At 34.5% G+C, this 136171-nt stretch overlaps 7 protein-coding genes, 1 long non-coding RNA gene and 1 pseudogene across 20 annotated transcripts in view; 6 read left to right on the top strand and 3 right to left on the bottom strand.

Moving 5' to 3' along the window:
- Nucleotides 1-20760: 20760 nt before the first annotated feature.
- On the bottom strand, nucleotides 20761-21323 carry LOC148579179 (uncharacterized; annotated as a pseudogene).
- A 12309-nt stretch (nucleotides 21324-33632) lies between these two features.
- LOC107620141 (cation/H(+) antiporter 4-like) lies at nucleotides 33633-37697 on the top strand. The gene is made up of 3 exons (XM_016322353.3): nucleotides 33633-33887; nucleotides 35288-36286; nucleotides 36624-37697. Exons 1-3 carry the CDS (start codon nucleotides 33633-33635, stop codon nucleotides 37695-37697), a joined length of 2328 nt encoding a protein of 775 aa, XP_016177839.1.
- Nucleotides 37698-41458: 3761 nt separating this feature from the next.
- Nucleotides 41459-42595, top strand: LOC107620139 (uncharacterized). Its single transcript, XM_016322352.1, has 2 exons — nucleotides 41459-41697; nucleotides 41908-42595. Exons 1-2 carry the CDS (start codon nucleotides 41459-41461, stop codon nucleotides 42593-42595), a joined length of 927 nt encoding a protein of 308 aa, XP_016177838.1.
- Nucleotides 42596-43921: 1326 nt separating this feature from the next.
- Nucleotides 43922-46226, top strand: LOC148579178 (uncharacterized). Its single transcript, XM_088489100.1, has 3 exons — nucleotides 43922-43986; nucleotides 44183-44762; nucleotides 45705-46226. The coding sequence occupies exons 1-3, from the start codon at nucleotides 43922-43924 to the stop codon at nucleotides 46224-46226; spliced, it is 1167 nt and encodes a 388-aa protein (XP_088345226.1).
- A 5807-nt stretch (nucleotides 46227-52033) lies between these two features.
- Nucleotides 52034-58600, bottom strand: LOC107623012 (Tetratricopeptide repeat (TPR)-like superfamily protein). Of its 13 annotated transcripts, XM_088506118.1 has the most exons (5): nucleotides 58118-58600; nucleotides 55735-56025; nucleotides 55540-55607; nucleotides 54753-54850; nucleotides 52034-54368 (listed from the first exon to the last, which is right to left on the bottom strand). In XM_088506118.1, the coding sequence occupies exon 5, from the start codon at nucleotides 54356-54358 to the stop codon at nucleotides 52244-52246; it is 2115 nt and encodes a 704-aa protein (XP_088362244.1). In that variant the 5' UTR covers nucleotides 54359-54368; nucleotides 54753-54850; nucleotides 55540-55607; nucleotides 55735-56025; nucleotides 58118-58600; the 3' UTR covers nucleotides 52034-52243. The 13 variants fall into 13 exon arrangements, with proteins under 13 accessions (XP_088362244.1, XP_088362251.1, XP_088362231.1 ...); XM_088506125.1 differs by lacking the exon at nucleotides 54753-54850 and having other exon boundaries at nucleotides 58118-58579; XM_088506105.1 differs by having other exon boundaries at nucleotides 55540-58579.
- A 5349-nt stretch (nucleotides 58601-63949) lies between these two features.
- Nucleotides 63950-65073, top strand: LOC148579177 (uncharacterized). Its single transcript, XM_088489096.1, has 2 exons — nucleotides 63950-64846; nucleotides 64939-65073. The coding sequence occupies exons 1-2, from the start codon at nucleotides 63950-63952 to the stop codon at nucleotides 65071-65073; spliced, it is 1032 nt and encodes a 343-aa protein (XP_088345222.1).
- A 178-nt stretch (nucleotides 65074-65251) lies between these two features.
- On the top strand, nucleotides 65252-66577 carry LOC148579176 (uncharacterized). Its single transcript, XM_088489093.1, has 2 exons — nucleotides 65252-65520; nucleotides 65590-66577. Exons 1-2 carry the CDS (start codon nucleotides 65252-65254, stop codon nucleotides 66575-66577), a joined length of 1257 nt encoding a protein of 418 aa, XP_088345219.1.
- A 20196-nt stretch (nucleotides 66578-86773) lies between these two features.
- LOC110268107 (uncharacterized) lies at nucleotides 86774-87809 on the top strand. The gene is made up of 2 exons (XR_002356170.2): nucleotides 86774-86966; nucleotides 87337-87809. It is a non-coding gene; the product is annotated as an uncharacterized LOC110268107 (long non-coding RNA).
- Nucleotides 87810-132867: 45058 nt separating this feature from the next.
- The window catches only part of LOC107621870 (coniferyl alcohol acyltransferase-like), an 8035-nt gene continuing 4731 nt past the window's right edge, over nucleotides 132868-136171 (bottom strand). The window contains exon 3 of the mRNA XM_016323854.3: nucleotides 132868-133456. Coding sequence (XP_016179340.1) covers nucleotides 132890-133456 — 567 coding nt within the window. The 3' untranslated portion in view covers nucleotides 132868-132889. The remainder of the gene's footprint in view (nucleotides 133457-136171) is intronic.

Raw genomic sequence — 136171 nt, 5'->3', positions numbered from 1 at the left:
TTTTTGGTGTGTGTTTTTCTCTCTAAAATTGTGATATTTGTCTTTCTTAATTCTATATTTTCATTGTTTGATGTATGCATGCACTTAGATGATTGAGGCCTTGTTTCACTGAGCTTACATACCCATATGGCCTTAACTTTTTCATTATCCTTTGTAAACCAATGTTGAGCCTACTTATCCCATTTGTTCTTTATTACTTTAGCACATCATTAACTCTAAGCGTAAAATAATAATGTCCTCAATTTGAATCCTTGGTTAGTTTAGACTAATGAGCGTGTTCATGATTTAAGTGTGGAAAAGTTAGGTTTGGAAACATTTGGCTTGAGAATTGGGTATTGTATATTCTTGTGAAAATGTGCAAAATAATAGTTGAGCACATACTATTGCATTCAATAATTTAATTATATGCATTGAGAAAAATAAAAGAAAAGAAAAGTAAAATAACAAGAAAAATAAAAAGAGAAAAAGAAAAGAAAAAAAAGAGCAAATAATAAAAGGGGACAAAATGCCCCAAAGTAAATGATAGCAATGCATATGTACTGTACTCAAAATCGAATGCATGAATATGTGGTAAACAGAGTAAATGGGTAGTTAGATTTTGTATTGTGATTACATGGATTTTCTTAAGTTAGGTGGGAAATTTAAGTTAATTAAGGATTCAGATTTTAGTCCACTTGGCCAAATACAATCCTACCTTGACCCTGACCCCCATTACAACCCTTAAAAGACCTCTTGATATGTGTATTTGTGCATCAAATTATTTGTTAATTGGTAGAAGAAGGGCAAGCATTAGAAAGCAAGGTTAGTAGAGAATTGAGATAATCGAACCTTAAACACATGAGTGATTAGAGTGTATACACTTCCGGTGAGGGTTCGATGCTCAATTCTTTGTTCCCGGATTTCATGAGCTATTTTCTTCTGCAAGTTTACTTGTCTTTTATTGTATAATTTAAATTAGTGGAATTTGATTTATATTTGTCTTGGAGAACTTGTTTACTTTTAACCAAGTAGATAGAAACATCTTAGCATATAGTTGTATTCACATACATAGGTTGCATCTCACGAGTCTTACTTTCCCTATTCATTCCTTTTGTCTCCTTGAACTTAGCATGAGGACATGCTAATATTTAAGTGTGCGGAGATTGATAAACCACTATTTTATGGTTTATCTTGTACTCAATCGAGTGGTTTTATTAAGTCTTTACACACTTATTCATACAATTTGCATGATTTTACAATTCCTTCCTAATTCTATTCTATGATTGAAAACTTGCTTCCTAAGCCTTTAAATTACGTATTTTTAATGTCTTTTTATACCATTCGATGCCGTGATCTGTGTGTTCAGTGTTTTCAAGCTTTATAGGGCAGAAATGGCTTAGAGGATGGAAAGGAAGTTTACAAAAATGGAAGGAACACAAGAAACCAAAGAGCTGACTAGCGAGTAACGACGCGTGCGCGTGATTTGGAGAATTTCACAGCAACGCGTGCGCGTACCTGACGCGTGCGCGTACCTGACGCGTACGCATGACTGGCGCAGAAGGCGAGCAACGCGTACGCGTGACTGACGTGTACGCGTGACAAGGATTTTTTCCAAGCGACGCGTACGCGTGGATGATGCGTACGCGTGACATGCGCCACATGCGGAAATTGCAGAAAGCGCTGGGGCGATTTCTGGGCTCCTTTTGGCCTAGTTCCAAGCCCGAAAAACACAGAATAGAAGCTGTAGAGAGGGGGAATCATCAATTCAGTCACACACACTTCTCATTATTCATAATTTTAGATTTTAGATGTAGTTTCTAGAGAGAGATGTTCTCTCCTCTCTCTAGGTTTTAGGATTCTTAAGTTTAGCTATTTTCAATTTTAGATTTCTACTCTATTTCAATTTAGTTTCTCTTCTACTCTTATTTGTTCTAGCATTCTAGTTTATTTATTTCCCTTGTTGATTACTTTATGTTGCTATTTTAGTTTATAAACTCTTCATGTTAGATTTGATTTTCTATTTAATGTAATTTGAGGTATTTTATATTTATTGTTTCTTCTATTATTTGTGAGTCATCGATGTTTGTAATTGGTTGTTTGGATTTAATATTCCTTGCTAGTTTTCTATGTTTTTATGTTGTGCCTTCCAAGTATTTGATAGAATGCTTGGGAGGGTTTTAAGTTAGATTTTTATATTCTTGGCTTTGGTTGAGTAATTGGAGACTCTTGAGTTATCGAACTCCTTTGTTGATTGATAATTGAAATTAGCTAGTTGATTTGGATTCCTCTAAAGCTAGTCTTTCCTTAGGAGTTAACTAGGATTTGAGGAATCAAATTAATTCATCCACTTGACTTTCCTTCATAATTAGAGGTTAACTAAGTGGGAGCAATGAACAATTGATGTCACAATTGATAAGGATAGCTAAGATAAGACTTCTAGTTCTCATACCTTGCCAAGAGTTTTTCTAGTTATTAATTTAATTTCTTACCATTTTATTTTCTTGTTCCTTATTTCAAAAATCCAAAAAGATACTTTTCCAAAACCAATAATAAACTACACTTCCCTGCAATTTCTTGAGAGACGACCTGAGGTTTAAATACTTCGGTTTAATTTTATTGGGTTTGTTTTAGTGACAAACAAATTTTTGTATGAAAGAATTTTTGTTGGTTTAGAAACTATACTAGCAACGAAAATTTATTGTGAATTCTGAACCGACGAAAATCCATTCATCACGATGCAAGAAATGCATTATCAATTATAAGAATTGGAACAATTGCTGTTAGAACGGTCAATGTCACGACAACCTCGATCCTAAAGTCGAACAACAAAGGATTGACGTGATAGCTGTGACAGGAAGACCCCAGAGCAGGGTCATAAACAACATCAGGAGGATGATCGTCATTGTACTCCTTCACCTCAAAGGAATTGGAGAGAGTCTCTTCGACGTGAAGATGAACATTGTGATCCGGAAAAGAGGGCAAGCACTGACTCCCATTTAGCCTAGTTTAAAAAGAGGCAAACTCTGCAAAGGACCCAAGTCTTAAAAGACATAGAAATATTCGGAAACATATCATCATAAGACAAACTCTATTTACTCCACATGTCTTTTAAATTTGTTTACCAAAGCACTTTGATAAATTGACAGACTTGAAGTATGAGAAAAAGTCGAATCCTTAGGAACACATAGACACTTTTGAGGTCATGTGTTTATGTCTCATTACTGGCCTATTAGAAGGAGATTTCAGATGGTAAATAGAAAAATCATTAAATTACTTTGGAGTATATGCGAGATAAGTATGTCTTAAAAGTGGTGTCCACCAGACGAAAAGCCTAGCTCCATCACCTAATAAAGTTGGAACCTCGGAACAAACGTCTATACCAAAAACGTTAACACCACGAGTTGGCAAATTGTCAACATATACACTTTGGTGGCTTCGTTGACTGAAATCTACCAACAAGTGTCACAGAGAAAAATACTTTCCAAAGTAAGGCAAATCCGACCTAGAATTTTGGAAGTGGATCCTCTCCAGTGAAAAAAAAATTGGATGATGTCCAGTGTTTATTTTCACCTTTCATTATTCTCTTTCTCCTATTTATTTTTGGTCCCACTTATAGAATTAAAGATGAGAGATCACACTTTATTCTCTTAAGTGTTAAAAAAAATAGAGAGGATCCATTTCCTAGGATTTTTCTAAACAAGTCATAATATTGGGACTATCACACAAGTCCTATTGGAACAACCAATTTAAGATGAGAAACTTTCTGAGTTCCTTCATCATGTTAAGCCACTAAGATGACGAAATGATGTTGTATTAAGGCAAGTGTGGTCTGGATACTTGATCTCTCTCTTTTTCATTGTGTTCGAAGCTCGATATTTTATTTTTGGATTCAAGTTGAGGAAGAACTGTGTTTTGTACAGGTACTTGGTGAATATTGTTAGGGGTGGCAAATGGGCCTAAGCACAGGCGGACCGGCCTGCATAACCCGCCAAAAAAGGTGAGTCGGGCTAGAAATTGAGACAACCAAAGAGCAAAAGTCCGCCTAATCCGCACCGCTTAAACCGCGGATTTTGGCAGGGCGGGACGGGCTTTTTCGCCGGGTTTAGTTTTTTTTTTGTCAAGGAGGTATTTTTGTAATTTTTTGGCCAAACTCAACTTCCCCTAATCCAATTTACAAGAATATGAAGATGAAAATTGAGTGTTTTGGATTATATTTATGTTGCTTTGGAGACAATATTTATAATAATTATGTTTTGAATTATGCTTATTTTGCTTTGGAGACAATATTTATAATTATGTTTTGGATGAAAACTTGGTTTATACTTATGTTTATTAGATATTTATAATTACAACGACTTTAATATTTGTGAATATAAAAAATATAATCTTTTTATGCCTTTAAAAATTATAAATTTATTAATATGGTTGTGAAATTATATATAGACAGAATGGAGTAGAATTCTAGGACCGCCTCACTAGGCGGAGCGAAACAAACTCTCCCGCTTACCATCCCTAAATATAGCATCACAGAAATTAAGATATTTTCAACTCTTTTGATTTATAGTTCCCTTTTACAATATTTGTTACGTATCAAAATTTGCATTTTTTGCTGGAAAATTTTTTTTAGGTTGTTAATAACAATAAATAATCTCATTCATTTAATTCCATAATTTTTATGTTATAATTAAGAAACTGTTTTAAAATAAAAGTTATCTTTTGCAAAACCTTAAAGTTAAATGCTAAGCCCATGATTTCTGATTTGTATTTTAGTATAAATTCATTTCAGTATAAATTCATATTTATGCTAATAAATATGATTTTATTAAACCTATCTACCTATCTATTTAATATACTAAAATTAAATTTTACACCAAATTATTTGAAATGAGGTATCATTATTAAATATTAAAAAAAATACTTTCAATAATAAAATTTATAAATAATTGAATTCTTGCATAACGTGCTCTAAATTTTATTATATATTATTTTATTCATTTATAAAAAAAATTAATAATGAATACAAAATATTTATCATCAAACTAATTATAATTTTTATTTACTTTAATGAGTATTATCATTGATAAAAAAATAACTCTATTGAAAAATTTAGCTTTATTTAACTAGCAAAGGTGCAGTAGTCGTTAATGACTATAGTGATGTTAATTACTCTATGAAACACGGACACTTTGCTGAGTTGCCGTGTCTGCGTGTCGGACACATTTTGGACACGACACTCACCGACACTCATCCGACACACGTGTCTGTTGTGTCCAAACCGTGTCTCAATGAAAAATAAAAAATTCTTCTCTAGACACACTTGGACATACCTAAATACCATCACGTGTCAGCGTGTCCGATCTTATTCTTAATATATATCCTTAAGATAAATTTAGATATAGTATATATTATTATTTATTAAAACAAAAAATATTTTAAATACTTGATATAATTAAAATAAGACGTTAAAAATAATTTAAAAAAATTAATTTATATTTTAATATCAATAAAATATTAAAATATCATTACGGTTTATCTAAAAAATACTTTATATTTTATATGTATGCGTGTCCCTGTGTCATGTAAGATTTTAAAATTCGCGTGTCGGCGTGTCCCGTGTCGTGTCGTGTTCCGTGTCCGTGTTAGTGTCCGTACATCATAGTAATTACTCTTTAAAACACGATAAATATATTTTTTTTTATAAAACACCAAAAAAGAATTTTAAAACACCATATAATGAAGCTGATGCATGGAAGTATTAACCTAGAGAAAACCGTGGATTTAGATTTGAAACTTGTTGAAAATCGTATGGTTTAGATGGATTGTGGGCATCGATGCCCTAAAGCAGTTTTGGGAAGTATCGAAACCTCGAACCCACAATAGAAGTTGTATGTACACCGAATCTACGCCCAACAAACACACATTGTCTTTCTTCTCCTAACAATCACGAGTTATACAATGACTCAATGAGACAATATATTAATCAATACAACAATATAACAAATTCATACTAATAACCTAAAACCTTAAACGCTAATATATACAAGCATCCTTTTCAAACACCAGCTACCCTAATGGTAGAAGTTTGAAGCTCCCATCTTTAATAAGATAAGAGCTCTCATGATTTTGCCTTTTTCTTTTAATTCAAATTACAATCTAACATATACTCTTTTTTTTTTTTTTTCGATAGATTCAATATATCAACAACTTTTTAGTTATTACTCGATTGATATAGTTTTTGTGGTTGATGTACCAAAGCGATCACAAATTGAAAGGTATCGAGAATGAGACTTTTTTTTTTTTTTTTTGAAAGAAGAGCTCAACACAACAAGTGGAGCATAGAAAATATTAATATAGTATCAAACTAAATAAAATAAACAGAAACAAATAAGCAGACGTAAGGGGTCAGCACCTAACCATTCCTTATAGCTCAAAAAAGACATGTTGATAATTTCCTCAACCCATTTTCCTCTGTTATGAAAAATTCTCTAGTTTCGTTCCAACCATATGTTCCAAATAATCGCACAGAAACACACCATCCATCTCTTGCACTCCTGTTTTGTATTTGAGCTCTCAGTCCAACTTTGGAAGTGCTCCTTTACTGCACCTGGACAAGCCCATTGCATTCCAACATATGACAACCAAGCACACCATACCTGCCAAGAAAAACTACAACCAAGAAATATGTGGTGGCCATATTCAATACCATTGTTACATAGAACACATAAAGTATCTTCTTGGTGAATGACTCCAAATCGACTCAGTCTCTCCTTCGTATTGACCCTGCCAATCAGGACAAACCAAACAAACAACTCTACTCTAGGTGGGACAAGGCCTTTCCAAATAGTCATAGCAAAATTGTAGCTAGATATATCCTCCGGGATCATTTCCACCTACAACACCTGCACAAATGAGTTAGTAGAGAAAATTCCTTGTTTATCATACTTCCATACAAGTCTATCCTCACTTCCAAGATCTAGTTTGACCAGCCTCAAAGTTCGGTGAAGCTGGTTCACTAAATCCAACTCCCATTGGAACAATTCTTTCCTCCACTGAAAATTCCATATCCAAGTTAGCCCATCCCAAAACCCACAATCCCCTATCATTGATCCTATTTGGTTCGAAACAGAGAAGAGCCTTGGAAATCGATCTTTCAAAAGACCTCCATGAATCTACACATCTTCCCAAAACCGAGTTCGTCTCCCGTCACCCACCTCCATAGACAACCCAGTAATCATCTTATGTCTGACTTCTTAATTCTTGAACTGTAGCTGACAGATATCCTTCCATGGACCTCCTTGGATAGGTAAGTCTTGGGAGGACATGAGCTGATTTGGATTCAGGTTGTTACACGAACAGACCACCTTCTTCCACAACGGACACTCCTCTTTAGAGAATCTCCACCACCATTTAAACAGAAGAGCTGAATTTTGAATCATAGCATCCCCAACCCCCAACCCACCTAGCTTTTTAGGAGTCTGAATCACTTTCCACTTAACCAAAGCCATGCCACTCTTTCCATCCTCTTTACTCCATAGAAATCTCCTCTGTAAGGATATCAGTTTCTCTACAACAGCCTTTGGCATCTTATACAGGCTCAGATAATAAACCGGTAAGTTATTTAACACAGATTTGATAAGTACCAATTTACCGGCCTTATTGAGAATCTTGGCCTTCTAGAGACTAAGCTTCTCCTCCACTTTGTCCATTACTAGCTTCCACGTCTTAACCAACCTTGGGTTTGCTCCTAGCGAGATGCCCAGATACTTAACTGGTAGATTAGCTTGCTTACAGCCCAACACACTGCACATACGTCGTACCCACTGCTCATCACAGTTAACAAGAATCAAGCTAGATTTATCAAAGTTGATACTTAAACCTAACATCAACTGAAAACATCGAAGCAACCTCCTGTAGTTCTTGATTGTGTCTTCCTCAGGAAGGCAGAATAAAACAGTATCATCTACAAACTGTAGATGCGACAACTCAATATGATCTCTCCCAACCAACAACGGCAATATGCAACCGTTCCTCACAGCCTTTCCAATCATCCGATGTAGGACATCAACAATAAGTACAAAGAGAAATGTGGATAGAGGATCCCCTTGCCTCAGGCCCGTTTTCATCTTGAATGGCTTGGACGGCGAGCCATTTATCAACACTGACATAGAGCACGTACTGACACACTCCATCACCCATCCCCTCCATCTACGACCAAATCCCATCTTCTGTAATACAAGGTCTACAAAGCTCCACTTGACTCTGTCATATGCTTTCTAAAAATCTAGCTTTATTATTGCCGCTTCCTTCTTCCTCTGTTTGATCCACTGAACCGTTTCACATGCGATTAGGGCCCTATTCTGTGGGTTACCTGAAACTGCAGGTCAATCTCGGATGAGATCTTCTGAACTAGTCGGAGATGACGTGTCCGGCTGGTGGATGGTGGCCGGAGCTGTCCAGTCCGACTTGTTGGACTGGCTACGCTGCTGATCCCTTGTCATCGGCTGGTGGTGGTACCTGCAAGGGACTCCGATGCTTAAGTTAGCAAGGGTATTAAGCAGGTTTTTAGTAGAATCAGAGTATGAGTTATACCTGGGTGCTCCAATGTATTTATAGTAGCGTGGGCTTACCTTTCTGATAAGATAAGTTAGTTATCCTATCTTATCTTATCTTATCTTGAGTGAAGTCAGCTTATCTTCAAGGGAACCGCCTTTATCTCTGTAGGCTGGGATTGCCTTTGGATTCTGGGTCGTGTTCCTCTATTTGGGCCCTTCTATTGGGCTTTGCTGTCGATTTGGCCGAGTTCTTCGTAAAGAAGTCGGTCCGTTTGACCTGAACAGGTCGGTCGCTTTGCTACTGAACATCCCGGTTCGGACAGCTCGACCCTGGGTATGAACAGTGCCCCTGCTTGAGCTCGGTCTTCTTTTTGAGGTCGAGTTCTCGACTTCGATCCTTTTTTTAATGAAGCCGAACTCAAGCATTTTGTCGATTTCCTTGCAGCAGCTTTTTGAATGTAGAACGTTTTCCTCTAAAAGCGCGCCCTTTTATATTAGCGCTTTGTCCTGGGGAACGTGTGAGGATTTAATGCCCTAATTAATTAGCTTTAATTGCTCCGTTTTTTCCTTTGGCTCTTTATTTTGATTTTTGAATAATCAGAGACGGTTTCTCTTCTTTGCTTTTTCGTAATTTCTTCATCATTTTCTTCGTTATTCTCGTTCTCTATTTTTCGTCTTCACTTCTTCTTTTCTTTCGTGGCGGCGTTGCCTGGCGATTATCGGGACGACTTACATCTTCTCCTTTGAAGCTTTTTCTTCTTCCAGGTGAGTTCCTTTCGCATTTTCTTTTCTCCTTCGCTGCTTTTGGCTTTTGGTAATTAAGTTGCGATTTTGCTTTGAGGGAAGTTTGGACCTTTCTGCTTTTACTTGTGCCTTTGGTTGTAGTCGCAATGCGTGTTCTGAGTCTTTTTTGCCTTTTCTATTGCTTTGATGTGTTTTAGGGCTTTCTGCATGTTATTTCTTGTTTGTGCTTTTTGATGATGACGCTTTTTGATTCTTGGAAAAAAAAAAGGGGCTGGTGTCTTTGATGATTTTGGTATGCTCGGTGTTGGTACTTGCCTTTTACTTGGTTTTGAAAAAAGTTTGCACCTTTCCTCTTGACCGTTTTTACTAAACTGTAGAGATAGCGCTTTCTTCTGATAAACCGTATGAGAGCGATCCTTTTTGCATTTTCGCTTTTTGTTTTTCTTTCTGAGGGGTACTGGGGTGCGAGTTGTGGATTTTTTCTGGAAACTTTGCCTGATTATTGCCTCCAAAGGATGCCCCATGATTTTGGTTTGAGTCTTGGGGTTTTCCTTTTCTGTGTGATCTTCTTGCATCGTTGTTGAGTTGTTTTTCCCTTGTCCGAGATGTTTTTAGTAATCCCCTCTTCTTTCTTTACTTTGTAGGATTTAGTTGGCCTCATGTCTTCTCGCAATAACATTGTAGAGATGTCTTCCAGAGTTCCCGAGGGGATGTCCGATTGGCTGGACTCCCTTGTTTTGTTGTGTGTTTCCATTGTGGATGCTGAATTTTGCACAGAGCTGAGGAAGCGCCATAGGATTTGTACTAACGGTTCCTGCGAGGGTGATTATGAGCTTGTTGCTCCTGATTCCGATGAGAGAGTCTATTTTCCGACTTCCGTCGAGGGGAAGCGTCCCTCTTTCTATGCTTATGAATACTTTTTCAGCCAATTGAACATTACTTTCCCTTTTACCGCTTTTAAAACTGATTTGTTGTGGTCTTGCAACATTGCCCCATCTCAGCTACATCCAAACTCTTGGGGTTTTATCAAAATATTTCAGATTCTTTGTCAGGAGTTGGATATAACACCTTCCGAGACTCTTTTCCTTTATCTTTTTGTCTCGGCCAAACCTGGGGGTTCCTCTAAAAAGAAAGCTTCCCGGGTTTCTTTTAGGTCGGCCCAGGGGCATAAAGTCTTTGCTATGTATGATGAGTCGTTTAAAGATTTTAAGAACTACTTCTTCCGAGTCCGTGCCATTGAGGGGGTTCGCCCCTTTTTCCTTGATGAAAATGACGAACCTGCTTTTCCTCTGGAGTGGCAAAAGAATGTAAGAGTGCCACGTTACACGTGGGAAATGCTTAGTGAGGTTGAGCGGGCCTTTGTGGTCGTTCTTGAAGATTTGTGGGGGAAGCCGCCTCACCTGGACACAAAGAGATTTTTGAGTGATCCATCGTTGGTTCGGGCTGCTTTGGGTATTATCTGATTTATTTTTATACTTTCTCCCGGGCTTTGTTTCTCCTGTGTTGTAACAATTCTTTTGTGTTTTTCAGAGATGTCGAAGAATAATGATTCTATGAGAGCCTATAAGAAGGCAAAGAAGGCGACCACAGCACTAAACCTCTCGGCCAGAGCGGCTGGAGAGGGATCTTCTCAGCCTCTGGTTAAACCTCCTATACCGAGTTCTCTTGGGCCGAGGAGAGCCATTCCTACCCCTCGGGTTCGTCAGGTTGATCCTCCACAATCTTCCGTTGCGGCTCCTGGTCCCCCTCCTAGTAAGAAGCAAAAGACAGCTGAACCTTTCAATCTTGACGCTCCTGACTTTGATGCAGTTGAGTTTGTAGATCAACAAGTCGGTCCTTATGGCGTTCTTCCTATGGACGACGCGTCGATTCTTTATCATTTTGATTACATCACTCGTAGTGGTATCAAGTTGGCGCATATGGGGGCGGCCCTATATCGGACTGCTTAAAGTCTTCCTCTTCATGCCACTAAAGCTTTTATGGAGGAGGCCAAACAGGAGTTTGATCGGATGAAGGATTTGAAAGGGGAGCTTGAAGTAAGGGTGGCCAGGTTGGAAAAAGATTTAGAAAATGAGAAGGCTATATCTACTTCCTTGGCTGGTTCTCTGAAACTGGCCGAGGACACGGCTATGCGGCACAAGGATAGTTATTTGACATCTTACCGGGAGGTGTTGCGCCTAAGAGAAGAATTGGAGAATGCCCGGGAGAATTACTCCGAACTTCAAGGTCACCTTGTTGGCAGTGTAACTGCTGCCTATGAAAACCTGAAGGCACAAGTTCGGGTTATTGCTCCCGAGGCTAATCTGAGTCTCTTCAGTTTGGAGAACGTTGTCAGGGATGGCAAGGTTGTCCCTGATGACGAGGATGAGGATGATGTCGATCCTCCCCCTGTAGCTTCTACCAAGGTGTCGACTCCTGCTGTCCCTGCCGAGGTTGGTCCTCCTGTTTCTGATCCCGACTGCCAGATTCTGAATCGGGATGACGGTACGGTAGATGCCGTTCCTCTCCAGACTCGGCCTCCGTCTCCTGATGCTACTAAAAAGTCTTCTGATTCTTAGCTTTTTATATTTATTCTGGACATGTGGTTGGCCCGGCCTGTGGGCTTTATTAAACTCTTTACGTTTTGCTGACACTTTCCTTTTGCTCGCCTTAGCAGCTTTTGTTTTTTATAAAAAACAAATGGTAGCATGCTTTAGTTTCTTTGTGGTAGGTTTTAGTTGCCTCCGGGGCTTTTCGACCTTGTGGATTTTATCTTTTGTGCTGGACTTAGTTTTTCTTTTTCCGTGAATGTTAGAGCCCTACAGCTTAACCACTTTTTTGGACTGCTTTTGCATTTTGAATTTTGAATCCTTTGTGGTTGTTGCTAGGTAGGTCTAACTTGATTTTTGGTTCGTTCTTTGCTTGATTTGTGACCTGATTCCTTCAAGTTGGTCTCTGAGTTGTTTTCGCAGTCCATTTCCAAGTTGTTTTTGCAATCTCTTTCCTGGATTTTTGTCAAATCTCTTTCTGGTACTACTTTGGTAACTGTTAGTAGTAGTAAGAGTCCGACTTGATTATATCGGTCTCCTTTAAGTTATTTGTAGTCCTCTTTCTTGGATCTTTGTCAGATCTCTTTCAGGGACTACTTTGATAACTCTTAGTGGTAGTAGGAGTCCGACTTGATTATATCGGTCTCCTTTAAGTTATTTGTAGTCCTCTTTCTTGGATCTTTGTCAGATCTCTTTCAGGGACTACTTTGATAACTTTTCAGTAGTAGGAGTCCGACTTGGTTATATCGGTCTCCTTTAAGTTATTTGTAGTCCTCTTTCTTGGATCTTTGTCAGATCTCTTTCAGGGACTACTTTGATAACTTTTCAGTAGTAGGAGTCCGACTTGGTTATATCAGTCTCCTTTAAGTTATTTGTAGTCCTCTTTCTTGGATCTTTGTCAGATCTCTTTCAGGGATTACTTTGATAACTTTTCAGTAGTAGGAGTCCGACTTGGTTATATCGGTCTCCTTTAAGTTATTTGTAGTCCTCTTTCTTGGATCTTTGTCAGATCTCTTTCAGGGACTACTTTGATAACTTTTAAGTAGTAGGAGTCCGAATTGGTTATATCGGTCTCCTTTAAGTTATTTGTAGTCCTCTTTCTTGGATCTTTGTCAGATCTCTTTCAGGGACTACTTTGATAACTTTTCAGTAGTAGGAGTCCGACTTGGTTATATCGGTCTCTTTTAAGTTATTTGTAGTCCTCTTTCTTGGATCTTTGTCAGATCTCTTTCAGGGACTACTTTGATAACTTTTCAGTAGTAGGAGTCCGACTTGGTTATATCGGTCTCCTTTAAGTTATTTGTAGTCCTCTTTCTTGGATCTTTGTCAGATCTCTTTCAGGGACTACTTTGATAACTCTTAGTTTTTGGGCTGACTTTGTCGTATCGAGCCCTTTTAAGTTAAAGTAATCCTCTTTGATAGGGTTGGCCAGACCTCTTTCCAGGGTTTACTTATAACTTGGATTGACTTGGTCCGACTTGGCAATGTCGGCCAGTCTTTAAAGTTATTATTTTAGCGATCCGTAAGACCTCGTCAGGTTCTTTTTAAGATTGATTTCGATAACTTCTTGCATTATTCTGTGTTCATCTTTGCCGATTTGTAGAAAGTGGTTGTCATCTCTAGATCGTCTTTTGGGTGAATCGCGTTTTCACCTTTATCGGACGATTTGTCTTTATCGTGATCGTACAGTGAAATTGTTTTTCACTTTATGTCGATCTGTCGCTTTATAATCGGACGATGAATACTTCAGATTAATGCGTCTTGAAATCTTTGTAGAATATTTCAAAAATATTTTATTTAAAAGAAAAGGTAGAAATATATACATATGGGATCGTCTGAGTCTCAACTTGGTGCCTCATTAAAAAACCTTTTCAGGAAAAAGAGTGCATCCAATGATGAGATCTTTTATATACTTTTTTCTAACTGTAGTACCTTCTGAGGTTGCAGGCGTGCCATGACCTGGGAAGCTCCCATCCGTCGAGTTCGGACAGTCTGTAGTAGCCCTTTCCAAGCACTTCTATAACTCGGTAGGGTCCTTTCCAGTTTGCTGCCAGCTTTCCCTCTCCTGGTCGAGTTGTTCCGATATCATTTCGGATTAGGATGAGATCATTTTCTATAAAACTTCTCGGCACCACCTTTTGATTATATCTGGAAGCCATTCGACGTTTTAGAGCTTCTTCCCTGATTCGAGCTCTTTCTTGGGTTTCGGGTAACAAGTCGAGCTCTTCTCTCTGAAGTTGGAAGTTTGCTCCTTCATTGTAGTGAACTACTCTTGGAGATCCTTCCTCGATTTATACTGGAATCATTGCTTCTGTTCCGTATGCTAATCGGAAGGGGGATTCCTTCGTGGTTGAATGTGGAGTTGTTCGATATGCCCATAGGACCTGTGGCAGCTCTTCTGCCCAGGCTCCCTTTGTATTTTGTAATCTCCGTTTTAGTCCGGCCAATATGACTTTGTTAGCCGCTTCAGCCTGTCTATTGGCTTGTGGATGCTCGACGGAGGTGTACTGGTGCTTTATATTCAGGTCGGCTACTAATTTTCTGAAGCCTGCATCTGTGAATTGAGTGCCATTGTCTGTAGTTATTGAATATGGAATCCCGAATCTTGTGACGATGTTTCTATATAAGAATTTCCGACTTCTTTGAGCGGTGGCATTGGCTAGGGGTTCTGCTTCGATCCACTTTGTAAAGTAATCTACGCCCACTATGAGAAATTTAACTTGTCCTGACCCCTGTGGGAAGGGGCCGAGAAGGTCGAGTCCCCATTTTGCGAATGGCCAAGGTGAAGTCACGTTGATGAGCTCTTCTGGTGGGGCGATGTGAAAGTTGGCATGTTTTTGACATGGTGGACATGTCTTTACAAATTCTGTGGCTTCTCTTTGTAAAGTTGGCCAGTAGAATCCTGCCCGGAGTACTTTTTTTGTAAGAGCTCGCGCTCCGAGATGATTACCACAAATGCCGCTATGTATTTCTTCTAGCACTTCCTTTGTGTTGGAGGTCGGTACGCATTTTAGTAAAGGTATTGAGATTCCTCTTTTGTATAGGATGTTGTTTATGATGGTGTAGTACTGTGCCTCCCTTTTTAACTTCTTTGCCTCCTTTTCTTCTGCGGGGAGTGTTCCTTCTTTGAGGTAGTTGATTATGGGGGTCATCCATCCTTGGTCCTGACTTGTTACGGCCAGGACTTGTTCCTCTTCCGATATTGATGGGTTTTGCAACATTTCCTGGATGAGGCTTCTATTATTGCCCCCTGGTTTGGTGCTGGCTAGTTTTGAGAGTGCATCAGCTCGGGCATTTCGTTCGCGGGGTATGTGGCAGATTATATATTCCCCAACTTGTCCGAGCAGTTCCTTGGTTTTATCCAAATATTTTTTCATGGTGGGATCTTTGGCTTGGTAGCTCCCTGTTATTTGTGATGTGACTACTTGTGAATCGCTGTAAATGTTGAGTTTTTGAGCTCTGACCTCTTTAGCCAGCTTCAAACCAGCTAACAGTGCTTCATATTCTGCCTGGTTATTGGAGGCCGGGAACCCGAACTTGAGGGAGAGCTCAACTTGGGTTCCTTGGTTGCTTTCTATGATCACGCCTGCGCCGCTTCCAGTTTTATTTGAGGAGCCATCCACGTAGAGATTCCATTCTGTGGGAGTTTTCGGGGTATGTGTGAATTCTGCGATGAAGTCGGCCAGATATTGTGATTTGATGGCCGTCCGAGCTTCGTATTGGAGGTCGAACTCTGATAACTCGACTGCCCATTGTAGGATTCTGCCTGCTAAATCTGTTTTCTGTAGTATTCCTTTTATGGATTGGTTAGTTCTGACCTTAATGGTATGAGCCTGAAAGTATGGGCGGAGTCGTCGAGATGTTAGGATGAGGGTATAGGCAAATTTTTCTATTTTCTGGTAATTCAGCTCAGATCCCTGTAGTGCTTTGCTAATGAAGTAGACAGGTTGTTGCCCATTTTCGTCTTCTCTGACTAGTGCTGAGGCTATCGCTCGGCTTCCTACCGCGAGATATAATATAAGTGGTTCTCCTTCTTGTGGTTGAGATAGGATAGGTGGCCGTCCTAAGAACTCCTTGAAGTCCCGGAATGCTTGCTCACATTCTGTCGTCCATTCGAACTGTTTTCCCTTTCTTAACGTAGCATAGAAGGGGAGAGATCTTATCGCAGCTCCTGCTAAGAATCGGGATAGGGCGGCCAATCTCCCGTTGAGTTGCTGTACCTCTTTGACACAGGTTGGGCTCTTCATGTTGAGTATAGCTTGACATTTGTCTGGATTTGCCTCGATTCCCCTTTGTGTGAGCATGAATCCCAAGAATTTGCCTGCTTCAACTGCGAAGGTACATTTTGCGGGGTTGAGTCGCATGTCATGTTTCCTTATAGTGTCGAATACTTGGGACAGGTCGGATAGTAATGTATTTTCGCTTTGTGTTTTTATCAACATGTCATCCACGTAAACTTCCATGATTTTCCTGATGTGAGCAGAGAAGGCTTTATTCATTAACCTTTGATAAGTAGCTCCCGCGTTTTTGAGACCGAAAGGCATCACGATGTAGCAGTAGTTCGCTTTTGGTGTCAAGAATGATGTTTTTTCTTGATCTGGTGGATACATGGGGATTTGGTTATATCCTGAATAGGCGTCCATAAATGATAGGTATCTATATCCGGAGGAAGCATCTACCAGGGCGTCAATACTTGGGAGTGGATATGGATCTTTTGGGCAGGCTTTGTTAAGATCGGTGTAATCGGTACACATGCGCCACTTCCCATTTGATTTTTTTTTCACCAGAACAACATTGGCTAGCCATAGTGGGTACTTGACTTCTCTTGTGAATCCTGCCTCCAGTAGCGTTTGCACTTGTTCTTCCACAGCTCGGGATCGCTCTGGTCCGAGCTTTCTTCGCTTCTCCTGCACCGGCTGAGATCTTGGATAGACCGCCAACTTGTGGCACATTAACTTAGGGTCTATGCCTGGCATGTCTGCGGCTTTCCATGCGAAGAGGTCGGCATTATCTCGCAGGAATTGTATCAGTGAGTTTTTTGAATCTCCTCTTAGGACCGTGCCGATATTAGTCGTTTTATCCGGGGTATCTCCAATCTGAACCTTCTCTATCTCGCCTTCTGGGTGCGGATGAAGTTCCTCCCGACGCTGAGCTCCGCCAAGCTCAATTGTATGAAACTCTTCTCCTCTTCCTTTGAGGTTTAAGCTCTCGTTATAGCAACGACGTGCCATCCTTTGATATGCTTTTACCGTGGCTATCCCCTCTGTAGTTGGGAATTTCGTGCATAGATGTGGGGTTGAGACTATGGCGCCGAGTTGATTGAGTGTTGTCCGACCTATGAGAGCATTGTAGGCTGAACTTACGTCGACTACTATGTAGTCTATTTTGAGGGTCCTAGATTGGTTCCCTTTTCCAAAGGTAGTGTGTAGCGATACGTATCCCAATGGTTGTATCGGGGTGTCTCCTAGTCCAAACAGATTGTTCGGGTATGCTCTAAGTTCCCTTTCGTCTAAACCGAGTTTGTCGAAAGCTGTTTTGAATAAGATGTCGGCAGAACTCCCTTGGTCCACTAGTGTGCGGTGTAGATTGGCATTTGCTAATATAATTGTGATGACCATGGGATCGTCGTGTCCCGGAATGACGCCGGATGCGTCCTCTTTAGTAAATGTTATCGCCGGGATGTCGGGTGCTTCCTCCTTTCCCTCAACGTGGTATACTTCTTTGAGATATCTCTTTCGGGATGATTTGGAGATTCCACCTCCTGCGAATCCGCCATGTATCATGTGGACGTGTCTTTCTGGTGTCCGAGGTGACCGTTCAGTTCGTCCATTATCTTTGTCTCGGTAGGAGGCCCCATATTTGGAGGTTTCTCCCAACCGAGCGTTCTCTTCCATGTTGATGTATTTTTCTGCTCGCTCTTGTACTTCGTCTAAGGAGGTAGGATACTTTTTTGATATGGATTGGCTGAAAGGCCCTTCTCGTAAGTCATTGATGAGCCCCATGATGGCAGCCTCTGTTGGTAAACTTTGTATGTCCATGCATGTTTTGTTGAATCTTTCCATGTAGTTGCGGAGGCTCTCCCGATCTCCTTGCTTGATCCCCAGTAAACTGGGTGCGTGCTTGGCCTTGTCCTTCTGGATGGAGAATCTGGCCAGGAACTTTTTTGCCAGGTCGTCGAAGTTTGTGATGGACTTTGGAGGTAGGTTGTCGAACCATCTGATCGCCGTTTTTGTGAGAGTTGTTGGAAAAGCTTTGTAGCGAACGGCGTCTGAGGCATCGGTAAGGTACATCCTGCTCCTAAAATTGCTAAGATGGTGGTTGGGATCTGTGGTGCCATCGTACAAAACCATATCCGGAAGCTTGAAGTCTTTTGGAATTTTGGTCTTCATAATTTCCCTGGTGAATGGGTCTTGTTCTTTGCGTGAAGTTTCCTCAGGAGTGGTCCAAGGAGCTTTCATTTTGAGGTCGGCCTCTAATTGCTGTAGTTTCTCTTCTAGTTCTCGACGTCGCCGTACCGCTCTTTGCAGATCTTTTCCGATCTCCCGTTGTTGTTGGGTTTCTTTCTCAAGTTGTTTTAAACGTTCTTGGAGTGCTTCCATGACTCCCGAATTTGATGAGTTTTTGTCCCCGTTGGATCCTGGGGTATCCTTTAGCATAGTGTCCGCATTTTTGTGCGGTGTTCTATTTTCCAGATCTAAATCGTGGTCGTTGTCATGGCCGTCCGCCATGGTTTTGGGATGACTTCCAGGTTCCCCGGCAACGGCGCCAATGTTCCGTGGGTTACCTGAAACTGCAGGTCGATCTCGGATGAGATCTTCTGAACTGGTCGGAGATGACGTATCCGGCTGGTGGATGGTGGCCGGAGCTGTCCAGTCCGACTTGTTGGACTGGCTACACTGCTGATCCCTTGTCACCGGCGGGTGGTGGTACATGCAAGGGACTCCGATGCTTAAGTTAGCAAGGGTATTAAGCAGGTTTTTAGTAGAATCAGAGTATGAGTTATACCTAGGTGCTCCAGTGTATTTATAGTAGCGTGGGCTGACCTTTCTGATAAGATAAGTTAGTTATCCTATCTTATCTTATCTTATCTTGAGTGAAGTCAGCTTATCTTCAAGGGAACCGCCTTTATCTCTGTAGGCTGGGATTGCCTTTGGATTCTGGGTCGTGTTCCTCTATTTGGGCCCTTCTATTGGGCTTTGCTGTCGATTTGGCCGAGTTCTTCGTAAAGAAGTCGGTCCGTTTGACCTGAACAGGTCCGTCGCTTTGCTACTGAACATCCCGGTTCGGACAGCTCGACCCTGGGTATGAACAAGCCCCGTCATGAATCTTTCGACCCTTAACAAAAGCACTCTGTGTCTCGCCTACTAGTCCTGACATAACATTTCTCATTTTCCTAACCAGCATCTTCAATATTACCTTATATACACACCCCACCATACTAATCGGACGCAGATCTTTGATTTCCTTAGCACCAGTAAACTTGGGGGCCAACGCCACCCATGTGACATTAGCATCAGGCGGCAACCTTGAAGATTGGAAAAAGCCCAATACCGCTACCGTGAAATTCGAGCCTATATTAGTCCAACACTTCTTTATGAAGTTCATGTTGTAACCGTCACATCCTGGAGCCTTGGACGATTCACAATCCCACACTGTGTCTTTAACCTCCTTGGGTGATGGTAGCAACTCTAAAGCAAGAGAATCTTCCTCGCTGATCCTTTCCACCAGACCATCTCTAAAGCCCACCTCAAGAGACCTTTCTTGATGATATAAGTCTTTATAAAACTCCCTGATGGCAATTTTAATCCTAGCTTGATTCCTTACCAATCTTCCATTAATAACTAAAGTATCAATCCTATTATTTCTCCGTCTCGCAGAAGCTAAGTTGTGGAAGTATCTCGTATTTTTATCCATGTCCCTCGCATGCCTCGACCTTGACATCTGCTTCCAATGTAATTCTTTCCTCACATACCATTTCCTGCAACAAGTAACTAGCGCCTTTCTTCTTGCTTCCACTGTCCCATCATAACTCCCATTACTGACAATGTCATCAATCTTCTGAATCTCTTCCTCAAACTTCAAAATTTTCTTGTCCATATCACAAAAGTTGTCTCTATTCCATTTTTCCAAAGGAACCGTCAACGCCTTCAGTTTATCAGTGAATTGTACCTCTCCCAGCTCTTTCCATTCCTCCTTAACCATCCTTAAGAATCCTTCATGAGTAAACCACGAATCCAGACTTCGGAACGGCTTCGGTCCGTTTCTTAGCCTTTTCTCTTCCACTATGATAGGGCAGTGATCCGACAAACCCCGTGAACCGCTTCCCAAACGAGTCTCCGGAAATGCCTCCAGCCATTCCAAACTAACCAAAGCTCTGTCAATACAGCTGCATGACTGTCCTCTGAACCATGTAAACTTACAGTCAGAAATTGGCAGGTCTAGCAAACCCATGTCGTGTATCCAATTCTTATATTCTTGTGCCGACAAAGGTAAGCTTTCTAAGCCTCGCCTTTCTTCCACTTATCCAATCTCGTTAAAGTCCCCCAGAAAACAACATGCATCTGGACATAAACCAGCTATGTAACTCAGCTCCTCCCACACAACACGTTTTTCATCTCTAGTGTGAGCACCATAAACCAAGAAAAAAGCACAATTAATAGAGTTCTCTGCCAGTATCCCTTCAACACATAGCCATCGCTCACCTTTATAGCAATTTCCCATTTTAAAGAAACCATCATCCCACATTAATAACAACCCACCAGATGCACCATCAGACTCCACATACTCCCACCCCGCACAACCGTTCCCCCAAATTTTCAAAACATCAAACCTTGTCACTAACTGTCTTTTAGTCTCTACCAAAACTAACATATCCAACCTATGTTTCCTCTTAAGTTCTTTCACCATTCTCAACTTCCCATCACCCCTTAACCCCCTAATATTCCATGATCTAATAATCATTTTAAATTATTATTATTATTGCACACCTTTTTGGTATTTTTGGGTCTGCTCCATCTTGCTTTAGCCTTCTGTTTTGCCAATATTCTTTTTTGAGAAATCTCTTTGTTCTGTTCTTGAAGGATAGTCATAATGTCATCTTCTTCATTAAGCAGCATTGCTCCGGATTCTTTCGCTAGCTCCCATGTCTTTCGGTTTTCCAGCAGTTGTTCATCCAAAGTTACATACTCATTACTGTTGTCCTCATCATCGTTGGCGTGTCCTTGTTCCCCTTTATGGTTGTCTCTGTCAAAGTATTCCTCCTCCACATTTTGAACCGACAGATTTCTGTCTCTAACCGAGTTAATTCCCACACTTGCCTTCGCTAAATTTGCATTACCACCACCAATTGTTTGATGATAGGCGTCATTACTGTGTCCGTCCTCTTCATCGGCCCCTTGAATCTCCTCCAAAAGTGTCACTGTCCCCTCCACCCTGTCAGCCCAGTTTTCCATCCCAGATCTTTTGCCACGATCGATTTAGCTCCTGTTACAGATTTCCTCTCCCCAGCGATGCCGGCCATACTCGGCGTACAACCAGCAAGCAACGGGGTGCCATCAACCTCGGTCAGCCTCCGCCTCAAGCTTATTCCACCGACGGACGCAGCGCAACCTTCTTCTTCATCGCGCATGGAACCGTCGCACTGCTCCAAGTCGTCCTCCTCCAACCTGCACACGTGACTGCGTGCTTCATCACCTGCAGCATCCAAGACGCGGCCAGCTCTACCTTCTCCCTTTTCGCGATGGCGTCCATGGAGCTCGACCACGCTAGCTCTCCCTAACGGCGCAGATGGATCGCCAGGCGCAGATCCCATCCCTTGGAGCAACCTGACCCGACCCACAGCAGCATGGTCCAGCCCATGATTGCATGAACCGGTGCCCATCATGCTATCTGTTGGTGACTTTGGGCCTCATTGGCCCAACACACTATTTTTGTGTTGAATGGCATTGTGGTCTACTCTACACCAGTCCACCCTGTCTACAACGTGCACGGTTCGGCTACAATCGTGCTCCACAACTTTCCTTGCAGGTCCATGATTCTTCCATAGCAGCATTGGAGACGTGCCAGATCCGGTCCTTATCACCGGATCCCTATCCACCCGACCCGGCCGGCCTTGGACCAGCCCAGAACAAGTCATCACACCTCCCTCCTGTCCATGCGCTACAAGACTTGGGCCCCCTTAGCCCAAACAACAATTGATATGAACCGCACTATTTTTGGCCCAATTGTCTTCCCTCACCTCTTTATTAGTTTTTATCCCTCTCACCAGCCGATTAAGCTTACACTTATAATTCCATGGTATGGTTAGCTCGGAATCTGCCTCATAACTCTCTTCATATCCCCCAAAATCTGCTATTCCTTCAATACCCACATTAATTGGCTGATGCATTACCAAATTTGTTTGATTGAGCCTTAAATTATCATAACTCCATTCGTTCAAAATAGCTTCAGAATTTACCATTCTATCCTCATCTTCAACCTCCTTTCTTCGCCCCTCTGTCACCACTACCGCTGCCTGATCTCCATCATCTAAAAATTTTGTTAATATTGGCGATGTTACAGCTACATCATCAGAGACCGTAGATCTTCCGTTATCTCGGTGATCGCCACTTTCAACTTCCTGCACCACATTTTCCGAGCAACATTGCAAGCTATAAACTTCCTTCCCCACCTCCCTTACCAATACGTCAAATCCACTGGTACCTAAAGTGATATGGATCCATTCGTTGATCATATCCATAACACAAGTATCAATCAGAATACGTCCAACACTAAATGAGGTACACGATTCTGTGACCTTATCACACGCAACCACCTCCCCCCATTGTCCTCCTATCATCTTAAATGTATCCACTGACCAAATATGTAGCGAAATCCCATAACATTCTAGCCATACTCTTCGAGACTCACTTCTCTCGAATTCGTCCCACCTCCATACATTATGAAATATCTGAAGTAGGCTATTCATTTTGAACGTGTAGGTCTCTTCAACATTCAATAGACTGTCAAAAATTAATAGCACTTTATAAGCTCCCATTTTGCGCACTTGCGTAACTTGCGGTAGGTTTTTCGCCACCATTTACTTTAAGGCCTTGAAGTCAATAGCCGTCGTCGTACCGCCTATTAGGCTTTTCTGTAGCCAGTCCAGGTTTTCTTTCGCCACAATTCCTTCCATCTTCTTCGTCCACTCGTTCCCATGTGGGTCCTGGACCTTTTTATCCATCGTCACATCTTTAGAGCCTCTAGCTGGGGGTAACTGCGCAATCTCACGATCACGTTCCGACTGGCGAGGATTCTCATTTTGCATGTCACTCCGTTCCTGTACATTTCTCGTGGCCTTAACATCCGACACTCTTCTGTATTTTGCTTCTCCAACAAACACAACCTTACCTCTCAACCTCATACGATTCATCTTTGTTATGGCCTTCAAAGCCCCTCCCTTTGTAGTGTATCGTATGAATGCAAAGATGTATATACTACCACTTTTTTGCTTTCGTGATAAGTATATGTCATTTATGCGTCTAGTCCAACAGAATAACTGAAAAAGTTCCCTCTTCAAGACGTCCTCCAGGAGATTATCTACAAAGATCGAGAACGACTCATTCTCTAGTCGACGATACTCTTCTCGGTTCCAAGCTCTAGGGTCCTTGATCTGATTTCTAATACTCCCCCTCTCAGTGTTTTCCACCCACACACTCTTTCTCTCTCTCTCTCTCATCTCTCTCTAAAAGTTAAAAATATCCTTATCGAGAATGAGACTGTCCAAGGAGAAGTCGAAGAAAAATTTTGAATTCAAGAAGTTGGGTGCAAATAGTTTTTTTAGCAAAATTTGGTGAGTAAATGACGTGTCATGGAGTGATTGAGCTGAATAGTCTATAAATTGACGGACTATATATAAAGGAATCAAGGTTGGAAATTCTATCTAGAAGTACACTCTCACAAACTCTTACATCTCAATAATTCTTTTAGACATTTGTTTTAAGTTAGTTTTGGTAGGATTTCTTCTATTTCCTTCAACTTTACCAATTTTGTATTCACGTTCATGTAATTTAGTTTCTTTGCAAAGCTGATTTTGTTTTTCTTAACTTTAAATTCTTTATTTTTATCTTTGATACTTTCGAATTTCTGTAAAGATTCTTTATTTTAACTTTTGTAATATTTTAAAATTCTGTGAAGTATTTTTTATGTTAAATTTACTTTTTTCAAGTAAAGATATCTCATTTCTTGCAAAAGATTCTTTTTTTTATCATTCACAACGTAACAACTTTGATGCACATAAGACTGGTATCTTCAGAGAGAAATAGGTTTTGCTTTTAAATATTAAATTTCGAACCATTGGATTATTTACAATCATCAAAGTTATTTTGGCATTTAAATTTATTAATAATCCACGTAACAAAGATAAAAATGGATAAATAGGGAAACATATTATATAATTTAATTTTTCCATTATTTTAAAATACAAGTTCTGATCTGTAAGGTTTCAATTTTCAATAAACTGAATTTTTTGCATATTTTGCAAATTATTCTGCAAAACTCAGAACCACGACTCATCATGATTTAGTGAGGCGGGTCCAGATGAAAAACAAAAATAAATGGTAAAATGGGTAATAAATGAGTCAAATTTGATTTTACAAGGATAATAAATTTTTCTAGTCAAATTTGACTAATTAGTAGAGACATGTTCACACTTATTTTCAGTATGTTTTTTTTTTCATTAGAGACTTTTTGAGCCGAAATTTGCTTTTTAGCGATAATTTTGTGCGCACAAAAAAATCAGCTTCTTGAAGACCGTAGAATCAGTAATAAATATTTCAGCCACTCATTCTTGATTTATTCTTTTAAGAATAAGTCTTAGTCGTTCATTATTTTACTACACGATAAAATTTAATTCGAGATGAACCTCAACAGAGTATTCCACAAATACCTCCTAGAGACTCGAAATTCTCTTTCTTTTCTCCCAAGCAACACGGTCCACTCTCCTTCTAGAGTGATTGAGTTTTCTCTCTCTTTTTATCCTACCCATTGTATTTTTAACTCCGAATAATTAAATGTGGTTAATTGCAAAAAAAATATCACATAATGAGTCATGACTTGGCTCTTTGATTTCACGTCATTCCACCCTTGATTCTTTAACCTTGACAACGAAATTTTCAGCATCTTTTATCACCATAATTGCATGTTTATTTTAGCCTTTTATTTAAGTAAGCTTACAGTAAAAAATTTGACAAGTTGAGCGAGAATTGAGAGAAAAAGAGTCGAGTTTTAGAGAGAGAAAAAGAGAGCCTTTTAGTCATATTCATATATTTTTCAATAATTATTCATTGTTCTTCCATAGTTTTTGGTGGGTTCTTCAAGGATTCAAGTCTTTCAAGTCCATTTTCTTATTCTTTTTTTATTCTCTTGTTTTTCTATACAAAGTCCAGCAAAGGTAACCATCATTCTTCACCCTTTCTTTTTCAATTTTGAATCTGAAACTAAGAAGGTATGTAAGTATGTTGCTCTCTTCCATGTTTAAAAATCACTCTTGAAAGTGTTAAGGAGACATGTCTAAAGCACTCAAAATTTAAGCTCAAAGTGGATGAAAATTTATCATTTTTCTGACACCCAATTTGGCCAAGAAGACTTAAAATCCAATATTAATTGTCCTCTTACTTTTGTTTAGGTGATTCTTGGTGTTTAAAGACTGATTTGCACAAGAGATAAGGGTTATGTTAGTTAGAATATCTTCATGCTTGATTTGGTGTTCATATGAGTCATTTTATGATGATTTTGTGCATAAAAAATTATTCTAAAAATTGTATGATGCGCAGCTATTTTTGGCTTGATATATGTGAAATATGAATCTTTGATGCCTATGTTTTTGTATTAAAGGGCCAAAAAGTTACAACACTTGGAGTTTAAATTTCAAGCATTAAAAGTCACTAAAAAATAGAGAAAAACATGAAAATATATGTCCCTGAAAATTCATCCATGAATTTGTCTAAAAAGCGTCGAATAAAAACGTTGACTAGAAATTAAGTTTTAGTCTTACGAAATTAATTAGTATGATACAACACAAGTGATAATTTGACCATTAAAGAGTAGTAGAGGGCTAAAAATATAATTAAAATAATTTAGACGTAAAATTTTTATCTTAGTAGTCTTATGGGTAAAATTATAATTATATAAAAGAGTTGGATCAAAATTATAATTAAAATAAAAATTACGGGCCTAAATAAAAGTTTAACAAGAGTTAGCGTTAAAAGTGGAAGTGTGGTAATTAAATAAGTAAGAAAAGTAATCTAAAGGCGAAGTAGACCTTTTGTGTTGTTAAGAGTAAAATTGATATTAATTAAAAATGTTAGGGATAAATTAGTAAAAGTAGAATCATAAGGTCAACTGGGTAATTTTAGCACTAAATAAGACTAATAAGTATTTACTTAAAACACTTAGGAGCATAATAGTAATTATGGGATAAAGTAAGACATAAAAATGGGGGCAAATGACCAAAATAAATCAATTGGGATTCATTTTTACCGAATTACAACTTTTGGAGATTGCATACGCAAATGCATCTTTTATATTACTATAGAAATCGCGACAGAGGTCCCACAGATTAGGCATGCACCGCTACAAATATGTTAATGAAGAAACCGCTACATCTTTCCAGCGATTTCTTCAATGTTAGGCAATTACAACGCGACAACGGTGTAGCGGTTTATGCTTGAGTATAAATACGCTGCACCCAAATTCTTAGGGTGTATTTGGCAAACACGTTGGAGATGATAAAAATGTGTTTATGTTCTTTGAACGATGATTTTTAATGTTTGGTAATTTTTTTCCTCTAAACGCAGATGTGATTTTGCTCCTAAAAGCACATTCACTTGAACCAAGAAATTGTAGCTTCTGCATTCACTTAACGTGATTTACATTTGTTGTTGTTGGTCATTATTGGTTTTAGTAGTTTTTTCCATAAGAATTTCAGATCTGTTTCAAGTCTCTTTAAATATTTTAAGTTTTTATTAGTTTTAGTATTTTCTTTCGTATTTTGATTTTTTATTTTTTATTAAATTTTTATTATAATTTTGTTATAATATGAATTATTAATCTTGTTTAAAAGGACAAAGTTAATAAAAAACTGATCATACATAACAATAAAGTCATAAGTAATAAAATTTTACCGTCTAAAATAATACTAAATAAAAGAATACTTAGAGTACTAAAACAATTATAAAATGTTTTTTGCTTGACATTGGAAAAAATTAGAACCTAAAACAATAATAAAAATAACATTATTGAAAATACTTAAAAAAATTATTAAAATATATCATTTTATATGTTATTTTTAATTTAATAAATAAATATTAATTTTTATTATAAAAAGAGTATTTTTACAAAATTGTTAATTTTATGTTATTTTTAATTTAATAAATAAATATTCATTTTTATTATAATAGTAAAAAATTATAACATACTAAAATAGAGTACTATAAAAAATACTATCTAAAAAAAATTAAATATACTTAAAAAAATAATATTATAATTTAATATTATATTTTTTTAGTAATTAACTAATTATCTATTTAAAAGTGATTTTAACTAATATTATCCAGACAATATTTATTTTATCAAAATCAATTTCAGTACAGAATTGCCAAACATAAATTATGTTGGTATAGACTCAATTTTACCCAAATCAATTCTACAAAATCACATTCATTCAATCTCCAGTTTGACAAACGTAAATCCAACCACACACTTAGTAATTCCAAATGTCCAAATTCTTTCTAAGCCTTGAGAAACTTTCCCTCTCAATCCACAATTTCCTCTCTCTCTAAAACGTTTAACTACTCAAGCATAAACCACTACACTCCTATAGCGGTTTATGCCTTTTTTTTATATTCGTGAAGAAATCGCTGGAGGGGTGTCACGGTTTCTTCTTTATTGTGTTTGAACGTAAACCACTATACCCCTCTAGCAGTTTACGTGTATACTAAATCCGTTGATCTCCTGTCGCGGTTTCCATAATAATGTAAAAGTTGCATTTGCGTGTGTAATCTTTAAATGTTGTATTCTAGTAAAATTGCATGGCAAATGATTTATTTTGGTAACTTGCTCTAAAAATGGTTAATTAACTTACAAAAGGATAGAAATGTCTTTTTAAAAAATATGAGGGTATAATAGTAAATTAATAACCGTAGGGGTAAAAACGTCACCATAAAACCTAAGGAGAAAAGCTAAAGAGAAAGTTAGCGTAGAAATGATGAAATGAAAAATTTATAAAGTATTAAGAACAAAGTGATAATTTTGTGACAAAAGACTTAAGAGATTCAGAGAAATAGACCGAGCATAAGATTTAAAAGACTAAGAAAAGAGAAGTACCTTAAAAAGAGAATTTATTAGCGTTTGGATGATATGTGGAACCTGCAACTGGAGGCGTGGTGTTTTGGGACACTCCGTGTACTTGTACATACTACCTTTCAGACCGCCCATTCTCTCATTCCTTGCTCAACCTTGACATAGTGTATGACATGCTACTATCCGAGCTCCACCCTGATTGAGGCACTACAAGAAAACAAGTTTTTTGCTACGCTTTTAAAGTGTGGCGAAAAGTAAAAAAAAGCGTAGCGATAGCTCTTTGCCACGCTTTTTGAACTATCGACTGCAAAGGTGCCAGTTGCTCTATCGTCACGCTCTTGGTGACCTATCGCCACGCATTATTTTTGCCACGGCTTTTAAAAGGTGCCAATAGCGAGACATATGGCTAGCTTTTAAAACGTGCCACTATTGTAAGATGCATTTATGCTTTTAAAGCGTGGCCGTTGATGCCTACTATATATTATGGCCACTCTTTTAAAGCGTGCCAATAGCAAGAGATACGGCTACGCTTTTAAAGCGTGCCAATATCGTGAGATGCAGCTATGCTTTTAAAGCATGGTTGTTGATGCCTACTGTACATTATGCGCACTCTTTTAAAGCGTGCCAATAGATGGAGATACGGCTACATTTTTAAAACTTACCTCACGCAGCTATGCTTTTAAAGCATGGCTATTGATGCCTACTGTACGTTATGGGCACTCTTTTAAAGCGTGCCAATAGATGGAGATACGGCTACATTTTTAAAACTTACCAATAGCGAGACATACGGCTACACTTTTAAAACGTGGCTGTTGATGACTACTATAAAATATGGCCACTCTTTTAAAGTGTGGCTATAAGTTAGTTCAGTAACCTATTGTTCTTTATTAATAAATAAACCCTACAAAATTCATAGATAATTTTAAAATAAAAACAATGACCAGTAATTTTAAATCAACTAAACCTTGCTTCATAAACTTGTCACCAAAAAAAGTGTGTTTGATCACATGACATGTCTAACAAAATACCAAAAATAAAAGTCATAACAACTACCCATGAATTATTAATACATGGATTAAAATTCCAACATGGGTTTACATTATCTACTTCCTTTACACTTCATTACAAAATATGAAACTTCATTATTACTGATCATCCATTGTGAGCGAAATTATTTTCACCACTGCCCTATATAATTTTAAATATTATTGTGTGAGTGCATCTTATATCAAACCAAAAAATGAGAAGGCATATATTACATATTAACAATGCTGGTAGCTGACACCAAGTGCATAGTAGGCACATGCAGCACAAAGTTTTATGAATCAAAACAATAAGATATATAACAATTCATTCATCCACAAACTCAAAAGGACAAAACCGCCATCCCAAGTCCCAACATCATAAAACAAAGGCAGCAAAAGCAAAATGCATATAACAAACTAGACAGCACAACAATAAAGGATCTGCAGAGCTTATAGAAACACACAACTCTACTGTATACTAAAATATTTATATAACATGAGATTGTGTGTACATATTCTAGTGACTGGACGAATAAATCAAATGAACAAGCTTAATGGATGATAAATTTTTACATCTAAATTGCATGTTTTTCCATTATTAGTACAAAGAAAGACCGCATCCTAAAATAATGTCAAATGTAGCTGTCTGATAGAGTTTAGACAGTTCAAAGAATCCTGGGTTATAAAATATAATAAATAGCATTCTTTATGGAGTTATTCACTTTATTATGAGTAATTGTGAGAAACTCTATTTTGCCTTAACTTAAATCAACTTTGAATTAATAAATTCAGATTCCGTTTCAACACCCACCTAAATCCCAACTCCCACCTTACTCCAATTCAACACTATCAGCCCCACCTATAATCTTTTATCTCACTATCAAATATCCAAAATCAACAACAACAATAACAATAAGTCAACAACTTTGAATTAATATATCAAATATCCAAAACAAAGAACAATCAACAATACACAACTTGAAACTTCAACAACCAACACTAGCATATTCAGCTAGCAACAGTAGTAACAAGACAGTGACCACTTCTTTTTTTTCTTTTTATCAGTATCTCTTTATGACAATAATATAAAAAAGATAGTTACTTACATCATCTTTGGGTGGAATGTGAGTTGATTCGGAGGAGCGAGGAGTATTTCTTGGTCTGCTACTTGAGGCATTCAAATGAGAATTTTGGGTAGCTTGCACTAAGGCTGCTACCTCTTCGTCACTCATTCCAGGGTTGATTTAATGCACCAATACCGTTCATAAATCACATGCATCGTCCATCTTCTTCTCTAATTATGAAACCTTCTCGTTGTATTCAACTTTGACTTGTCAAATCTCTTCATCCTTTTTAAGAGAGCTTTTTGTAATCAAAACCCTATAATAAAGAACTTGACCTGGTTGGTCCTTTCCTAGCACTCCTAAAAATGCATCCTCATCATTTTTCCCTGCTTCTATGCGGGTTTGAAGCTCAGCCTATCAAAAGTGACAACCAATAAAATACAAAGTCGCATTAACTCAATATAAATAGAAATCACTTTAGGAAACATGGCCCACTTTTAAAGCATGCCAAAAGAGTTGTAGGAAACGGCCACACTTTTAAAACGCCACTTTAACAAAACTCCGTCGCTACACTTTAAAAGCGTGCCTATTTCTCTCTATGGCTACGCTTTTTAAGTGTGGCAAAAAAAGTGTAGCCAAATCTCGAATCAGTTGCTACCCTCATAAAAGCGTGGCCATAGACCCCTGCCACGCTTTTTAAGCATGGCAAGAAAAAAATGGCCAAATCTCTAATCAATCGCCACCCTTATAAAAGCATGGCCATTGACCATTTTTTACCACGCTTTTAAAGCGTGGCAAGAAAAAAGTGTGGCCATAGACCTTTTTTCTTGTATTGAGGCCAACACCCGCCCCTCCATATCTTATGAATATGGCGGAGCCCATACTAGATTCCCCAATGATATATGAGCTGATCTATGAGCCAGAATACTCATCATGGTTAGATCTTGCTTCGGAGATGGTGATCCCAGATGTACCTATATCCGTCACTCCACTACCGTCCTCTGCAGTCGAGCCATTCAACAACCTTTGAGGAGAGGTCGACGGACTAGCAGTTCTCGAAGGCTTTGGATCATCATCATCCTCGACGAAGGAGGACTCTCTGATGTGGATCGACCTAATGATGGTAGACCTATACTCTAGTTCATCCGAGTCAGGAGAAGCAGAAGTCGTTGAGGAGGCAAGCAGCAACATTACTGGCGTGTAAAATTAAAGTGACTCATTCTACTTCAGCACAACGTTCCATGTTCTTTTAGCTATCAGTGATCTGTGACCAGTTTGTCCTCACTTTGTATAAACTTTTTAGATAGCTAGCATCTTTTTATAAAGTTAGACGGATCCCAAAGTAGGGTGGCTCTTGTAGAACTAGGGCTTGTTAATATAAGTAATAGAGCCTGTAAATATTTGTATGTAATATAAATAAGCAATTGTTGCACTCTATGATGTATTTAACTAAGCCTACGAGCAAGTACATAATGTTACTATACTTTTGTATATTTATATGTTACATGTTTTGATTGCCTAACTTATATCTGGTTAATACACGATCTAAATAAGTAATACATATTATATGCTTAATATATCTAGTCTAGAGAGTCCCTAAAGTAAGCCGAATAATAGCGTTAGATACTAGCATTAGTCATGACGTGTTAGGAGTTGAATCATTACAAGTTCCAAAGCAAAAAATACACGTAATAAAAAGTTTAAGCAATTTTAAATAAAGGACCAATAAAACACACATAAAAAGTGAATTTTATGGTACTTATAATGAATATGGTAATTATACTAATATTCTAAAACAATATAATTAAAATTAAGGTCACACTTTTTTATTATTTGACAACACTTTATTTTTTTTTAATTTGAGAACATATATTTTTTCTTGTAGCTACCGTAATCACCATAAAATACACCATAATTTAATTATTTTTTAAAAATAATTATCCAAAATAAAAATAACACATATTATAACATAAAAGTGAATCTTAGTATTATAATGTTTAAAATTAGAAGATGAATAAATAAAATTACATTTAAATAATAACTGAACTTATTAAACTAATTGATAATTATTTAATTATTTAATTATTTAATTCAATTTTTAATATATAAGTTCTAATTTATAATTATTTCTTACAACAAATCTTATAAATATCATAATGACTTTTAATTTTATCATAAAGTAATGTTAATTTTTAATTTTAGCTTGTTCATTAAGTAAATTTTTATGAAATCAGGATATTAAATTTTATTGAAAATTTTTCTGTTTAAGCAACCTTATTACACCGCTAACATTTTCCTTTGTATCCTCACTTCACCCATGTCTGGCTTTTCATACATAGATATATGACTCGAAATTTTATTATATTAGTAATTTTTTATGGCACATTATTCATTTCACTTACCCCATCTATGTTACCCTGTTCGTGAGTTGCTTGAGATGTTGAAGATAGCCTTTTTTTTTTTTTTTTTTTTTTTGTGATACAGGATTCCTCCTATCTTCGGACTATAATGTGTGATTGATAGAGGGATGATATGCAAAGATATTTTGACAGCCAAGTCAGTAGTTATCTTTAAAGAAAGAGTTAGTGAAAAAATGTATTGTGTGTATTTGGAGGAGTAGAATGTTCCTCTTTATATATTATAAAGAAAAATTTTAAGTGTATCAAAAACATTCAAGTTGCACTTATTTTAACCGTTGATTATATATTAATTAAAATCAACAGTTAAAATAATTGAAATACCAGTATTTTTGGTACACTTAAAACTCTTCGTTATACTATATAAAGATGGTGACTTATTGTATCTCTTAAGTGGTTAGAATATCAGTGATTTTAAATTCAAAAATTCATTATTGAGCTGTCAGAAACTTTTGGGCCTTGGGCCAATATGAAGCTAGGGGTTTCTTGTTGGATATGTAACATTCTAAAAAAAAAGTACCCCATTTAACCTACTCTATTTCACCCAATAATATTTGTTTAAATACGTGTACAATAATACCAAAAAAAAAAAAAACGGATACAATAAGTTAATAACTAATAATTTGTTTAAATTTTATTAGTTATAACTTATTTTAACTAAAATAGCTAATAATTTGTTTAAATCTAAGCATACTTTGTCAGTAACAACCTCTTTAAATTAGTGCATGATTGTTTCCAAAGTTGGCATGTGTAAAATTTAGTACATTATTAGTTTTAGTTCCTTATGAATTCCACCAAAGCATTATGTGACAAACCATTAACAAATCATGATAAGATAAACAAATTCAATCCTTAAAAAAAGGGGGGAAAACACAATGTTCAAGTACGTGTAGTGTCTTCTTTGCAGAAAAGTTTATTTCTCTGTAGGAAATTTTATTCCAATTAATATCTATCGTGGGAATTTAAATTTGCATTGCATGCTAGAATGGCAGAGTTTGCAAAGGAGAATTTGTTCGACAATGTTAAGCAACTAGATAATAACACCTACCGAGTTTGCTTCAAAGCTCCACCCAGGATTGTTTCAGATGGCATTTGGGGTGGCCAAAAAAATGGCAGGAAACCGATGAAATCCTTTCTGCCATTGTTTGAGTTGCAAGTGCTTATAATTTTTGTCGTGACACAAATCTGCCACTTTTTTTTCAAGCGATTGCGACTCCCTTTTCTTGTTTCCCAAATCATGGTATGTACCTCCATCTACGGCATAAACAACTGAACTTACATTTTTATTTATTTATTTATTTTTATACGCGCTTAAAAAGTGAGACTATATACATCTAGCTAGCTAACATATATTTGGGTTATTCTGATATGCCTATGTTTTGATGGTTGCATGACTATAATATTTTAAAAAGTATTGTTAAAATTAAAGAAATCTTTAAAATAATTATTTTTAAAATTAAAAAAAATATATAACATTAATTTTAACAATATTTTTTAACCATTGTAGTTACCATAAACATATTAGAATTCACCTATATATTTATCTCAAATTAACACATGCTCCATGCATCTATATACCTCAACCAATACAAGTATTGATATAAGAAACATAACATCAAATTAAAAATATTATTTATATATTAAAATTAGTTACTAAAATTATTTATTATGTATTTGTATATAAATATATATATTATTTAAGTAAAAATGTTATTTATACACCAAAATCAGTCACTAATATATTTATGTATAAATACATGTATAATTTAATTTATTTTAATGTGTATTTATATTTTAACATGTATTTTATACTGATGACTAATTTTAGTGGCTAATTTTGATGTACACGTAACATGGTCCTTATTTAAGTGATAATTTTCAATATGTATTTTTATATTTTAACTAATTTTAGTGACTGATTTTAGTGTACACTTGGAATAGTTGACGTCAAATTATATAAATAGTAATACTTGAGAGACAATAAAAAATTGGGAGCTACTCAAATGAAGATGCAAAAAACATCTTTTTATGAAGATGCTTTGTATAAAAGTGTGATTTATTGATTTGGCCACACTTCAAATAAAAACAACACTTTTATAACATATCAAAATCTAACCCTACACTCCATCATCTAAGGGTCAAAAAGAAAAATCATCACATGAAGACAATTATAATATCTTCATGAGAGTACCCACCTAAAAAATTAGCCCTAGCAGCTTAAATTTATCTTATTTAACTAAATAATGAAGAGAAAGTTTGAGGCCATCACTTTTATTAAAATTTGGCTAGCACTTAGCCAACAAAAGAAAAATGAGTAATCTAACATTATTAGATGTAATCTCACACCATTAAAAACACTAATAATAACTAATTAATTGTTACAAATCACAAACCTTCTAACACTCTTCAATAATAAATACTAAATAAGATAAATTTAAACTGTTTGAACTAATTTTTTTTATTACCAAACATTTCCGAACCGAAATATAATGTATCCCAATTTTCTACAATTCATTATAAATCATAATTGGCGATTTAGCCATGCATATCTGATACATTAAAATTGTAAAACACAAGTCATAATGGTTACTATTCGTTAAGTCTGTTGTATGTACATAATAATATACATTCCATATGCAGGCTGGCATTATTATAGGAATTTCAATTCAAGAAGAGCCAACACGTGATTTGATGGCGAAGTTGTTTCCATTTGGAAGTCACGACGTTATTTCTACAATATCATCAATTGGTTTTGTTCTTTTCATCTTCATAAACGGAGTTGAAATGGATTTCTCCATGATAACAAGGACAGGGAAAAAGGCATGGACACTGGCGACAATTGGATTAGTACTACCAACAATGATTGGTTACCCACTTCTACAATACATCCTCACTAAAAAACCAGATCTTAATTCAATGAGAACAGATCTCATGGTTTCATCCGCATTGCACAATCTGGTTTCATTTGCAGTCATTTACAAAACCCTCAACGGGCTCCAAATGCAAAACTCGGAACTCGGAAGATTGGCATTGTCCACAGCATTGTCAAGTGACATACTAAGCACCACGATGGCATGCGTCATCAAGGCTGGAATGGCAAATGGGACAAAGGCTAAGATGTTAAACTCGCTCTACTTGATCGCCTTTGTTACCCTTATTCCGTTGGTTTTTCGACCAATAATGTTTTGGGTCATAAAAAACACGCCAGAAGGAAGGCCAGTGAGCAATGGTGTTGTTTACCTCATCATCTTAATGGTCTTTGGTTTGGGATGGATTTCGATCAATATAAATCAAGATTTTCTACTTGGAGCTTTCATATTAGGCTTAGCTGTGCCCGAAGGGCCTCCTTTAGGATCAACATTGGTCAAGAAGCTTCGATTTTTTGGCAACTGGTTCTTTCTGCCAATCTTTGTGGCCACATGCACTATGAAGGCTGATTTTTCATTTAATCACCGACCAAATGTGGTTATAGCTACATCTCTTGTGGCACTACTAACCCACGTTGTGAAAACACTCGCAATCTTTTTACCTGCCTTGTGGTGCAAACTTCCCGTGAGCGATGCTTTGTCTCTCGCCCTTATTTTGAATAGCAAAGGAGAAATGGAAGTTGGATTGTCCAGCTCCCAGTTTGATAATAAGGTAATCATTTCTTTTCTTTTTCCTTATTAAACTTTTCTTTCAAAAAATGTGTACTAATAGTTTACCGATTTAATTTTTAGGCAAACAATATTAATTACTAATAGAAATTTAGAAAAATGTCAAATTAATTAATCTAAGCAAAATGTGAAGTGGAAAAAAGCTTGATGAATATATTTTACTATTATTAATTTATTGAGGAGTGTTAAAAAGGCCACCAAATTTTGTAATTTGTAACTATCAATTAATTATTATTAATATTTTTAACGAGAAATTAGTCAAATTTTAATAAAAGTGCTGCTTCCTAAACTTTTTCTTAAATATATGTTTATGCATACAGATGATTGGTGGGCACACATATGGAACAATGATGATAAGCATAATGGTGACAGCAAGCATTGTTCAATGGTCTGTAAAGTCCCTGTATGATCCTTCAAGAAAATATGCTGGCTACCAAAAAAGAAACCTGATGGACATGAAACCCGATTCTGAATTGAGAGTACTCACCTGCATTCACAAAAAGAGCCACATAGTACCCATAACCAACGTCATTGACCTCTTTTTTCCATCACTAGAAAACCCAATGACGGTTGACGTCTTGCATCTAATAGAGCTCGTTGGTCGCTCCTTACCCGTCTTTGTCTCCCACCGTCACCAAAGGGTTAAATCAAGCCACAAGGCATACTCAGATGACGTCATCATCGCTTTCGACGTATATGAGCATGATAATGCAGGTGCCGTCATAGTCAACACTTATACTTCAATATCCCTACCAACCCTCATGCATGAAGACGTTTGCAACCTCGCGTTGGACAAAGTGGCATCCATGGTGATCCTTCCGTTTCATCAAAGATGGTCCATTGATGGCGCAATCGAATGCGATGACAAGAACATGAGGGCCTTAAATAACAAGGTCCTAGACATTGCTCCATGCACAGTTGGAATCCTAGTCAGCAGAGGTCAACACTCCATAAAAGAGTCACATACTCGATTGGCGGTTATTTATTTGGGTGGAACAGATGATGGAGAAGCCTTGTGCATAGCAAGACGAGCAATCAAGAACCCGAGGGTGCGCTTAGTTGTGTACAGACTTGTCCACACACACTATACGCCGCACTGTAACGACGACTTGGAAGATTTTATGGTCACGTGCAATGCCGTTGGAAATGTGTGCTGTACGGATGTTACAGTAGAGGAAGGATCCAAGACAGCATGTTTCTTGCGTGACATAGTGAATGAGCACGACTTGTTCATAGTTGGTAGAAGGCACGAGCTTGAGTTGCCTCAATTAGAGGGACTTACAAGTTGGAGCGAATTTCTAGAGTTAGGTGTCATCGGTGATTTTCTTGCCTCACCAGATTTCGGTAGTCGTGCATCTATTTTAGTCGTGCAACAACAAGTCTCCAAGACCTAAAAATAGGTCCAACATTATTCTACTACTTATACATCATCCATAACTAGATGCTTGTCATCTCAGGACCTTATTTGGACTCTATAGAATTACTACATGTTACATTACTTAAATCAGTTGGTAATACTAGCAAGACAATAACTTAGAATTATTTTATTTAACTTAGTATTTATAATTTTATGTACTAATATTTGTAAGAGTTTAATTTTAATGCATTGATTTACATAATCGTATAATCACATTCGTTCTTTTGGATGGCAATTCACGTAATCAATGTGAAAGGTAATTATATTTATTGATGTGGCATTATGTAATTGGATGCACGTGTAAAATTACTTTATGCTGACATGCATTAAAATTAAATTATATTTATAATTATACACTTACTATATATTATATTACTTACCTAACCGATAATTAATGAATGTAAAATAAAATAAGCGATAATAAAAAATGCAAATAAGATAATACTAGATTAATTATTTAAACGATTTTTTATTATTTTTTGAACATTATTTTTTTTATAGACACATTTGTCATCCAGAGATACTATTGATTGGCTTTAGCAATGCTTCAAATATCATCTTCTAAAATACTTTTAAACCACAGTTTTTTATATGGTTGCTTTTGAAACTAAATTTTTCATCATTTTGAAGTAACAGGAAAGACCGTATTTCATACTCCATATTATTAAACACTAAAACACCAATTTTTTTCTGTTACCAAATTTTTATATTAAGTGACGAAAAGCAATTTCATTCCATCCTCTAAATGATTCTAGCTCTTCTCATATCTTACGAAATTCCTGGTAATCAAAATTAAAGAACTCAAGTCCCAGACGATAGCATTTCAACTTTTAAAAAACCTATTTTTAATTTATTTGGGATTTATTTTATTAAGGTAGGTAGGGATAATTATATTCCATTTTTTTTAGTGAAAATTAATTAAGTTCAATTTATTACAAATTGAGTTTAACTAATATTATCTTTAATTTGTTATTTGAATTTAGTTGATGAGAAAATATAAATTAAACACAAACCAAATATCCAAAATTTTCCAAAATACCTATTATCCTAGCCTCTTTCACTAAGTAAAGAATGAAAAAAACAAAGAAAAGAAAGAGATAGAGATCAGTTAAGGTTCAAGAAACGGAAAAAAAGAAGAGAGAGAAGAGTTGGTTCCAAGTAGAAATGTGGGAGAAGAAGAAAGAAGGGAAGAAGCAAAGGGAGATCAGAGAAGGACATGGAGAAAGGAAGAAGAGGAAGAGGGCGACAGTGCCCAGAGCAGCTATTGCTGTTGCTGCCACTCCTAAGCTACACTTCCAACACCTACCGTTCTGCATAGTACAAAAAATTTAGTTTTAGTCGCAAACATTTAGTAGCAAAATATTAATGTTACTATTCTTTATTTAGGGTCTATTAGGAAAGTTTCAAAAATAATTTGTTTGAGATTTTGACTTATGAAAAATAATAGCATTAATGTTTTGTGTAATTTTTAAAACTAAATTGCATCTTTTTAAGAAATTACTTAAAAGAATTTATAGAAAAGTTAAAAAAAATGACTTCTCTCATAATGAAAAACTTTTTATTACATTTCTTTTAAAATAAATACTTTTAGAATTAAAAACTCAAACACAAAATAACTTATTTATAAGCTATTTTTAATATAGTTATTTATTGTTTAAGCTATTTTTTTAAAAAAAGTTTAATTAAACTGTTTACTCAAACTGGACCTTAGTCTATTTTTTTGTGAAAAAATATATTTTTATTTTTATTATATATTATGATGATAATTATAATTGTTACAACTAAAATTTACTGTTTCACAATATATATGAAAATTATGACTGAGTATTGACACAAAATTGTTACTATATATCTTAATGAGTTTAATTTTCATGTGTTTGCGAATATTTTTCTAATTGAATTTGATGTTTAAAACTATTATTTTTAGGATTATAAATCACTAACTTTATCGCGTCTTTTATTTTACTTGATGTTGTGATATATTTTCTTTGAGTATTTTAGAATTAAGTTATATGCATTATTGGCCTAAAGAAATGGAAAAGGCATGGACAAAGAGAAAAAAAAAAAAAAGAGAATAAGAGCGTACATAGGTCGAATCAGACCGAATTTAATAATTAGACCCAAATTTAATCTAATAATTTACTGGGTATATTTTGACTTAATCCTGACTGGCTAACTTGACCTAAAATAAACAGGATTAAATTAGGTCGATTTGATATAATATTAGTATATAAAAATTTATAAATTTTATATAATAAATTAATAAAAAATTACTTTTAAAAATTAAATTTAACATATGTTATATCATATTTATAATAAAATAAATTATCTTAAAATAAAAATAATACTATTTAGTATAAAAAATTTAATTAAAATATAAAAGTATAATATTCCTTGCAAATTATATTTTAAGATATATTTTAATTATAGAATACAATTTTGAGCTGTGTTAAGTAACCTAAAGTATGACCAGAATCTTACCTAAAAATAATATCGAGTAAAAATGATAAATTCAAATTTGACAAAATATGAATCGAATTCGGACAAAGTTTTAAGTCAGAGTCTTAAACACCCCTAGAGCAGAATATACAAAGGAATTCAAAGCCGACCTGAAGTGCAGAAGTACATATACACAACATCATGCATACGCGCCTATCACGTATGTGCACCAACTCAGGCATAATCACGATATCTACATATACACCACTTCTCGCGTATAAAATAGTGAATTCATTTTTCTCACTTACTCACGTGCACATGAACTTTGGGCCCTAGCCAGCTGCACCAAATATACTACGTAACACCCTTAATAACCGAATACTATGGTAGGACTCTTAGTTTCGTTTTAATACTAAAAAAAAAAAAAAAAAACAGAATACTATGTGATTCATTACCCAAACTTTGGCCCACAACAACAACAATCTCGGAACCTAGTATAGCTGGAAGAGAAAACCCCTCTAAAATAACCGCTCCACTCAAGTTACCACTATCCCAATAAACTCAGGTAACAACCAGCATGGACTCCGTCAAACCAATAACAAACTTGATACGAATAACGGAGTACACAACAAACAATCAGATATATATACCAGCACGTAACTAGTCAAGAGGTACGCAATTCATTCTAGTCTTATTCTGAACTCTCTCACATTCATACTTACTTGAGCGTTGGAGTCCCTTTTCAGGTACCCAACGCCGCCTCCCCAGAAGAAGACGACGTTCCACCCTTTTTACTCCAAGGAAAGCTGGTTCAAGTACCGCCAGAACGAGCTATACCTCGGAGTCAACTTTCACACAGGAACATTTGGCGCCCACCGTGGGGCCGATATTTTTCTAACCCCACAACTTCCTATTTTGGATACTGTCATACTCTTTTTTGCAGGTTGCGACGCATGGCGGACGAGCACAGCCACGCTCCCTCAGGCCGAAATCCTGGCAATCAACGAGGTCCTGAAGGCCGAAAACCAAAGAATGGCCGAGCTCCTGCGATAAATGGAGCACGACCGAAGCAAAGAAGAACACAAAAGTGCCGAAAACAAGGACAATAATGATTAGCACACCTCTGAAACTAAACACACCATCCCTAAAACCACTAAAACGGCCACCAAAAAGAGAACCAACCCCTTCGCTAAAGAAGTCATAAGTTTCGAAATGCCCCAAAATTTCACCTTACCGTCAACCCTAAAACCCTACAACAGAATAGGAGATCCGAATGTCCACGTCACCAAGTTCCAGGCCATGATGTTCATGAATAAGGATTCCGACCCAATCTTATGCCGTACTTTCCCAACTTTCCTAGATGGAGCCTCCCTGATTTGGTTTTCCAACCTCCCTGAAGGCTCCATTTCTAACTTCGACGAACTAGCAGACCAGTTCGTCAACCACTTCGCCGCATCCAAAATATACGTCCATAACTCCGATTACCTAAGCACCATCAAACAAGGACCAAACGAAAGCCTCAAAGACTATATGACCAGGTTTGCCGAAGCAACCAACGAGATACCTAACCTAAACCCTGAAGTCCACCTCCATGCCTTAAAGAGCGGCCTCCGACCAGGAAAATTCCAAGAATCCATAGTCATTGCAAAACCAAAAACCCTAGCCGAGTTCCGCGAAAAAGCAACAACCCAGATCGAGGTGGAAGAATTTTGAGCACTACGAAGAGCAGATAAACCTACCCCAATCAGGGAGGAGGAAAGGCGGAACAGACAATCAAACAGCAGGACGGATCAAAGAACGTTCAGACTAACACCCAACTTCGACAACGACACCCCCCTCAATGCCAAAAGGGAGGACATCATAAATGACATATTGCACTCAAAACTTATCAAGCCTCCAAACAGGGCCGGTACATATCAAGACCAGCGTCACGTGGATAGGTCAAAATACTGCGCCTTCCACCAAAAGTACGGCTACACTACAGACGACTGCGTAATAGCCAGAGATGTCTTCGAAAAGCTCGCCCGCCAAGGGCTGCTGGACAAATACATTGACAGCCGAGGAAGGAAGCGAAGCACAGACGAGCTCGGCCAACAATCCAAAATATCCGACAATTCCCGAGATAAGGGGAAAAAGGTAGATAACGATATCAATCTGCCTTGCAGAATAATAAACTGTATTTCTGGCGGTTTTACAGGCGGCGGTTGCACAAACTCGGCAAGAAAGAGATCATACCGAGCTATGATGACGATGACAAAATCAACTCCATCCCAACCTGTCAACAGAGACAAACCAGAAATCTCATTCACCCCCGAAGACTATGAGGCAAATGATCAAAACCTAGACGACCCCGTCGTCATTACCGCGCAGGTCGGTGAACCATTAGTAAAGAAAATCCTCATGGACCCCGGAAGCAACGCAGACGTGCTGTTCTAGTCAACATTCCAAAAGATGAAGCTAAGCGACAAGAATCTCCAACCCTCGTTCGGAGAACTGGTAGGTTTCTCAGGTGAGCGCGTCTCAATCCGAGGTTATATCTGGTTACAAACTACTTTCGGAGAATATCCCAACAGTAAAACAATAGATATACAATACCTCGTCGTAGACTGTAAAAGCCCGTATAACATCATTTTGGGCAGACCTTCTTTAAATGCATTCAATGCTATTGTCTCTACTGTGCATTTGTGTGTCAAGTTCCTTTCACAGGATAACAAAGTTGTCACCATTCATGGAGACCAAAGGGAAGCCAGGCAGTGCTATAATGCCAGCTTGAAGAACGAATAACCAAAACAGCCAGACCAATAATACGTCCAAGCGGTATATAACTCGGAGCAACTACCACCCCTGGCCTAGTTGGACCCGAGGACTAACCATCAACAGCGACCAATGCCAACAGATGATCTTACTAAAGTTCAACTGACAAGCGACACAGACAAATACATATACCTCGGCAACGCGCTAAGAGACGCCGAACGAGGACAGGTGGCCGAGCTATTAAGACGAAATGTCGACCTGTTCACTTGGACACCAGCAAATATGCCAGGAATAGATCCCAATGTCATCTGCCACAAGTTGGCCATCAATCCATCAGCCCGACCTATAGCCCAGAAAAAGAGGAACCTCGGCGCCGACAAAAGAACGGCTTCCCTCGTGGAAACTACAAAACTACTAAAGGCCGGATTCATCAAAGAGCTCAGATACTCCACCTGGCTAGCCAATGTGGTAATGGTAAGAAAAAGTAATGGTAATTGGAGGATGTGTATGGACTATACAGACCTTAACAAGGCCTGCCCAAAGGATGCATACCCCCTCCCATGCATTGATAAACTTGTTGATAATTCTTTTGGTTTCCAATGCCTAAGTTTTATGGATGTCTATTCTAGTTACAATCAAATCTTAATGCATGAGGCTGATCAAGACAAAACTGCTTTTATCACTGACAATGGTAATTTCTATTATAAGGTTATGCCATTCGGACTCAAAAATGCAGGTGCAACCTACCAACGGCTCATGAACAAAATTTTCGCAAAACAAATCGGACGGAATATAGAAGTCTATGTCAACGATATGGTGGCAAAATCAATACACACGGAAAACCACGTCGAAGACCTAACAGAGATATTCCAATAACTTCAGAAATACAATATGAGGCTAAACCCAGAAAAATGCGCTTTTGGGGTACATAGTGAAAAATTCCTCGGTTTCATGCTCACTTGCCGAGGCATTGAAGCAAACCCCGATAAGTGCCAGGCGATCTTAAACATGCGAAGTCCAAGGATGGTCAAAGAGGTCCAACAACTGACTGGTCGACTAGCAGCATTAGCCAGGTTCCTGCCTCGTATAGCCCACCGAGCACACCACTTTTTCAAAAACTTAAGGAAACAAGAGGAGTTCCAATGGACCGACGAGTGTGAAACGACTTTTACAGAACTAAACCATACTTTCAGCTCCCCCAATCCTCCAAACCCCAGAAGTAGGTAAACCACTTTATCTATACTTATCTATTACTAACCATGCTATCAGTTCTGTATTGGTAACAGAAACAAAGAAGCAACAACACCCAGTATACTTCGTTAGTAAATCACTCCAGAATGCCAAAACTCGCTACCCAAAGTTGGAAAAACTAGCCCTAGCTCTAGTTACAACAGCCAGGTGCCTGCGACACTACTTCCAAAGCCACACCATCATGGTTAGAACGAAGCAACCCTTAAGACAAATACTGTCGAAACCTGAACTAGCTAGGAGACTAATCAAATGGTCAATCGAATTGTCAGAATACGACATCCAATACCAATCCAGAGGAGCCATCAAGTCACAAGCACTAGCCGACTTCATTGCAGAACTTACTACGGAAGAACAAGCTCCCGAAGATATCATGTGGACACTATACATTGACGCAGCCTCAAATAGCAAAGGCTCTGGAGCAGGAATACTCCTCGAAGGAGATCACGGAACACAATTCAAACAATCATTACAATTCACTTTTCACGCAAGCAACAATCAAGTAAAGTATGAAGCTTTAATAGCAGGACTGCGGCTGGCTCACACCTTGGGTATCACACAAATAAACGTCAAATGTGATTCTCTCCTGGTGGTACAACAGGTAACATGCAACTTCCAGGTAAAAGACCCACTATTAGAAAAGTACAACAAAACAGTCAACAACCTCATTAGTACCTTTCAAAAATTTAATATTTCCCATATACCTCCCAAAGAAAATGACAAAGCAGACATCCTTTCAAAATTAGCAACAACAAGAAGCCAAACAACAACACCTATATTATCTCAACTAACACTAGATGAGCCTAGCATTATGCTAACAACTATTTCGAGTATCTTGCAGGAAGACGACTGGAGATCACCCTTCATAACTTTCTTGAAAACATGTATTATCCCAAACAGCATCCAAAACCATCGAAAATTCAAAAGAAGAGCAAGTTTCTACACCATGCTCGGAACAGAACTATACAAAAGAGGATTTACAAGACCCCTTCTACGATGTCTAAACTCGGCAGAAGCCAAATTGGCAGTAGATGAAGTGCATGAAGGAGTCTGTGGAACATACATCGGCGGCCGAGGCCTAGCCGCCAAAATACTACGAGCAGGCTACTACTGGCCGACGCTAAAACAAGATTGCATGGGTAAAGTCAAACACTGTGACCAGTGTCAACACCACGCACCAATCACCCACAACCCGGCCGAGCAGTTACATAAATCCGAGATATGTTGGCCGTTTAACAAATAGGGGCTCGATATCCTCGGCCGATTTCTACCCGCTCCAGGTCAGGTTAAATTCTTAATTGTCGCCATAGAGGCTACACCATTGGTAAAAATCACTTCCGAAAAAATGAGTTCTTTCGTATGGAAAAATATACTATGCCGCTTTGGTATTCCTCAATTCATTATAACCGACAACGGTAGACAGTTTATAGATCAAAAATTCACAAACTTCTTATAAAATTTCAAGATAATCCAACAATTTTTCTCTGTTGAACATCGACAAACTAACGGTTTAGCTGAGCCTGCCAATAAGATAATTTTGCAGGGCCTCAGAAAGAAGCTCGACGACTCAAAAGGAGAATGGGCCGAGCTTATTCCTGAAGCACTGTGGAGCTATAACACAACAGAACAATCATCAACAAGGAAAACCCCCTTCAAGCTCGTCTATGGAAGCGATGCCATGATACCTATCGAAGTATCTCTACCAAACATCAGAACAACAAACACAAATGAAACCGACAAGGTTGAAGCCAGGAAAGCCAAGCTGGACCTCATAGAGGAGGAACGAAACAAATCAGCATTAGACCAACTAGCATCCAAGCGAGCTATAGCTCGGAAATACAATCGAAAACTCAAACCGAGGAATTTCACAGAAGGAGACCTCGTACTCAGAAAGGTCGAAGACGTACGAAAACCACAGGGGCATGGTAAACTAAGTGCCAATTGGGAAGGTTCGTACCGAATCCAACAAGTTATCGGCAAAGGAGCCTACAAGATACAAAAGCTCAATGGAACCACCCTACCAAACACTTGGAATGTATCATCTTTGAAAATGTACTTTAGCTAATGTATATGTCGGACACGGTGATGCACTCTTTTTCCTACTGCCAGATTTTATCCCTAAAGAGGGTTTTGTTGGAGAGGTTTTAATGAGGCACACCACCCCGCATTTTCACAACTTATTCTACTACAATAAAACACAACTAGCTATCCCTAGTATTCAAATTACATCAACAGCTTCAAAACAAACAATACTAATTATGCAATACATTCAAACATATCTAACGAAATGCGACTAACATCAATCCCTTGCAAAACCAATTCTAACATCATCAAACTTGGTTGATCAAACACGTACATCTTAGAGCGAACAAAGTCCAAATGACTACAAGTCGAAGTAACGCTAATAACATATACCTCGCGCATAAATTTTTCCGCGCACAAAGTCAACACACAAACGAGGTGCATATCTCACACGAATAACAAAACTCTCAAAACTATACTTCAACTCCTAATCATTCAATTCTCACAAGCAAACAAAAACACACATGAAAACATCTTCCAAACAGCGCAAACTTGTAATAGCAACATCAAATCCTCAATACCACAATATTTGGCTAAATGCCAGAAGTTCACCACAAACAGTCAAAAGAAAATAAGTCAAACAAGTTTTAAGAACTATCTATTACAAATTTAAACATCAGGGTTCTCCCTCTCACCCTCGACACCATCCTCATCCTCAATCAATTCATCCCCAACCACAACCTTACAAGGGTCCATCTTCGAAAGATCAGCAGCAGGAGCAAGAAGCTTGGCCTGCTCGACAGCCCTGTCAAATCCAGCTGAGAACATCTCCAAGCCATGATCCTCTTTCTCAGTTTCAGCCTGCTTTTTCTCCACTCCAAGAGCCACCAGTCTCGCCTCCAGACCCACGTTCTTCTCCTTCAATTCTGTCTCAGCCTTCTCACACGTCGTCAATTTCTCTTGCAGTGTATTAATCAAGTCAAGAGCATCACAAAGCTTGCTCAACTTCTCCACATTTTCTTGCATCAGCTAAGCCATGGAAGCCTTATCAAAGGAGTCCTGAGCATGTTTCAGCTCCTGGGACCGACCTATACACATCAGACGTATTCCCACCACCTGAAATCCACACAGACAGTATCACTCAAACGAAGCAAGCAACCAAAAACGGAACTATAATAAAAACAATACTTAACAATACCTGCAGAAACTGAGCAACGCCAACATCACCAACATCATGAACAATCTTCACATCAGAGGGATTCTGGGCATGCTCATCAGCAACAGCAGAATAGGAGAAGTGCTCTCCCCATACAGACGTCAAATCCTCACTTCCCCTATAACCATCCAAAGCCCTCTGATTATCAGCAAATCGTTTCACCTGTTCCAAATCGACGCTTTTCTCACCGAGTATATCCTCGGCCCCATCCATTTCTCTCTCTTTCTTTTCCACCTTCTTCCTTTTATACCTAATTTTCTTCACCGGGGAACCCTGGTTCACCTCGGCCCCCACCTCAGCAGCAGCCTGACTACTCGAGCCTTGCCTCTCAACATTCTTTGACCGAAAGAATGCGCGCAAGCTAGTAGAAGTCACCTTTGGAGCTTTTTCCACTGCAAAAGTACAAGGTACTAAGAGCACACGACAAAACAAAATATCAAAGCAAACAAGAGAAGACCAACAACTATTTACCTATATACTCAAACAAAGCATCTTTATCAGATTCAAGATCAAGCATATCCACAACAGAAAGCAGAGAAGAAGACGATACATGATTCACTAAAAACTCAACAACCATTTCGTTTTTATACTCCATCACATCCATCCCCAGAATTTGCCTAGGCCTCGAAACCCAAAACAAAGTGAATTTTTCTAACAAACAATGATCAACATACCAGGGAAAATCATTCTCAACCACACCAACTTTCAAAAACATGGATTTAAAACCTTTGAACGAAGAACGATAAAGGCTGAAAATAGCCCGTCCAGGAGCACTAGCAAGGTTTAGCTAACACCCCCTCTTCACACCTTTGCATTAAAACAGAGCAAAAAATACTTCTAGAGACGGTTCCATTTCTAAAACACCCATCAAAATCTCAAAAGCCCTAATAAACGCCCACGAGTTTGGATGCCATTGTGATGGGGCACATTTCAATTGCATCAAAACTCCCCACTCGAATTCGGAAAACGGAAACCTAACCCCTAACTCCACAAACACAGCATTGTACATGTAAAAGTACTCGAAACCCTCACCCCGATGAAAAATCCGATCATCCGCATTGCATGGCATGAACTTAAGGTTTATCTCACTACCCTCCCTAACCCAAGACGACGACGAACCCAACTGGGATACGCTAAGCTCATCATCAAAACTAGAAACCCAACCCTTCACCGAGTCGGCAACCCACCCGTATGGATTCAAAGGATCCCAAACAAAAACCTCTTCCACAACCTTATTAGCATCCTCGACTAGTTCCTTCTTCCTCTTACCCTTAACCCTCTTATCAACCACTACACCCTTCCCTTTATCCATCAGCAAATTTACAGCAGAACTAGGAGAAGAGAAACGAAAACAAAAAGCAACAGTCACTAACCTTTTTTTCTCATTTTGAAAACAACGCAGGGAAGACGTAGACCAAAAACGGTAAGCCAAGAGTCCAGAAAATTAACCAGCCCACTAAGCCACATCTTCAGATAAACAATCAAAACCCCCAACCAAATTCCAACCGTTGATCACGATTACCAACTTCAACATCAACGACTCTGATCTCCAACCATTCCCATTCCCAACACACAATTATAACGCACGTTTCCCGGAATTCTCTCTCCTATACAATTAATTTACCGCCTAAAATTTCAACCTTGACAAATTTTTCAAAAAACCCCCACAAGCAAACAAGTCGACCTTGGGGCTACCACTATACTCGGTCCCGAGCTATAAATAAGCTCGACCTGTTATAGCTCGGCCTTGAAAAATAAGTCAAGCTTGGGGGCTATGATCCGTTACCCAAACCTTGGCCCACAACAACAACAATCTCGAAACCTAGTATAGCTGGAAGAGAAAACCCCTCTAAAATAACCGCTCCACTCAAGCTACCACTATCCTAATAAACTCGGGTAACAACCAGCATGGACTCCGTCAAACCAATAACAAACTTGATACGAATAACGGAGTACACAACAAACAATCAGATATATATACCAGCACGTAACTAGTCAAGAGGTACGCAATTCATTCTAGTCTTATTCTGAACTCTCTCACATTCATACTTACTTGAGCGTTGGAGTCCCTTTTCAGGTACCCAACACTGCCTTCCTAGAAGAAGACGACGTTCCACCCTTTTTACTCCAAAGAAAGTTAGTTCAAGTACCACCAGAACAAGCTATACCTCGGAGTCAACTTTCACACAAGAACACTATGTTTAAATCATAATATCACTGTTGGTATAAATTTTTCTTTTCCTCATTTAAAAATGATTATATGGTTGAAATTAAATTATGTACAATCATATTAAAAATAAATCATACAGGTATACCTATACATAAATACAGTCATGTCAATATTAATATATTTTATTTACAAGAGTTCTTTATAAAAGTAATATAAATATATATAGGCGAATTCTACTTAATCCTTTCTAAAATAATATGTAAAATTATTTCCTATAATGTGTTACATTTTAATTAGATATTTACTTTTAATTTGAGTTACTATTTTAACCATAATTAAATTATATTATAATTAAATTTTTAAAGAGATAAATATATAATTTATTAAAAGATTAGAAACTAATTCTTTTAATTTTTCAAATCACATTAATGGTAGCCCTAATCCTAAATTTTTCTTTCTCGTTGGCTCCCCTGCTCTGCGTCGTTGCGTCTCTTTGCTCTGGTGTGTCTCTCGTCGTTCTTGCTTGCTCCGGTGCGTCTCTAACACTGCGCGGTCACGTCTGTGGCTCCCCTGCTCTACGTCGTTGAGTCTCTTTGCTCTGGTGCATCTCTCGTCGTCGCATCCTCGTCCGTCGCTGCTATCACCCCTGGCCAAAATTTGCTTCGCCTTGCTTGGATAGGTTGGTTTTCTCTCTTCTCTACATTCTTGAAACTCCCTATCAGTTTTTTTTTTTTTTTTTTTGTTACTCAATTGGCTTATAATTTGATTACAATCAACGAGGCGGTGCTGCTTGAGAGGCGCGACGAGAATGAAAGAATAGAGGGATCGAAAGGCCGAAAGCCATTACAGAGGGTTAGGATACATCTTCTAAAAATGATTTGAAAAAAAAACCATTTTTAATACTTTAAAAAATTGTATAATTACCCATTTTAAAAACTAATTTAATTATAAAATAGTCTAACCATAATTAACCTAATAACCAATTAAAAAATAACACATCACATAGAATAAGTTACTTATTACTTTACAAAGGAAATGATAGAATTCACCACATACATATATATATATAGTGAGAGAAGACTACTAATAAGACTATAAAGAATCTCCTACTTTCTCAAGCTCAAAAGTCTCTCTTCTTATCCATTCTCTGAAAAACTTGAGACCCTAACACTAACAGAGTGAGAACCAAAGGTCCTCAATAAAAAATGAGAATGCTGCAAAAGTAATAAAAAATAAATACAAATAGTAAACGCGCATCTCAAAATTTTTTATTTTTATAAAAACTTACGTTCTTTATTTCTTTATTTCTAATTATTTACCTTACTTTATACAAACACATATCCTAAATATTTTGTTGTATTCACTAAAGAAACACCTAAAGGTTATCTTAAGAATATTTTATGTAAATTAAAATTAACATTTTAATATTTAAAATAATAAACAAGATGAATATTTCTTGATTCTAGCTACAATAAAGTTAAAAATTTTATTTTTGAACAGAATTGAATTGGATGCCACTTAGACGAAGTTTGAATAATAATAATAAGAGTAAATCTCCACATACAAATGATTTTTCATACAAGTCATTTATAAACACGCCGTTTCACATTTTTTTTTTGTGCATCTTTTTCTTCTTCTTTCTCCGTGCTTTCTCTTCCTCTTCCTCTTCCTCTTCCTCTTTCTCTTCTTCTTTCTCCGTGTCTCTTTTTCTTCTCTTCCTCCCTCTTTTTTTATTGAAATTTCTTCTCTTCTTTTTGTTTTCTCTTTCTCCTTCATCAAAATCACCAGAAAAAACGAAGAAACATTATTCAAGGTACGTTTCTTGCCTTCTCTTTCTCCTTCTTCTTCTTCTGAAATCGTTTTTGAAGAAGAAGAAGCAGCAGAAGATGAGGAGAAAAAAGAGAAAGAGTTCTGAATTATGCATAAAGTGTACTTCAACGAATTTTGGGTGTATTTTTGTAATCCTTTGGGTGTATTGATTTCAAGAAGAAATATACTGTTTCTCCCTATATTGGGTCTATATTGGGTGTATTTCTTAAATCCTTTGGGTGTATTTCTGTAATCCTTTGGATGTATTTCTGTAATCGTTTGGGTGTATTTTTGTAATCGTTCAGGTGTATTTCTGAAGTTCCATCATCTTTAAAACAATTTCAAAACTTGATTTCAGAAACCATGAAAATCCAAAAAAACAGAAGGAGATCGAAGACAAAGAGAGAACGTTTTTCCATACAAATCATACAAGTCATTTATATTCACGCCGTTTTCACGCTTCTTCTTCTTCTTCTTCTTCTTCGTAAAAAAGGAAACAAAGATGAAACACGCGAAGATGGTTTAGTAACGCGCGTGTTAGGCTCAACTTGTAAGACTTGTAAACAAAAATGACTTGTATGTGTAACACTCCTCTAATAATAATATTGTTATTGTTATTATAAACATTTAGCTGTTGAGGTGGTTTTCCTCAAGCCAGTTAACAGTAAAGTCCATCTCACTATTTATTAAGTGATGGTACAAAATACAAATTACTAAGTTGGCAGCCCTGCGTTAAATATAAAATCAAGCACAGTAAAGCTACCTTACATTTTGCTCACAGAAAAATTTTACTTGCAACTAAGTTTAAGGATCATTGTAATTTGTGATGTCTATCTGCTAAGCCTACGCTCTTTTCCTTTGAAGGCTAGTAATATATCTGAGTTTCAGTATCAAAATGGATAAATGATATAGACTCGTCTTCCATGTGACTAGTAAGATACCAAAGACATTTTTTAATTGATTCCAAATGCCATCGGGAATTGTCTTCCGAAAAGAAGGGTTGAATCTTTTGGTTAATCTCCGTCCAACTGCATCCTGGATTCTTCTTCAGTCCAAGCTTTTTCATTTTTGATCTCACCATCCGCATTTCATCCCACTTTTGAACAGATGCATACATATTTGACAGGATAATATAGGTTGATGGATCATCAGGATTCTTGTCAATTAGCATTCTTGCAATTTTAACCCCCAAATCAAGATTTCTGTGCAAACGACATGCAGAAAATAATGTGCTTAACAACCCAACATCATCCGTGATTGAAGGATTTCTTTGCAGAATCTCATAGGCTTCATTTAATCTTCCAGCACGTCCAAGAAGATCAATTAAGCATGAATAATGCTCAACTCTTGGCATAATGCCATAAACATTGATCATTTCGTTGAAATAATAGCATCCTTCATCCACCAACCCTGCATGGCTACAAGCAGATAATATGGCAAGAAAAGTAACTCTGTCAGGTTTCACATTCCACTGAAGCATGTCAGCAAAGAGTTTTAAAGCTTCATGGGCCCGGCCATGGGACCCATAAGCTGTAATCATCGAAGTCCAAGACACCAAATCTCTCTCCGGTAAAATTCTAAAAATACCAAATGCTTCATCAACAGCACCACACTTTGCATACATATCAAGAAGAGCCCCCATAACTACTTCATTGTCTTCTAAGTTGCTCTCAATAATCAATTTGTGAACCTCTTTACCCTTTTCTAGAGCTGCTAGTTGTGAACAAGCAGCTAAAACACTAGTAAAAGTAATAGCATCTGCTTCTACATGAGCTTGTCTCATGTCACTAAACACGTCATAGGCTTCAAAAAATTTCCCTGCCGTCATATATCCAGAAATCATGACGTTCCAAGAAACGGCATTTGTCTTCGGTATTAACTTAAAGATGGCTTCAGCTGACCCAACCTTTCCACATTTGAAGTATAAATCCATTAGGGAGGTATTAATAAAAATATCAGGTTGTATGTTGTTTCGTATTATATATCCATGCACGAATTTCCCCTCTAGTAATCGAGCTGATCGTGAACAAACCATTACTATGCTACTTAAAGTAGTCAAAGTTGGCTTGATTCCCTCATTGTACATCCTCCTAAAATGTTGAATACATGAAATGATGTCACCTTTCAAACCATATCCTGCAATCAAGGAATTCCAAGCAACCACGGTCCTTTTGGGCATTTGCTCAAAAACCTCTATGGCATTTTCTAGGTCACCGCATTTTCCATACATGTCAACAAGAGCAGAACTAATGAAACTATCTAGCTGAAACCCACTATTAATTAACTCCTTGTGAATTTCCCTTCCCCTCTTCAAATCCAAAAGTCTAGCACATGAGGAAATAGCTGTTGTGATTGTAACTGAATCAGGCTCAAAACCAAATCCTCTCATTATGCTAAAATAACGTAGGGCCACTTCGAATTTTCCATTTTGGTAATAACAAGAAATCACTGTATTCCAGCTTGCCACATCCTTTTCAGGCATTTCCTCAAAAATCTTTATAGCATACTCAAGTGCATTGCATTTAGCATACATACCGACAAGAGAGCTTCCAACTACAATGTCTGTCATTAAACCAGCTTTTACCAAACAGGTATGAATCATTTTCCCTAAGATGACTCTTCTCAACCCGCCACAAGCCTTGAGAACACTCGGGTAAGTATAACTATCAGGTTTAAGGTAAGGGTAATGCAAGAACTTCTCAAAAAGCTCTAGAGCTTCCACATACATGTAATTCTTAGAGTAACCAGCCATTAGGCCATTCCACAAAGAAATCTCACTTGGATTTTCAATGGTATCAAAAGCATGCTTTGCAAAATCATATAAATGACAAGAAACATACAGGCTAATCAGGTTCCTGCAAAAGGAAACATCACTTTGCAACCCCAAAGTCACAACCTTCTGATGGATGAGTTTCCCTTGCTTAAGTGACTTGGAAGTCACACTGGCTTTCAAAAGGGATAGAAGTTTTCTTGCATCCATTCAGCAATGGCTACAGAGATACAACAAAGAAACTATAATTAATCTTACCACATTAAGGGAGAAACAAAAATCAGAAATATAATCTACAAAACAAGAGGGTGTAAAAAATAAACACACCTAGGGAAGAGGTTGTTGGGATGCCCGTATTATTCAATATAATAAGAAAATTAGCTTTATTTAATTGTATACTATAAGTTTTAATATTTTTTACAGTAAAAAAAAATTGACAAGCAATAAAAGAAATATAAATGTTAAGAATCATTACACTTGAGAATCAGAGTTGTTGATATCAATAAATATAATTAACTATATAAGGAAGGATGTGGAGCCAAGTGCAAAACATACATTGTAAGCAAATTACTAAGTTACAATACAGTGGTGGTAGCATATATACCACTCAATGCAGAATTCTCAGTGGCAACCTGGAAATACGATATGATTTGAAGGATGTTGCTTCATCTCCATAAACAAAAGCAAACTGTGAAGCTAACCCTACCACTTAGACAAAAAACACCTATAATTATATGCATAAATAAATAAATAAAGACAAATACATATATAAATTCAGTTTGTGACAATCTATGAGGTAAAATTACGGATCCATTTTCATTTTTTCCAAAAGATAAAAAATAAAAGAACTTTCAAAGGACTTAGACAGCGTGCCTCACACTTTCATTATTTCTACCATGTCGATATGCAGATATGATGCAGAATATATGTTAGTAATTGTTGATTGTTTTGTTCAAATTGGTAAATAGATTAAAATAAAATGAGCAATAATGTTTTTATTGGCAAGTGAGACATAAATGAAATTGAAGCACATAAGAGTATTACTACTCCGACAGTCAAAACAAGAAACATATACAGGAATGATGTCTTTGGAGATACGCAAACTTGCCTCTACTCATTCATTCATCTACAAAATCACTGAAGAAGAACATATCTGGAGGCAGAAAATTAACAGCAGCAACAAGAATAACTAACACAATAAATTTGACATAAAGATGATAAATGAGCAACATGAACAGGAAATTAAATTTCTTGAACAGATGAACTCACCGAAAGAAAGTAGCAGCAACAGACGAGACTAATAATCAAATATCAATAACTAATAACATAGCTAGAACAAATAAGAAGGTTAAGCTAGAAAATTGAATAAGACGAGATTGAATGGCGTATACCTCGCATCATGTTAGGACCACGCACCCAATCTGAGCTTCCACTCCCGCAGCCAGCATTCCTTTTGACCCTAATTATCATATTCAAATAATCAGGATAACAAATTATAAATTTCGAACAAATGAATAGCATTAAAATCAAATTAAAATGTGCAAAAACCCTAAATGCTTAGCAGAGATATAGGAGCGATGAAGCACATGGAAGTGAGAGAAGGCGAAGCTGAGGAGATGCAAGAACCAGAGAAGAGGCAATTAAGCAAGAGGCACGATGCGATGAAGCAGAGGCCAGTGGCACGACAGAGAGACGGTGAAGCAGAGCTGCAGTGTTGACGCCAGCAACGGCAGACGTATGCAGCGGCGGTGGAAGAAGATGCAACAAAGTGGGCGACGAAGCAACGCGAACGGAAACAACGGAGCAGAAGACTACCAGCGACGAGCAGGGGACAATGAGACAAGAGAGCGTTGCCGTCGAGGGGGAGCAGATTGCGACTGGTCAGGAACAAGGGGAGGAGGAGGGGAGGAAAGATTAGATAAATTAAAATTTTTAGATTTGTCCTTAATTTTTGTCTTAATTTTACACGTGTATTTAATCATGTCACATTTAATCATGTCACATGAGTACACATGAGTAAAAATAATTACTTTTTATAAATATTCATAAAAAAATAAAGAGAAAAGGACAAATAGGTCCCTGACCTTTTGCCCCGCGAACATTTTCGTTCCTGACCATTGAAAAATACTTTTAAGTCCCTGACCTTCACAAAACTTGCACGGATTAGTCCCTCCGTCCAAATGCCTCCGTTAGGGACTGATCTGTCCAAATGCTTCTGTCAGGGACTGATCCGTCCAAATTTTCTGAAGGTCAGGGACTTAAAAGTATTTTTCAATAGTCAGGAACAAAAATGTCCGCGGAGCAAAAGATCAGGGACTTATTTATCCTTTTCTCAAAAATAAATATAGTTGCATAATAATTGTGGCTAATGAATTATAACCAAGGTTCTGAAAACCGGACCGGATATCAAACCGTTTTAGTCACTGGTTCATTGGTTTACTGGTCCAACCGGTCTAACCGTAATTCAACTGAAAAAACCGTTCCATAATAAAATAATAAATAAATTATATATAAACATCCTAAATATCTTTCAAATTTAAAACCCTACCTAAAATATCACCAACTAAATGTAATTAATTATCAAAATATGCAATAACTTGCTGCAAATTTGTTGACAATTAACATAATTATACTTCCATTAAAAATAGCTGGATTGAATTACAATGCACAAGTTGAAGATAGAGAATATTGTCTTAATGTATCTAAGTCAAAAAGTAAAACAAAAAATGATAGTATTGCACAATAAACACACAACAGAGCCCGAAACAAACACGCAACACAACAGAGGCTGAAACAAAAACACAACAAAACCTGAAACAAAAAGAATCCAACACGGAGGAGGGGTAGCAAGTCGGCAGAGATCAAGAACAGGGACAGTGCAACCAAACAATGAAAACAGAATTTTGTTTATATAACAAAACAATCAAAACATGAATCATACAATCACTAATTGCAAATTTTTTCTTCATAAGAACAGAACAATGAAAACATGAAGCATATAATAAATCAAAAGATCACCAATTGCAAATCTTTTAATAAGAACAGAAGTTAGAACAGTGAAAAATGAAGAAAGATTGGTAGTTTTCAACCCAATTTTAACAAAGCTCATCACAATGATTAACAACAAAAAAAAAAGCAATGAAGGAACAGTGAATCAATAAAATAGGCAGTGCAAATTCAAGAAACTTTAATAAAATTTAACTACAGAAACAGACAGTAAAGCAGTAATAGAGTTATCAATTTAAAATTTATCATCAAATACATTTAGTGAGCAAAACCAATCAACCAAGTACTGACTGGGCATTCGAAAAAAAAAATCAAAAGAACAGTTAAATCACAGCAAAAACACAAGAATAAGAACATTTAAAACAAAGCAACCCAAAAAAAAATCTAAAAATCACCATTGCTGAAAACAATGATTTGATCCGTGTATGCTCAAAGAATTAAAAGCTAAGCTTACAGGAAAGTGAAGAATACCAAAACCAAAGAACCTTCAATCACAGCTTAAATCAAGAACAGAAAATCACAATAAAAACAGAAAAAAATTAAAAGTAACAGAAGAACAACAGAACAACAACACAAGAACAATTAGCAAATTAACAAATTCAAAATAACAGTTAAAATTTCCTAATTACTTAGATCCAATTATTCTAATTTCACATGCAATCAACTTACTAAGTTTCTAAAAGCTAGAAATTATAAAACCAACCAGAAATATGGTTAAAGCATTTCATCAAACATGTTCAGTGCCGTAAAATTAAAACAAAATAAGAAAATTCAAAGCTTAATATCAATGTGATAGATAAGAGAACATAACTATTGTAACTTCAATTCAGTCTATGAAATAATCCAAACCACTGCCAAATCTAATAGTTACTTATTGTAATAGAAATCAGAAGTTGCAGAGTTTGAAGCAGAGTATTGGTGTTGTGTGAGTGTATTGTCTGGTGGCGGGTTTAGGGAACTCACGGCGGCGACAAAAGAGAGCAGTTCGACGGCTAGGTGGAGCGCGCGGGTTGGTCGCAGTGTTTGAAGCAGATCAACGTGGCTTCCAGACGAACACGAATGCGAACTCGAACGGTGAACGGGGAGTGAACGCGAACAGTGAACGCCGAGCGAACGTGAACGGCGAAGAACGCTAACGAAGACGACAGCTGAACGAAGACGCGAACGTGAACGGCAAACAAACGGCGACGGAAGCGCGGCTGAGCAGACAAAGACGACGGACGCCGAGCTCGAGGAAGCAGCCGCGATCGGTGACAGCGAACAGGGGTTGAAGACTTGGATCACGAGGGAAGCTAGATAGACGGACGGATGGCGAACTTTGAGTGCGACGGACGCGGCAGTATGCCACTCCTTGCGGCGGTGGTGTAGGCTTACAGTGCTAGGGTTTTTTGGCTGGGGTTGTGTGATTTGATTTCTTTCTGAATGGACGAAAGAAAGGGGGAAAGGGAGAAAGAAACGGAGGAGCTTCCGTTTTTGTGTAAACCGGGCGGGTTCCGGTTCGGTCCAACCGGACGGTTCTTGTCCGGTTCAACGGTTTTTTACCGGTTTTCTGAACAACGGTTTTACATGGCTAACCCGACTGCTAATGTTGTCGGTTTGCGGTTGAACCGGCTGACTGGCAGGTCCAATTTTCAGAACATTGGTTATAACTCAAATAGCATAGTCTCCTCATACTCATATAAAAGGTCGCAGATTCAAATCTTCTTATCTTTAGTTAAAAAAAAAAAAACTGCATAATAATTATGTAAAACATTTTATACTTGTATAAGAATGAATATCAATCTAATCAAATATGATAAAATATAAAAATAAAGAAATTGAAGAAACCGATTTTTTCTTTTGAACAGTAGTATTTATAAATCATATCATCTGATTTATATTGTTTAACATTTTTAAAAAAATCACAAATTGGACCATTCAATATATATTTTTTAAAAATAAACATTTTTTAAAACCGAAATCGAATCTTTTAATTTTTATTTTCAAAAATTAAAAAAATACAAACCGTACTCTCTGGTTTATAATTTGTTTTTACTCCTCAAATAAATTGACCCTCCAATTTGATCAATATCAATTTTTAAAAAAAAAAGTGTCATATAAAAAAAATCTAAATTTTTAATAACAATATATTACACACATATTTAATTAATATAAAAAATTAGCCATAATTTTTTTAAAAAATATTTTCATAAAAAAATTAAATTGTATGAAATTTAAAATAAAAATAAACAAATTTAATTTTTTTATTTTATTAAAAATTAATTTATCTAATATTTAAAAAAATAAAATGTCAAAAATTAAAAATTAGACACAAACTTACAAAAATATAATTTAGTCTAAAAATGTAAATTAAAGAGTTGACAATTTGATGAGCAAAATTTTATTGTAAGATAGAAAAATAACAAGAGAATAAACTAAAAACAAATGAAATATGTAAATTACAATGCTTCCTTCTCAAAAATATTCTTCTTGTTTCTTCAATGATTTACGTAATCATCCGATTTTAGTAAAACAATTTTTGGGATTTTTTTTTTTTTTTTTTTTTGTGATTGGCATCACAAAAATTATGTATCATGGTTCTCATTACTTTAGCAGGCTGAATTGATGTGAAATTTTACAAAATCACAATTCGATAAGTGCACCGAGTCGTATTAAGTAATATTACGGAAGTGGATTATCGTTTCACGAAAATTAATGGACTAAGGTAAATTGATTATTCTAGTCAGACAATCAAAAACTAAAATTTCAGAGGCAATTGTCATAAAAATAGTGAATCAAATAAAAACAAGTTATAAATGGTTGAGAATTTAAAATTATTAAAAGAGTTAATGTTTTAAAGATACTAAAACTTTAGGAATAATGCTTTTCACTTTCTATTTTGATCCTGCAAAATGCATCTATGGCAAATCATAAATAACCAAATCTCAATCTCTTGATAATTCAGTTTCTCTTTTCTTAATAAACTATCAATTTCTTGATCAATTGATTATAATAAGAGATGAGGTACGTTTATTAGTTTAAAAACCACAAAATTCTTTAAGAGCTAAACCTAATTGATTCGATGTTACTTATCAATTCTAATTTTAAAACTTAAAGAACTATGAAAAGAAATTTTCAAGCTTAATTCCAATAATCAACTTTTTTAAGATGATAAGAGAATTTAAGTCAAATTAGATTTATTTTTCAATACATTTAAATTTTTGTGATGAAAAACGAAAAATCTTTTTTATGAAAACATTAATGCATTAATCAAAAGTAAAAAAGCTATAACATTAATCTATTAGAATCAACAGAACTTCTAATATTAGTCGAGGAGATTAGTGACTTATAATATACTTGAAAATAAAAAAAAAAATAATGAATTGAAAACAGCTGAGAGAAGGATTCGCGTATGTGTTCTTTTCCTTTAAATACTAATCCTATAAACTAATTCAGAATTCAATTAATTTAAAAAAAATTAAATCAAATCTATTCTAATTAATTAAGTCTTCTCATAGAATTTTTCCTTTAAGATAAGTCTTTCATGATCTTCTTAACAATTGGCAATTAATGCTTAATTTTATGGGCTTATACTAAGCTATGATTATCCAATTAAGTGTTTGAAGCATTGAAAGATTAGTGAAAGACTAGTAAATGATCCAAAGCCCTGGAAGATAGCCCAATGTTATGCGTTATACACATAGCTCATGCGTTATACGCGTGGATCTCCAATTGGAAAGACTTGGCCTCTATACGCATGGGTTTTGGCTGGCCATTGGAGTTGTAATTTATTGGTGCGTTATACACAGTATTCCATGCGTATAACGCATGGAAATACGCATGGTTTTCCCTCAACATCTAGGGGCTTCAATTTGTGCTTGCTTGATCCATGTTTGGCCCCTTTTCTCGTTGCTTATGCTTGTTTTTTTTGTTTGCTTCTCTTCTTTTTTATTCTTGTTTGGTTGCTTTGTAATTCTATATATTTTTTTTTTTTGTCTAAAAACTGATAAAAATTTTCATATATTTTTTATTCTTACTTCACTTATAGCTATTTTTGTCTTTTTTTAGACGTTTTATATTTTTTTAACTTATCTGCATTGCGGCACAAAAACCACTCTTTAAAGCACTCTATTTTTATCTTTATCTTTTCTTGTACACTCGCATTCTACCACCAGGACTCCTTGTCTATTGGTCATATCCCTTTAGGTTCGCCAAAACTTTCTTTTGCTGTTTTTCTAATAACTTCCGCCATCTCCCTCCACATCTCTTTCGCGCTTCCATCCCCTTTTCATTCTGCCTCTTCTCTTATCCGTCTTAGAAAAATTCTTTGTTCCTCACCTTTCATCCACCACCACCTCGTCCTTGGGTTATTCGTATGATGTATTTTTCTCAACTTTTGTTTAACACGAAAATTCATGACGAACATCATATGTTGTATTGTTAAACTCTCTCTCGAAATAATTTTACAATTAATGCAAAATTTCCGGTCGACTCTCCTTAACAAGAAGAAGTCGATTTGAGAGCTTGTCATGCCACTCCTATAGGTTATAAGATGTTCTACTCTTTTTTTAAAATATGTATTTGCGATCAGAAGGTCAAAGGTTGAGAAAAAGTCCAAAATAGTTTTACTCTCGATATTGACCACCCTAAAACCATGGCCTCCATGAATACTTTCATACTCAATCACTTCTCTTTCAACATGGTCATTTAATCTCCTCGTAAGAAAATCTTATCTTTCGAATGTATGTCTTAGACCAAACTCTCTAGATCCTCCCAAAGCCTTATCTTGTGTTGCTCGTCCGAACCCACTTACGATACATAAACATTAATCATATGAAAAGTACCTCATTCCACCATAAATTTGATAGAGATGATCCAATCACGCATCTTCTTGACATCCACTACGTCCTTTTTTCAATACTTATCCACGATAATACCTACCCAATTCCTATTCTTCACCTTTTCTGTATACCAAAGTTTGAATCTGGAGGTATCCAACTCTCTAACCTTCGCGCCGACCCATTTTGCTTCTTATAGACGCATGATGTTAATCTTCCTTCTTGTCACAGTATCTACCACCTTCATGAATTTTTCTGTTAAATAGTGTCTATATTTTATGTTCCAAATATTAATTTTCATATAATTTCAAAAAAATATTTTTTTTAATATTCCAAAAAAAAAAAATATATATATATATATATAAGCACTAAAATGCGACAAATCAGCAATTTAAATATTAGAACGCTACTTATTATAAAATAATATAATGAGTTAATATATATTAATTATAGTCATTAATTGTAGCTATTAAATTAATATATTTTATATTTATAATTATTTTTTTATATATATAAATATATATTATTAGATTACTACATTCTAACTCCAATGATTATTTCCTTACACGTTATAATATATTTAATTCACATATATTTCTGCATTATTATAATTAAATAGCTACGATTATTTCCTTATATATGATTATATTTAGTGTTATTATTTTCTTATATATATATATATATTAGCTATTAAATTAATATCAATATAGATGCTATTATTTTATTTCTTAAATATAGTAACTCTTGCATTATTATATTTAAGTCGTGATTATCTTTATAAATATTAGAATATTTTTATTTCCTTGTATACATTACTATATGGTTATATTTAAGCTGTGATGGTTATTATTTCCTCATATATATAATATTTTTTAATTATTATACATTAATTTTTATTAATATTAAAATTATTTTTTTATTAATATTAAAAAATACATATTTCACAAAAAGTTATGACTAAATCAGGGATCTTTGTAAATTATCACTAAACACATGGTTTTATATGCTAATTGATTCTGTCTAATAAAAAAAATAAACTAATTAATATCGGTTTAAAAGTGTATAATTAAACAAATAAGTTTGATTATGCGTAATTAGTATATAATCTAATTAATATATAATTTTTTAATTAATAATGCATTTATACAAATTGTAGTATAATAGGAATACCAATAATTATGTAGAATATATATATTTTTAATTAAAAATAGAGAGACTCGAACCTATAATCTCTTAGATAAGTATAAAAAGATTATTCCATTTAAACTATATAATTCGTTGGCAATTATATAGAATATTATTATTACTAAAGTATTATCAATTATAGTTGTGTGTATTCATATAATAATAATAATGACATAATAGTAATAATGATAGAATTGATCTACTTTAAAATAAAAAAATTAATCAATGCTATTAAATTAATTATACCTGTGATTATTTCTTTTTATATATAAATATATTCTTGGATTACTAAATTTTAGCCTCGATAATTATTTTCTTATACGTTAATAATTTTTTTAGTGTAACTATTAATATTTTAAAATTGAGTTTGCGTATTGATAATTTAAGGCTTCGTTTGATTGATGTATATGATGAGACATAGATACAAAGATATAGATATTAAAGATAGGGTAAAAAATCTAAACAAGCCAAAGGGATTTTAATTTGACACAAATAAGCCAAAACAAATTCTGTTTCAGCAATCAACCAAATGACATTTCTATGTAGTTCGAACCAAATAGGTTCGAACTCACCTACCCTCCACATAATTCGAACCAAATAGGTTCGAATTACAGCTATACGTCAAGCCTAAATAAATCGAACCAAATTGGTTCGAACCATAACTTAATAATTCGAACCTAATAGGTTCGAATTACAATGAGCATATTTCGAACCATAGCGGTTCGAATCAGTGAGGATGAGAGCTCTATATATATGGTCTGAACGTGAGTTACTATCATTAGAGGTGGTTTACATGGCTAGTGAGGAGAGTTTCGCAGTGTTGGTTCACCACAGAGGAACCATTAAGAAGAAAACTCGTTCTGGTGTGAAGTTCACTGATAAGGATCCTCTCTGCATTATCGTAACGCCTACGACAAGGTATGAGGACCTTGTTAGCTCTGTACTGCAGAAACTCGGGCTGGAAGGTGTGAAACGGGTTAAGAAGTTTTTTTATCGATTTCCAATCACGGTGCTCCAGAACACCGTAACGTACGATTGTTTCACGATCGGGAGTGATGAGAACTTGCAGGTCATGTTTCATTGTCGCCGGCAGTTTCCAGAGGTTAGGACACCAGAACTGTTGGCAAAGTTGGTTGACGCGGTGTCCAGCTCAGGGGGTTCGAACCGGAATACCACCACTTTAGCCATGGTAGCCGGTTCTAGCTCCAGGCCTGCCGTTGCATCTTCCTCCGTCCCTGCGTACGAGCCACCCGTCCAACCTGTCGCCTCCCCTTCGTTCGCTGTTGACCTCATCGGCAGTGTAGGCGACGAGGTCAGTGAAGGTGGGTATCTGCCGACATCTTTACAGTGTGCTGCACCGGCTGGGGTTGGAGATGGATTCTTGGATGATCCAGAGGACGATGACATCGAGCCGGATATGATTGCTGATGATAGTGGGGATGATGTTGGAGCAAGTGAGCCTGCTGGGGTGGTCGGTGGTTCTAGCTCCGGCACGCAGCAGTACCCTCCGCATTTTTCCTCTTTGGACTTGGATGCCATGAGGCAGGAGGGGGTTGCTGGGCAGCCGGCTGGATTTGGCGCTAGAGATGCTGAAGGGTATGCAGGTCTGACAGAGTTTCAGGTTGGTCAGCAATTTCCGGATAAAGAACAGGCCCTGTTAAGTGTCAAGACTTATAGCATACGGCGAGGGGTACAGTACAAGGTGGTGGAGTCCGACTATCGCCGGTATGTGGGCAAGTGTTCTGAGTTCGGCAATGGGTGCACATGGTTGATTCGGCTCAGTCTCCGACAGCGCAAGGGGATTTGAGAGGTCAAACGGTACAACGGACCGCATACTTGTCTCGCCACCTCGATCTCCAGCGACCACAGGAGTTTGGATTACCATGTGATATCGGCATTCGTTATGCCAATGGTTAGGGCTGATGCATCCGTCAGCATCAACGTGCTCCTAAATGCCACCGCCGCACACTTTGGGTTTAGGCCGACTTACAGGAGGGTCTGGTTGGCGAAGCAGAAGGCTGTTTCCCTCATCTATGGTGACTGGGATGAGTCGTACAACGAGCTCCCAAGGTGGGTGTTAGGAGTCCGGTTGACGATGCCGGGTACTGTTGCTGTGCTGAGGACGAGCCCTGTTCGTGTCGGTGGACAGGTGGACGAGTCTCGAGCTTATTTTCACAGACTATTCTGGACCTTTCCCTCATGCATCGAGGCATTCCGTCATTGCAAGCCCCTAGTTAGTATTGACGGAACCCATCTGTATGGCAAGTATGTGGAAACGTTGCTTGTCGCAATTGCACAGGACGGGAACTCCAACATACTCCCCGTCGCGTTCGCATTAGTCGAGGGTGAGAATGCTGAGTCGTGGTCTTTCTTTCTCTCCCACCTGCGTGAGCATGTGACACCGTAGCCGGGTCTGCTGGTTATCTCGGACAGGCATAACGGCATCAAGGCCGCCCTTGAGGCTCCTGACGGAGGCTGGTTACCTCCATCTGCATACCGGGCATTCTGCATTCGACATGTTGCGGCAAATTTTGCCCTCACCTTCAAGTGCAAAGACACAAGGAGGCTACTCGTGAATGCGGCGTACGCTAAGACCGAGGTTGAGTTCCAGTACTGGTTTGATATTCTTAGGTCAAAAGACCCGGCGATGTGTGACTGGGCTAACCGGATTGAGTATTCCTTGTGGACCCAGCATTGTGATGAGGGGCATAGATTCGGACACATGACGACGATTATATCTGAGTGTGTGAACTCGATCCTCAAGGGCGTCAGAAACCTTCCTGTGTGCTCCCTAGTGAAGGCAACATACGGAAGGTTGGCCGAGTTATTTGTTCGCAAAGGGAGGGAGGCTGAGGCGCAGATGGGAACCGGACAACAATTTAGTCAGCACTTGGTGAAGTGTATAGAGGCCAACTTGAAGACGGCTAGGTGCTTCACGGTTACCGTGTACGACAGGGATAACTCCAAGTTCACCGTCGCAGAGACAACTCCGACTGGTTCTTTCTCACTGGGTACCTACAGAGTCTCGCTTGCATCTCGCACATGTGACTGCGGATACTTCCAGGCACTTCATTTCTCGTGTCCCCACGCACTGGCATGCTGTGCCTACTCACGGCTTACATGGGAGCCTTATGTCCACCAGGTGTATCGTCTTAGTTCGGTCTTCAGTGTCTATCAGATGGATTTTACACCTCCCATTCCGGAGGGTTTCTGGCCACCATATGACGGGCCGACTGTCATCCCTGACCCCAATAAGAGGCGTGCGAGAGAGGGTCGTCCCAGGTCCACTCGGATACAGACCAATATGGACGAGGCTAATCCGAACCGGCCAAAGAGATGTGGGCTTTGTCGGCAGCCCGGCCACACACGTCGGAGTTGCCCACAGCTCGGAGGCGCAGAGCACACACGGGGACATGATTAGCTGTATTTGCGGCTTTGGTTCTTTTGTTATTTCAATTTAGCTTTTAGATTCCGCAATTATCGGTTTTCTTACTTGTGGTTGGTGACGCATAAAATTTGTTAACGTCACTGCGATGTACCTCGAATGGATTTTTACTTAATGAATATGTTCTGCCACCGCAGTTTTAAACGAAATGTTTCTCTAAGGCACACCGGCAAAAAAAATGTAGGACTCTTATTAAGAGATGATGCGGAAACTATGTTCGTAACTTAAGTTCCTTCCTGTGACGAATTCATAGTAATTCGAACCATCCTATTTCGAATTACTTGGTAAAGTTATGCTCATTGTAATTCGAACCTATTAGGTTCGAATTATTAAGTTATGGTTCGAACCAATTTGGTTCAATTTATTTAGGCTTGGTGTATAGCTGTAATTCGAACTTATTTGGTTCAAATTATGTGGTTCGAACTATATAGAAATGCCACTTGGTGGATTGCTGAAACAGAATTTGCTTTGGCTTATTTGTGTCAAATTGATCTCCCTTTGGCTTGTTTAGATTTTTTACCCTTAAAGATATGAACATAAAATATTTATGTCTATGTATTGTGTTTGGTAAAAATAAAGAACAAGACACACATATTTAAAATAGACTAAATTACCTTTTATTCCACCACAAAATTTTACCGCCATATCACTGTATACCCATTACCCCAAACATTGCATATCATTATCATTAAATTTTTATTTCTTCTAATATTTTTTATTTCTTTTAATATCATCTTAAATTATCATTCAAATATTAAATATATAATTTTTTTTGAAAATAAAATAAAAAAACTAAAGCTCAAAATTTATCAAAGATTTATCAAAATTTAAATAAATAAAAATAATTAATTGTACAAATTTTTTTTTGAAGAAAATAGAAGGATAAATTTGGTTGTAGAATCTAGAAGAGGAAGAGAAAAAAGAAAGGTTTGTGAAGATAAGAGGATAAATTTTAAAAATTCAATAAGGTAAAAGAGTAAAAAAATCAGTGTCTCACAAGTTGTGTCTCAGTATCTCACTAAATTGGAGGTACACAAATTTAGTGTCTTCGTATCTATTCGTGTCTTCCCGTGTCCTTTAAAAATCTGTGTCTCACCAAACTAAACAGCAGACATGTGTCACAATGTCTATGTCTATGCACGTGATAATGTTAAAATTATAATTTTAAATTATTTTATTAAAATTAATTTGAATTATAATAATTTGATTAATAAAAAAATAACATATTATGCGTTTAAAATTTTTTTCTAATCTGGTGTTAAATGTATCAATTCTAATGTAATTATTAATTATTTTTATTAATTTATTTTTTTTTAATAAGCTAGACATATATACTCACCAACAAATATTTATATGTTATTTTACTATCAAGTAAAAATATGTAAAAATTAGCTCAAAATAAATAACAATAAATTAGTAGAGAATTCGAATGCACAAATTTTTTTAATAAACAGTAAATAATTTAAAATCACTAAAAAATAATTCAACACTTCCCTTTGATACCTGCAAAATATGTACCTGAAACAACATTATGATAATTTTAATATTCTCAAAATGTAAATGTGGAATAAGAATGTATTACCAATTAGCACTTAGAATTTGTTTAATATTTTTAATTGATAGTAATAAATTTTAATAAATTTGACTAAGAAATTTAGAAATTATCCTTTTATTATAAGCTCTCAAAAACTTCTCTATATACCACATTTATTGTACAGTTATCTTCCAAGTGTCTGTGATCTTGCAACAGTACTCGCAAACCATCTTTACTCTTGATAATGTAACATAGAATTGACCACCTATTTGGTTTAAGGTTGTTGTGGGCTTGGTTGTAACAGGTAACAATTATTAAATTGATAGTTGTATTGGACTTAAAAGCTCTTCCATAAATAATTATTAAGGAACCCAAAGTGAAAAAGCACCCAAATAGTTTAGTTAAGTGCATAACACAGCACAGCAGAACATATAGAATTATTTTGTGTAATATCTATTTAGTTTATTTTTTATTTTTATCGTAGGTTATATTTATTTTTAAAATATTTATTTAATATATCATGTGTTAATACTAAGAGTATTTTCTAAAAAAGATATATTTGTAAAATTAGATATAATATAATTACAAATATAACATAAATAAATTAAATAAATCAATGTCTTTGTTAAAATTTTTAAATTGAAGAATAATTATGTATTCAGCTGCTTGGTGATGATCACGTAGATGATTGAGTAAATGAGTTACAAATTAATCTCATAGTGTGCACTTTATTTTTTTTTTTTCATTTCTAAATAAAAGCAAAAATTAAGAGATATGAGTAGTAATATGTAATGAAAAAAATAAAAGATTTTTCATAAAAAAGATAATTGTTACAGAAAAAATCTCATTATAAAATATTAAAATTTTACATATTGCAAATCATGAAAATTAACCACAATATACTGGACACTTCTCCTTGTTTTTGATCATAATATAAATTCTTCTTTTTCGATCAAGAGTCCAGTAACATCTTTTTAAAAAAATTGAATTAAATGTACTAAATTAAGGGCAAATGAATGAATAATATAAGAAATTACAGCTTTTTACGTGTATAAATTAAAGAAAATTTACTAATTTAATTTATATTAAACGATAAAAATAACAGTAAATTAATATAAGAATATACCTTTAGAAAAAGTCACAATACAATTTCAAACATTTTAATAAATAAACTGTTAAAACTTTGCTATCGATAAAATGATGCTATTATACAATTTTTTGGCAAAAATTAAAATTAGAAAAAAAAAACAGTTTTGTATGAGTTAATATCTACCTACTACATACCAAATAAATAGAATTATTCATTTATTTGTTTCAATATAACAACATGAGCAAGAAAATTGAAATGATTACCAAGAATTTTACGATCATCAACCGTATTTACTATACGTAACTCCTTCTTAAAAGTTATTCTGCATACGTGCGCAGTCGGAAGATACTACTTGATTCTTCAATCGCAAAATTTGAGAAGATATAAACCTTTTTCTCGATCAGTTCATTCTCAAACATATTTGATAAAAAACTTCTTGATTAAATAATGAATTTTATCACACTGCAAAACAAATTAAATATAAAAGCTATTATCACTTATAAAGCTATTAAATCGCACTGTTTTTGACTCATATAAGAGTTTACTTATCAAATATTAAAATACGAACAAAAAATATTTATAAACCTAGCATCACTTGAAAGAATTATGAAAATAATCAACTAACCTTATCATCCATTAGAACCATTTCTTTGTAAGCCATCTTAATTTTATCAAATTTAGATAGAACTTTTTATAATCTTATAATTCTTACCTTTATTTTCCATACTTTCTCATCACATAATCTACCATAAGTGATATTATTGATAGAATTATAGCTAATAGCCGTTAGATATGAAAAACAAAAAATAGAATAAAAACTATATCTGAATTATGAATTTTCTAAATGATAAACATGAAAAAAATTTACTATTATATATATATATATATATATATATATATATATATATATATATATAGACACGCTAATTATATACTCCAATATTTTTTTATAGAGATAATTGTCACAATTATATCAAAATTATACCATCATGTTTTATATTAGGTTTAATTACTCTATTGATCCTATAGTTTTGCGAAATTTTTAATTAGGTCCCTATACTTTTTTTTCTTTTAATTGAGTCCCTGCACTAATTTTTTTTTTTCAATTAGGTCCCTCTTAGCAATAATTGACTTAATTTTATAGGGACCCAACTAAAAAAGAAAAAAATTGGTGTAGAAACCCAAATAAAAGGAAAAAAAAGTGTAAGGACCTAATTAAAAAAAAATTGTGCAAGGACTCAATTAAAAGGAAAAAAAGTACACAAACCTAATTAAAAATTTTGCGAAACTATAGAGACCAATAGAGTAATTAAACCTTTATATTATTCTTTGTGATTAATTATATACATTAATTATATGATTATTATTCATTATTTGGTTCTCCCATTTTGCCAACTTCTCCCATTTAGCTCTTTTGAAGGAATATATTACTATTAATTGTGAATATTTGCTACAATTAAAATAAATTTAATTATTACTCTAAATAAATAAAATAAATAACAATTAAAATTAATTTTTAGTCTTTTATATTCAATATTTACTGTAAATATAAAGCGTACAATAACTAATGAATAAAAATATAAGTAGAAAATAAAGCATCTCAATTAAAATTAAACTTATTAAATAATTGAAAATAAATAATATTTGATAATTATTTTAGTATTTAATTAAAATTTATTCCTTTGTAATGAGATTGATCAATGACTTTTTAATTATTTTTATCGTATATTCCCTAATAAATTTTAATGAATAATATCTAAAATAAGTAAATCAAATAACAATGACTGAAAAGATATTTTTAACAAATTAAATGTGAGAAATAGAAATTAAAAAATTGATAAAAAATAATAATTATAGGTAAAAATAGTGTTTTTATTTTGGAGGAAAAAAAACATACGAGGAATTGTTTAATAACCCGTATTATATACGTGATAATAAATTGTTCAATAACTCGTATCATGCACGTGATAAGGTTAAAATTATAATTTTAAATTATTTTATTAAAATTAATTTAAATTGTAATAATTTAATTAATAAAAAAATAACATGTTATATGTTCGTTTTTTCTTAATCTGGTGTTAAGTGTATCAATTCTAATATAGTTATTAATCGTTTTTGATAATCTACTTTTTTTCTCTAAATTTATGATTGAAATAACAATTAAAAATATTAATAATTAAACAAATCACTATATTATATATTTATTTACGTTTTATTACTAAAATAAAAAACGTACTATTTTTTTATTAAATAATTTTTTTATTTATACTATTCGTATATATTGATTGTTTAGTCAATAATTTTTTTATTTGTAGGATATATTTATTTATTTTGTTTAAATAATTTTAAATCTTTTTTTATTTAAGTATATATAAATTAACTCACATATATTAATTATTTTTTGATTTTTTGATTATGAATATTTTTCTTTGAGCCTACAATCATTCAATAATTTTATTATTCCATTAATATCATCACACGTGTAATAATCTTCATAAACCATAGTAATTTTTTTATTTATGTATATGTATATATTAATTTTTTAGTTAATAGTTTTCTTATTCTCAGAATATATTTATTCTGTTAAATAATTCTAAATATTTTTTTACTTAGTTTATACATATATATTAATTATATGCAAAAATATTTAAGTCCCATATATTAATTATTTTCTGATTATTTCTTTTTGAACCTACAATCATTTAATAATTTTTTTATTTTTTATTATTAATATTATCATATGTGTAATTTTTATAAATTACAGTAGTTTCTTTATTTATGTATACGTATATATTAATTTTGTTAAATAATTCAAAATATTTCTTTATTTATGCATACCTAGATATTCATTATAAATAAAAATATTTAATTTATATATATTAATTATTTTTTGTTATGATTATTTCCTATATATATGATTATTTTTTATTTTACAATTGTGTAATAATTTTTTATTTTTTATATCCATGTATATTCTCCAATCTCCATTCATACGCATGATTAATATTTTTTTTAAATAGTGATGTTTTAATTTTTCTTTACTTTTATGTATCTTCATATGTTAGTAAGAAAAGCAAAATCACGTATTGTGCCTCTTTTTCTTTTACCACGTCTTAATCTTAATTAATCAATCTTGTATTCACACAATATAATTAAACTTTTAATCACTCTAACCTATTGATGAATTACACTTCTCTTAATAATTGCATTACTGATCTAAAATACAAAAAAAAAAAAAAAAGATTATACATTTATCCAAGAAAGAAAATAAAGTTAAAAATTGAAAAAAAAAAGAAATTTTATATTAAAAAATTTAAAAATAACATATCCAAGAAGAATAGTCGTACTATATAAATTGAGATAACAATTTAAATTTCTCTAAAACTAATTTAATCAAATACCAATATTAGAAATAAATTACTTAAATAATATTTAATCTATTATAGTCCTTAGACACGTATAAATTAGAATCATTCCCGTAACGACAACCAACTGAAACAACATCATAGGTTCGAACATTTAAAATTCGTGCAAATTCAGACAATCCCCTTATTAAATAAGCTTCATCATCCGCTATCCATGCAATGTGAAAGGTATAAAATTATCACACCGAAAAACTAAACTAAACTTTATTCCCCTCAATGGCATTGCATTGATACAAAAGAAGGCCGATAATTTTTGAAAAAAATTCACAATATGTTATCAAATTATTTTAAATACAAAAAGCTTAAAATAAAAAAATTTGAATATATTACCAATCGTTGAAATTGCATCTTCGAGTTTGACATGAATTTACCAAAATTAAACTTAAATTGAGAAAATTCAATCTCATTATGTGCTCTACTTCCAAGATTTTCGAGTAGACGTAAAAAGCATGGAGGGTATAGAACTTGAACTTGGCTTACAAAACTTTGTGGAAACAATTCTTGAATAAAAAATTGAGCTCTTCTCAAGAAACTAACTTTGCCCACATTTTATTAAGTTGGTCATAATATGTGAGTAGATCCAACCATCATTCTGTAAAACAGAGTTTACTGCCTCTTCGTTGGACGCTTACATCCATGTAATTAGAATCCAAATCAGTGAATACAACTTAAGATTGTATTTGATGGATGTGGTGCATTGTAAATGATTGCGACAAAAGACAATCACATTGGAACATTAGATGAAAAGAATAAATTGGCGTAAGAACAATCATTAAATTATCAAAAGAAAAATATAATATAACGAGTATATAAAAAATGCTATAAAAATTATTAATAGTACCTTAAAAGGATCAACTTCGATGAAAAACGAAAAATACATTCTTATTCTATGAATTAGTCAATAAAGAATAATAAATTAAAAAATGAGTTAGACTCTCATATTTAGACTCACGAACCACGAAAAATACTACATATAACCTTTACTAGAATAGAAATAATTATATAAATTAGTTATTATTAAGTTAATTTTTTATTATTTACATTATACATCATATATTTGTCGTGATTGAATAAGCCATTATCATATCATATATATTTTTATCATGATTAGAATCATAGATTTTTGTTTTAATTTTTTAAGGTAGATATCAATATCAACTTCTCGGAAATTACGATTAATTTAAAATTATATTACAATCATTAAAAATTAAAATTATTGACAATTAACATAATTATGTATTAAATACTAATTTGATGTATAATGATCGACAATTAATATAATTATGTAGAAAATAAAATATAGCAACTAAAATTAAATTTGTTAACTAATTAAAGCTAGATAGACAATATTTGATAATTATTTTAGTATTTAATTATTGATATCTATTATTATTATTATTATTATTATTATTATTATTATTATTATTATTATTATTATTATTATTATTATTATTATTATTATTATTATTATTATTATTATTATTATTATTATTAATGAGTTACCATTAATGTAACAATTTGTCACTAATAAAATTATTGCATAATAAATGAGAATTAGAATGGTATCAATATAACTAAAATGATTAAAAATATTTTCGATTGATAATTAGTTTAATAATACATTAAATATTAATTTTATATAATTATAATAAATATATATTTTTAAATTAGTATAATTATGCATTATTCATTAAATGCTAATTGTAATATCATTATAATATTGTAATATAATTATAATAATGATATTTTTCTAAAATAAATTTAGAAGAGAGAATAGTGCTTTCACTTTGGAAGAAAAATAAATTCATGAGAAATTGACACCTCACTTTCATTAGTTGATAATGTATTAAATATTGATTTTATATAATTATAATAAAGATATTTTTCTAAATTACTATAACCATGCATTATTCATTAAATGCTAATTATAATATATTGTAATATAATTATAATAAAGATATTTTTCTAAAATAAATTTAGAAGAAAGAATAGTGCTTTCATTTTGGAGGGAAAATGAATTTATGAGGAATTGACACGTTACTTTCATTAGTTGAAAAAAATCCGGTTTTAGTATATTAAGTAGATGGATAGATAGATAGATAGATAGATAGATTCACAACAATTTCACATAATTTTAATTAAAATAATTGTCATATCTTAAATTATTCTATAGAAATATTTATTACAATGTCAATAAAATTTTTTAAGACAACTAATAATATTTTTAAAATTTTAGTTTTGTGTATTAATAATTTAAAATATATACTATTTTTTGTTATTAGCAGTATTTTTTAACTTAATTATTAGAATTTTTTAGTTATATTGGGTCTAATAAAAATAAATTTATAAACCGAACAAAAATTTTATACTAAAAATTTAGAAATAATATATCCAAATTTAATGGATATAACAAATAAACTGAGATAACCATTTAAATTTCTGTAAAACTAATCTAACAAAATTCTAATATTAGAATTAAACTATTTAAATAATATTTAAGTTGTTTAAATTTAGACCTTAGACATATATAGATTAGAGTAATTTTCGTAACGACAACCAACTGAAATAATGTCATCAGTTTTAATATTTAAAATTCGTATAAATCCAGACCATGCATTCTCTTGTTAAAAAATTTAAAAGAAAAAAAATTAAACATGATATCAATCTTTCAAATTGAATCTCAAGACAGACACAATTCTTTAAAAATTGAACTTAAATTAAGAAAACTCATCTCATTATATGTCTATTTTAAAAATTTTCTGACAAACGTAGAAAACATAAAAGGATAGAATTTGATTATGGCATATAAAGATCCAATTGCTCAATAAAAAATCGAATTCCTCCTAAAAAAAATTAACTTTATTCATATTCCATTAAATTGGGTATAATATATAAATAGATCCAACCATCTTTCAGTAAAATAGAATTCATTGCACTTTCGTTGAGCTTACATCTATGTAATTAGAACCGAGATCAGTAAATATAACTTGATATTTGATGAATGTGGAGCATTATAAACGATTGCTGCAAAGGACAATCGTGTGTAAGTTTAGATGAAAGAACAATTATCAAATTATTAAAAGAATAAGTAGAGAATGACTATATCAATAAAGATCATAAAAAAAGTACAACTTGTTTCTTAAAATAATCAATTTCGATGAAAAATAAAGAATACATTTTTATTCTATAAAATAGTAAAAAAATAACAAATTAAAAAATTAAACAAAATATTTTAACGGTAAAACCTAAACTTATAAACAATGAAAGTAACACTATATATAATATTTAATCGAAAAAATTAATTATAAAAATTGATACCAATATATTTGTTATTAATACACATGTATATAAAAAATTTATTAACGCAAATATTATATAAAAAAAATATTTAGTAACCAAAATAATTTAGTCCAAAAAAACCAAAGGTTTCTTTTCTTACATTATTAATTAATTTGAATAAATTATATTGAGAATTAAACAACTTCAATCGAGTATAATTTATAGCAATAAATATAAATTCCTACACGCTTATTCTAAAAATGCAATTCTCCAATCAATGTTAGTTATAAATGATTCAATATAATTTATAGTCTCACTGTTATACAATTAATGTTAATTAAAATTATTTAATGTAATTAGTTATTGTAAAATTCTGATTTAACAAAAATTAAATAAATAATTAATTAAATATGGATAGTAATGAGTGAAAATTTTAGCATCATAATTTGATAATTTAAATATGGTATTTTGACTCAGTGAATTTTTTTGAGTCGAAAAACATAATATTCTGCATAAAAATGTACACTAGAAATTTGACCGGCAGTACCGGATGAGATTTGTCTGGTGGTACTGCAGTTGAGGAAATTGATTATAAGTTAATAAGGTTAAGAAATTAGAATTTATAATTTGGAAAGATAGAAATATTTAAAATACAATTTAAAACTCTAAATTTAAAGATTTTGGCCCAAAATTGGACCAATAGGCTAAACTAAGTGAACCGGGCCCAAGTGGGCCCAAGCACATAATATAAACACCTCACTTCAGCACCAAACAAGTTGTTGCTCCCCCATTTTCCTTGAGTTCCACAAAGAAGAGAGAAGAGAAGTAAGAAAACCCTTGTCACTATTCACTTTGATCTTCTTTCGCCCATAATTTTTGATCCGAAGCTTCGATTAACAAGCCGTTTACGGCCACGCGTAGCTCTTCTCATCCTCTTCAATTCTATCTAAGCTTTGTCATAAGGAACTCTCAGTTTTTGCCCAGTTTTTCATTCCTTATAGATTCACATTTTTTGTTTTGGGATTGTTGAATTATTGTGATTTTGGTTGTTTATGGATGCTCTAGCATGGATTCCTAGTGGGTTGCATCCATATTTTGTGTGAGTTAAGGTAAGGAAGCTGAACTTCTTTCATTATCTCAAATTTCATGTATGAACCCTAGAATAAATGTTGAGATATATTGTTGTGACTAGATTATATGAAATAGAGAATGGTTGGGGCTAAATTTGGTGTGATGTGGAGGTTGATTGGCAAAATTTGGGTGACGGACCTTGGAGATTGAGTTAGGAAAGGCTTCAAGGGTTGGAACCACCGACATTCAAGGTACGGATTTGAGTTTCGAGTAGGTATTATGTAAAGTTATGTGAATGCCTAGGTTAGTTGACCCTAGGATAGGTGTGGATTGAATTTGGCTGTTGTTGTGGATAGTAAATGGTTGTATGTATGAGTGTGCTCGATTGAGAATTATTGTGATATTATAAAGTGAATGGTAATCTTTGGTTATGTTGATGATTGGTGAAACTTGGGCCGGAGGCCGTGAATGGGGCGAGAAGTCCCCAAGGGGTAAGTGCGTAATATATGACTAATGTACGTGAATTATTATGTTTGACGATGAGTTTGTTGATTGTGATATGATAATGATGCTGTGGTAATGCTGTATGTTGATGAATAATGATGCGAATGAAGTAAATGTATATGATTGAGGTTGAATAAATAATTGTTGAGATTGATGAGATTATAAGATTATATGTTGAGGAAATTGAGAATTTTGATAAGAGGTTAAATGGTTTGTATATAAGATAAGGTAATTGAAATTGGGTTTGCGGAATGAATTGAGGAATGAAATTGATTTAGGTGTGATGTCGGTGATATGTGTTTGATTGATAAGGTACATGAAGGGTAAGATTAGAAATTCGGTGTGTTGGTTTTGGTTTGGATTGAAGTTTTGGAAACACTAGAGAGCTTGTCACATTTTGTGAAAACTTATTTTTAATGAACTTTGACAGATCATAACTTGAGCCTCGACTTTTGAAATTAATTAGAATTTGTTTTAAATTAAAGATGATTTCAAGGGCTTTAAAATGATATAAAATTTGAGAAAAATAGATTTTTGTAGAGGAAGTTATGAATGTTTAAAGTTTGGGGTTTAAAACTAATTTCTGCAACTGTAAAATTTTCTAAGTCTGGGAGTGCATGCGTACGCATACCCCCCCCCCATATGCATACATGCCATTCTGTTTGGCACCTATGCGTATGCGTACATGTGTATGCGTACGCGAAATGGGCCAAATTGTATGTATGCGTACGCATACATGATGCATGCATACGCATACACCCTATTTTGCTGAAAAATGGTTTTTCTTCATTTTTCAAGGGTTCTCTAACTTTCTAAACTTCTCTAGTTACCATTTAAGGGTACTATCTATTAATTAGACTCCAAGGACTAATAGAGATATTTAGTAAATTAAATTGGTGAAGTTCCATATGAGTTTAGAAGATGGAGACGTAGGCCTAGTATGTAAATTGGGCAGGAATGGTTATGTGATTTGATGGAGAGTCAGATTGATGAATGAACTCGAGGGATTGAGAAATGAGGTTGATTGTAACGAGTTTGGGACTCGGAGATGAATGGGTTTAGATTGTAAGAATAGTGATCACTGAGGATATGATGAGGGTTCTGGCCTGGTAAGGATGGTGGTATAATCCCGCTTGCACAGTGCATAAATCGTTGGGCAGGGATGGTGGTTTTATCCTGCCTGCAGTGAGGATGGGGATTTTATCCCGCTCACGTATTGATGAATTGTTTAGTAAGGATGGTGGTGTGATCCCTCTTGCATATTGTTTTGTGTTGGGCAAGGACGGTGGTTTAGTCCCGCTTGCAGATTGAATTGTGAAATGCAACCCGAGCAAGGATGGTAGTGCAATCCCGCTTGTTCGCGGTGCCTAGTAAGGATGGTGGTTTAATCCCACTTACTGTGGAGGCAAGGAGGGTGGTTTAATCCTGCTTGCGTGTTCCGAGCAAAGATGGTGGTTTAATTCCGTTTGTTTATGGAACCTATGGATAAGGATGGTGGTTTAATCCTGCTTATCCGAGTCGGGTCTGGCAACATAACCGACACGTGAGCTCATGGCCAGTAGGACAGGCATGCATCATTTGCATCTATGTGATATTGATTGGGTGTGTTTATTGTATATGTGGTTTGCCTATGTGATTATCATTGTTTAACTGCTATCTGTTATAATTGCTGAATCTAGTTGTGCTTGAACTTCATTACTTGTGTTTGCTGTTACTGTTCTATTATGAGACCTTGTATATATGGAGGCTGAGATGATATGGGGAGAACTGAGACTGAAAGAAACATGATAAGTGAAAGGTGAGAGAACTAATAAGAGATAGTTTAAGAACTTGAGGTTTATTGGAGAGAGAAATGTCAAATGAAAATCAAAGGTGCATGATTGCAGTTAGTTAGTCTAGTATACCTTACTGTTTTCTGATTTAGTATATTTCTAGGCTTGGATTTCTGTTTGTTGAAGTATTGGGATTGCCTAGAGGATTCCTGTAGTCTTTACATCGTCTCTGCTTTGGAACTGTTACCCCCTGCTGAGAACCCCGTAAGGGATGATGTTCTCACCCGCTTCGGGAATTTTCATCTTACAGGTATTGGACGTGATGCACCTTGTTGAGCGTACAAAATTTGCTTTCAGGAAACGAAGATTGTCTTTTGAAAATTTTACTTTTGCTTAGATATTTTAAATATTATCCACTGCTGTATTTTATAACTTGTATATCCCTCTTAGAGGTTGATTTTGGAGAAATAGGATTTATGTTTATATTTTACTCTTGGGTTGTATTATATTAACTAGTCGGCCTTATCTTCGCAGGTCAAGGCTAGTGTTGTTATGTATAATTTTTGAATCATATATATACTTCGGTCATTTCTGCTTATGTATATTACCGGTTTCTGAGTGTGATGCGATTTTGTATATGTCCTTTCTTTACGGGCTCCTAGTATATCATATTCCTTCCTTTATATATGTATGTATTTTATTTTTTAGAAGTCGTAATACCTTACCACCGTTGATTTATGACCTAGACATAAAACTCTGTGTGGTAGGGTATTACATTTATAAATTATTAAATATCTTTTAATTTATTACACACTTTCTTTTACTATTTTTATTTTTAAATATCCAACTTGACGTGCATTCAGTTTATTTTGTAAAATCTCAAACTATATTTTTTTTCTACCTTTCTTTGGTGATCACTGATCAATCAACAATCTTTATTATTATTGTTGTTATTGTTGTAACTCAATATGTGAAATTCAACAACCATAACATCTAAAAATAATTAACTTAAGAATTTTTTAAATAAATAAAATAAATATTAAATTTACTAAAATACGTAATTTTAAAATTTTTTATCGTTTTTCATTTTTTATCTTATCTCGTTTACACTATAAACTAGATAAAGTACACACACGTCTTCACGTATCACGATTATAAACGCGTTGTGACACGTGTCTTATCTCGTTTACACTATAAACAAAATAAGGTTAAAAATGACTTGTTGAAATGTCAGAATCAGCCTATCTTCGGGACATCACTGTGAAAACCTGTGGTATATCTAGGACATAAGAAGTGGTGTGCAGCCGGCGATGTCCGTCGTATTACGACGTGCTGCATGGCACAAGGAATGGTACGTCCATGCAAGCACAGCGGATCCCCACGAAAGACCGCTGCACCTCCCAAAGTCTGCCAACAACGGCAACCACCTGATGTGCACTTGATTGTTGGACTTGTCGGTCATCAGGTATCCATCGATCAGCAACATGATATAGCACCTGGTGTACTGTTGTCGGTGGCTAGATCATCGGTGGGTGGCATCTGCCGGACTCGGTCCCTGAGCCAAGTCATCTTGATGTTGAACGCCTCCTTCCTCTGCGCACCCTGCTGCACTGGAAGGGGCGGTCTGGCTCCTAAGAGCTCCTCCACGTACTCCCATTTTGGCCGTTGGTACCAGGTCTGGAAGTCACGCAGGCACCCACTCACTGGCTCTTCGTCTGTGCGTAACCCAAGGTGGTACGTAATATCATGCAGGGTGATGGTGCACTCACCCCATGGCAGGTGGAAAGTGTGGGTCTTCGGATGCCACCGCTCCACAAATGCAGTGATCAGGGAGTTGTCAAAGACAAAGTCCCTGAGCTGCACCATGTCGCCAAACCCGGGTTCCCTCAAGTAAGGGACGATGGCATCCGGGGGTGCAAGTGTGTGACTAATCCACCTAGGTAATAAAAGCTGAGGCCTCTGTTTAAAGGTAAAAAAGTTACAAATGAGAGAATTCAAACTAACTTCTCTAGCATGTTCAGATCTATTCTAAAAAATATCATATGCAACTCAGATAAGCATCAAATAAATATCAGATAAAATAGCATTTATAATTCCTATTTGCGAACTAACATACTTCACAAATTTTCGCTATGATTAAACTTAACTTCCGCTAACTAAGTTGTTAACAACCCAAGTTCAGTATAAATTAAGTTAACTACTTATAAATGTTTTAATCCATATTTATCAACTAAAATACTCTGTGTTACCTAAATATGATACCATCTATCCCGTCTATTCACTAATTAAAAGACAATCAATTATTAATTTGAGACACAAAAGATAGCACCAACCTCGAAGTCGACAGCTCCTACAGCGTTCAGCCGATTTATGTCAGGGTTACATACCATATTATTCTAGGAACTCAGAAATATCAAACAACTAGCCTAAGGATGTAGAGAAAGGAGAGAAATGTCGATCAGGAGTGGTCCCAGGCCACTGTCAATGAGTTGCTTTTATAGGCCTCATTCAACCTTATCTCATTTATAGTGTAAATGAGATAAGTATGGTCATATTTTATTTACAATGTAAACGAGATAAGACACATGTCATAACGCGTTTATAAACGTGATACGTGGAGACGTGTGTGTGCCTTATCTCGTTTACAGTGTAAACGAGATATATCCATATTTATCTCCTTTATACTGTAAACGAGATAAGATTAAAAATAAAAAAAACAGTAAAAATTTTTAAAATTACGTTTTTAAGTAAATTTAATATTTATTTTATTTATTTAAAAAAATCTCTAATCTAACATCCAAAATTCCAATTTTAAAATTTATTCCATGAGCAATATTTTATGGCATTTGAATCATAGTTGTAAAAATCGGACCGGATCAGCTGGTTCGACCGAAAAACTGATAAACCGGACTCTACACCGATCCGGTCCGAAATTAGGACCGTTTAAGACAGAGAACCGAAACAAACCGGTTGAACCCGTAATGAACTGGCTAAAACCGGCCAAATCCACAAAAAACTGGATCGAACCGAACCGGTTGGTCCCAACTGAAGGCGAAGCTACGATGCATCTGGGTTCTGCAAGTCTACCATGCTCTCCATAAGCTCCAGCGTGCCAAGTGTCAAAGCTGTGTGGTTTTTGGAAAATTTTCCAAAATGGCTCACAAAGGGTTTGAACTGCTCACTCCAAGGTTGTAAGAAGGACATTCTCACCACCAAGCTACATTACTTTTTCCAAATAAATTTCCAAATTATAATACATATAGTAATTTTCTATTTACTTATATTCAATAAATTTTAATTTTAAAGTCATTAATTTTTAAATCAATTATATTTTATTTAACTATAAATTTTATTAAAATATATATATATATATATTAAAAAGATAAAAAAATTATTAATCATAATTTATTTTTTCTTTTCATGATTATATGATATCTATTAATATTATTTTTTCAACAAATACTTGTAGTATATAATAATAGGTAAAGACTCACATACCGTTATCTTCATATGAAGTTGATAGTTGAAAATCGTTAGATGATATTTAGTTAAACTTGTCAAATTATCTAACTGTTTTTAAATATCAACTTCACATGAAAATTAACTGTATATAAGTTTTTACTTATAATAATATAATAATACAATAAATATAAATTAAGTAATGAAGTATTAAAATTTGAAAATGATAATTATTTTTATAAAAATAAAATAAAAATACTTATAATAAAGAAAAAATAATTAAATTTTACATAATTATTTAATTATACCGGGTTAACCGGTTCGACCAGTGACCCACCGATTGAACCAGTAATCTAGTAACCCAATAACCTCACCAGTTCGATTCCGATAACTATGATTTGAATTGATCGTTTTTGGTTAGATAGTGCCCATTATTGTTTGACATTTTTATATTTTTCATTTTTATTGTTTACTTTATCTAGAATCTCTTTGAACTATCAATCATTTTATTATTTTCTTTCATATTTTATTTTCTATTTTTTTTTATAGCAATCAATATATAAAAGTATGTTGTATAATGGAATTTGGAAAATATTTTTAACTTAACATTCATAACCTTACATATATAACATCTGTAATTTCACACTCATAATATCTATAATTTTATATGTATATCTATAATTTTAGACAATTTAATATATATAGTTAAATGAATTTTTATAATTAATATTATCCAATTTCAAATTATATATTGTATTGTATATTTTAAATTATCTCACATGTGTACTAATAGTTCATGATTTTAAATTAATTTAAACTTTTATTTAATATTTGTATGTATATTTGTTTATTGATTCTAATACGATCAGTTAATAATTTTATATAAATATTTATTTTATAATTTTTTTATTTTTTATTTTTTATTTTTATTTTATAATAATCTGTATATAAAAATATGAGTTATACAGTAAAAATTATTAAAATATTTCAAATTTAACATCTATAATTTTAAATATATAACATTCATAATTTTAAACATATAACATCTATAATCAATAAATTGAGACAGATTTTTTTATCATATCACAAACTAATCATTTTTGGATGTTTCTTATTTTCAATAAAAAGAAAATAATCGAATTTGAGATGTTTGGACTTTTTTTATAAAATGTGCTATCATGACTTCAAAACTTTATAGAGAGGATTCGAGATTTTTTTTGGTTGGAAAGAAAGATTGTATAATTGTAGATTTAATAAAATATTCATTTACAATTTGTTTGGATGAGATGAAATTGAAAAGAAAGAAAATGGGGAAAAAATATATGAAAAAATTAATTTTCCTTCGTTTAGATCAACGGTAAATTTGAAGGAAAAATAAAAAAGTATATATGGGGCTGACGTTAAAGTTTTCTCTTTAAAGTTGGGAAGAAAACTGAAATTGAAGGAAAATTATGTGTAAAATTCTAAATTTACCCTTTCAATTACAGAAATTAGAATCCTTAATTCAATCTTCCTGAAAAAATTAGAACATGTATCTTGTCTTCTCTCGTTTGGCCTTCTTCTTTAACAATGCTACCATAGCTTTCCATTTAAAAAATAATGATACATTTTTTTATGACATTTCAAAGATAATAGAAAAGGATAAATTCAAAAAAAATCTTTATTGTTAACAAAGATAATACGTTAAAATTCTGAAATATAATTGGGATCTTTTTTTATTAGAAAAATAATTTAAATACATTAGTATATTATAATTTATATATAAAATAGATAAGGGTATTAATGTAATTTTAATTAGTTATGATTTCTCTCTTCTTATTTTTCCTTCCATCTAAACAAAAGAAAAATTTTTTCTTATTTTCTTTCCATTCATTTTCTCTTCATCCAAATAACATAAAAAAAAAAATCAATTTTTTCTTTCATTTTCTTTCCTTTTATTTTCTTTCCTCCTATTTTCTTTTCTTTCCTTTTTTATCTTGCATCCAAACAAAGTGTTACTCTATCATATAAATAATCGTACATGTATTTAATTTAAAGCTCACACACTTGAATATATAAGATAATAAATATAAATAATAAAAATAAAAACGGTGTCTTTCATTATATTATTATTATTGTACACATATAAATTAACTTCCATTCAACAAAAAAAATAACTTCTAAAATGCAACAAATATAATATCTAAAAGTTATAAGTCTAATATCTAAAATTTTAATTCTAGAATTTAAGGTTCTAAAAATCGGATCGGATCGGACCGGCCAGTTTGATTGGATTAATTGTGTTAGTTAGCCAGTCTTATTAATGCCTATAACCAGCTTGTAAATAATCGGTGAAAAAATAGCCAAATCAGTGATTAATCGGTGAACCAGATAAACCAGCCAGTTTTTTTGAAGTCCAATTCTTTCATTTAACACCAAACGACGTCGTTTTGGTTTAATTAAAAAAAAAAAAAAAAACAAAACGCACATTCCCAAATACCCCAATCCCCTCTCCCTTCTCTCTCACCCTCAGTCTCACCAAAATACCAAAAATTCCTAATTCAAAGGTGGCAGCTTTGGAGAGCAACAGAAGAATGAGCAGAGCGTTTGTCAGAGCACAGCAGCGGTGGAGGAAGGAGGCGATAGAGCTGTGTCTGAGGTTGATGTGCATGGTTTTCCGAGCTTCTCTTCTTCTCTCTTCTCTCTTCTCTCTCACTCTCAGTCTCACCAAAACGGCAAAATGCCCTGATCTATCTCACTCTTAGTCTCAGACGCTGCCACTCTTCTCTGTCCTCCCCATCATCGACCGCCTCTTTCTCGTTGTCAAAAACGCCTCTGTCTCCGAGACAACCCTCTCTGTCTGTGTCAAGCACCACTCTGTGCGAAGTGCAAACGTACCCGTGCCACCGTGGGCTCTTCCCCGTGAGTTCTTCAATCTTCGCGGTCCCTCAACATTTTCGTGGTCTTCTTTATTTTCACTGATTTCTTCGCTTTTTCACTTTAGTTTTTTATTTGTTTTCTCTGTTGTATGTGGAATGAGTACTGATTATTTGTTAATTTTATTTATTCTGATTTCTGAATTTCTTCACTTGTTTGTTGCTGATTTTTTTTATTCTCAGTTGATGATGCTATGATACATTGCTTCACTACATTGTTTATGTTGAAATTTTTTCTAGTTTTGAGTTGTTTATGACTTTATGATTTGATTTTAATTTTGAATTGTTTATGAGTTTATGCTGATTTTTTTGATTTAGTGATTCTGCTTCTTGTTTTTTCTAATTCTGAGTTGTTGATGTGCTGTGGTGGAGTATGGAATTTTTGAAAATTCTGAGCTGAATATGCTGATTTTTTTTAAATTTTGATTTGTTATTTTTGTCTATTTTAATTTTTGTTAGTTATAAAATTTGATGTTTGAAGTAATTTGTTAATTTTAACTATAGATAATTTATTATATAAAATTGTAAAATTTTAAATTTTATTAACCTAAAAATTATTAAATTTAAATATTTAAAATTATATATTAAATTTTTAATAATTTTATTATATATTTAGTTAAACCGATTAAATTTCGATTGAATTTCGATTAAACCCCAATTGAACCTTTAAATCATTAAACCAGTTACTCTATCGGTTCATTGACCAATCTGATTCTCGCAACCTTAGAAATTATATTGCAATATATTATGATTGTTCGTAACATTTAATATTCATTTACTGTAACATCTAAAAATTACTCATAACATATGAGACATACTACTTTTTCTAAAATCTATTCTATTATATTAAAATCATGGTTCTGAAAATCGGACCGGATCGACCGGTTCGACCGGATTAACTGGGAATCGGTCAGTTAGCCGGTCCGATTGACGTTTAAAACCAATCTGTAAAAAACCGGTGAAAAAATCGGCCGAACCGGTAATTAACCGGTGAACCGGATGAACCGGACGGGTTTTTTGAAGGTCCGGTTCTCCTTATTCAGCACAAAACGGCGTCGTTTTGGTTAGGGGAAAAAAAAAAAGAAAAAGTGAAAAACGCGCAGAAGACCCCAATCCCCTCTACCTTCTATCTCACTCTTGAGTCTCACCAAAATGGAAAAATCCCTAGCCCTATCAGAGCAAACAGCCGCCGCTACTCTGTCCTCGCCGTGAAGCCCGTCTCTATCCTCGCCGTCGCCGTGAAGACCCCAATCCCCTCTCACTTTCTGTGCGTAGTGCGAATGTACCCGTGCCGCCGTGGACTCTTTGCCGTCGCCGTGAGTTCTTCAATCTTCGCCGTCCCTCAACATCTTCTTTGTGCTCTTCTTTATTTTCACTGATTTCCTCCCTTTTCACTTTAGTTTTTGATTTGTTTCCTCTGTTGTGGCTGGAACGAGTTATTGCTTTTTTATTTTTTTGTTAATTTTATTTATTCTGATTTCTGAGTTGCTTCACTTGCTTGTTGCTGATTTTTTTTTATTCTCAGTTGATGGTGCTATGGTGCATTGCTTCACTACATTATTTATGTTGAATTTTTTCTGGTTTTGAGTTGTTTATGACTTTATGCTATGATTCTGATTCTGAGTTGTGTACGAGTTTATGCTGATTTTTCTGATTTGGTGATTCTGCTTGTTGATCTTCTTGCAGTCATCTCTCTCCATCGGGACCCCAGAACCCCGGTGACCCCATTCTCAACCAATGGGTTCAAGATGGCTGATCCGTCACTCAGGAAAAAATCCAAGATCTCATCGCATGCCTCTGTCGGAGACGTTGCTATACGCACGCCCTTGAGGTTTTACACTTCAAGTTCCAACGTTTACTTTTCTTTTAGGATATAATGAAGCCTATTTAATGGCACCCTTTCATCTAAAACACTGAATGCAGCTAGTTTCTAATTGGGATTTGTGTTCATCTTTTAGTGACCGACAATATAAGTTGTAATCGGATCATTTTTTTTGTTTCATTTATTTAGGCAAAGTTTGTGCAAGTTGAAAATGATGTTCTGTTCTATGTTACTTTGATGCTAGTTTATTTAGTTAGTTTATGGTATACGACAAGATACTATGGTGGTGTTTGTTTTATTAATCTATTCACATCTAATGGGATAAGGATAAGTTCAATTTGGTGTATTGTTATGGTAATCACCCTCTTGTGCCTCGAATATTTAGCTTTAAGACTTTTAAGAGTCTCATTTTGGTTCTTTGTGTTTGCTGTGGTATGTTAACAGGTGCCTCCTCACATAGCATTTTTGTATTTCTTGTTGTATGAAATGAGAAAGGAGTGGAATCTGTAATGCCACATACCTGTGTAAATAAATTGATGCAAAAAATTTTCATTTTTTTATCCAATTGCTTGTTTGAGAATTCATTTTAATTTATAAATTTTGATATTTGAATTTGATTATGAACTTTTAATGATAAATTATGTATAATTTATTATGTGAAATTGTGAAATTGTGAAATTTTATTAGTTTAAAAGTCATTAAATTTAAATATTTAAAATTATATATTGAACTTTTAATAATTTTATTGTATATTTAATTAAACCGGTTTAACCCCGGTTGGACCAGTAAATCATTAAACCAGTCAGTACACCGGTTCATTGACCGGTCCGGTTCTCGCAACCTTGATTAAAATTGGGTTTTTATACTTAATGATAAAACTAACGTGACATACTTCTAAGAGTGGCAGTTCGCCATCTCTTCGCACTTTGTCACTTTTCAACAGTTTTCTGGTAATTCGCCATCTTTTCAGCAATTTTTCGGCAGTTGGCCACTCTTGCAGCAATTCCGTCTACGGTTTTTTCCAGCAGTTCTGTCTACGTTCCTTTCTGGCAGTTTTGTCTCCGTTTTCTTGCGACAGTTCTGTCTGCGCTTCCTTCCGACATTTCTGTCTGCGCTTCCTTCTAACAATTTTGTTTGCGTTTTCTTCAAACAGTTTTGTCTGCACCTGTTCTATCCGTTTATACATTTTTTTATTTAGTTGTTTCAAATAAGTTTGAAATTCAAGTTGTCTCTTGAGTTAGAGGAGGGATGTTAGAGTATAATTAGGATCAATTAGCATTATTTAACATATCTGAATATTTATTATAGAATATTACAACTTTGTTATTTCGATTCTCTTAGCTCCTTTAAATTCTCTTTTATATTGTATCATTCTACACAACTTGAATACACACAACTTTTTTCTATTGCTCTCTCTCTCTCACCCCTTCTAATAATAATAAATACAATTTAATCTAATTTGAAGTTCATTGTTTTATAGTCTTATATATATATATTGTCTAATTATTATAAAAAATTTACTATTTTTTTATAGATTAGATTAGACATATTTATATTTAATTTATTTGTTTACTTAATTAGAATTAATTATATTAAAAGATTATATTAAGATTATGGTAGAATAAGTATATAGTTATTAATTAATTATATTAAAAGATTAAGATTATGATAGATTATCATTATTTTATACTTTTTGTTTTGATATTAATTCAAATATTTAGTTTTTTTATTATTTTTATTATTCTATTCTATGTGTTTATTCTCATAAATCTTGCTAAATTAAACAAGGTAAGCTGTATATCTTCTTTTTATTTCTCTTTTATATACACATAAAATTTATTAAATTATTTTTCTTTCGTCTAATAATTTTGTTTCTCTTCTATTTATATTTCTTTCCTTCAATATTTTATTGGTTCTTATTTTTCTAAATTTTACTTTAATTTATATATTTGTTCTTATTATACCTAATTTTTTTATTTATATGTAATATACATTCTTATATATGTTATAGAAATATGATTTGATTCCATTAACTTGCCAAATTTTTTTTGAAAAATCTAAATTTAAAGAACAAAAATATATTTATAGATATTTTACTTTTTTAACTAAAAAATGTAATATTTTTTGCCATTTTTGTTGAAATTCTAAGTTAAATATGAATATTGATTTTTTGAAATAGAATAAATATATTTTAAATTTTTTGCATCTAAAAATAATATTCTATTAATGTTAGAATTATTTAGATAGATAAATAATAGTGAATATAGAATTATTTAGGATGGATAGAACTAAGTACATCTTTTTATTGAAAATACGAAATTAAAAATATTATATTCAATTCTCAATAGTCAACCTCTCATTGAACCATTAAATATTTTTATATTTTGAATTTTAATGAATATATTTTCTTTTCAATGAAATAAAATATTTTTTTCGCCTTAAAAGAATATCACAATAAATCTGGAACACAAAATTCATTATCAATGTAATTATTCAATATTCTTGTAGAATAATTTTTTTACCGACCTTGTCCCACACGCACCCAACTCTATTTTTTTTATCTCTATCAATGGACTACCTGATAAAAAGACTAAGTGGTTCTCATTTGAGCCGTGCATTTTGTCTTTTTTTTTTTTAAATTTTTCCAGAGCAATGCACTAGAGTTAAAAAACTCTCTTCACAATCTATTTGTGAAAAATGACACTTAACTACTACCTCAATGCCTTGAATGGTATATATAGTCAAGCGCATACAATACATTACACGTAAACCGCTACTGCCATAGCGGTTTACGTCATAGTTGTCAGAATCGAACCGGTGATCGAACCGATGAGGTTACTGGATCATTGAGTCACTGGTTCAACCGGTGGATCACTGGTCGAACCGGTTAACTCGGTATAATTAAATAATTATATAAAATTTAATTTTTTTATTATTAGTATTTTTATTTTTGTTTTTATAAAAATAATTATCATTTTTAAATTTAATGCTTTATTAATTAGTTTATATTTATTTTATTATTATATTATTATAGGTGAAAAGTCACCTAAAATTATTTTTTTGTGAAATTGATATTTAAGAATCGTTAGATGATTTGACTAGTTTAACTAAATATAATCTAGCAATTTTTAACTATCAACTTCATATGAAGACAAAAAATAAAATAATATATTAAAAAAATAATATTAATAAATATCATATAATCATAAAAAGAAAAAATAAATTATGATTAATTAAATTTTTTGTTTATCTTTTTAATTTGTATATATTTAATAAAATTTATAGTTAAATAAAATATAATTGATTTAAAATGAGAGACTTTGAAATTAAAATAAATTGAATATAAGTGAAAAGAAAGAATGCTATATGTATTATAATTTGTATACTTATTGATGAGAATCACTCTAGCTTGGTGGTAAAAGCATGCTTGCTTTATGCTGGAGGAAGGGGTTCGAAAGCGGAGTTGCAGATTGCTGGACCATTGTATATTCACCTTCAACGTTGACCGAGTAGTTCGGACCGGTCCGGTTTTTACCGGTTCACATCGGGTTTGACCGGTTCGTACCGATTCTTTACTTTAAACGGTCACAAGCTTGAACCAAACCGGTATTGGGTTCGATTTATTGGTTTCTGGTCGAACCGGTCAATCCGGTCTGATTCTGACAACTATGGTTTACGTTCACGCTGCATTATACATAAACCGCTACTAGCAACGGTTTATGTGTTCCTCTAAACTGTTATAGTAGCAGTTTCTATAAAATTATGAAAAAATATATTTGCGTCTTAATATCTAAAAATGTGTAATTAGATAAATTCTTTCTCCACTTAATTTATTAAAAAAAATTACCCTCAAATAATTTTTTTTCGATTTTAGGATTATAAAATTGCATAATCACATTTTAAACAAGGAGTGAAAGGTTTTGGTTGGTTTAATTAAAGGCATTATTTTGAGAGTGATTTTGAATTTAATCTTTGATAAAAGAGGTGAAAAATCTTAGAATATAATTTTGGAAAGTTTTATATTCCTTTTTTAATATACTATTTGTGTTTCATTAATGATTATTAATGTCTTAATATATTATTAATGTATTAATTATGTGCCTGGATAAGTGTTTTAATATATTTTCAAATCATAATTATAAGTTAAATCTATTAATTGCTTGGCTTTTAATTGTGGATAATTTATTGGCTGTATAGCACTATTGATAACGAAAATATTAATTACGTATAATTGACAATTATATTAAAATGATTGATAATTAGAATGATTAATAATTAATATAATTATTCATTAAATGCTATTTTTTATATAATTATAAGAAATATATTTTTCTAAAATATTTTGAAAAGAGAGAGGTATACATATTGACACCAAAACGCACTATACGTCAATATTCTTAGTGCCAGCATATTTTCTATTGTAAAATAATACAATGATAATGATAATACATAATATATAATAAGTAATAAATTAAAAAAAATGGATTTTTTTTAAATAAATTAAAAAAATATTATTTTCAAAAAAAAATATTTCAACTTTAAATAGCAGGATATATATATATATATATATATATATATATATATATATATATATATATATTTGAGTACACATAAAAAGTACACAAGAATACACAGAAATAAGTCGTATTTTTTAGGAATAATGATGTTTTTAAATTTATTATAGAAAAATTTTTTTGTTAAATATGACTTATTCTTGTGTATTTCTGGAGACGATGATAATAGTTGCCATTATCGTCGACAATATTAAAGAAGTCATACTTATTGTCTGTGTACTTTTATATACTCTTATGTACTATTGAAGACTATGATAAGAGTGTAGGAATTTGAGTTTCAGCCAATTATTTATAGAGCAGTTGGAGTGAAGTTCACTGGATAGTGCCACAAACTCTATCAACTTATAGAATTTTTCCGGGGTGCGACGAACTCATCCTAAAAAATTGCATTCAAAAAATTGAAGTCCGTTTAATTTTAGTTGAAAAATAATAATTTTTTTAAATTTATAACAGAAAAAAAAATCCTAAAAAAATCTCTTAAAGTTGTATTTATAAATTATTTTGATCTTTGAAATTAAAATTTGAATTTCTTATCTGACGCTGAAAAATTGAAAAACAAGTCATATTAATTCCAAAAAAGGATAACGAAAATATCTTTGGAAAAAAAAAACAAAATAAGAAATGTTATGAAACATTTTTCTTTTGTAAGTTGCTTTGCATTTTAACCAACACTAACTATTTTTGTAAGAAAAATATTAAAATGTTATCAAAATTTTTTTTTTGTCATTATTTAGTCATTAATATTTAAAAATGAGATAAAATATATTATTAGATTACTAGGTTAAAAAAATTGAGTTAATAACTAAATAATAGTTAAAAATAATAAATTCTAAATTCTAAAAATCTTTTGACATTTTTTATTTTCTTAATGTATTTTCGCTGAAAAAGCGTTGACGCTTGTATTCTCAGCGACAAAAGACAATACGAATTTATTTAGGCCATAAATGTGATTTGGAGTATGCTCATGATTAAGACTATAAAAGCAATTACATATGTATTGGTGACACTTATTACGATTTGTTAGTACATATATAGTGTGTCAGACTGAGAGAGATGGCAATTAGAACAAAGCCTTTTGTAGTGGTAATTTTAGTAGCTATTCTGGTGACAACACTCTTTGCAACAATGGTGGTGAATGCAGATGTGACTTCAACTTCTTCTCTTCGTGTTACAAAATTATCACGTGCCGTTCGCATGCTTAGAGTTACTCCAAGTGGGCCTAATCGATTGCACAATGAAATGGAACAATCCTCTATCCATGGTGCTACGGAGTCGACCTGATCAAGATGATCCACATGCAATCACTGCATAACGGCCTAACTTTCATTTCTACACAAAACTCGTGAATGAATAAATAAGTCAAAAGTTAGATTCAAAGTGTGATCCAAATTCTTAATGTTATGACTGTAATATTTTTATGTTCCGAATTTCAAGTCTGTTCTATATGCCTGGAAATCTTTTACTTACATCTTCTACTGCATATTCTCGCCAACTCACCGAAATATTTTTTCGCCCGAAAAAGTCTGAAACTAACTAGGATACCAACTAACTCCAACTAACTATAATATGGATCGCATTAAAAAGGTTAAATAACACAAAAAAAAAAAAAAAAACAACCGCACACTCTCTCCTTTTTTTTTTTCTTATTGTGTCTTTAATTATGTCTTTAATTAGTTGCATGAACCAAGAGAGTGGTAGAGTGACTAGCTGAAAGAATACCTTGAATTAGCTCAACATATATAGCTATTTTCAAATTAATTTCCGCCTACACCTTATCAGAGTCTTTATCTCGAGCAAAATTATCATTGTCGATGAGCTAACAAAACCATGAGTCTTGGAACCACAAATTAATAAGGGTGCGTCTGATTTGTGTGTTTAGTTTCTGTTTTCATTTTTAGTGTTTATTTTTTAAATTTTGTGAAAATAAACGTAAAAATAGGAAAAACATTATAATTTTATTTTTCTTTTTATCTTTTATTTTTAATTTTTTAGATTTTTTAGATTTTACTAAAATAGAATCCGCTTGTTTCTTGAGCTTATTTATTTTTAGAATATTTGTATTATATAAAGCCAAGTGTTATTGTTTTATTGATTAAGTTAGCAAGGTAATAACATGTTAATAAGTTTTACATATCTCCTTTTACTTTCCTTTTTTCTTATTGTGTGTGACGGAATTTTATATTTCAACAAACTCAGATACTATAGAAATAAAAAATACAGCTCAAATTTATAATATTTAAAAATAAATTTTAATTATTTTTAGTTTATTTTTTTATTAATTAAATATTTTCGTATAAATTAGTAGGAGAATTGGTCACAAAAATATTCTTATCATCAAAAGAAACAACTCTTTCCATTCATCAATACCCAAAACTACCAGGTGCTCAAGGAGCATGGATGTGTTTGGTTTTGTGTTGAGAAAGAGAGAAATGTGTTTGAATTTCTCGTTAGTTTGAAATTTATTTTTTATGTACGATTATGTACGAATTGTGTTTTTTATTATTTATATGTTTATTATTTTTTAATAATATTTTTTTAATACCCACTTATATATATTATTATTTTTTGTTTACATGTGTTCTTTTATTGTTATTGTTATTTTTTTTGTTTGGTATGATTCTATTAATTATATTAGAGTATTATGAAAGAATTAAAAAAAATTAAAATTTATTTAAATATTTAAAATGGCGACTACTTTGATAAAGATATCATAAATGTCTTTTTTTTAAAACGTTACGTGTGTTATATTATTATTGGACGAATTATTAAACCGGTCAATAAATTATTTTTAGTAAATCAGAATAAAATCGGTTTATTATAATTATCAAATCCAATTCGATTCGATCAATTTACATAATCTGAACTAAATCATGTTTAAAAATAACACCTTAAATAAAAATAACTTTTATAAAAGTAACACTTTTATAATATATAAAAATCAAGTCCTACAACTTATCATTCAATAATTAAAATAAAATATCTTCATATAATGACAATCAACAAATTTTTATTGAAATAACCACCTATTTATAATAACTAATTTTGTCATAACTCTTTGGGTCATGATATTTGTACTAATATATTACATTTTTTAAAATTTATTATCAAAACGTTACCTTTTTAAATTAATTACTCAGATGCCTCCTTTTATTAAGGTGATAACTGATTTATTATTTTATTTTTAATTATAATTATTTATAGTAATATAAAAAGAATAATATTTAAATAACTAATTTTAAAAGAATCACCGTTTTAGGAATAAGTTAAAAAAATGACACATTAATAAAAAAAAAAAAAAATCGGCTTGGCTTTAATCAGCTATATACCATTTAGTCCTCCCAATCAGAAAGACACACCAGCACTACTCTTTTCTGTGTCTACTTTAATTTCTACTATATTAGTTGCCTAGTTGGTGGTGCAATCGCATCCTTTGAATTACAAAGGAGATATTGCACTTTTCATTTAATTGCTCTAAGCTAAATTAAAGGGCTATCTCCACCGCCAACATTAATTATCACTGGTTGGCTTTGTTTCAAGCCTTCAATTGCAAGGGTACAAATTAAACACTCCAGCCGCTTTCTTTGTAGCCGTCATAATTGATTAATAGATGAGTTATTGTAATTGTCATCATATATTGAAAATTTCGGCCCAAAATTGTTGAAAGCATTCAATCCATTTCTTTGGAAACTTTTGGAGCTCCATAAATTCAGCAGCACGCAGTAATAAGATGCTATAGATCTGGTTGAGTAAAATTTTATAAAAATGCGTTTGTGTTTTTTAAAAATAGATATTTTTTATTTGTACTTGATAAAAAAGAGAGTAAAATCGTATATATTTGTGTAATTAAAGACATATACGATGAGGTTACAACTAATATGAAGACTTAAGATGGTGTGATAAAAAAAAATTTTATTAGTATAAAATTACACTAGGAATCATCTTTAGTCTTAGAAGTACTCATAGAGCATATCCAAGAGCCTATGCCATAATGCATGCTTTTTGCCGATGATATCGTCCTTATGAGAGAGTTATGGGAAGATCTAAATAAGAAGTTAGATTTATGGAGAGAATCTCTAAAAGTGTATGGTATGCGCATAAGCCGTAGCAAGACGGAATATATGGAATATAAGTTCGGCTGCCGAAGGAAAAACCCTAATACATAGGAGAAGATTGGAAAAAACATCCTACGAAAAGTTAAAAGTTTTAAGTATCTTGGATGCATCATACAGGATAATGTAGAGATTGAACATTATGTAAATCAAAGGATCCAAGCAGGTTGGTCAAAATGGTGGACTGCGTCTAGTTTTATATGTCACAATTCACAAAAAAAGGGCCGTTAAAAGTTAAAGGTAAATTGTATCGCACTACTATATATCAGATCGACAATGTTTTATGGTACAGAATGTTGGACGGGTAAATGAGAGCACAAACATAAGTTAAGTGTGACAGAGATAAAGGTGTTGAGATAGATGAGTGTTCATACGCGATTGGATAGAATAAAGAACGAAGATATAAGGGAGAGAGTTGAAGTAACATCTATTGTGGAAAAGATAGTAGATGGATGAGATGGTTTGAACATATGAGAAGAAGACCGACAGAGCACACAGTCAAGAGGGTGGATGAGATGGAAGATGGATAAGGAGTGAAATGTAGAGAAAGACTTAAGAAGATCATCCATAAGGTGGTCAAATGAGATTTACATGTAAACAGTCTCTCTGTAGACATGATACATGATAGAGGCAGAGCTCAATAGCATCGTTTGATCCATGTAGCCGACCCCACCTAATGGGACAAGGCTTTGTTGTTATTGTCGTATTTGATAAATTGAAAAAAACTATATATTTGTACTTAAAAGATAGAGGTGTTTTTGAAAGCACTTAAAATAGAATTTTTTTAAAGTTGGCTTGTACTTATCAAAATAAAAAAATCTAATATAACTTTATACAAATAACCTCTAAATTTAACTTTTATATTTATTGTAATATTTTATTTTAAAAATTATTTTATTAAATATAATTATAATACTTATATTTATCGAAAGTCATTTTTAATTTAATATTTTTAAATGCAAGTGGTGCTGCAGCTTTCGTAAACTATTTTCATAAAATAAAAATGTTAACAAACGAAACTTTAATGTTCAGGTCCAAGTTGTGTACACAATAACTAAAATTATTGTGCAGTTGTCACAATTAAAAAAGAGAATTTTAAAATATTGTGCACAATATTAAATTACTATATAAATATTAAATTTTTAGAATAGTACTTTGTACACATTATCATTGAAAAAGAAGAAAAAATATACAAATTATAAAAAAAAAATTGCTGTACAACATTTGAAAATATACATTTAATAATGAAAGGTGAGTTCAAGCTGCATCTAACGGAAGTGACTCAAGAACTAATGGAGTGTGATGAGATTGTTTCTCTGCACATTTTCTTGTTGAGAGAAATTGCAGAAATTGGATTAGTGATTGAATTAACTCTATCAATCACATGTTTGTGTATTTATATGTAAACTTGCTCAGAAGACTAACTGACTAACTATAAATAGAGTTAATGCTAACTAATTCTAACAAACTTAAAGCAGTGCTAACTAATCTAATCAGGCTTGAAGCTTCAGTTATCAAGTCACACCTTCCCTCAAGTCAGGCGCATGTATGTTGAGGAGCCTGAACTTGCGATGACATGAATCGAACAACTTGGGAATCAATGCTTTAGTGAGGATATCTGCAGCTTGCTCTACAGATTTAACAGGCAGTAGTTTGATCACTTGTTCCTTAGCTTTGTCGTGAACGATGTGACAATCCGCTTCTATATACTTTGTTCTCTCGTGAAACACTGAATTAGCAGCTATGTGTAATGCTATCTGGCTGTCGCAGTAGATGACTATTGGCTTCATTGGTGGGAATTTGAGCTCATTCATGATGAAACGTATCCACTGGGCTTTACATGTTGATGCCGCGAGAGCTCTGTACTCAGCTTCTGCTGATGATGTGGTCATCACATTTTGCTTCTTGCTCTTCCATGTTATCAAACTTGTTCCTAGGAAGAAGCAATAGCTCGTTACTGGCCTTCTCGAATCGGGACATGCAGCCCAATCGCTATCCGAATAGCCAATTACTTCAAGATTGGACTTGGTGGAAAAAATAGGACTCGTGCTGGAGAGAATTTCAAGTATCTTAGTACTCTTAGGCAAGCTTCGAAGTGTTGTCAGTGAGACATTCCAGAAATTGGCTTAACTTGCCGATTACATAGCTGATTTCGGATCTTGTATTTGCTAAGTAGAGTAGGCGCCCGATTAATCTTCGATATTCAGTATTGGTTTCTAACCTTGTTCCTGTGGATTTTTGATAGTTGACTAGAGTAATTCATTGGAGTTGTAGCACTCTTGGCAGCTAGCATACCATAACCTTCAAGTAGTTCAAGGCAATATTTGAGTTGGTACATTGCAAATTCCTCCATACTTCTGGCAAACTCGATGCCTAAGAAGTACTTAAGTTCACCAATGTCCTTGATCTAGAATAGTTTGTGCATATGATCCTTGACAGCCTGAATCTCAACCATACAGTTTTCTATCTAGACGAGGTCATCCACATAAACAGGTATGGTGGTGAAGGAAGTATTAGAGCCCTTGGTGAAGAGACAATCATCATGCTTCGATTGATGGTACCCAAAACTGGTGAGAGTGGTGGCAAGTTTGGTGTACCACTGTTTACTTGCTTATTTTAATCCAAAAAGCGACTGCGTAAGCTTGGAAACCAAAGCAGAATCATCAACTTTAAGGCCTGGTAGTACTTTCATATACATATCTTCAGGGAGATCGCATGGAGGAAGGCCGTGTTGACATCAAGTTGATGAATGATCCAATCACTAGTGGCTGCGACAGCAAGAAGAATTTTGAGTGTGTTCATTTTAACCACAGGGCTGAACATATCGAAGTAGTCATAGCCAGGAACTTGGGTGAATCCCTTTGCAACAAGAGGCACCTTGTACCTTTCAACACTTCCATCTACTTTGAGTTTAGTTTTGAATACCCATTTGCAGCCAATCGCACGTTTCTCTTTCGACAGAGTAGTAAGAAACCAAGTGTTGTTCTTCTCTAGAGCTTCAAGTTCTGCACTAATGGCATGCTGCCAACAAGGATGCACAATTGCTTCTTGATAGGTTTTTTGTTCTTTAACAGTGGAAAGTGCTACAGTGTGAAGGTGGCAGTGTGGTACAGAATTTATAACCCACAAACTAACCGGCAAGTGCACCGGGTCGTACCAAGTAATACCTCAGGTGAGTGAGGGTCAATTCCACGAAGATTGATGGATTAAGCAACAATGCTTGAGTGATTTACTTAGTCCGACAAACAGAAAATGGTGTTTGAGAGCTCAATAACATTAAATGGTAAATTCAGAGAATTAGAAAGCAACAGTAAATTAGTGTGAAGAATATATGAGAAAATAGTTAAGGTTTCAGAGATATCTATCTTCCGGATTGACTTTTCTTATTAACTATTTTAATCATGCAAGATTCAATTCATGCAAAACTATATGTGACTAAACCCTAATTTCTTAGACCTTTTTAGTTTCCTCTAACCTTCATCAACCGCCAATTCCTTGGTCACTTAATTCTAATTAGAGGGTGAAGTTCAATTCTAATTATATGCCACAAAAACCCTAGTTACCCAAATATAAGAGGATTATATGTCACGTATCCCGTTAAGTCCAGATAATTAGAAGTTTAGGAAAAATTATTTTCAAGCTGTTGTTCAAGTAAAGAGCTTTTCCAAGTTATACAAGAACTCAATTAGAACAAGGGTCATACTTCCGTTCCATTGACAAACCCCAATTTGACGGTTTGTTCTGCATTGAATTTAGAACATTTTGATAACCTTTTGTCACATTTAGCCTAAGAATTAGCATGGTTTTGTTATCTCTTCCATAATTGTGCTTAAGTGTAAAAACATGCTTTTTAAGCCTTATTTTGATGAATTCTAGTTTCTGTTTGATTCCATAAGATGCCTTGATGTGTTTGTTAGTAACCTCAGGTTGAAATAGGCTAGGCATGGATCAAAGGAGGCAAGGAAGGAAGCATACAAGTGGAGAGAAGCATAAAAAGTCAAAGAAGCAAAGTCAGCCATGCACGCGCACGCGCACAAGGCGCTCGCGCGCACATAGCAGAATCGACCAGGGACGCGCACGCGTACCATGCGCGCATGCGTCGATGCTCGCACATGACCTCATTAATGCAACACGTGCCTGGCGATTTGAGAGGGTTTCTGAACCCATTTTTGGCGCCAAATTGCTAAGGGAAAGGAATAAAAGGATGAAGGATTAAGGGGAAGGCATCATTATCATTTAGGATTTGGATGACTTAGAACTAATCATTTTTTTAGTGAGTTTTAGTTTTTGAGAGTTAGTTTTTAGAGAGAGAAGCTCTCTCTTCTCTCTAGGATTAGGATTAGGTTTAGGTTAATCTCTTTTCTTAGATCTAGGTTTAACTCATGCTTTGATTCACTTTTCATTCACCAATTCCTAATCTTCTCCTCTTCCTCTTTCTAGTTGTGTGCTTTAATAATTGTAATTCTTCATTTTGTTTTGGATATATTGTTGTTCCTTTGTTTTCTTTCAATAATGCAATTTGAGGTAATTCATGATAATTGTGATTTCCTTGATTGTTGTTGTTAATTCTTTACATTCAATTGTAGTTAGAATTCATTCTTGTTGTGATTGACCATACTTTTCTTTTGTGCCTTCCAAGTGTTTGATGAAATGCTTGGTTGGATTTTAGTGTAGATTTTGATCCTCTTGGCCTAGGTAGAGTAATTAGTGACACTTGAGTTATCTAATTCCTTTGTTGATTGATAATTGGAGAGATTGCTAATTGGTTCGGAGTGCACTAAAGCTAGTCTTTCCTTGGAAGTTGGCTAGGACTTGTGGCTCAAGTCAATTCATCCACTTGACTTTCCTTTAATTAGTAAGGGTTAACTAAGTGATAGCAATGAACAATTCTCATCACAATTGAGAAGGATAACTAGGATAGGACTTCTAGTTCTCACACCTTGCCAAGAGCCTTTTATAGTTGTTAGTTTATTTTCATTGCCATTTACTTTTCATGCCTCTCATCCAAAACCCCAAAATAAATCATAACCAATAACAAGACACTTCATTGTAATTCCTAGGGAGAACGACCCGAGGTCCAATACTTCGGTTTATAAATTTTAGGGGTTTGTACTAGTGACAAACAAATTTTTTCATGAAAGGATTAGTGATTGGTTTAGAAACTATACTTGCAACGAGATTTCATTTGTGAAATTCTAAACCGTCAAAAATCCGATCGTCAAAATGGCGCCGTTGCCGGGGACTTGCAATGGTGTTATGTTATTGGTTATTGTACATATGTGAATAGTGTAAATAGTTTGTCTTTTGCTTGTTTACTAGATTTTGTTAGTTTTATTTTGTTTTTCCATAATGAATTCTCACTTTGGCTATGAGTTTGGCTCTAATTGTGTTGTAGGGAATGTGAACTTCAATGCTAACATGTACCAAGGATGGAACACTCCAAGATGGGAGGAGCCTCAAGGAATTGATCACTCCTATTGGCATCAACCTCCGGACACTTATAGGTATAATTCTCATCCTAATGCATGTCAATTCAATGGTTGTGGTGACTCCTTTTATGACAATCAACCACCACCATATGCCTATGAATCTTATCCTCAACATGATGCTCAACCATACTCACAAGCCCCTTTCTACCAAGTACCTTTATGTGACCCTTATCCATCATATAACCAATCACCCATACCACATCCTTGCGATCATTATGAGCAAGAACCTTTAGAACCACCTCAACCCTCACCATCTCCACAACCTTACCAAAAAGAACCACCTTCCTATTATGAACTCTCTCTCCAAAACAACGAACCTTCCTATTCACCCCAAGCCCCAATAGACGATCCTCTCACTTTGTTACTCCAAGGACAAGAAGCCATGAAGCGGGATACACTTGAGTTTGTGACCAATTTGACCAAGGTGGTGCACACCTTAGCCCACCAATGCTTGAATACTCAAGGTACCTCCGTGACCACATGTGAGAAGTCAAAAGAAGAGCAAAGCATGAAGGAGAAATTGGAATATTCGGTGGAAAAGGAGGAGTCAAATTTTGTGTTGGAACAATTGGAGGAGCCTATGATCATTGAAGAAAAGGAAGAGGTGGTTGAAGATTCAAGAGATGTTGAAAGTCCAAGGGAATGTAGCATCATGGAGAACTCTTCCAAGAAGCTTGATATTGATGTTGAGGAGGGTGCGCAATCTCCAAGGCATACCGTCGTCGGAGACTTGGAAGAAGTTTATCAAGAAATGGATTCAATCATAGATGAATTGCTCTCTACAATGGAATCCTCACCCGTTGGACATGGAGTTGAAATTATAGAAGAGTGTGCACAACCTCCCAAGGAAGATGAGAAGGGCATGGTGTATATTGAAATTGAAGGATATGAAGAGGTTGATCGAGAGATAACCTCATTCATCAATGAATTTCTATCCAAAATTGAATCGCCTCTCATTAAAAAAGATGAAGTTCTTGAAGATAACACCAAGCCAAGTAAAAAGGGAAAGGTTGAAATTGAAGAAATTTGTCAAGAGGTGGAAATACACAAAGAAGAGCACAAGGAAGTAGACCTTGCATTGTCTAAGTGTGGGGAGGTCTCCATTCCCGAGTCATCATCCAACACAACATTCAAGTGGGTAAAATTCTTATCCATAAGCTTCACTTTCTCGCTTGAATATGGTTTGATTGAAACGGATGGACAACTTAGAGCTCTTTGTGGAATTAAAAGCAAGAATGAGTTGTGTAGTGGTTGCAAGTTAGGAATTAGGCTCATTAAGGTCAAAGCTTTAAGGTATAGGAATTATGATGGGATAAGAATTCCTTTGTATGGGTCTAGAAGGAAGAATTGGTGGACTAACGAGAATTCTACGTGTCAACCACCCGGAAAGAAAAAGTATGAAGATCAAATCGAAGATGGGTGTGAAGATAAGATATGGGATCCCGGTTCGCCATGTAAAGACCAACTATGGGGACTCATATCTTGGGTAGAACTTTGCCCAAGTTTGATGAATATGGTTGGAAATTCTGTCAACCAATTGAGGAGCAAAGATCCTTGGAGATTCAAGGATGAGTACAAACATAAGCCACCATGACAATAAGCATCTCAGAATGTCCAACTTAAGGACTTAAACTAAAAGTGCTAGGTGGGAGACACCCCACCATGGTAAACTCTTTCCATTCCCTTTTAAATTTGCCTAATAAGTGATTTGAGTTACCATTGTAGGTAGATGTTTCATACAAATTTGTTTGTACAATTTAATTGTTAGCTTAGTCACATGCATGTTGTGTTTAGTAGTAGATGAATAATATCAAAAATTGCATTTTTTGTGAATTCTATGATGGTTGAGTGAATAAGAGTTGTGAACACTAAGGGGAGCACCCAGCAAAAAAAAAAAAAAAAAAAAAAAGAGAAGAAGAGGGGGAGCGCAGACGCGCACTACGTGCGGGCGCGCCGACTGTTAGATCCTGGAAGTTCGCGCGGACGCGCACCTGCCGCGTCCGCGCCGATTTGCTGCTGCAAATGATTGGGCCAAACCCCAGAGAGTTAAGCCATTTCTGGGCTAGCTCTAGGCCCCAGGCCCAACCCCCTCTGCGCGCGCGCACGCATCGCGCTAGCGCGCCATTTCACAAATTCGTCAATGTACGCGGACGCGCACTTGCCGCGCGCGCGTCCCTGCGTGGTGCCACCAAACTAGGCCATGGACCAGAGAGTTGGGCGTGCCTCAAGCCCATTCTAAGCCTAAGGCCCAATCTCACGCACGCGTGCGCGCCTGGTACGCGCACGCGCCCCTGACTCATATGCCACCCCACGTTAGCGCGCACTGTACGCCCACGCGTGGATCTCCATCCCCCTTAATTCCCGCGGACGCGTATATGCCGCATGCGCGCAAACCTCGTGGCGTGACTCCCAGGCCATTCTCCAGAGAGTTAGGCCTGAGTTGGGCCAACTCTAAGCCCCTGGCCCAACTCCATGCACGCGTGCGCGCACGGTACGCGCACGCGTCCTTTCCTCTTTCTGCTCATCCTCGCTTAAGCGCGTTGTACGCGCACGCGTAGGGTCCTCATTCTCTCAATGGGCGCGGACGCGCAAGGTGCGCGCGCGCGCCAATTCAAAAATAGGGATAACCCTAGCTCGCGAAGCACACTGCGCAGTCGCGCACCCCAACCTCCAACCTCATCTTCTCTTCTCTTCTTCTCATCGCAGCAGCAACACCGGCCGCCGCCGCGCCATCTTCACCGCCGGCGACTCGCTTTCCCTCATCATCACCTTCTCTTCCCCCTCTCACCACCACCCATTCTCTCTCTCACTCCTCTCTTCCTCCTTCCGGCCGAACTCCCACCGCACCACCGTCTCCGCCTCCGCGCCACCATCACTGCCTTCCTCTCTCTCTCTCTTCCCTTCTCTCTTACTCCTCTGCCCGACTCACCCTCTCACCATCGCCGTCCCTCCGCCCTTCAGTTTCTCGAACCACCGCGCCACCGTTCACGGCGGTGCCAATCTGTCTCTGCTGCCTTATCGTCGTTCCCCCCCTTTTTTTTTTTTTCATTTTTAGTTTTGCCGGCTCCCAGGTTCCTGCTCCATTTCTGCTATCTCTGTTTCTATTTTCCCTTTTTTTTTTATTTTGTTCAAATATGTTAGTTCCTAGAATTGCATGTTAATTAGCTAAATTCCAATTTTGCATGTTAAGTTAGATAGAAATAATTGCGGTTAGGTAGCTAGGGCTGGATAGAGGATTCTAGGCCTGATAAGTGCTCCGTATGTGCTTACTCGCTGTCTGTTTCTCTGAATGTTGTATGCTGATTTTGGATTGTTTTTATGCATTCCTTGTTAACTGAATGTCATACAACCACTGCTTTGCCTAATTGATGTTGTTCTCCATGCCAATTATGCTATTTTGCTATCCGGGAACGTCCAATTTTAAGCCGGAATGCTACCCGATTTTCAAGGAAATTAGTTTCATTTTGATCTTTGTTTCAGTTTTGGGCAAATTTCCGTTTCCTTTTTGACTTCCCGGCTTTGCAAAATCATCGTGAACATGAACCGCAATTTCTCGTTCAATTGCGCCTATATATCATCATATCACTAATCCACTTTTCTAACTCACTAATTTCTTTCACCATTTTACTTACACTCACTTTTAATCCTCTTTAACAATTCTTTCATGAATATGATGATATTAGTGCCTTTTGCATATGAGGTGTTATCTTTAATGAGGATTACGGTTTTGGTTCATTCACCTATGCTTACTTGTTCACTTTTACTTATTCAGTGCAACATCATGATTGCTCTTTGATAATGGTATCCTGAACATGTCTTCTTTGTTACATGCTAAATGTTTTATATATTCTATCACAATTTTTTCAGGATGTCGGATAAAGGCAAAGCCATAGCCACCGCCTCTAAAAAGAGAAAACACTCTACCCCCTCCATTCCTTCCATCTACAAGAACTATGCTAGGAATCCATTGCAGGATGAGGATAAAGAGAATCAGCAGTTGCCTTCTACCAATCCTGGGAAATTCCCCAATCTCTACTGTGAGCTTCGGTTCTCAAGATATCGAACCACGAAGCTAAATATTGAGAAGAAGTTGCTCCTACCTAATGATGTGAGACGGCGCATTAATGGTCGGATCCTTGAGTTAGGTATTGACTTTGTTGACCGAGATTTGGGTGACATTAATATATCTTGGGTGAAGGAATTCTACTGCAACTTCTTCCGTCCGACCTTGGATTCAGTTCAGCTGAGGGGTAGAGAGATTATGCTCACCGAGGCCGCCATTGGGGAGGCATTACATTGCCGATACATTCCGCATGACCAGTGTGCCCATCATCAGGCTGAGATAGCCATCCATACCATGACTTTTGATTATGAGGCGCTTCGGCGCGTGATTGGGATACCGGAGGCTTCATGGGTTATGGATGCGGGCAACACCAAGCCAAAGGGGATGTTATTCACTCATTTGACTAGAGAGGCCAGGACTTGGCAGATGATCTTCGCCCACTACGTCCTGCCTACCACCCACTTTTCTGAGGTCCCCATGGAGATGCTTCTACTGATCGGGTGTGTTATGGAAGGGAAGGATGTCTCCTTCCCTAGACTTATCCGACAGTGCATGTGGCGGGCGCATATTCGTGGCCTACTTCCGTTTCCTACATTGGTCACGAGTATGGCAGCCCTGGCTGATGTCCCGTGGTCAGATGATGATGTGCGACCACCACCAGCTGATGCAGATGACAGGGAGATTACTATCCCCTGGGGTGTTTGGGTGCACGAGAAGCCACCTGCTAGCCGCCGCTCTCGGGCTAGGGCTGTCATAGGGACACCTTCACCACCAGCCCCTGCAGCTGGCCCATCCTCTTCTACAGCCGCAGCTCCTCCACCATCTACAGACCCTCCAGCAGCACCTGAGCCTACCTATCTCCTGGTCCAGCGTCTCTTCCGGTTCTTAGAGCGAGAGCGACACCATGTCAGACGCCGTTTGGATCGGATGGACCAGGCACTTATCTCTCTAGGCGCTGAGCTACCTCCGCTTCCCGATTCTCCGGCCTCCGATGAGCAGGATCATCAGGAGGAGGACGCGGAGGCACCAGCTCAGCAGGATGCCCCTGACACTACAGAGCCAGCGCACATGGAGGCACCACCTCAGACACAGGAGACTCAGCCGGTCCCACAGCCACCGTCAGCACCAGAGCCTATCGTTGTACCTCCCACTGATCCTCCGGTTTAGCATCGAGGACGATGCTTGGTTTTAAGTGTGGGGAGGGCACCGGTAGCATTATTTGGGAACCGGTGAACTTTTTCGGCCTAGTTATCTCATTTTGCACATCCTTGTATATATTCTGATGCATTTGCATTTCTAGTTTGCTTTGGATACTTTTATTGCTTATTTTGGATTTTAGACATTTTGATGCTTCTAGATATTATTGGATGCTTTTGGATATTTTTTTTTTAGATCTTTTGAATGATAGATTCCTTACTTTTAGTGGATTCTTCTTTATACATTTTGTTTATCTTTGTTTTTAGTTTGCGGTTGTGATTAGAAATCATGTTTTAAGTAAAACTTAGGCACCCTTTTTGCATATTATATTGATTCTAAGTGAAAAAAGGAAAGGGTGAACTAAGAAAATCTTTGGACTTTTCAATCACAACAATGCTTAGTCAAACATTGAGATTTTTCAAGAAGTTTAAATATAGGGCATTAACCCAATTGATTGAAAGAGAATTTTTGAACTTGCTTGAATTTCATACCTTGTGAAGCATGTATTGAATTGAGAACACAAGCTTGTGAGACTTGAGCCTATTGATGTGGTTACATTTTATAACCACCTATTTTCCATTCTTGTATGAAATTGTTCTCTTTCCATGATTGTGACCCTTAATTTGCTTGATTCTATATATCCGTTTAATTCTTGTGTTTGTGCATTTATATGATTGAGGCCATTATTTCATTTGCCACTTACCCAAATAGCCAACCTTTTACTCTCCATTGTTAGCCAATTTTGAGCCTATGTTTAACCAACTCATCCTTATTTTAGCTCATTACAAGCCCAAGGCGGAAAACCAATGAAAAGTCCTTGTTTGGATCCTTGATTGGCTTAGGCTAGTGAGAGTGTTGTATTATTCAAAGTTGGTGAGGCTTGGGAACATTGGATGGGATAAAAAGGGGCAACACACTTTTATGATTAGGAATTGGGCACATGTTCATGTATTGATTAAATGTAGAGACCTTATGCATTGATGTTCTCGTATTTAGTTTGAAAGAAGAAAAAGAAAAAAAAAATCATATATATAAAGAAAAAAAATGATGATGAAAAGAAAAGAAAAAAATGTGTATAGAAAAAAAAAAGAGAGAAAAGCAATAAAGGGGACAAAATGCCCCAAAGTGAAGCTCACTGAGAATCAATGCATAAGTATTGAGAAATGAAAAGAAAATGCATGAGTATGTAAGAAAAAGTGAAAAATGGGTAGTTAGAATAGCTCGCATTTGTATAGGTCATTAGATAGGTTGGGTGGGAAAGTCTATGCTAATCAAAGATTCAAATCCTAGCCCACTTGACCATAAATGATCCTACCTTGACCCTAACCCCATTACAACCTAAATGAAAGACCTCATGATGAATGTATGCATGCATTGAATCAATGATTGTTAGAAGAAAATCAAATTTTGGAAAACATGATTAGAAGAGAATTGAGTGAATTAACCCTTAAACACTTGAGTGAATAGAGCGGATACACATCCGGTGAGGGTTCAAAAGTTCAATCACATGTGTTCGCCCACATTATCTATGTTCTTGAAATTTTGAACTCTTTTTAACAATTCAATACAATTGTGGTTTGGACTTGGTCCTTATTACTTAGCTCTTGTACTTACACATGCTCTCTTGGGAATTGATTTGTTTGAACTAAGCATTTCCAATTGCTTTAGATAGTTGCATTCAGATAGGACTCATATAGTTTAGTTGCATTCAATAAATGTCATACCCCTTAGTTCCTTCTTATTTTAGCATGAGGACATGCTAAGGCTCAAGTGTGGGGAGGTTGACAAACCCCAATTTGACGGTTTGTTCTGCATTGAATTTAGAACATTTTGATAACCTTTTGTCACATTTAGCCTAAGAATTAGCATGGTTTTGTTATCTCTTCCATAATTGTGCTTAAGTGTAAAAACATGCTTTTTAAGCCTTATTTTGATGAATTCTAGTTTTTGTTTGATTCCATAAGATGCCTTGATGTGTTTGCTAGTAACCTCAGGTTGAAATAGGCTAGGCATGGATCAAAGGAGGCAAGGAAGGAAGCATACAAGTGGAGAGAAGCATAAAAAGTCAAAGAAGCAAAGTCAGCCATGCACGCGCACGCGCACAAGGCGCTCGCGCGCACATAGCAGAATCGACCAGGGACGCGCACGCGTACCATGCGCGCACGCGCCGATGCTGGCACATGACCTCATTAATGCAACACGTGCCTGGCGATTTGAGAGGGTTTCTGAACCCATTTTTGGCGCCAAATTGCTAAGGAAAAGGAATAAAAGGATGAAGGATTAAGGGGAAGGCATCATTATCATTTAGGATTTGGATGACTTAGAACTAATCATTTTTTTAGTGAGTTTTAGTTTTTGAGAGTTAGTTTTTAGAGAGAGAAGCTCTCTCTTCTCTCTAGGATTAGGATTAGGTTTAGGTTAATCTCTTTTCTTAGATCTAGGTTTAACTCATGCTTTGATTCACTTTTCATTCACCAATTCCTAATCTTCTCCTCTTCCTCTTTCTAGTTGTGTGCTTTAATAATTGTAATTCTTCATTTTGTTTTGGATATATTGTTGTTCCTTTGTTTTCTTTCAATAATGCAATTTGAGGTAATTCATGATAATTGTGATTTCCTTGATTGTTGTTGTTAATTCTTTACATTCAATTGTAGTTAGAATTCATTCTTGTTGTGATTGACCATACTTTTCTTTTGTGCCTTCCAAGTGTTTGATGAAATGCTTGGTTGGATTTTAGTGTAGATTTTGATCCTCTTGGCCTAGGTAGAGTAATTAGTGACACTTGAGTTATCTAATTCCTTTGTTGATTGATAATTGGAGAGATTGCTAATTGGTTCGGAGTGCACTAAAGCTAGTCTTTCCTTGGAAGTTGGCTAGGACTTGTGGCTCAAGTCAATTCATCCACTTGACTTTCCTTTAATTAGTAAGGGTTAACTAAGTGATAGCAATGAACAATTCTCATCACAATTGAGAAGGATAACTAGGATAGGACTTCTAGTTCTCACACCTTGCCAAGAGCCTTTTATAGTTGTTAGTTTATTTTCATTGCCATTTACTTTTCATGCCTCTCATCCAAAACCCCAAAATAACTCATAACCAATAACAAGATACTTCATTGTAATTCCTAGGGAGAACGACCCGAGGTCCAATACTTCGGTTTATAAATTTTAGGGGTTTGTACTAGTGACAAACAAATTTTTGCATGAAAGGATTAGTGATTGGTTTAGAAACTATACTTGCAACGAGATTTCATTTGTGAAATTCTAAACCATCAAAAATCCGATCGTCATCCACCCAAATTCATAAGATAAAGAACGAAAACAATTCTTGAAATAGAAATCAGTACATAAATTAAAATAGAAAAATAATAGTATCAATCCATACAATAGACAAAGCTCCTAACCTTAATAGTGGAGGTTTAGTTGCTCATGGTTCGAAGAGAAAACAAGGATTCTCTAAAACTGTAAATTGCGGAATGAGATAGGTGAGAAGAGATAAAGAGAAGCCCGAAGGGCTGATTCTTTTCCCTTTTATATCTAATCCTAATTAATGTAAATTATATTTTCTAAAACAAAATAATATCTTTTCCTATTTTAAAATAAAATAAAAGTTTAATAAAAAATTTACAAAGCAATCCGTGCAGCCTTCATAGAGCGAATGGGGACCACTAGTTGCACTAAGGGTGGCGCCAAACTTGGAGGATCCAAGTTTGGCTTCATTGATGCCGTATGTAATCCTTGGAGTTTCTTTGGTTGGCGCCAAACTTGAGGTATCTCAAGTTTGGCTTTAAGTCACCCGTGATGCACTCTTCAATTCTCCTTGCTGGCGCCAAACATGAGATATCTCAAGTTTAGCTTCAAGTGAACCGCATGCAATCCTTCAAAGTTTTCTTTGCTAGCGCCAAACTTGAAGTATCTCAAGTTTGGCTTCAGCAAGCCAGTACGCTTTCCTTAGAGAATGAGTGTGTGGTGCCAAACTTGAGGTATCTCAAGTTTGGCTTCACTGAGGTTGAAAGCAATGGGGCTTGTGTAGTGCTCCTGGCGCCAAACTTGGAGAATCCCAAGTTTGGCGCTGTTGAGGCCGAGTGTGCTGGAGAAGAAGTATGTACTATTATACATCATTGGAAAGCTCTGGATGTTAGCTTTCTAATGCCACTAGAATCACGTCAATTGGACCTCTATAACTCAAGTTTTTTTTGGAGTGCAAGGAGGTCAGAGTTGACAGCATCATTCACTTTCTTCTTTTTTTCTACAGAAACTCCATCAAATCTATCTGAATACTACCTGAAATAAACAGGATTGTACACAACTTAAAGTAGCATTCATAGTGGCTAGAGGATGATTAATTCTTGATTAAACTAAAAAAATTGAATGCAAATTCATTAGGAAAAGATAGGAAAGATGCTCACGCATCACAACACCAAACTTGAATTGTTGCTTGTCCTCAAGCAACCAAAACTAATACATGATTAAGATGTGAATTTGCATGAGAAGTGAAAGTTCAATTATGCTCATGTCTCTTCTTGAAATGCGGTTTATCTAATGCAACACTGAATAGTTTTGGCATCTCACTCTCCTTTGAATCAGAGGTATGTCATTGTCATTCAGAGTTAGAATCTGGATAATATTATGAATTCTCTAATCCTTTATACTTCAGCTTAATCCTTGAATACAACAAGTTTCCTTTAATTCTCTTTTCTTTGGTGCTTTGCACTTTGAGCCTAGCCGTGACTTTAAATGTTTCGTCTCAAGCTTCACTTGAAACAAAAAGACCACAAGCACTTAACTGGGGAACTCTCTTAAAGTTCTGATTTTTCTTTCAGTTACTCCCAAACAGTGGTGCTCAAAGCCTTTGGCATACTCTGTTAACTGCATTTGATCTCGACTCTTAGTGTTCTGTCTCAAGGGTTACTTGACACATCTACACCACAAGCATATGTCTAGGGAAAAAACTCTTTGAGCTTTTAATCATGTCTGACCTCCCTAGTCATTGATGCTCAGAGCCTTGGACCTTGCTTTTATATTTTTTTCTTTTCTTTTGCTGTTTCTTTTGCTTCAAGGATTAAGCTTTCACTAACTTCAGAGAATTCATAATATTTCTCTAAATTCATGTTCCTTATACATCAACATCCCTTGACTCAAACTCAAATATGCACGGTTCATATCATGCATTCAGAATCACAAAGAATACCACCACATTTAAGTAATTAAGACTACTCTTTGTTATAAACTCTATTTCTCATGCAATACATCTTTTTCTTCTTTTTCTTTTGAATCCAAGCTCAATGAGCAATACATTAGACATTTTTTTAAACTAAAAGCAAATGATAGAATGAAACTAAATCTAAGAACTGAAAGTACTAAAAATCATGCAGGCAATCAAAGCAAGAGAAAACAGAAGACAACAAAATAAGAACGGAAGGGGAAATAGAATGAGAGGAACTCAACCACCTCAGTTATGCTGGTGGCCATCTCATTCCTCCGGCTGTGCTCCTCCATGAAGAACATTCATCTCCCCATGGTGCCATTGATGATAAGCTAAACAGAGAGCACACTCTACAACACCAAACTTAAAAGTTTGCTTGTCTCCAAGCAAAGAAAAACTCCAAGGTGTCAAAAATTCCTTTTAATTGCTCCTGTTCCTATTCTAATCACTCTGCATGACCAAAACACATGTAAAACATGAAAAATTCTAAAAAAAATTGAGATAAAGTAATTTAAAACTAGAACTAAAATAACTATAATGCTAAAATCAAAAGAACTATAAAATTAAAACCAAAGTAACTGCAGAACCAAGGATACTAGTAGTTGGGTTGCCTCCCAACAAATGCTTCTTTACCGTCACCAGCTTGACGGTTAGCTCCTCTAGGGAGGAAGATCATAGGGGTTCAACTCTTCACCCCTCATTGTGAACTTCTTTCCTGTGCTCCCATTGATCAACTCTATATGCTCAAGAGACAGGATCCTATTCACTGTATGAGGCAGGATTGGACATGCAGTGAATACCACCTTCATTCCTATTGAGAAGTCTTCAGTGAAAATTTTTTTGTTTCTCCATCTCCTGGATACTTTCTTCTTTTTGGGAACCTCCTCCTTGGTGGATGATGCATTCCCGACACCAAACTTAGGTTTGATGTCAGAAAGAATTTTATTGATTGTCACCAAAGGAGGTTTGAGCTGCAGATTCTGTTGTGCATCATCAGGGAGTTCTTAAAGGTTTGGATTAATAAGCTCAGTCTGCATGCACCTCTCCTCTTTACTTACTGAATGCATATCTTTAAAGACATGAAAGACCAGTTGCTCATTATGCACTCTAAGCACTAATTCACCCACTTCTACATCAATCAGAGCTCTCCCAGTGGCTAGAAAAGGTCTTCCTAGAATTATAGAGGAATTCTCATTCTCCCCCGTGTCAAGAATTACAAAATCTGATGGGAGGAAGAACTTACCCACTTTGACCAAGATATTCTCCACTAATCCATATGTAGGTTTTATAGATTTATCAGTCATCTGTAATGCTATCCTTGTGGGTTGTGCTCTTGGATTTGCAACTTCTTCATCACAGACAAGGACATTAAATTGATGCTTGCTCCCAGATCACAGAACGCTTTCTCAAAGGTTGTGCGCCCAATGGTGCATGGAATTTGAAAGCTCCCTGGATCTGGCATCTTCCTTGGAAATTTATTCTGAATTATGGCACTACACTCCGTAGTTAGGACCATTGTTTCATCTCCCTTTAAAGGCTTCTTCTTTGAGAACAACTCCTTCATAAATTTAACATAGAGAGGCATTTGCTCCAAAACCTCAGCAAAAGGAATATTGATTTGTAACTTTCTAAAAACTTCCAAGAACTTTGAAAACTGCTTGTCCTTGCTCTTTTTGTAGTCTCTGAGGATATGGCATCTTAGGCTTGTACTCAGGAGCTTTAGGCAATGTAGGATGAGTGTCAAGAGAGACTGGGAAGGGGTTATCTGCACGCCTAGGAGGGGCGTGTACTACTGTGCCTTCAGTCTGCTCTGGAGCTTCTTTTTCAATCGGCTCCTCAGTAACTTGTGCTTCCGTACTTGTCACTTGTCCACTTATCAAGGTGATAGCCTTGTATTCCTCTCTTGGATTCACCACTGTATCACCAGAAAATGTACTTGGAGTCCTCTCAGGTATTTGCTTGCTCAATTGGCCTACCTGCACCTCCAAGTTTCTGAGGGAAGCTCTAGTTTCCTGCATAAAATGATTCAGTACTGCTTCCATATCAGTGTTCTTCTGGGGCTGAGAATTTGCATGCCGAGGTGGTTGTTGATGATGAGACTGAAACTGGCGGTTATTATGATTATTCTGTTGAAAACCGCCTTGAGAATTATTGTTAAAATTCTGTGATCCCTGAGGTTGCTCTCTCTACCCAAAATTTGGGTGATTTCTCCACCCCTGATTATAGGCCTTAGAGTTTGGATCATTATTAGGTTTCTAGGAGCATTCCCCATGTAATTGACTTGTTCAGAAGAAGATTAAATATAATCATAATTCTCACCTTGCATAGAGCTACCAGTCATGTCACAAGGGGCCTCTTGAGGTGCATTCTGAGTGTTGACAGCTGAAACCTGCATCCTACTCAATTGTTGAGAAATTAAATTTATCTGCTGAGACAGAATTTTGTTCTGAGCAAGAAGAGCATCAAAAGCTTCTACTTCCATGACGCCTTTCTTCTGAGGAGTCCCAGAGTTCACAGAATTCCTGTTAGATGAGTATAAATATTGGTTGTTAGCAACCAACTCAATAAGCTCAGTAGTCTCATCTGGTATCTTCTTCATGTGCAATGAACTACCTGTAGAATTATCCAAACACATCTTGGACATTTCAAATAAGCCCTCATAAAAGATATCCAGCTGAGTCCATTTAGAAAATATGTTCGGAGGGCATTGCCTGGTCAGTAGCTTGAATCTCTCACAGGCTTCATAAAGTGTCTCACCATCCTTCTATCTGAAGGTCTGAACCTCCACCCTTAGCTTAGTCAGCTTTTGTGGTGGAAAAAATTTAGTCAGAAATCCAGTGACCACCTTATCCCAAGTATGCAAACTCTCCTTGGGTTGAGAATCTAACCACAACTTTGCTCTATCCCTCACAGCAAATGGGAAGAGCATGAGTTTGTAAACCTCAGAATTCACTCCATTCATCTTCATAGTATCACAAATCTGTAGGAAATTAGAAATAAATTGATTTGGGTCTTCTTGAGGAAGTCCATGATATTGGCAATTTTGTTGCACAAGAGTGACCAGCTGTGGCTTCAGTTCAAGGTTGTTTGCAGCTATGGGAGGCACCACAATACTTTTTCCATAGAGATCTGCATTCGAAGCAGTGTATGAGCCAAACACTCTTCTAGGTTGCTCATTCTCATTCAGATTTGCCATATTGGCATTCACAGCACGATTCTGATCCATGGTGGACTCTGCAGCTTCTCTTTCAAGAGTTTCACTCAGATTTTCACTAGCCTTGTAAAGTCTAGCTTGTTGCAAGCGTCGCCTCAAAGTCCTTTCAAATTCTGGATCAAAATCTGTAAGGGGTTCCTTGTCCCTGTTCATGCTCATAAACAGACAGAAAATAAGAAAAAAAGTGGGAATCTCTACGTCAGAGTGCAGAGAATTCCCAGTGAAGTAACCTGTGTAAAAGAAATAAAATAAAGCAACTAAATAAATTAAGCAATAAAATTCAAAAATTATGGCAAAATTAGGACAAAAAATTTCGAAATTTTTTTTAGAAAAATAAACAAGAAAAATTAAAATAAAAATAACTAGGGGACACCAAACTTAATTTCAGAAATTACGGAAAAATAGTAGCTAAAATTTTGAAAATTAAAGTGGAAAATTAAATAAAATTAAACACCTAATCTAAGCAATCAAACAACTAATAGTTGTTAATCACAGTCAATCCCCGGCAATGGCGCCAAAAACTTGGTGCGGAATTTATAACCCACAAACTAACCGGCAAGTGCACCGGGTCGTACCAAGTAATACCTCAGGTGAGTGAGGGTCGATCCCATGAGAATTTATGGATTAAGCAACAATGGTTGAGTGATTTACTTAGTCAGACAAACAGAAAATGGTGTTTGGGAGCTCAATAACATTAAACGGTAAATTTAGAGAATTAGAAAGCAATAGTAAATTAGTGTGAAGAATATATGAGAAAACAGTTAAGGTTTCAGAGATATCTATCTTCCGGATTGACTTTTCTTATTAACTATTTTAATCATGCAAGATTCAATTCATGGCAAACTATACGTGACTAAACCCTAATTACCCAAATATAAGAGGATTATGTGTCACGTATCCCGTTAAGTCTAGATAATTAGAAGTTTAGGAGAAATTATTTTCAAGCTGTTGTTCAAGTAAAGAGCTTTTTCAAGTTATACAAGAACTCAATTAGAACAAGGGTCATACTTCCGTTCCACCCAAATTCATAAAATAAAGAACGAAAATAATTCTTGAAATAGAAATCAGTACATGAATTAAAATAGAAAAATAATAGTATCAATCCATACAATAGACAGAGCTCCTAACCTTAACAGTGGAGGTTTAGTTGCTCATGGTTCAGAGAGAAAACAAGGATTCTGTAAAACTGTAAATTGCGGAATGAGGTAGGTGAGAAGAGATAGAGAGAAGTCCGAAGGGCTAATTCTTTTTCCTTTTATATCTAATCCTAATTAATGTAATTTATATTTTCTAAAACTAAATAATATCTTTTCCTATTTTAAAAATAAAATAAAAGTTTAATAAAAAATTTACAAAGCAATCCGTGCATCCTTCATAGAGCGAATACGGACCACTAGTTGCACTAAGGGTGGCGCCAAACTTGGAGGATCCAAGTTTGGCTTCATTGATGCCGTATGCAATCCTTGGAGTTTCTTTGTTTGGCGCCAAACTTGAGGTATCTCAAGTTTGGCTTCAAATCACCCGTGATGCACTCTTCAATTCTTCTTGCTGGTGCCAAACTTGAGATATCTCAAGTTTGGATTCAAGTGAACCACATGCAATCCGTCAAAGTTTTCTTTGCTGGCGCCAAACTTGAGGTATCTCAAGTTTGGCTTCACTGAGGCCGAAAGCAATGGGCTTGTGTAGTACTCCTGGCACCAAACTTGGAGAATCCCAAGTTTGGCGCCGTTGTGACCGAGTGTGCTGGAAAAGAAGTGTGCACTATTATACATCGTTGGAAAGCTCTAAACGTTAGCTTTCTAATGCCACTAGAATCACATCAATTGGACTTCTGTAGCTTAAGTTATTCATGTTGGAGTGTAGGGAGGTCAGAGTTGACAACATCATTCACTTTCTTTTCTTTTTCTACAGAAACTCCATCAAATCTATCTGAATGCTACCTGAAATAAACAGGATTATACACAACTCAAAGTAGCATTCATAGTGGCTAAAGGATGATTAATTCTTGATTAAACTCAAAAATTTGAATACAAATTTACTAGAAAAAGATAGAAAATATGCTCACCCATCACGCATCTCGTAGGATAAGACATCACTCAGGGGATATTTGCATCGGGTTGCAAGAGCTGAAGATGATTGGCAAGTTGATCCTATGTTTAATAAGGAGCAGTGGAAGTCTCTTAGGTAAGATGGGGTCTCTGTTCTCTTGAGGATCGCCTAATAGGCCTAGCAGGCAGTGTAGTGTTTTGATGTTATGCAATAGTGTGTGATGTGGTTTGAAATGCATGCTGTGATGGTGAATGATTATATGGTGATGTGTGTGAGGGAGAACTCAAAACTATTTGAGGAGATGTGTTTGGATTAGGAGATGCACACGATGTATTATTGGATGAGAAGTGAATGATATTTTGTGAATGAGAGTGAATGGTTGAATCAAAAGGATCTATGAATTGATGAATATGATTTTCTGGTTCTGGTATAGAATCAAAGATGCCATGAGAAATCGAATGAAAAGGAAAAAGGTGCTCATAGAACTCAGCATCTCTAAAAAGAAACATTTCTCTAGTCTTTAGGTCATAGAGAAGGTAGCCTTTAACTCCTTTGCTGATGCAAAAAAAATGCATTTTTTGGTTCTTAAATTAACCTTTTTTCGATGAGCTGAAGTGGTGGTAGCATAAGCAAGACAGCCAAATACTCGAAAGCAGTTGATATCTGGTAGTTTGTTATATAGAATTTGGTATGGGGACTTATTTTTCAAAATTGTGGTGGGAATCCTATTGATTATGTGAATGGCTTGAGCACTTGCATAGTTCCAAAAATATTTTGGAATATTTGCTTGAAACATGAGTGCTCGAGTCACTCCTAATATATGTTGATGTTTTCTCTCAACAATGCCTTTTTCTTGAGGAGATTTAACACAACTAGTTTGGTGGATAATGCCCATGGCTTCATAGTATGCTTGCATTTGGAACTCTATTCCATTGTCAGTTCGGATCTTTTTAATTGTTTTGTTGAATTGAGAGAGTTTGGATTAGTGTTACAAAGCTCTTGATTAAGTCTTTGACTTCAGACTTTAATTTCATAAAAAAAAAAGCCATGTATATCTACTTCTATCATCTACAATGTAAGGAAGTATTTGTGACTAGCAGTAGATAAGTGATTAATGGGTCTCCATATATTTAAATGAATCAAATCAAAATTATTTTCTGTCTTTGAAAAATTGTGTCCAAATGCCAACATATCCTCTTCTTCTTTCTCTGCCAGCTCCTCTGCCATGCCTCCTTCCTCTATTTTCTTGAGCAGTGTTGCTTGAAGCGCTCATCAGGGTTCTGGCATCGAGTATAGGTTCAGGCTGATGTATTTGCCTTTCTTGCTGAAGTAGCAGGGAGAAAGCTTGATCAATCTTTGACATTGGATTTATCAACATGACTTGAGACTTTACATGAGAATAAACTTCATTCAATCCTTTCAAGAATCACATGACATATGTATTTTCTGACAATCTCCAAACCACACACACAATTAGTTGTTGCACACGTTACACAAGGGGGGTATAGGTCGTAGGTTTTCAAGTTCTTCTCAAATTGCCTTCAATTTGGTGAAGTATGTTGTGACAGAGAGTTCACCTTGCTTGATTGCGCTTAGCTCATCATCAAGTTCGACCATCTTGAATACATCTCATTGACTATACCTATGTTTTAGGTCTCACCACAAATCTGCTGTAACATCGTGCCAGATCACACTTTGAGCAATTTCTGGACTTAATGCCAAGATTATCTAAGAAACAATGTAATTGTTGCATTTATCCCATGCTTCATACAACGGATCATTCACATCTGGTTTTTCAATTGAACCATCAACAAATTTTATCTTATTTTTCGACCTCAACGCTCTCCACATTGCTCTTTTCCTACTGTGGTAGTTTGAAGATGCCAAGATCGTAGTGATCAGAGGGGATCCTGGATGCAGGTAGTACGGGCTTAGCGGATCTGTGAGAGGACTTATATTGTTCCTTGCATGCTGAGATTGCATGATGTTAAATTAATTCATCATATTCGCAAAGGTGTGCATGTCCATGTTTGGAAGCTCGTTTTTCTGATCTGGCGCCATATGTATCAATGAATCTTTTAACGTTCAAGATTCATAACTTCTCTAAACTCGTTGATCGGAAAACAATTGTTAGCATCGAAAAAACAGAAATTTTGCTAAGCTTATTGTAATATCATCAATCTCTATCATGTGAGTGAAGAGAAGAGGAAAAATTGGACAGAAGCGAAGAGAAATCGGAGGTTGAAGAATTTGGGAAAGAATTGGATCAGTAATTGAATATCAAGGATTTTGATGCAAGAAATTAAAATTAAAGTTGCGAATGAGGATCTGATGCGTCAATCATAATCGAGAATCGAATATCTAGGGTTTGAGGCAAGAAATTGGAATTGAAGTTTCGAATGAAAATTCAATTTGATGCGTCAATCACCTCTCCCATGCTGTTTGTTTGAATCTACTCAACCTTCAGAATTTAGCCTCCACGCTTACTGCACCATGATAAAAGATGAGTTCGAGCTGCATTTAAAGGGAATGACTCAATAACTAATAGAATATAGGGAGAATGTTTCTCTACATATTTTCTTGTTGAGAGAAATTAAAAAAATTAAATTATTGATTAAATTAATTCTATTAGTCACATATTTATGTATTTATACATAAACTTGTTAAGAAAACTAACTGACTAACTATAAATAGAGTTAATACTAACTAATTCTAACAAATTTAAAACAGTGCTAACTAATCTAATTAGACTTAAAGCTTGAGTTATCAAGTCTTATTTAAAAAAAATTGCAAGTAAACTATGTCGAAGCTTTCACCGATAAATAAAGAAGGATTTCTCTTTAGTGACAAAAGCAATTAATAATTAAACTGCTAAGAAATAAATATTAAATATTTTTTGAGAAAAACTAGAAAGTGCGAATAATTCTCAAATATACAGGGTATAGGTTTATAAATCTTAGATATTTTCTAGGTGTCATCTCTATTGTTCATTAGTAATAAATTATCATGCAATTGTGGTTTGAATAGGAAGAAGCAGATGTCATGCATTAAAAAACACTATATTTATCTCTTAGATGTGTAAAACGGTATAGAAAGAATACAGTGTAATGATCTTAAATATAGTAAAATTTTTGTCGAAATTTGGGTTGTCGTTTTTATTCAATTTTGAGATATTTATTTTAAATAAATTTATTTATTCTGCTAATCTTTATAATTTTATTAAATTTTTAATTAAATTTTTATATTATTTTTAATTTTATAATTAAATAATTTTTATACCAAAAACATTATTAAAAATAGCATAATATTTTTTTTAAAATGTATATAATAAAAAATTTAATTAAATTTTAAATTATAAATACTTTTAATTTAATTTATAAAAAATATCCAATTAAGTATAATATTTTTACATTAAAAAAATTAATTATAAAATTAAAAATAATATAAAAATTTAATTATAAATTAATAAAATTATAAAAATTAATAGAATAATAAGACTTATTTTAAATATTAATACAAGTTACTATTCATATAAATATTATCTAACCGTATAGTACAATTTATTTATACGTGTACAGTACTATTTACTTTTACAAATATGGACTACTATTGACGTGCGTGTATGGTTATTCGTATAATGTATACATACAGCAGTATTGATTTATACGATACCATTTATATTTACTGTAAGACCCAGAATTTTTAAATAAATCTTATTATAAATTAATTTTAATTTATTTATTTATTAGAAATTTTATTTTTAGAAATTATTTTATTAAAGTTAATTATATCAAAAATTAAATCAAGTTTTGATAATTAATTAAAATTTTACCTAATTTTATAATTATTGAATTATTTTCTATGTTTAAATTACAAAATTATTAATTATGGAATGACAAGAATTTTTATGTGATTTAATTCAAATAATTGATATTTCTATGATTTAATACTTTAAGTTTTAGGAATAAAAAAATATATTTTATTATCTTATAAATTCAATTAAAGAATTTGATTTCAAATCAATTGGTATTTTAATACGACAAATAATATTTTAAAATAATTCTGAGGATTAAATTAGATTTTAAATTAACATTCTATAACCTAATTTGATTAAAATTAACCAAATTCAAATTAATTCCAAAATCCCCAATTTCATATACAAACCCTAACCTTAATTTTACCCTAATCCTTACTCACACTCACCGCCACTTATCAGCACTCACCCTATTCCCCCTTTTCCCCAAACACATACGCAGCAGGCAGAGAGAAAGAAAGAAATGGCAGAAAGGAAAGGGAGAAAACGGGAAAGGAAAAGAGGGAGAGCAGAAGGGGGAAGAGAGGGAGACGGCGTTGGTGGGCATCACTGCCACCGTCGTCGCCGCTGTGCTGTTAGGAGGGAGATCCGAGGGAGAGAGAGAGTGTGGAGTTGAGGGAGCAGAGAAGCACGCCGCCACCTCCAGACGCTGTTGCCGCCGCCGTTCGCGAAGAGGGAAGAGAGAGCTCGCGAGTGAGAGAAGGAAGTCGTCGCGTCACTGTTGCGAGCCCACCGCCACCAAGGGCAGTCGCCGTACCTAAGCTGCAGCGCTATGGAGCCAGCCTCTTCGTAGTCGCCGTTCGCGTCCCATAGCCACCGGTGGAGGGAGGCCGCCGTCGCATCCTACTACACTGTCACCACAGAACCACCGGTCCGTCATTGAGCCGCCGCTGAGAGTCAGACTCGCGAAAAAAAAGAGAGGAATCTCGCGCGTTCTTCTCATCACTGTCAAACCCACCGTTTGTCGCCGCTAGTCACCGCCGTGCCTTATCAGCCGCTGCCGAGCCGTTTCTCAGTCACCGCCGGTGGAACTCCTGTCTTCTCAGTAAGCATTTCGTTCTGGAACCTTTGAAATCAATACTCAGTTATAGCCTATTAGAGATTTTGAGATGTTGGTTACGTAAGGTTGAGTTCCGGTGTTTGCGCGTCGACATTAAGGTTGCTGTTGAGCCACCGGAGCTTCTGGCCGCTATCGGAGCTTCTGCCAGGTCAATTCGGGATTGCAGCTGCTCGGTTCTGCTATTATCGTAAGTATATCTTATTTTGAACCCTCGTCGTTAGTATTCCATTATATATTATTAAAGATTTCGCTATATTAATGATTTAGGATTGAGTTATCAAGGTTGCATGTTACAATTAAAGCTATTGCTGTTATTGCGGAAGTAAGCAAAGCTGTGGATGCAGCCGCTGTTGTTGCGAGCCGAGGGGAAAAAGGGGCTTATCGCGTTAAAATCACTGCGGGCTCGATTTCTCGAGGTAGGGGTTTTTCTTAAATCTATTTTACATTACAGGGTTGTTATAAATTGATATTAACGCGTAAAATACATTTTTGTGATTTCTTGAGTCTTATGAATTGAATTGAGTTGTTCTGGTTGAATGAGATCATTAGTTTGATTTGATATTAAACCCGATTTGATATTGGAATTTGATTTTAAAATAAACTTGGAAAAGACTTGATATTTGATACGGGTTATTTATTGAGAATGATTTGCTATTTTGGAAATGATTCGAAAAGTGTTTGAGGGAATGGTTTGGTTTGAAACTGTTTGAGAAGACCGAGAATTCTTAACTATTGATTGATGCCGTTGGTTGAAGTCGGTTTAAATTGTGATTTATATGATTGGTTGATTGAATTCTGGATTTTGTAATTTCCTTGGGTTGAGTACTATTCTTGTGATAATGGTTGTTGGAAGTGATTTGACTGATTAACAGGTGTTTGGTTTGGTTTGGTTAGGACCCGAACAGGGTGGCAGAATCCGAGTTTTAGAGGAGATGCTGCCGAAATTTTATAAAATTGGAAGTTTTTGTTTGAAGTAATTGTTTAAAAAGATTTAGTTCTTAAACGTTATTTGTTTCGGATTGATTTATTTAGAAAAGAAAGAATTATGTTTTGAATTGAGATTGTTGATTAACGGAAAGAAGGATGATAAGGATTGATTTGAAATATGATTTTTGAATGAATTTGGAAATGGGATATGGATTGATGAATGATGATGATATTGAGAATGGCTTAGATATTGATGAATGATGAATGAATTATTTATGTGGCTTATGAATTTGAAATATCTGAGATACGAGGTTCCCTGGATTAAGTGCCGTGGCTTGCCACCACGTGTACCAGGTTGAAAACTCGATACTCTGTTGACCCTACGACGTACGTGTGACCAGGCACTATATAAATTCCCGGGAATGTTACCCCCATTGAGAAATATTGATTATTTGAGAAAAAGCTATGCATAGACTCTTGGGGATGCACGTCGGAGACAGTCTAAGGACAATTCAGACTTGTCGGGTTGGCTGGATAACCGACAGATAAGCCTCATCAGCCATAGGACAGGCATGCATCATATGCATTTGTATGCTTTGCTTGGGTTTGAACTTGTTTTGGTTTGCCTAATTGCTAAACTGTTCTTAACTGCTACTTGAACTATTTGCTGTAACTGCTTCCTACTTGTGCTTTCCTTGTCTGTTTTACCTGTGGTTGTCCTGGCGTATTACATTTGAGAATGGACTTTGGTGCTGAACTAATGACTGTGTTGTTTGATTGTGTGGTTGGTTTCTGATTGAGATTTGCTTATGAGAAAGGAAAGACTTTGAATTTATGAAAATATTAAACATTGTTTCTTTGAAAAGGTTTTGAACGATTAGCTATTGGATTTTAAACGTATTCATAAGGCAATGATAATCACAGAATCTGAAAACAGTTTTCTTATTGAATATCTTCTTATGACAACTTTAAAATTTCGTGGTGAGACCGTGTGGTTAGGTTCTCACCTCCCCTATAGCTTTACCTTTTCAGGAACCAGATGAAGAAGCATTAAGAAGAGTTATACTACGTTTGGTTTATATGTTGTTGTATTAATTAGATTATTTTCTCCCCTCGTCTTTGTTATTACAAGTTTGTAAGAGGGATAGGAATTGTATGTTTTATACGTATATTATATTGAATTATTATGTAAGGAGTCTTGTATATGAATCTATGCCTGCTTGTAATTTTCTTAAAATAAAATATTTATTTCCGATTTTTAAAGAAATCAGCGATACAGTATCGAGTTACAGGCTCCTATTCTAGTATTTAGTATGTAAAGTAGGCGTAATACTTCTTGCTATCAGAGTAGCGCAGCTGGAAGCGTGATTTCTGATAGTGAGGGTGTTACATTTACGATACTACTTACAAATATATTTTTGTTCATATTTTTTATTGTATTGTAATATCTTGCAAATTTTATTTTATTATGTATATTTTGGTGTCTATTATTACATTCGAATATCTCTAAATTTATGTTGTGAATCAACTCTTGATGAGTCCAAGACAATTTATATTTACATATACGAAGAAAGTCTTAGTTACATTAATATTCACTAAATTCAATAAAGGTTTTAAATAGATATTCACTAAATGTTTTATACTTCAATCTTGAATCATATATTTACTAAAGAGTTAACTATCAATTTAATATTTGAAATAATTTTTGAATTATTTAAAAATATAATAAAAATAATTAATAAATATTATATTTTTTAGGTTTAATTACTCTGTTAGTCCCTATAGTTTCGCGAAATTTTCAATTAGATCCCTATACTTTTTTTCCTTTTAATTGAGTCCTTGCACCAATTTTTTTTTAATTGGGTCCTTACACTTTTTTTTCCTTTTATTTAGGTCCTTATACCAATTCTTTTTTTTTTTAATTGGTCCCTATAAAATTAAGCCAATTACTACTAACAGAGACTTAATTAAAAAAAAAATTAGTGCAGGGACCCAATTAAAAAGAAAAAAAGTATAGGAACCTAATTGAAAATTTCACGAAACTATAGGACCAATAGAGTAATTAAACCTATTTTTTATAAGTTACAAAAATAATTTTGTATTTAACAAATGACTTATTTATTTGATCTAAATTTTTGTAATAACATTTGAATAAATATTTAGAAAGTACGAAAAATCATTTAAAACAAAATTTGATCTCTAAATTTTTTTATTTTTCAAAAATAATTTGGTCATTCAAACTAAAGAAATTTTTTAAAAAAATCATTTGACATAAAATGATCCAATTTTAAAGATAAAAAGCTATTATTTTTATAATAATATTTACAAAAAATTGTATTAACATCTGATATTTAAAGTTTTTTTAGAATAAATATTTAATATTTAATTTTTTGGTCATATTTTTAAATTTTTTAAAAATTTATTTATTATTAGCATCTTTTGAAATTATTTTTATCAGTGATGTAAATTTTTATAGTACTATTTTAGTAATTTACTCACTAAATTATTGTACCATACTTTTTATATATCCTTTCCGTCTTCTTTATATCTAAATTCAATAAATGTTTTAAATGCATATCAAATTAGATGGTATACATTAATTGTATTTAATTAATTTGGATTGTACCTAAATTGCTAATAAAGGAACCACAAAAATTTATTATAAAGTTTTTTATGAAAATATCCTTATTTAATATAACTAATTTAAAATGTAAGTATCTATATTATTAATTGTGTTTAATATTGTGTAGTGAGTAAAAAACAAAATATTTAATAAATATTACATTAAATCAAGAAAATTTCTTTAAAATAATTGATATTGTGAACTAGAAAGAGTTGTCTGGTTTGTATAATTTCTTTTAAACTATTCCATTTTAATTTCCATAATATATATTTTGAGGGTGCTTATTAGGAAAAAAATTATTGGATGTTGCTTAATTATTACTTTTCAAGGGAGGGAGAAGGTTATGGTGGTGATGAGGAATTGAAGGAAAGAAATAATGGGGGGGGGGGGGGGGTGTTGAATTAAAATAAGAAATGAATTTGGATAATACGGGGATTGAAATATTAAAGTTATTTTAGATATTGAAGATAAAAGTGAAATAATTAACAGTTGGAGTGTTTTATATTTTTCTGAAATTAAACTTGGGAAATACTATATTTCATCCAAATTTCTTTCAGTATTGTTAGGTGACCAACATTTGCTAGCCAATAATGAGCCTATTTTTCTAAATGTAGTTATGCAACTAACTTTAATTTCTTACTTTTCAATGATTAGATTTATTATCTATCACTCTCTTTTCCTCTCTTCTCATAACAAATAATTCATGGCGTTTTTTTCTTTCATCTTACAGTAGAGTCAATTCAATTAATTTTTGTATGTTGTTATAAGTTTGAGTTATAAGATTCAGAAAATTGTTTATCCACTTACTTAATGGCTTAAGCCATTCACTTGGGATTAATTAACTAAAAAGTTAAGGATAATGCTACACATCTAAATCTTTTTATAAACTAAGTCTAATTAAGTTAAACAATAAGATTTAAAATAATATTAGTCATAACTAATTATTGTTATGTTAAAATAATTTAGTTAAACTTAATTTACAAAGGAAAAAGTTCTACATTCATTGTAAAAATTACATGGATGGTATCCATGTAACTTTCACTCTATGCCCCACTCTCCTATTTGTTATACACGCGCCTTTTATAACATATATAAGGGAATCCTTATTTTGCTCTATCAACGTTTCTCAACGTAAATCTTCTTATACAACGTAAACCTCTTTCGCGTTCTTCTTCGTGTTCTTTTTCTTCTTCTCCTCCTCCTCCTCCTCCTCCTCCTCCTCCTCCTTAAACCTAATTAAAATCGTTGTTCTCCTCTTTCGCATTTTTTTCTCTGCATTATGGATCTGGATTGATTCAACGCTATTACCTTCGTCGTTCATCTTCTTCTTCGTTTTCTTCTTCGATCTACGCTTTTGAATTGAAATAATGAATGAATCAACTTCAAATCAGCTGAATGAGTACGATTTTGATGATTCTTCTAAAACGCATCAATTTGATGAGGTTTGGATTATTGAATTTTGAATCAAATTTAATGGAATGAAATTGCTAATTTTGTTTGAAGTGAATTGAATGGACTGAGGTGATTTACATCTGAATTGAATTGAATTGACTTGACAATATGTAACTGTGAGTAATTATGAGTGTCATTAACTGTGAGTAACTCTGAGTAAATTTGAGTAACTTTTCGGTTTGATAAGTACTAAAGAGGTGGTTCATCACTTTCATGTTTTCGGTTCGGTACGTAGAAAGCAGTCTAACAAAAATTAGACCAACATGTTTTGTTTTCTTCCCTAATCACTATATAATTGTTTCACCGTAATAAAAATTTCGGTTCACCATGCAGACCAACTGTGTTGTGGACGAAAAATTTGTCCCAAAGGTGGGAATGATTTTCAAGACCCTAGAAGAATCTAGAAAGTTCTACAAACATTATTCCAAACTTGCTGGTTTTTTCACCAAAATAAGGAACACGACTCGGGATGGAGACAAGATTAAGAATCAACTAATTGTATGCTCTAGAGAGGGGAGGTGGAAATCAAAGATATCTCCAACTTTGAAGAGAAACCCTTCAGCTGGGTTAAATTGTCCGGCCAGAATTTACGTACACATAATGAAGGATGTTGGTCTTTTGTACAATTTCCAAAGTTGTTTTGAATCACTCACATCCTTGTTGTCCAGACCAGGCTGACATGCTCAAACAACACAGGGAGCTTAGCATGTTCGTGCGTCGCACCATTAAAACCCACGAGGAAGCTGGAATCAGACCTAGCAAAACCTACCAATCATTTGTGGCAGCAGCTGGCAGCCACCGTGACCTAGGTTTTATAGAAAAAGACGTAAGGAATTACATCACAAGAGAAGAACGAAATATTTCAGAAAAAGACAATGCCAAAGAATTTGGGAAGTACCTAGTAAGAATGAAAGAAAAGAACCAAAATTTCTTCTTTGAGCTCAACCTTGAAGGCGATCACTGCATTAAACATGCATTCTGGGATATTTTTAACTAAATCTAAAAGAGTAACATAAATATTTTTAACTTACACTCGTGGAGTTTTAGACGTCTTTCTTGGGAAGATTTTCTTTTTTCTAAAATATTTGACCGGGCTTTCCGGGATATTTTTCCTAAAAAAAATAACAAATTAAAATTAGAAACCAAGATTAAAAGCAGAGGTCTAGAAAGACAATAAATTTATTTTTGGGCAACCACTGAATCGAAAATACGATATGCAGTGAACCAATTTACCTGGTATTGTTTGCAGAATCTACAGAAGGTATAGAGCTTCCTTCTGTCTGTAAGACTTGCTCACTATCAATATTTACAGTTGGCACACTAAGCAATATAAATAAATATTAGTAATTGAATCTAGAGAAATTAGAAAAGGTTGTAGCAAAAGTAAGCCAAGTAAGAAAAAGAATTTAGGAATAATAAACTGAATCTTACGTCTGAGAGAAATCATTTTGTCCCTGTGGAGAGTCAAACTCATCCGGAGCAATGTTTGTTGATTGAGCTCCATCATTTCTTTTCTTTGATCTTTTCTCCCTTATTATCTCCAATGCTCGTTTTCTTTTTTCTGCAGCATTGTCTTTTTCTTGTTCAGTTCTGAAAGTTCATAAAATAAGTATCAAAAAACCTAAAATGTAAGTATCAGTAAAAGAAAATATGATTCGAGAAACTTACTCCTTCTCAGGTTGGATTGGTGTTTTTGCCACTCTTTCTGGTTGTTTTCTTCTTTTTATTATGGGTGTTTTCTCAGTTTTATTTTCTCTGTAAAACAGATAAACACATTGAATTTATACCGGAGACAAGACACTAACGATGAAGTCAACCAAACCCAAAGATAACACCGAACTGAAATAAGTTAAACTGCTAAACCGAAACCTAGAAGCCCATCGAACCGAAAATAGATATATATATGCAATCAACAAAAATACTTACTCATTTTCAGATTCCCTTGGCACAGGCTTTGTTTTCTTGGTGTGTTTTTTAACCACCTTCAATGGTTGTTTTCTTTTTTGTTGTGTTTTTTTTTTATTTCTTCTTCTCTGCAATATATAAGAACAAGCGCATAAGAATTAATTTAAGCAAATACAAATTAAATGAAATTGATATGAAAATTAAACTTACTGGGTTTCGGATTTAGATTCGGAAAGTCTTTCCTCTTCTGAAGAAGAATCCCTCTCAACATTTTTCTTTTTTATTTTTTTTCTTTTTTCTCCAAGTTACTTGTTTTTATTTTTTCTTTCTTTTTTCGCTTTTTGTACAGAAGTCCCTAAAACAGAAACAAAGTCTCAATTAATTAATCATCAAAATAACAATTTAACAATTTGGTGAACCGAATAAAGTAATCATACCAAACCGAAAAATATTCATATCGTGAATAGTACATGACAACTATTTATTCATTAAGAAAAATATTTCTTAATGCAGAAACATTCAAATGAACAAAACTAACAATTACAAGTAGGAATAATAATTTAATTATAACCTAAAATCATTTCAAAGTAAAATTTTTGGGGAATTTTAGTATAGTACTTACCAATGGTTGTGTTATTTCGGATGAAAGCTGTTCAATGATCTTTTCCCTTGTCCAGTAGGCCACCCATGGTGCAGGAGGAGAATCAGGTGCAAATGGGTGGGGAAACTTTGTTTCATGGAAGTATATCAATATTAATACAAAAACACAGCCATCAACAGACTGTTTCTTCCCCTCTCTCTTATTTTCAACTCCTTTCATTAAGAAGTTGAGAACATGCTTTGCCCAATCCCATTCCCTAAGGTTGTCCACATGAAAGATTGGTGGCTTGTAGATTGGGGAGGCCACACTTACCGTTGTGGGGAGCAAAAAGCACTTTTGTATGAAGACAACGAAAGTCCTCTTGAATTTTTTCTGGTTCTCCTCCCCTTCTACACCCATGTCCAGCACATTCCTTGTCTGCTGGATTCAGCTTGTTGTAGTCAACCTTTTCAGGAAAAAGATTCCCTACAATATTTTAATAGGAAAAATAAGACAAAAATGGCCAGTTTAATTATCCGGACACCAATGAACTGAAAATAAGCAGTAAGTGAAAAATGTATCACCTCCATTGGTTATGCCGAGGGCAGCTGCTACCTTCCGAGGAGTTATGTTTATTGTCCCCTGTAGAGTTTTCAGGCATCCTTTCTCTATATCAAACCGATCAAGCAATTCTATCAGCAGTGTATTAGAGACGTTCATTTCTGACATATATGCCAGACCACCAAATCCCATTCCTTCCACAATATCTTTCTTTTCTTAACCCATTTGCATGTACACTGTTGCTATTGCCTTTGTTTGGCATCTGCAATAGTGAGTTTTCTGCAAGTTTTGAAACAGAATGTGAGGATATATTTACAATACAAAATAGATATTATTCAAATGAAAGTGGATAAATATATTTATTCTACTTACGTTATAATGTGCCTTCTCCTTCATTGTTGCCATTTTCTTGTTGTGTTTTGCTGTAATAAAAAATTTTGGTCAATATTTCATTCAATACATCAACAACCACAAGTATGTGTATGTTAAACAAGTCAATTAGCATGCCACAATCCACCGAACCGAAAATTTCTCATGCACAGAACCGAAATCGAAAAGGCTACCGAACCGAAAAATATTCATGTGGTTAATAAATGATGATCAACTTTCAATCAACAAAAATACTATTACAGTAGTATGGCTTATCAAAGTGAAAGAATTGTCACTAATGTAAATTGTCCTAAACAAAACTCATTCAATACATCAACAACCACAAGCATGTGTATGTTAAACAAGTCAATTAGCATGCCACAACCCACCGAACCGACAATCCTTCATGCACAGAACCAAAATAAAAAAGGCTACCGAACCGAAAAATGTTCATGTGGTTAATAAATGATGATCAGCTTTCAATCAACAAAAATACTATTACAGTAGTATGGCTTATCAAAGTGAAAGAGTTGTCTCTAATGTAAATTATCCTAAACAAAACTCATTCAATACATCAACAACCACAAGCAAGTGTATGTTAAACAAGTCAATTAGCATGCCACAACCCACCGAACCGAAAATTCCTCATGCACAGAACTGAAATCGAAAAGGCTACCAAACCGAAAAATGTTTATGTGGTTAATAAATGATGATCAACTTTCAATCAACAAAAATACTATTACAGTAGTATGGATTATTAAAGTGAAAGAGTTGTCTATATGAATTGTTCTAAATAAAACTCATTCAATACATCGACAACCACAAGCATGTGTATGTTAAACAAGTCAATTAGAATGCCACAACCCACCGAATCGAAAATCCCTCATGCACAGAACCAAAATAAAAAAGGTTACCGAACCGAAAAATGTTCATGTGGTTAATAAATGATGATCAGTTTTCAATCAACAAAAATACTATTACGGTAGTATGGATTATGAAAGTGAAAGAGTTGTCTCTAATGTGAATTTTTTTAAACAAAACTCATTCAATACATCAACAACCCACCGAATCGAAAATCCTTCATGCACAGAATCAAAATCACAAAGGCTACCAAACCGAAAAATGTTCATGTGGTTAATAAATCATTATCAATTTTCAATCAACAAGAATAGTGTTCTTCAATGGGAAATAAGTACTGAAGATAGTAACAGAGCTCTAATTAAACTATTCAAACCAATAAGAACAAGCAACTATATCTTAAAGCCCTAGTTATACTGTAAAAATCATTCACAATAGTTCAATCCACTAAACGAACTAAATCAAACCAGTAAAACTGAAATGAAACTAGGCGAAACGCGACATTGCAAGATTTTAAATGAACAGTAGTTTTCTCATACCTTTTGTAGTCTTTGTTGCTGTTTTCATTTGTTTCTGGTTGTTGCTTGCGAAATCTTCTTCTGATTCGTTTGCAGTAGTGATTTCCGCAAAAAATGTGATTGAAGTTTGAGTGATGTTCAGAGAGATTCGAAGAGAGTGAGTGTTTTGGGGTATTAGTTTCGTATTGAAGATGTAACGTTCGTTCATAATGAAGCGCGAATGAAAAAACGATACATTTTTTGTGTGGCGCGTGTTTCTCACTCTGCATTTAATGCGCTTGAAACAATTTAGGCTTAAGCCTATATGGTTATATGGTTATATGAATGTGTAGTAGCCCTGTTAACAAAAAAATTTGGATGTATAGCATTATTCAAAAGTTAAAGTCTTCAATTTTAAAATTCATAGATAAGATTTGAATTTGAAAAATTATATAAATAAAAAATATAATTATTTAAAAAAAAAATAAGTACCGATTTCACAATTAATTGTACATACTTATGATGAAAACGATTATTGTACCGTATTTAAAATGTGAATGACTATTTAAAATAATAAATATTCTACAAATTACACATAAGGATAAATAAAATATTTATTTAGTTTATGTAAAAAACCTCTAAAATAACAAAATATCTAAGTAGAAATTAATTAGAAAATTATGCTCGTTTCATTATATAGTAAATGTAAATATATATATATATATATATAACACAAGTATTTGGTTTTGATTAATGATCTCATCTCAAAGAAGTTTAAGGATTATGCAATAAAGAAAGAAACATATTGAAATAATCTGAACCAACACACAAATAGAATCCCTTCCGCTTGTTCTTCTCCCACTTGTGTATATCATTGGTTAAGGTACTCCCAAGTTAAAGGCATAAAGAAATGAGAAGCCTCAGACTCAATTGTGTATAATTGTTCCTTCACAAGGTGCATGTAAACAACCCAATCACCATTCACAAGAGGACTTGGCATTGGCATCACATAGCCAGCATCTCCACCCCAAGGAAAATGATAAGAACCAAACACAGCCTTCCCCCACCCAAAATCCACCTTCTCCTCCGGGAACCTTTGTCCAGACGATATAACGAAAGCCGGCCCCTCCTCGGCGCCACTGCAATAGATCTTCGCCAACCCAGGAACCGGCCGGTGTGTTTCCACCCAGTCAATAAGTCCTAGAAAGTGCTCCTCTGTTACTGCCACCTCCAAAAACTCATGAACCACATTTGCCACCCACCATAATGGTTTCTCCACCAGCTCCTCCACCAGTTTTTGACCAAAGGGTATGGAAAGCACATTTCCAAAATAAGAATTCATCAGTGATTTTTTCCCTTTTTCTCCATCACAACTGCTACCACCACTATCGGCTAGCCTCTTCCTTCCATCCACCACTATGCCCATTTTGGCAACAACCTGCTACATCATTATTAGAATAAATAAATACAAGAATACAATAGATAATAGTTGAAAAGATAGAAAATAAGTGTGGTGTTCAATTGTGAAGTGGAAGGTTCTATGAATTAAAAATGAAAGAGAGAATTAGTTTAACAATCATATCAGGTAATTGACAGGTATCACTCCATAACAATCAATTATTAATTCAGCTGCAAACAAACTAAAAAAATTATTCAAAATTAATTCAAAAGAAATATCCAAAATTAAAAGAAAAACCATCTAAAAACTTAACAAAAAAAGCATCTAAAATCATTGAAAAAACATCCAAAATCTAACAAAATAAACATCTAAAATTATAAAAAAAAAATCTAAAATATCTAAAATTTAAACATCCAAAATTCAAAGGTATTATTTGTTTTCATTTACTTTTTAATGTACATGTGCAAAAAAAAAAATCTGAAACTTCTAAAATTTAAACATCCGAAACATAAGTATAAAAAATATCCGAAATGATGTTTTTTTTTTAATAATTTGCTTTCATTTATTTTTAGTGGTACATTTCTAGAAAAATACTCAAAATCTCTAAAATTTAAACATCTAAAATCAAAGAATAAAAAACATCCAAAATTATGTTTTTTTTTTTATAATTTGGTTTTATTTACTTTTAATTGTATATTTTCAAAAATAACATCCAAAACTTCTAAAATTTAGATATCCAAAATATAAGTATAAAAAACATTTGAAAGTGACACATTCTTTTTTTTACCATAATTAGAAGAGTTTTTTTTACCATGATCTTAGATGTTTTTTTTGTTATGTTTTGAATATATTTTTTTGTTAGGTTTTGAATTTTTTTTAACAATAATCTTAGATTTTTTTTTTATAATTTTAGATGTTTATTTTGTTAGATTTTGGATGTTTTTTCAATGATTTTAGATGCTTTTTTTGTTAAGTTTTTAGATGGTTTTTTTTATGATTTTAGACTTTTTTCTATTAAAATTTTGGATGTTATTTTTCAGAATATAAGAAAAAGAAATATCTAAAAATTAAGAAAAAAAAACATAAAAAAACTATTAAAAAGAATCATCCAAAACCTAAAAAGATGAAACATCCAAAACATAAGAAAAAGAAACATCCAAAATTTATAAAAAAGACACATCTAAAATCTAGAAAAACGACACATCCAAAACTATTAAAAAAACCATCCAAAACTAAAAAGAAAAAACATCTAAAATATAAGAAAAAAAACATGCAAAACCTATAAAAAGGATACGACCAAAACCTAAAAAAAATACACCTCCAAAACTATTTAAAAAGAATTATTCAAAAACTAAAAAAAAGAAACGTCCAACATTATTAAAAAATATATCCAAAATTAAAAGAAAAAACATCCAAATTATTGAAAAAATGCGACAACCAGAGAAATGGATAAAACTTTTTAACGTCTATGTCAGCAACTCAGCATCCTTTCGCTTCTCAACTCTAAAAAAGTGAAAGCGGCATAAAAGAAGCAGAAGAAGAGGAGAAGAGAGATGAAGAGGAGTGAGAGGGTATATTTTTTTAGTGTAAAACTATTTTTTAAAAATTTTTAAATCAAGATTTTTTTAAAAATTAATTGCTTAGTTGTATAGTGTAAGCTTTTTAGATTTTTTCTTAATTTAAAAAAAAATAAAAAGAAGAAAATACCATATCCCTCTTAACTGACATATACTTTATCTTTGTGATATGTCAATATATGATTGGTTGATTCTTTTAACTGTCAATAACTAGAGTTGATTTAAATTGTCTAAATTTAACCAGAATTAATGTTACAACTATAATAAAATCAGTTTGTAATTAACTTATTCTTTAAATCTGTGTTTTGTATTATTTTTAAAAAAATATTAGGCTAGTTCAACTGTACAATAACTACTTCCTTTTCATGCTTTTTTTTAGAAAATGGAAAAAGAAAGGGAAAATTCTTCTCACACCAGTTTCATATTGCCTTCCTCACCTGTCCATTCTCTCGCTACTTAACTTTGTATATATCTACATCATTTGTTGGATGTCACAAATATTTAATTATGCTCAAATGAGCACTATAATAATTTGACGATAATTTTTAATATGTAATCATCTCGTTCTACTTTCTTTCCTTCTCTCTTTTTCCCTAATCATTGTCCCTTGAATTGATGCTTAGCAAAAAGACTAACACTCACTCCACATAATATTTGGATTATATATAAATTTTGGGGGTTTCCTAAATCAAGAAGTAAAATATTAATATAAAAAAATGACAATATATTTGTATAGAAGAGCGCGCGTGGATGTGCATCACAAGGACAAATTAGAGTGGCAAAAACAATAGAGAGAAGGTAGAGAGCAAAGAACCATCGAATTAGAGAGGATGAGTAAGGGAGGCAAGGAAGAAGTTTTTTTTCCTTTTTTAAAAAAACCGTGGAAGAGATGAAGTTTTTCAAAAATATGGATTGGGCTAATATATTTTAAAATGGGTAAAATATATTTTTTGTCTCTAATTTTTATGATTTTTTTAAAAAATATCTGTAATATTGAATTGAGTCTAATTTTAATCTTTGAAATTGATAAATTGCACTAATTTAGTTCTTAAAATTTCAATTATTTTTAATCTCGCACATTTAAAAAAGTATATCACGTTAGTCTTAAACATATTTTTCATCACAGGAACTCAACGCCATAAGTAAGGTAGCTTAGTCCTTGTCACACTGGACATAT

Source organism: Arachis ipaensis, chromosome B10 (genome assembly GCF_059453495.1).
Source record: "Arachis ipaensis isolate K30076 ecotype BB chromosome B10, ASM5945349v1, whole genome shotgun sequence".
In the NCBI taxonomy this organism is placed as follows: domain Eukaryota; kingdom Viridiplantae; phylum Streptophyta; class Magnoliopsida; order Fabales; family Fabaceae; genus Arachis; species Arachis ipaensis.
Note: the sequence above shows the minus strand (reverse complement) of the source record. Positions and strands in the feature narration are given on the sequence as shown.

What these genes read in the sequence shown, in the direction of transcription:
- LOC107620141 (XM_016322353.3), top strand. Translation starts at nt 33,633, where the DNA reads ATGGCAGAGTTTGCAAAGGAGAATTTGTTCGACAATGTTAAGCAACTA. An exon ending in TTCTTGTTTCCCAAATCATG is followed by an intron (nt 33,888 to 35,287) that starts GTATGTACCTCC and finishes TTCCATATGCAG; the next exon opens with GCTGGCATTATTATAGGAAT. An exon ending in GCTCCCAGTTTGATAATAAG is followed by an intron (nt 36,287 to 36,623) that starts GTAATCATTTCT and finishes TTATGCATACAG; the next exon opens with ATGATTGGTGGGCACACATA.
- LOC107623012 (XM_088506118.1), bottom strand. Translation starts at nt 54,358, where the DNA reads ATGGATGCAAGAAAACTTCTATCCCTTTTGAAAGCCAGTGTGACTTCC.
- LOC148579178 (XM_088489100.1), top strand. Translation starts at nt 43,922, where the DNA reads ATGCGAAGTCCAAGGATGGTCAAAGAGGTCCAACAACTGACTGGTCGA. An exon ending in CGACTAGCAGCATTAGCCAG is followed by an intron (nt 43,987 to 44,182) that starts GTTCCTGCCTCG and finishes CCATGCTATCAG; the next exon opens with TTCTGTATTGGTAACAGAAA. An exon ending in CTCTCCTGGTGGTACAACAG is followed by an intron (nt 44,763 to 45,704) that starts GTAACATGCAAC and finishes ATAATTTTGCAG; the next exon opens with GGCCTCAGAAAGAAGCTCGA.
- LOC107620139 (XM_016322352.1), top strand. Translation starts at nt 41,459, where the DNA reads ATGATGTTCATGAATAAGGATTCCGACCCAATCTTATGCCGTACTTTC. An exon ending in CTCAAAGACTATATGACCAG is followed by an intron (nt 41,698 to 41,907) that starts GTTTGCCGAAGC and finishes TACCCCAATCAG; the next exon opens with GGAGGAGGAAAGGCGGAACA.
- LOC148579176 (XM_088489093.1), top strand. Translation starts at nt 65,252, where the DNA reads ATGCCGGGTACTGTTGCTGTGCTGAGGACGAGCCCTGTTCGTGTCGGT. An exon ending in GGTGAGAATGCTGAGTCGTG is followed by an intron (nt 65,521 to 65,589) that starts GTCTTTCTTTCT and finishes TATCTCGGACAG; the next exon opens with GCATAACGGCATCAAGGCCG.
- LOC148579177 (XM_088489096.1), top strand. Translation starts at nt 63,950, where the DNA reads ATGGCTAGTGAGGAGAGTTTCGCAGTGTTGGTTCACCACAGAGGAACC. An exon ending in CTTATAGCATACGGCGAGGG is followed by an intron (nt 64,847 to 64,938) that starts GTACAGTACAAG and finishes GATTCGGCTCAG; the next exon opens with TCTCCGACAGCGCAAGGGGA.